Genomic DNA, 144,179 nt, shown 5'->3' with positions numbered 1-144,179 from the left:
ATGGCTATTGGTGTAAAAGCAAAGATCAACCGTTCTACATAGTAGAACGGTCAGATCTTCACTTTTACACAGGGAGAACTGACAGGCAGCTTGTTTACACAAGCTGCTCTGTCTTTCTCCCTTCACAGGAGCGATCGTAGTGTGGCCGGCGGACATCGAGTCCGCCGGTCACACGCACTGACTTGCCTGTGAACGAGCCGCGGCGGGCGCGCGCCTCGGCGGGCGCGCGCCCGCCCGCGATAGGCTCGCAAGTCAGTGACAGGCGAGTGACGTACCGATACGTCACTCTGCCTGGCCGGGGCTGACCGCCGCAGTATATAGTCGTGCGGCGGTCGGCAACCGGTTAATAATTAAAAAAATAGTGTCTCTTGATGTAAATTCATGGTCAATCACGCCGCCCGCCTGACCCCAAAAAATAAAAAAATTAAAAACGCTCTCGCCTCCTGGGAGGCCTCCCGCCGTATGCCTGCTCTGCGCTTTGACATTACTTGACTTGTATCATTGAGTGCTTGTAGTTTGTACGAGGAGTTTTCATTTCTCCCACGATTGTCCTATCAGGCTTCAAGACCCTTAATTCTCTGTCTGCACCTGTCTGGACAGTGCTGATTGGCCCTGTGCTGATCACATGTACCCTCCCAAGAAAAAAAAAAATCATCCATCAATTAGGATGTGACATCCCACCCCCTGTGTTCTTTTTTAGTTACTGTGCATGGAGGAGGAGGGAGGGACTGGGCTGTCATTTAGGCTCAAAGCGGAAATATTCTCTCCAGAAATAGAGACCAAACTGAGCATGTGCAGCTGAACTACACTTACTGTGCTTATCTAAACTTGTCCAGAGTGAACATGCAGGAGCGGGGAGGATCTGTGCATACAGGATCACACAGCCTTTTTACACAATGCAGTGGATTAATCACTCAAGTTACACAGTGAGTATAACAAGCATTTTATTCTGCATCTATAGAAAGATTTTACTGCTGTGGGTTTAGTAACACTTTAGCCCTTGGGTGGCTCAGTGGATATGCAGTTGCCTAAAAGATTTCTATTTATTCTATTTGAAAGTGATATGCCAAAAGGTTTTGTGGGTAAGGTATGTATTTTTTCTGATTACACAAAAGTGTGCAATAACATTGATATCCCTAAAGGTGTGTGTAACATGGAACATGATTTGGCGCTGCTGGAAGATTGGTCATATCAGTGGAAACCGCAGTTCAATGTTTCTAAATGTAAAATAATGTACCTTGGAAATAAATAATTCATTTGCAGAATACAATATTGGGGGTACAGTGTTGTTCGGCACTACAGAGGAAATACATTTGGGAGGTACTTATTTCAGATGACTGAAAAATGAGCAAACTGCGTGGCTTTGCAGTGAGAAAAGCAAATTGGATTCCAGGTTGCATAACTAGAGGGATCACCAGCAGGAGGAAGAAGGCCCTGATTCTTCTATATAGATCTTTAGTTAGACCTCATTTAGAATACTGTGTCCATTTTTGGAGACCTCACTTACAAAAAGTTATTGATAAGGTGGGATGGATCCAGAGACAGGCCTGGTGAATGGTCCGAGGGATAAAACCTACCAGGAGAGACTTCAGAAACGTAATATGTATAGTCTGAAGGAAGGAAGAGACTGGGAGGCCAAGATCAAGAACATGGGGACGTGACCTCAAACTAACAGGAGGAAATTAAAAAACACATTTCAGAAAGTATTATTTTACTAAAAGAGTGGTTGATTCTTGGAATAGACTTACAGCAGAGTTAGTAAGTCAGTCAATAGTAACTTGATTCAAACATACTTGAGACAAACATAGACCTATAATAAGACAAAAAAAAAATAAATAAAATGTAAAAAAAAAATGTATAAATATGCATTTTATACATAATAACCTGGACAAGATTCAATAGACTACTTGTTTTTTTTTTTTCTGCCATCACTTTTCTATGTTTCTATAAATCTTTGCTCTATATTTTAACCTTTAACTTAAAGCTTAAAGCTTTCCAAAAGTCTCTTGTTGCAGTTGCAGTTCTCGTCAGTGTTGTTTTATTGTCCATGTAGGCTGAGGGCATACAATGACTACAATGTAGTCTTTTTCTTACCACTAACTATTAAGAGGATCTAATAATAATTTCCATTGTCATAGTAAAAGCCAATTGGGAGATTGTGCACCTCATCATAGTGCTCATCTCTTGTGCTTTCTAAACCGTAGTAAATTCTGATGTTGTGAGGCAAAGCTATAATTCCTGAATTAGTGTTTTAAGAGATTTGTTATTACTACAGGCAGATAAAAAATGCAAAAGCAATCCATAGTAGGGAATGATACACTGATTAATAGGCATTGGCCAAGTCTGGGAACAAGACATGTATATTCCTTTCTTCTTTCTTAGCAGTCTGAATTTGTTACCATATAATGCTGTTATGTTCAAGGCATTCCCAGAAGCCTGCTATGCAAACTTTTTGGATTGACATATCAATGAAATTATTTTGTTTCATATATTTGCAAGTATTTGCACCAACACACTGAAAAAAGATCTTGTCTTCGTTATTCAAAAGGATTATTTGACAAAACTGTTAGATTGTGACTACGTTTTCTTCTTTTGGGACCAATACTCCCCTAACTCTTCACCAGGTCTTAGGGATTACTTGCTTTTGTGATGCAATCCTCAAATTTTTTTAGATGAATTTCAGGATATCAAGGTCAATCTTGTATACACAAAATGGTACACAGTTAGGGCCTGGCACCAGTGCCAATCTTTCTTTTTTCATTACCTCATTCATCTCAAGCTACTTGGGAGGACTGATTTTTAATTGATGCTGTGGATGGGAAATTGGTGGGATGTCAGATGAAATAAGTATTGTTTTTTCCTTTCACACATCAATGTGAATGGTTCTGAGGAGTTTGCAAATGTCCTCCTTTGATGCATTCAATGATCCCCTCTTCTCTTTTCTAAAAACACTTTTTACAAATTTAAAGGAATCTTTGTAGAATTTTGTTTCCGCCTTTTCCTTCTTTTGCTATTGTTTTTTTTAATTTGCTGCTCTGCTTTGAGAGCCTTTGTTTTCCGTCCTCTTGAAGGAGGTTGATGGCCTCCCCTTTTTCTGCTGTTACTTTATTTTATTTTTTTATAAATTCCTCAAGTCTCTTCTTTCTTTTTGAAATGTATTTCTTTCTGAGGATGGAATTTGGGGGAAGAAGTCCTATTTTACCTGATGATTTGTTCCTTGATTTCAAGTATTTCCTTTATGTAGTTGCAGACTAAGTGCCCATCTTCTCCAACTTCTTTTCTTCTGATTCCTTCATACCGCTTAATATCAGAGTTTATCTCTGCATTGATAATTTCCCACTTCTTGCTGTTTGATTTTGGCCATTTCACCAATGGTTTATGACCTTGCATTTTCTCCGCCTAATGTTCTCTAAGCTGTCACAGGATCTTTCATTTGTCATCAGTTGCTCTTTCACAGCAGTCACTGGCTTTCTTCCAATGTTAGATTCATTTCTGATAAGAGAAAAAAAAAAGACATTCTTAGATCAGTTATATGCATTGCAAGTATTCCAGTATTGAAGCATATTTCATTGCAGATTTTCACCTTTCTCGGTTTAAAGAAAAGAATGTTTATCTTTTGAGGTCTTTTCCCAAAATATACTCAAAGACAAAATCTGCTCTATTTATCACTACCTGGCATCATCTTTTCTGACACGAGTAACTTAAAGTAGGTTTAAAATAAATCGCATATGCTCTTTAACATTTTGGGGTATTTTTTTTTCAATCTTTTGAAAAAAATTAAATTGGCAACTTACCTTAAAAGAATTATTCAAAGAAAGAATAAATAATTAATCAAAGAAAGAAGTAATTAAGAAATAATCACTGCCCTATTTACCCAAAACAAAAAGGTGTGAAATACCATATGTTGAACCAACTGCAATAACAACATTTATGAAATCAAAAGTCTATAGTGATGATGACTTGTCAATACAAAATCAAAAGTCCATATATAGTAACAGATGAATAATCACCCTGCTCTTCAAAAAATATAATTGTGTCCAGCTCTTCAATATACAGTGCTCCACCAAGTGTGTAAAATAAATATGCGCTCGCTAGAACCATCTGGCCAACAAAGTGACCATCGAGCTAATAATAACCAAATCCACTTTTAAGGAAACCAGGACAAGTTCTTCAAGCACTCTTCGCTCTCCTCTATTCCACTCTTTAACACTGTAGGAGAGAGGAGACTGCTGAAAGAACTCGTCCTGGTCCCCTGAAAGGTGGATTCGGTTATTATCTGCTCAATGGTCACTTTGTTGGCAAGATAGTTCTGGTGAGCGTATATTTATTTATCACACTCGGTGGAGCACTGTATATTGAAGAGTTGGGCACAATTATATTTTTTGAAGAGCACAGTGATTGCTCATCTGTTTCTATAAATGGAGTTTTGATTTTATATTTAAGTCATCATCACTATGGACTTTTGATTTCATATATGTTTTAATTGCAGTTGGTACAACATATGGTACTTCACACATTTTTGTTTCGGTAAATAGGGCAGCACTTTACTTTTTTTTTATTCGTTTATTGTGTAGTGTTTTTTTGCACTATTAAAGGGGCAGCAACCTTATATAATTTAGTGTGATAAAAAAGAGGTTGAAGTTGGCGCCATTCATATTGATTACCCTAAAAGAATACCTATTGATCCTGCTCTATAGAAGTCTTTGAGGCACTTCCTGTTATGAGGTGACAACTGTCTTTCAGTCATAATCCTTCATTGTCATCTTGCCGCACACACCACTGGTTGAAACCATAAGTGGCTGTGCTGACACACATTCAGTAGGCATTGTCCCTTGTTGTCACTATTAGGAAATTGGTCCAATGTGATAATTTTCAGCTAAAATTGGAGTAACAGCATGTAGGCAGGAAGCAACTGAAAAGACACGGAGGCGATTATCAACACTGAGATGTCAATAAGGATGGGGAAAAGGTAATTTTATGAAATATAATAAAAAAAAAAAATAAAGGGGTTAATTTACTAAAAATAGAGAGTGCAAAATCTGGTGCAGCTGTGCATGGTATCCAATCAGCCTCTAACTTCAGCTTGTTCAATTAAACTTTGACAATATAACCTGGAATCTGCTTGGTTTCTATGTAGAGTTGCAGCAGATTTTGCACTCTCCAGTTTTAGTAAATCAACTTCACAGTATTTAGATAACAAAATGTCATTTAATTACAGTTTAGATTTATCTCAAGATTTATTTTTAAGACAGCCAACAGGAATCACAAAACATGCTCAATGTTAAGAAGGTAAATAACAATGCAAAAAAGAAAAAGGTTACATACTGTATAATATCATTAGTGTGACCTTGGTAGGCTAAGTTTAAAATATGGATATTAAGACAAATTAAATAATCAGGCGCCCAGGACTTCAGAGGTAGATTACTAATCGTTAGAGGGGTAAGGGAGTGCTGCTAATTTATTGCAGATAGTCTGCATAAAGGTGAATGAAAGTAACAATCAGCGCAGTTCCTTAGTATTCCCTACTAGTGTCAACCGAAGACCTATGATAGATCTATTAAATCTAAATTATCATTTGTCACAGTGCTGTGTCACTAAATTGAGTGTAAAAATATCCAAATAATAATAATAAAAAATCATAATAAACATAAGAGAGATGTGAAAAAATAAGTGTCTAAAATCAAAACATCTTTAAACCAAACTATTTTCCATGGAAAGTGCCAAGTGCAAAATAAACTATTATATATGTATAGAAAAGTGCAAATAGAAATATAGTGCAAAAATGTCAGTTAACATATAAAGTGGCAACAAAACCTTACCAGCTGCCTGGAAAATGTATATAAAGTGCACAAATGAAAAAAAAAAATGAAAAAATATCATTAACCAGAAAATGTCTGTAAAGTGCACAAGTGAATAAAAATAATAATATTAATATTTTTATTAATAATAAAAAAGTCCAAAGTCAACAAGTCTTAATAAAGAACAAGGTGCCAGTGCAGGAACGGTGCAAAAACGGTGTCAAAAATCCACATATAGCAAGTGTCTTCAGTGCACACTCGTGAGGATCTCACCATCCGTGTTTCAAAGGTCTCACTAAATGAACTCACCAGAGGGTAAGCTGGTAACAAGGTGAGACCTGAAGAAGGTCTCACTAAATAAACTCACCAGAGGGTAAGTTGGTAACAAGATGAGACCTGAAGAAGGAGGCCATGCCTCCAAAACGCGTTGTCTTAGCAACCACACTTGTGTCATGTCAGGGGACCTTTCCTCTGTGCACCCGTACCAGTGTGCTCTCTGAGCGGTTGTCCGTTCCTCCTCTGCCTTGCTTGTGTAGCGCCAGCTGGACTGGGCGCATGCGCACTTCATACAGCTCCCTCGAGGAGGAAGGATTCACTCCTGATGTCACAGGTCTAGGAGGCTGCTAGCAAGTGCAGGATGAGCGGCTGGCTGGCGGGACCTGGAGGAGAGATTTTACCTAAGGAACACCTGTAAGTGATCTGCTCTGCATGACTTTCACATACGCTTGTGAGCAATATTTTAAGGCTTTGTTTTAATTTAATAAAACAGTGTTATGCTAGGGCAGTTGTGCGCTCTGTCCTTTGTTTTTTCATACAGTTGTTTTCCCATGTCGCAGTGGAGGGTTAGGAGAGCTGCCATGCCCCACCATTCATTTATCACCATCAGTTATACCTAAAGGTATCCCCAGCCTGGAAACTCAAACTCAGGATCTGCACATCGACTGGTAAAGCTTTTCTGTGTAACAACCAGCAGCCACACTTATAGGATTGAATATCCAGCATGATCGTCATATTCCAGAGTTGACAACTAGCAGCATCATAATCATCATATTTCCATAATTGTTGTCAGAGTAATGGAGTCTCAGAATATGTATGGGGGAGGAGGAGAAATAATGCCAAAATAGTGTAATTCCGTAAAATATCATATTTTTTAAAAACTAAAAAAAAAAATCACTTACATGTTAAAGTGTCTGACCCAACACTAGGGTTGCTGAGCAATTACAAAGATACCACTTTGGCTAGTACAGTCAGAGCCGCGAGCGTGTGTCTATTCAATGCAGTGTTTCCTTCGGCGTCCAGAAGGTCCTGCCATTCCGGAAAGACGTCAATAGACGAAACTAGTAGGGCGGGGCACCGTTTTTGCACCATTCTTGCACTGGCACCTTGTTCTTTATTAAGACTTTTGTTGATGAACTGTGGACTTTTTTATTATTTCAGATACTTTTTATAGCGCATACATTCACGGATATATGTTTACATCTTGTATACATTTCAGGGATATGTTATTATGAAATTAGTTTTATTTTTCTTTTATAAAACATTTTGATTCGCTTGTGCATTTTACAGACATTTTCCAGGAAGCTGGTTAATGATATGTTTTTCATTTTTTTTCACTTGTGCACTATTTATATACATTTCCCAGGAAGCTGGTTAATGTTTTTCTGGCACTTTATATGTTAACTGACATTTTTGCACTATATTTCTATTTGCACTTTTCTATACAAATTTTATAGTTTGTTTTGCACTTGGCACTTTCCATGGAAATGAGTTTGGTTTAAAGATGTTTTGGTTTCAGACACATTTTTTTCTTATGAATTTTGGATATTTTTACACTCAATTTAGTGACACAGCACTGTGACAAATATTAATTTACATTCAATAGATCTATCATAGGTCTTCGGTTGACACTAGTAGGGAATACTTAGGAACTGCGCTGATTGTTATTTTCATTCACTAAAATATGGATATATCTTTTTAGAAGGGATCTATTTTACTTGTAGATTTTTTTAGTCTCCCCTTGATAGTCAAAATATAAGTGTCATAGGTGATAAGTCAGACAGTTTTTATTTTTACACCTCTTTACAGGGTGATTCGTAACAGACACACTTTTGTGGTCACAAGGTTATCTTGCAGGCAGTAGCAATAACTCCTTTCGCCATAAGGGATCCTTGCTCTAATAGTGAACTACACATCTTTAGAAAGCCTCACATCAATTGATGACAGTAAATAGACAAAAATAGACAATAGAAAACCGCCAGTACAAGACAGTTGTTGTGTGTTTCTTTATTGTTTTATTGTGCAAACTACGAAGCATTAAAAAAATAAATAAATAAATAAAAATGAACACTGGACAACAAAGATTTTGCTTCCATTTGGTGTATCGTATAGAATTTTGATTGCTAATCACAAAAATAATATGAATATGGGTGTAACATGTAACATGGTATGAAAGGTGACTAACTGCTGTATGTAACTATGTAACTCTTAATAAAGTGCATCAATTATCTGTATATGTGCCACCTTTTAAATAAAGTGCATTGCTCATATAGACCTATACCTTTAAACTGTGCAAACCATGCAAAGTAAACAAATAATTAAATAGTAGAGCACTTTGAAGCATATATTTAATTATTTGTTTACTTTGCATGGTTTGCACAGTTTAAAGGTATAGGTCTATATGAGCAATGCACTTTATTTAAAAGGTGGCACATATACAGATAATTGATGCACTTTATTAAGAGTTACATAGTTACATACAGCAGTTAGTCAGGTTGAAAAAAGATGCAAGTCCATCTAGTTTAACCAATAATAAAATAAAATCCTACACTCCCATATACACAATACTATACCCATAGTTGATCCAGAGGAAGGCGAAAACTCCCAGCAAAGCATGATTCAATTTGCTACAGCAGGGGAAAAAAAATTCTGATCCCCCTAGAGGCAATCATATTTTCCCTGGATCAATTTTACCTATAAATGTTAGCACCCAGTTCTATTATGTACATTTAGGAAAGAATCCAAGCCTTTTTAAAACAATCTACTGAGCTGGCCAGAACCACCTCTGGAGGTAGTCACAATGCACATTTTCACAACTCTTACTGTGAAGAAACCTTTCCATAATTGGAGATAAAATCTCTTTTCCTCTAGATGTGAAGAGTACCCCTTTTGTCCTCTCTTATGACCTTAAAGTGAATAACTCAATATCAAGTTCGCTATATGGACCCATTATGTATTTGTACATGTTGCTCATATTCCCCCCTATTCTCCTCTTCTCAAGAGAGAATAAAATCAGTTCCTTTAGTCTTTCCTCATAGCTGAGCTCATCCATGCCTCTTATCAGTTTGGTTGCCCTTCTTTGCATTTCCTTCAGTTTCCCAATACACTTTTTGAGAACCGGTGCCCAAAACTGAACTGCATATTCCAGATGAGGTCTTACTAATGATTTGTACAGGGGCACAATAATATCTCTCTCTCTGGAGTCCATACCTCTCAATACAAGAAAGGACTTTGCTCCCTTTGGAAACCGCAGCTTGGCATTGCATGTTATTATTAAATTTATGATCTATCAAAACCCCCAGATCCTTCTCCACTATGGATTCCACAAGTTGTTCTCCCCCTAGTATGTATGATGCATGCACATTCTTAGCCTCCAAGTGCACACCTTTACATTTATCAACATTAAACCTAATTTGTCACATAGTTGCCCAATAAACAGTGCATTGAGGTTGGCTTGTAAGTTGTAAACCATCATGTAAGGACACTATTCCACTGCATAGCTTGGTGTCATCTGCAAAGACTGAAATGGTACTTTTAATCCCAGACCCTATATCATTTATAAAGATGTTAAAAAGTAGGGATCCCGACATTGAACCTTGGGGTATACCACTAATAACATTCAGAGTATCAATCATTAACCACTGCTCTCCGAATTCTATATTTTAGCCAGTTTTCTATCCATTTACGAACTGATCCTTCCAAGCCTGTAGACTTTACCTTACATATTAGCCATGTGTGGGGAACTGTGTCAAACGCTTTTGCAAAATCCAAATATATTACATTCACAGCCACCCCTTTGTCCAAGGTTTTACTTACTTCCTCATAAAAAATAAATCAGGTTTGTTTGACAACTTCTGTGTTGCATGAATCCATGCTGTCTGTTGCTTACATTTTTTCCCAACTCATCTATGTGGTCTTTTATTAAACTCTTCAGTATCTACCTGACTAAAGAAATTAAACAGGTCTAAAGTTACTTGGTAAAGACTTTGATCCCTTTTTAAATATGGGCACCACCTTGGCCCTACGCCAATCCAGTGGAACTATTCCAGTCATTGACAAGTCCTTACAAATTAAAAACCATGGTTTTTAAAATGACAGAGCTTAATTATTTTAGGATCCATGGGTGTATGTAATCTGGTCCAGGTACTTTATCGACCTTTATTCTGTCTAAATATTTCTGAACCATATCACTATTGAGCCATTGTGGATTATTTGGGACTGTGTCAATACCATCCCCATTATGGACTCCCCCATGCTCCTTTGTATACACATATTTGAAAAAAAGTATTTAATCAATTTGCCTTCTCTTTGTCCCCAGTCACCCACTCCAGATTATTTTGTAAAGGGCCTATATGCTCAGACCTGCCCTTTTTACTATTAATATATTTGAAGAATTTTTGGGGGTTTGTCCTACTATCTTTTGCAATCTGTCGTTTGTTTTGGATTTTTGCATCCCTGAGTTCCTTTTTACATACTGTATTCTGTTATATTCTTTGTAACATTTAAACGATTATAGTGTTCCTTCATTTTTATATTTTTATAAAAGTAATTTTCTTATTATTTATAGTGGTTGTATGGTTTGCACTGGTAAAGGTACAAGCACATATTATTAATGCACTTTATGTAAAGTGATTGCACACACATGTGAAATGTAATGCACTTTATCAATAGTGTTGCATTGATTTACAATATACTGTATACCAGGATTAAGGAAGGTATTTTTGTTGGTCCACAGATCAGATATTTCATTAATGACTAGCAGTTCAATGACCTGTTATTGGGGCTATAGAAAATTGCCTAGAAAGTATTTAGGGATGTTCTGGAATATTGTCTTAGCAACTACAGAGCACTAAACTAGATTCAGCTGGCTGACAACTTCTTAAAGCATACAGGACCATGAAGTGCAGCATGTCACTGAAGATTCCTTTTCTGTGTTCACACTTGGACTTCTTTCCTGAAAATCTGGGGGCAGTCAGTTACAAATATGGTAAAACAGTATCAGTACAACTAGAATCAATCAATGCTGGCTGTTTTGGACTCTGCAGCGAGATGCACTGGATGCTGAGTACAAATGAAAATCAGCAGGAAAAACACGTTTAGCCCTGATGAACGTATGTGAATAAATACATTATAGTTGTTAAAAGTTAATTTAATACTTCTCAAGATTCCTACATGATATAGTCATTCTGAAATAATACTTGTGTTCAGTTTGAAGGGGTCTATCACAATCACCAAACATTTTTCAAGAAGTAAAGTGTGGTGCTTGTTGATTACTCTGAACAGAAAAAAAGTGAACCATGAAATCACAGAACACAGAAAAGTGCACAAGGGTACAGTGTGGTCCAACCTCTAAAAAGGAAGGACCTCGATCCCTGAACCCCCCTGGGGTGCAAGCCTCCTGACAGACAGACTATAATACTAAAGGGCCAGCTGAATCCGGTCCTCCAAGTACTGGATGACGGCGCTCCTAAAGAGAAACCCCACGTTGGGGAGAGGAAAAAGACCCACAAAGGCCACAGATCCTCCGTTTGACTTCAGGGAAGGCCCTGATAAACCTCCACCCTTTGTCTATGTTGACTGGGAAAGAAAATACAAACACACGTGCGGTGTTTTTTTTTTTTTTTTTATATAAATGAATAGTGCATAAATGAATAAAAAGTGCCAAGGGTGTTACAAAAGGCAGGCCTTTTGGCTGGTAAAACAATCACTCCTGAGCTAGACAGATGACCTGCCTAAGAAAGCAATAAGTGGCATTACCATGTACTGGTGAAACTTGGTGGGGTCCCAAACCCATAGTGTTTTTCGGCAACCCTGAGACGCCATCCTCAGGGGATACATCAACAGGAGCTCCTTGTGATCTCCACTCTCTGGCCAGACAAGGGCAGCCCCATCCCTCCCAAAAGGCATTAGCACCAGGCCAGAATAAGGAATTATTAACTGCCATCCCACCAGTATAAAACCACAACTATCTATTCTAGAATACTGATAACAACATGCTAGATTTGATCTTAGCCATAAGGTCAGGTATTTATTGAAATAAATGTATTTTTTAAACTATATATACGATAAGAAACCACAGTGACTTCAAAGATACACAAAAAGCATCACATATGGAAATCCAGTAACTATGATAAACTGATGTTCACTAAAGGAAACTACTGTTTTTTCAACCTAAAAGAAGGCAAAAAATGCGTTGTAGCCAATTATATATCAAAAATTTGTAAAATTCAATCAGATTCAACCCGAGATTGAATCTTCTCTTCTGAATATTGTGCCAGCCTCTTAGCTTTTCCTCCTCTTTTCACATGTTCTATTTGCATTGACAGATAGACAAAAGAAAAGACTGATAGTCACTGACCAGAAAATGTATTGCCATTGGTACAGAATGACAAAAAAATAGATAAACAAACATATGAACAGATGCCTTGGGGATATTATTCAGTTTCTGAAGTTAGGATGTTAGTGCAAAGGAATATTAAGAGTTACCGGTAAATACCATTTTATTGCTTGGCAATATTTTTTTGTGCTCGTGATAAAGGATATTATTTATTGTGCTGGGGAAAATATATTATGGTGTTGGGAGATAAAATGATTCTACTGGGAGATTTTTTTAGGTGCTTTTGGTGGAAATAATGCTAAGCTGCTGGTGACAGGGAGCCTTTAAAGTGCTAAGGATATTGCTAGGAGAAAATATTAGTATCATACCGTGTTATTATTATTATACTGGTAGTGGGGCACTTTTATGGTGGTGGGACACATTGGTGTTGATTTACTAAAACTTGAGAGACCAAAATATTGTACAACTGTCCATGGTAGCCAATCAGTTTTTAACTTCAGCTTGTTCAAGTAAGCTTTTACAACAAAAACCTGGAAACTGATTGGTTACTATGCATAGATTCACCAGATTTTGCACTCTCCAGTTTTAGTAAATAAACCCAATTATTTTGCTGGGTAAATCTATTTTGGAACTGGCGTGCAATATTTTTGTATAATGTCATACAATAAATGAATCCTACCCGTTAGGACTTATGACCTAGTAAAAGCAGTTTGTCATCTTTTTTATTTTACCTGCTTTAATTCCTTACCAATAAACTGAGAGAAAAGTACATTAGAAATCTCTTCTCACAAAAGCTCATACATTATAAAACATTTCTGTACAGAAAGAGAAACCTTAACCTGACAATGAAAGGTATTTTCATTTATCATTTTCTACTTGTGGTAATGTTTCAAAAGATCAGCTAGCAACATAAGGAAAAGGGTATCAATTTCTCAAATCTGTTTCTCACATATAGGCTCCTTGCACACTAATGTGTTTTTAAGCTCCAAGAAGCTGTTATTAGCTTTTTTTTTCCGCTCCTTGAAGCTAAATATTGTTATCCTATGCGTCCATGCACATTACTTTAGTCTTTTAGCATTTTTTGAGCTACAGCATCTAGAAGAAAAAAAAATAGTTTTTGTAAAGTTTTTTGGAGCGTTTTTAGGAGCTAAATGCTCCTAAATGCTTCTAAATGCATCTAAATGCTTCTAAACTCTTCTAAAAGCTACCAAAATTATACTAACAGCTTCCCCAATGGGTTTGGGGAAGCAGTCCCTGCCAGGAGAAGACAGTGATAGCCACTAGAGATAACCGCAAGCAAATTCGGCAGTTTGGATGTACCTAAATCGATTGATCGGTTAGCTTATTACATTCAGCCTGCCCATTAACGGTGTGAATCTCTTGAGATTCAAATTGTGTATGGCTGGCCTTACACTTTTAAAAGAGGGAGTAGAGCGTGGGACAGGGAAAGACAGTGTTTGCATATGCATGTACTATAAGGTTGGCCATACATTATACTATTTTTGTACAATTTTACTTTAGATTTACAAAAATGATATACTTTAATGTGAGGTCAAATCTAAACACTTTCAATTTATATGCAACAAGCAGGGCCTTGTACTATATAGGTCAGATAAATCTAAAGGAAAATGAACCAGAAAATTGTAAAAATGTATGGCCAACCTAAGTGTCACAAATACATTGGTGCTGGATTTAATCTTAAAAACATCTGTAGTTGCGTATATTTTACTTAAAAGGAGTCATTGCACCACAATGTGCTCCACTTGCCATCCAGCCGTCATAGTTTTACTGCGGCAGGTTGGCTTTGTCCCGCGAAATGACTTACCTGTACCTGGACATAGCCCGGCGCATCGCTTCCCATGGAGACAGAACAGTGGTCTGCCGTTGTAAACATGGCAGATTGCTGTTCTGTCGGTAATGAACACAGGGATCCTGTGTTCCTCCTATTTAAGGACACATGTATCTGTGTTCATTCAGCAAGCCTATCCCCCCACAGTTATAAAGCACCCCTACTGACACATTTAACCCTTTAATTGCCCTGAGGTTAACCCCTTCCCTGCCAGTGTCATTTGTACAGTAACAGTGCATATTTTTAGCACTGATTACTGTAGTAATGCCGCTGGTCCCCCCAAAAGTGTCAAAAACGTTGGTTAGGTGTCCGATCTGTCCACTGCAATGTCGAAGTCCCACTAAAAATTGCTGTTCGCCGCCATTACTAGTAAATAAATAACAATAGCATAAATATTTCCCCTAGTTTGTAGATGCGAAAATATGTAGCAGAACACATAATGGCCTAAAATTATGAAAAAATTTGATTTTTAATATTTTTTTTTTTATTGGGAATGTTATATATAGCTGAAAGTAAAAAATGTTGATTTTTTTTTTTTTTTTAGAATTTGTTCTTTTTCTTGTTTATAGCGCAAAAAATAAAAATCGCAGAGGTGATCAAATACAACCAAAAGAAAGCTCTATTTGTGGGAAAAAAAGGACATCAATTTTATTTTGGTACAGCGCCACTAAATCGTGCAATTGTCAGTTAAAGTAACGCAGTGCCTTATAGCAAAAAATGGCCTGGCCATTAAGGGGGTGAAACCTTCCGGCCCAGAAGTGGTTAATAGTGTGCTGTTCATTTTCTATTCCACACCGCCTCATTCTGTTCACTGTGCTATACGTTCAGTATTGCACACTGCCTCATTCTATACAAGGAGCTATACATTTCTTCTCCCACACTGCCTCATCTTGTATGTTTCCTTATTCTGCACTTCCTCATTCTGCATGCTGTGCAGTACATTTCCTATTCCACACCACCTCATTCTGTAAACTGTAATGTGCATTCCTTATTTCACACCACTGTGTACATTTTCTATTTTAAACCACCTCATTTTGTACTCTGCACTGTACATTCTGTGTTTCACACCAGCTCTATGTGTACATGGCACTGTATACAGTAGTCCTTTTTTCACACCACCACAATATGTATACTGTGTTGTATGTTCCTTATTCAACGATGCCTCATTCTGCGCACATTTCTTATTTCACACTGACATATTCTGTATACGGCTATTTACATACCCTATTACACTCGACCCCATTCTTTACACTCTGCTGTATATACCCTATTGCACGCTACCCCATTATTTACACTCTGCTATATATCCCATATTCCCCGCTACCCCATTCTTTACACTCTGCTGTATATACTCTATTCCACACTACCCCATTCTTTACACTCTGCTGTATATACCCTATTCCACGCTACCCTGTTCTTTACACTCTGCTGTATCTATCCTATTCCACGCTACCCCGTTCTTTACACTCTGCTGTATCTATCCTATTACACGCTACCCCGTTCTTTACACTCTGCTGTATCTACCCTATTCCACGCTACCCCATTCTTTACACTCTGCTGTATCTACCCTATTCCACGCTATCCCATTCTTTACACTCTGCTGTATCTATCCTATTCCACGCTACCTCATTCTTTACACTCTGCTGTATATACCCTATTCCACACTACCCCATTCTTTACACTCTGCTGTATCTATCCTATTCCACGCTACCCCATTCTTTACACTCTGCTGTATCTATCCTATTCCACGCTACCCCATTCTTTACACTCTGTTGTATCTATCCTATTACACGCTACCCCATTCTTTACACTCTGCTGTATATATCCTATTACACGCTACCCCATTCTTTACACTCTGCTGTATCTACCCTATTCCATGCTACCCCATTCTTTACACTCTGCTGTATCTACCCTATTCCACACTACCCCATTCTTTACACTCTGCTGTATCTATCCTATTACACGCTACCCCATTCTTTACACTCTGTTGTATATACAGTATTCCATGCTACCCCATTCTTTACACTCTGCTGTATCTACCCTATTCCATGCTACCCCATTCTTTACACTCTGCTGTATCTATCCTATTACACGCTACCCCATTCTTTACACTCTGCTGTATCTACCCTATTCCACGCTACCCCATTCTTTACACTCTGTTGTATCTACCCTATTCCACGCTACCCCATTCTTTACACTCTGCTGTATCTACCCTATTCCACGCTACCCCATTCTTTACACTCTGCTGTATCTATCCTATTACACGCTACCCCATTCTTTACACTCTGCTGTATATACCCTATTACACGCTACCCCATTCTTTACACTCTGCTGTATCTAACCTATTCCACACTACCCCATTCTTTACACTCTGCTGTATCTACCCTATTCCACGTTACCCCATTCTTTACACTCTGCTGTATATACCCTATTACACGCTACCCCATTCTTTACACTCTGCTGTATCTAACCTATTCCACGCTACCCCATTCTTTACACTCTGCTGTATCTACCCTATTCCACTCTACCCCATTCTTTACACTCTGCTGTATATACACCACTAAACCCAAATTTAAATGGATGTCAGCTCAACCTCCTCACAATTCAATAATAAGAGAATATACATTTGTGCCCAGCATAAATTAACTGTATATATGCCACAAAAATTCACTGTACAAATGCGAGAGGGCTACATATGGTCATCTTTATAAACCTTTAATCCTTATCCTTAACATGATCTAATATAAAAAAATATGCATATAACAAAACACATATGAGATACAACACAATAAAAACATGAAACCCCCCAATGTTAGCACCTCCCCTCCTCTCTATATATGTGTGTCTGTCTATCTAAAAGTGCAATATTGAGTGTGAAAAGGGGGGGATATGATATACTGTATGTGTAACACAACTACCTGCCCTTAATTATGATAATTCCCACACACATGAAGCATAGTATGGAATACAGGGAACTTGAATTGTGTTCTTTGGAACACAAATTGGGTAAATAAAGGCACCGGTGTAAATTCAGGGGAGAAAAAACAGCTAAATGTTATTGAGTATACAAATATCATTGATAATATATAACATCTACAGTATATGCAGTCAAGGCAACTAAACGCCCCTGTGGAGATTTGTTGGTCAAAGTATAGTTAGGAAAGCAAAAAACTCCTTCCATAAATTGTCGAATTCAATGAAAAAATGGATATGCATTTCCAATAATTCCCATGATATAGCAAGATGTTTAGAGATTAAATAATTCAGTAGATTCATTAATTAATTTAATCTAATTAATTAATGTATTAATTAATTAAGTAGATTAATTTAGTAGAGCAGAATGTGGAAACGAATGTCCATGGCAAGTTGATGTGCAATAAATGCAGTTGCAGTATGGCTAAAGATATCTATCTGCATGAGCTGACCCACTCATGAAATATGTTATAGAGATATACACATATCCACTGTGGTCCAGAGGAGGCACATACAATAAATGCATAAAGTCATAATCCCTATATCAGGTGATGCAAAAAAAAAGCCCCATTGAACTCCATGCGTCCGGCATGCAGATTAGGGGGCCGGACACATGGATGGGGGGGGCGGCACCCCTGCTCCCCCAACACACCGGCCGCCACTGCTGCTATATATACACCCTATTCCACGCTACCCCATTCTTCACACTCTGCTGTATATACCCTATTCCACGCTACCCCATTCTTTATACTCTGTTGTATCTACCCTATTCCATGCTCCCCAATTCTTTACACTCTCCTGTATATACCCTATTCCACGCTACCCCATTCTTTACACTCTGCTGTATATATCTTATTCCACTCTCCCCCATTCTTTACACTCTCCTGTATATACCCTATTCCACGCTACCCCATTCTGTACACTCTGCTGTATATAGCCTATTCCACGCTACCCCATTCTTTACACTCTTCTGCATATACCCTATTCCATGCTACCCCATTCTTTACACTCTGCTGTATATACCCTATTTCACTCTACCCCATTCTTTACACTCTGCTGTATCTACCCTATTCCACGCTCCCCCATTCTTTACACTCTGCTGTATATACAGTATTCCATGCTACCCCATTCTTTACACTCTGCTATATATACCCTATTCCACGCTCCCTTATTCGTTTCACTCTGCTGTATATACCCTATTCCATGCTACCCCATTCTTTACACTCTGCTGTATCTATCCTATTCCACGCTCCCCCATTCTTTACACTCTTCTGTATATACCCTATTCCACACTACCCTAATCTTTACACTCTGCTGTATATACCCTATTCCACAAAACCTCATTCTGTAAAGCACACTTTACATTCTCTATTCCATACTGTCTCATTCTACACTACGGTTTCTCTCTCCAATTTTATTGAACTTCGCTCCTTTATGCCACACCCAATAGATAGCACAATGCAAACCATACCTACTGTACTACATGCACACAAATTCTTGTGTGTCACATTATTGTGACAATGCAGAGTTAAATCAGTGATAGGGTCTTTTTATCTGATTACAAGCTGTTATATAAAACCATTAAGTATTTAATCAACCTCAGAGTTCAATGCACTCAATAACTTCACTTGACCTATAATTTTGTGACTCACATAAAAGCCTCAAATGTAAATTTTTTTGTTTTTCAGTACAGTCCTAAGCAGATGCAGAAGAGATAATAGGGAACACTAAATACCTAAAAATAAAAAATAAACTCCACCATTACTGTGTGTGCCTAAAGTGGCTGCTTAATAACAATTATAAATGTAGAAAAATATAGCTATCTCTGTGAAAAAAATATATAATAATGGTGCGGCCATATCTGTCAGTTTTATAGACATGGTTATCAATGTAAGAAGTGATTCCTTACCTCAGCATTCCATAGCGAAGTAGTTCATAACAAAGATAAACAGATCAATAAAATTGCAGTTTTATCATGGTGCTTAAAAGTGTGCCCTGTTTATTTTATTTTATTTATTTATTTTAGGACCTGTGGGCCATGTGGGCAGAAAGGAGATTAGAAGCTAATTTGTCCTCAAGCAAAGTGAGAAAGGTAAGAGAACTAAAGACAGAAAAAGCTGGAACACAGAAAATGAAATTAGGGAGTTACAGACAAAAATAAATGTGCCTTGTGAGAGAAAAAACAAAATCAGATTTATTTAATCTTTATATGTGTTAATAATGTCCTAGAGCATTCATATCTGGAATAAATATTGCTGCGTTACATCAATTCATTGTTGAGTTCCTATACAGTATACATCACTGTGTTTGTACAAAATGAATTAAATGCCTATACCCATCTCAGTATGCACCCAATGTAACCAATATTTTCCAGTGTTCTGGGATCAGACAGGCTAAGAAAACGAATAGCCCAAAATACATCTTTTCCATGCTTCAAAGATAACTGCGGGATGGAAAAATAGGCAGCTGTGGGCATTGCTGGAAATGGAGCATGAATTTTTATGAGCCCTAACCACTTACCCTTCTTCTTCCTGACCAGGCTATTTTTTGCGATACGGCACTGCGTTATTTTAACTAACAATTGTGCGGTTGAGCGGCGATGTACCCAAACAAAATGTATGTCCTTTTTTCCCCACAAGTAGAGCTTTCCTTTGGTGGTATTTGATCACCACTGCAGTATTTATTTTTTGCGCTATAAACAAAAAAGACCGATAATTTTGAAACAAAAAAAAAAATATTATTTACTTTCTGTTATAAAACATATCAAAGTAAAAAAATGAAGAAAAAAAAAGGTCTTCATCAATTTAAGCCAATATGTACTCTGCTACATATTTTTGGTAAAAAAAACCCCTAATAAACATATTTTGATTGGTTTGCGAAAAAGTTATCGTGTCTACGAACTATGGGATATTTTTATGACATTTTTATTTATTTTTTACTAGTAATGACGGCGATCAGGGATTTTTAGTGGGACTGCGACATTGGAGCAGACAGATCGGATACCTTACTGTCACTTTTGAGGGCACCAGTGACATTACTACAGTAATCAGTGCTAGAAATATGCACTGTTACTGTACTAATGACACTGGCAGGGAAGGAGTTAACATAGGGGTGATCAAAGGGTTAAGTGTGCTCCTAGCTGGTGCTTGCTAACTGTGGGGGGGGTGGTTTGACTGGATGAATACGAAGATTGGTGTTCCAGCTTAGCAAAAAAACAAGATCTCAATCTTCTGTAAGAACGGCGATCTGCCTCTCTTGGGAACGGTGGCGGGTGGCCGAGGGACATCGGGTCCATCGGACCCTTTGATTGACATCCCTGTTAGCCAATCACGGTTTGATCGCGCCTCCGGCAGTGCGATGGCACTATCTAGTGGCTATTGCACAAAATGACGTACAGGTGCATGATTTTGCGCAATAGAGCTGACCTGCCGCAGTAAATGTACGTTACGTACAGCAAGTGGTTAAAGAACTTGTAGAATGTAAACATTAATTAAGTCCATCGGTAAAAAACTGTCTAGTAAAATCCATACCAGACCCAAATGGGTCTAGTATGCATTTTGGAGGAGACTTGTTCACAATTATTAGATTTTTTTTTTTTGTTCTTGCTGTAGGATATGCTGCAGAAAAAGAAATATACAGTTTAAGTTGTTGGCAAATAAACGTCACAGCCAGCTTCTTTTTTAACCTCTTCTGGACTGCCCGCCGCAGATATACTGCGGCAGGCTAGCCCTCCTGCGTGAACCCATGTAGCCCTATGTTGGTTGCACACCCCGGCAGCGGGGACTCTGATGCACGGGGCTGGCAGCTCCGATTGCCGCCGGGCACCTGCGATCGCTCCCCGCTGAGAGAGAAGGACGGTCAGCTATTGTAAACACAGCTGACCGTTCTTCTCTCTGGAATGATCACAGAGCGCCTGTGATCCTTCTATATAGGATCACAGGTCTCTGTAATCATTTACAAAGCCCAACCCCCATACAGTTAGAAACACTCCCCTAGGCTTACATTTAACCCCTTGATCACCCACTGTGTTAACCCCTTCTCTGCCAATGTCATTATTACAGTAACAGTGCATATTTTTAGCACTGATTACTGTAGTAATGTCACTGGTCCCCTCATAAGTGTCAAAAATGTCAGTTAGGGGTCCAATCTGTCCACCGCAATGTAGAAGTCCCACAAAAAATTGCAGATTGCCGCCATTACTAGTAAAAAAAAAAACAATAAAAATTATATAAATCTTTCCTGTAGTTAGTAGATGTAATAACGTTTGCGCAAACCAATCAAAATACGCTTATTGTGATTTTTTTTTTTACCAAAAATATGTAGCAGAAAATAAATTAGCCTAAAATGTTAAAAAAATGTATTTTTAATTTTTTTTTAGGGAATGTTTTATAGCAGAATGTAAAAAATATTGTTTTGTTTTTTTTCAGAATTGTCGCTCTTTTTTCGTTTATAGCTCAAAAAATACAAATCGCAGAGGTGATCAAATACCACTAAAAGAAAGCTCTATTTGTGGGGAAAAAAGCACATCAATTTTTTTTAGGTACAGGGTTGCACAACCACGCAATTTTCTGGTAAAATAACACAGTGCAGAATCGCAAAAAAGGCCTGGTCATTAAGGGGGCAAATCCTTCCGGTCCAGAAGTGGTTAATAAAAAAAAAAACAGCACACAGAGCCTTTCAAAGATCCCTTCAAATACATAGACCCTTAGGAGTCTGCTATGTATTTTGGAGGACCTTTGGAAGGGTCTGTGTGCTGTTTTTCTTTTAACCACTTCCCTTCCCTTAGGCCATTTGTAAACGATCTAAAGTTTATGGTTATTAGCAGCCTAAAAGAAATGGTTATATCAGGATTATGGTTGAGGCTACAACCACATCCCCATGTAACCATTTCAGCTGGTTATTCCTTACACGGTAAACATTATCCAAGAGATCACTGAGCCACTGGATTATTTTTAAAGGTGTTGGAAGAGGGTCCCCAATCCACACAGCCACCACTGCTTTTACCAGGCTCTCCTGTCCTATTCAGGAGTCTGATAAGAATGCAACTGGTGACATCAGCTTCCACGCACACAGCGAGAGAAACTGATGTTATTCCTTTCACTGTGTGATGTCAGAAACTGGAAGCAACAAGGATTTCATCACTTTTGGGTTCGGTCTCATGTAAGCAAGCTGTTACCAGCTTGTGAAAGTATCTGAATAAACCAATCTTGGTTTCATCAGATGCATTGGAAGCCAGAAGTGAGATCTGGGGTCTAATAGACCCCAGATATCTTTATAAAGAGGATCTGTCATGGCCCATGCTATCGCAAGGGATGTTGCTCATCTCTTGTTAGCAATAAAGTTTATCTAAAAAAAATAAAAAATTAAAGGTACAATAAAAAAAAGAATTAAATTAAAAAATGTAAAGCGCCTCATCCCCCCGTACTCACACACAAATGCAAACGTGCGGTGATCAATACTGAACTTTATTTATTACAGTATTTCCATGAAGTTCAGAGTGAGCGCAATCATTTTAGCACCAAACCTACTGTGTAACTCTAAACTTGTAATCTGTGAAGGTTTTTAACCGTTTCCCGACCGCCCGCCCGCCGCCTTTTTACTATGGCAGTGCCACTCTCCTGCGCGAACCAACGTAGACCTACGTCGGCCGCGCGCCTGCAGCTAGGGGGCGGGGATTCCGATGCACGGGGCAAGCAGCTCCAATTGCCGCCTGACACCCGCAAACGTTCCCCGCTGAGAGAGAAGGACGGGCAGCTTCTGTAAACACAGCTGACCGTTCTTCTCTCTGGAATGATCATAGAGCCCCTGTGATTCTTCTATATAGGATCACAGGTCTCTATGGTCATTTCACAAGCCACTCACTCCCCTAGGCTCACATTTAACCCCTTGATCAACCACAGTGTTAACTTCTTCCCTGCCAGTGTCATTATTACAGTAACAGTGCATATTTTTAGCACTGATTACTGTAGTAATGTCACTGGTCCCCCCAAAAGTGACAAAAATGTTAGCTAGGGGGTCCGATCTGTCCGCCACAATGTCGCAGTCCCACAAAAAATTGCAGATTGCTGCCATTACTAGTAAAAAAAAAAAAAAAAAAAACAATAAAAATGACATAAATCTTTCCCGTAGTTATTAGACCCGATAACTTTTGCGCAAACCAATCAAAATACGCTTATTGCGATTTTTTTTTTTACCAAAAATTGTAGCAGAAAACAAATTTGACTAAAATGTTAAAAAATTTTGAATTTAAATTTTTTTTTGAGAATGTTATATAGCAGAAAGTGAAAAATGTTCTTTTTTTTTTTTTTCAGAATTGTCGCTCGTTTTCTGTTTATAGCGCAAAATATAAAAATATTGTGATGAAATACCACCAAAAGTAAGCTCTATTTGTGGGGAAAAAAAGGACATCAATTTTATTTGGGTACAGCATTGCACGACCACGCAATTGTCCGTTAAAGTCCGTTAAAACGCAGTGCCGAATCACAAAATATGGCCTGGTCATTAAGGGGGAAAATCTACCGGTCCAGAAGTGGTTAAAGCATCTATGGAGATTTTTAGGTACTGTAGTTTGGCGCCATTTCACGAGCGTACGCAGATTTAAAGTGTGTTACATTAGATATCTATATATCTATGTTGTGTTTTTGTGCATTAAAATTAATTTAGGTATATATTTTCAAGAAAAGATTTGTATAAAAATAAAAAATAAAAATACTGCACAAATATTGTGTGATATAAAAACACCCTCCATTTTATTCTCTAGAGCCTCTGCTAAAATATTATATATATATATATATATATATATATATATATATATATACACACACACACACGTACACAATATTTTCAAAAGTATTGGGATGCTTGCCTTTACAAGCACATGAACTTAAATGGCATTCCAGTCTAAGTCTGTAGTGTTCAATATAGAGTTGGCCCACCCTTTGCAGCTATATCAGCTTAAACTCTTCTGGGAAGCCTGCCCACAAGGTTTAGGAGTGTGTCTATGGTAATGTTTGACCAGTCTTTCAGATGCACATTTGTGATGTCAGGGACTGATGTTGGATGAGAAGGCTCGGCTCGCAGTCTCCGCTCTAATTCATCAAAGGTGTTTGATGGGATTGAGGTCACGACTCTGTGCAGGCCAGTCAAGTTCCTCCACCCCAAACTTGCTCATGCATGTCTTATAGCCCTTGCTTCGTCCACTGGTGTGCAGTCATGTTGGAACAAGAAGGAGCCTTCCCCAAACTGTTATCACAAAGTTGGGAGCATGAAATTGTCCAAAATGTCTTGGTATGCTGACGCCTTAAGAGTTCCCTTGACTGGAACTAAGGGGACAAGACCAACCCCTGAAAAACAACCCCACACCATAATCCCCCCTCCACCAAATGATTTGGACCAGTGCACAAAGCAAGGTCCATAAAAATATGGTGGAGCAAGTTTAGGGTGGGGGAACTTAACCCCTGTTGACAATATAGCATGTGTATATATTTATATATAAATATAATATAATATAATAAATATATATATATATATATATTAGGGAAAGACCGATTATCGGCAAAGCCAATTATCGGAGGGCCGATATTCACTTTTACCGATATATCGGTATCGGCCCCGGAATTGGCCGATATTACCGATATTACTGTATGTAATATTAGTGTAAGTAAAATCCTAGCATCCACTTTATTAGTGTTTTATATAATGTCCAGTGTGTGTTTTTGTAATCTAATAGTGTGAATTACCTTCATTATTGTCAAAAATTGTCTTTAAATGTACAAAATATCGGCCCATATTGGCCGATACGTTGTGACCAAAATATCGGTACAGGTATCGACCCTGAAAAAAACATATTGGTCTATCCCTAATATATATATATATATATATATATATATATATATATATATATGTAATGTTTGTTAATTCTCAAAAAAATTACAGTAATTTTTCCAGCCAATTTTCAGAATTGGCTCTTACTGGAAGCAGTTAAAAAAAGAAACCAGGAGGAAAATGTCACTTCTCATAGCCCAATAGAATTTTAAAAATGTATATTTTGCATTGATACATGTTCCCCAGGGCAGTGTCCAACCCCCCGTGCTGTTTTTGGCAACCCCTTGACCAGAATTAGCCTATAAAATTAGCATTTTTAATTTGACAGATTTGGTTTCCATTGATTTCCAGCTTCAGCATTCAAACCATTCTAAAGTTCACCAAACCCTGCTCAAACCAAACCCAGGCAAATTTGGCTCATTACTTTTGGCATTTATCAGTAGTAATTAGTAACAGGAGGGTAACAGGAGAGCATTGTACGGCGCGAGTAATGTTTGTGTCAGCTGGACATCGCTCATCATGATTGATATCGGCTCTACATTGCTGGATAATGTGATTCATACTGGATTAACATTGTGGGCTTTTTTTAAAGATATCTTTGTTTTTATTTTTTATTGGCTATCCAACTTTTTTTAGTGAATGAGTAGCAAGAGGCCCCTATATTTTAAAGGGGGGTTACAAACGCCAATAATTCTTCAGAGGGTGACCCCTGACAAGGTACCCTTCATATGCTAAAAGTATGTGGCCTGATATGAATTAGGAGGGGTGGCACACACTCACTGCCCCTCAAGCCAGGCTGCATGCCCATACAGGGGTCTGGTAAGGATTTTGAGAGGGGCCTATGTTTTTTTAATCTACTGACAGTGTCACTTGGTATGTTTCAGGGATGGGCCCCCACTTACTGCTTCTCCTTTTCTCGGCCACCTAGGCTGCTTTACTGGCTAAGAGTGTGGTATAGCTTTTAAGGGGGCCCCAAAAAAACAAAAAGCATAGGCCCCTTCAAAATCATTACCAGATACCTATCCTAGATAGGGGTCTGGTATGTATTTTTAGTGTGGAGCACTGGCAGGTCCAGATCAGTCAAGTCTCTTGGGAAACTCGTGAGTCATCTGATATTTTGGGGTGGTCTCCTGAGAGCTAAAACAGATAAAGGTGTACAGAGATCCACCTGAAAGTGAGTTGATGTATGGATGTTTCAATAGAATAGATATATGTGAAATGTTGTGGCCACTTAATACCACATTGCGTCTGTAAAACACAAATCCCAACATAAAAGGAACCTTAGATCCACAGAGCTTCCATTTATTAAATAAAACCAATGGGAGCAATGGCCATGGTGACCCCTGAGATGACCAGTCTCAAAGGGGCATACGTACTTTACCAGTGATACCTGGGGATTCCAGGAGGAAAAAGGAACCACTATTCTCCGGTACAATAGCTGGGAAAGAGCATCACTGGAAGTCACATACCTGAAGCCACAAGCCACATAACTAGGCTAGATGTGACACAGGTGGCAACTGGTGGCAACTCTTATTTATATTATATGAGCTGCCGCCATCCTTCTTGGGGCAATAACATTCCTATAGGATAGTTCCAGTCAGGAGGAACTAGACCAAGCCAAATGAGTACAAAAAATTAAGCATAATCCTGATGAATAAGTTTAAAGAGAAGCAGTATTCTAAGGACTTATTCCAGAAAGCATATAAAAAATATTTTGGAAGTCCACCAATTACTGATGGGAAAAAGACATATTGTAAAAATAATGTTAGAAGCAGAGTTCCACCCAAAAGTGGAACTTCCGCTTTAAGGACTCCTGACCCCCTAACATGCCACATTTGGCATGTCATTTTTTGGGGGAGGGAGCAGGTACCTAGATTTGACAAAAAAAAAAAAAAAAGTGGGTGTATATCACAGGTTCATTGAGGAGGGCTCCCATAAACACCATATTCCGCACCATTTTTTATTGTGCCACAAGAAGGATGTTGGGGCTCTCAATGTTTTGTCCATAGAGTGTATATGTGACGCTGAACATGCGAACAAATGGGGCGCTCGGTGGGAAGTTCACCTGTCGATGAGCGCCCCATAATGCACTGAGCTGTTGCAGTGCATTGATTGCTGATGATTGGCCAAAGCATGCACCTGACCCGTATGATTTGGCCAATCACAGCACAATGAGCTGTCAGAGCCATGATTGGCCAAAGGCAGAGTGCCTTTGGCCAATCATGGCTTAGGGTCTAAGTCCATGCTCCACACTATATAAGGCTGCTGCTTATACGGCAGCCGTGTATAGCATGTGACAATAGAGATTAGGCAGGTGGTTAGTGGATAGTGTGTTCAGTCAGTTTAGTGCAGTCAGTGTAGTGTACAGGTATACCCTACTTTGGGGTATACAATGTATGGATATGTGGTAGTCTTTGGTCCCCTATCAGTGCTCTCCAAGTTTGGTGTCACTTATGGTTCGTAAGCAGTGTCATGTCAAGATAACCAAGATTTCCCATAGACGCCAATGTTAAAGACCGAGAGCAGTGCCATGTCAAGCAAACCAAGATTTCGCATAGACACCAATGTTGAAGACCGGGAGCAGTGCCATGCCGTGCTGACTAATATTTCCCATAGAAATAGATGTGAGTGAGAGAGGAGTAAAAAGATAGTTAGTGAGAGGGTAATGAAGATGTGAGTGGGAGGGGAGTGAACATATGAGTGGGAGGGGAATGGATATGAGAAAGAGTGGATATAGCTGGGTGGCCCCACCCCTTGCCTATAAAAGAACTGTCAAAGCTGAAGGGCGGGCATATGGCGGGTAGCCTCTTAGCAGGCAAATCGTTTTTTGCAATTTTTCTATTTTTCGGGTCTGGCGGGGATTGTGATTATTGATGGATTACATTGAGAGACAGAATTTTTTATCTTTTTAATAAAGGACTTGTCATAAACAGTTTCCTGTGTTTTTTACTTTTTAAATTTTTTTACGATGTACCCAATACCCATTCACATGGGGGAGCAAGATCTGGTGGCCCCTTGTTAAAAGGGGGCTTCCAGATTACGATAAGCCCCCCATCCGCAGACCCTGACAACCACAGCCTAGGGTTGTTGGGAAGAGTCCCTTGACATCAACATGGGGAAAAAAGTGCTTTGGGGTGGGGGGGCAGAGTCCCCTCTGCCCCAAATCAAGCATCCCCCATGTTGAGGGCATGTGGCCTGGTATGGTTCAGGATGGGGGGCCCTCGCTCGCCCCCCCCCCCTTTCCTGATCTCTCAGGCTGCATGCTCAGATAAGGGCCTGGTATGGATTTTGGGGGGACCCTACTCCTTTTTCTTTTTAATTTTGCATGGGGGTGTTTTTTTTTTCTTTTTTTTTATCTGTATTGCTGGGAGCTGACAATACATTACAGCTGTGAGCAAGTTTAAATTACATTTTTTCCTTTAGAAATGTCAATATTGCTGCAGCAGGCTCCATACATCGTACAGATGTTCCACTTTACAGGCACATTAAGGGGACCCCCTACACACACACAGGTACGATATTTAAAGGAATTTTTCATTTTTATTGTTTCACTTTAAGCATCATGAAAATTCCTGCTCCTTTAAAAATGATCGTTTTAAAAAAAAAAATTTGCATTGATTCATGTCCCCCAGGGCAGTACCCGTGTCCTTATACACTTTTTATGGCAATAACTTGTAAATATGCCTTTAAAATGAGGACTTTTGGTTTTTCTTATTTGTGTCCCATAGATTTTAATAGAGTTCACATGTTCGCTAGAACGTTTTCCCTGTTCAAGATGTTCTGGTACAAACCGAACAGGGGGGTGTTCGGCTCATCCCTAATGTGCAGGCAGGAGATTTTTTGGAATATTTAAACTAGGAACTATGTCCCCCAATTGCCTGAATAAGGACCTTAATGTGCACAGTGTACTGTAATTTAGCTCACTGACTTACAGAGTTAATATTATTTTATATTGTTTTTCCGTTTTCTCATTCAGAATTCAGTTTATGAATCCATGGAGAGCTTTTAATTGCCCTAATGTGCTGTTTTGTTTCTGTTTACAGGTAATTTTTATTATCAGTTTTTATTCTTTTTTATAATTTAATTTTGTATTCAGATTACACATTTGATCTTATTTCTATTTAATTTTATTTACATTATGTGAACCTAGTTTTCAGTGCCTTTTTAGAATCAGGGTCTTTTTACACGGACTTTCCGATCAAATCCGCTGGTCAGTTTTTTAGGTGGACCTGATCTGATGCTCCATGCACCCCTATGGAGCAGCAGATGTCAGCGGTGACATGTCTGCTGACACCCGCTGCTATCTGATCTGATCCTGTCCATGAAATCCAGACGGATGGAAACTCTATTTTCCATCCATCTGGAGGATCAGATCGGATCAGATGAAAATGGACAGGCAGTCCATTTTCACCTGATCTCCCGCAGGCCTCTGACAGGTATGTCCCAAAACAGTGAGCGGAGATGGACTTGTCATCTACCTGCTCAGCGGGGATCAGCGGATCGATCCCCGCTGAGCAAAACAGAGTCCGCCGGGCGGAAAGCCTGTGTGAAAGGACCCTTATGGTATATTATCGATTGTTTCGAAATAGACTGTGACCACAGTGGGGCTTACACTGGCACCTCCCCTTAACTTGACAGAGGCCACGCCATGAAACAAATTGTCTGGGGGAGACCAACTACGTCACATGCTTTGCTTCCACCTTCCATCTGTGCCGCATCCACCCTGGTTATATGACTTGTGGCTGTCGGTGTTCCAGTGTGCCGTTTATGGTGACATACTTATCCGGTGGTTGCCCAGGAGTATAGTGGTTCCTCTTCCTCCTGGAATCCCCAGGTATCACGGGTACAGTAGGCAGACCAGCCATCTCAAGGGTCGCCATGTCCGTTGCTCTGTGGTAATACCTGGTGCCAGGATACTTCATTGAGGTTACAAGGGCTATATGAGCTTTGGGGTTTTACTTACACATGGTTATTGAATTTCATTGCTGTTTTTATACTTTTTTAATAAATGAATGCGGACCAAATATTCCTTTGGAGTTGCAACTTATGTGTTACAAAAACAATGGGGTATTGAGGGGCCATAACATTTTACATATACAGTGGGTACGGAAAGTATTCAGACCCCCTTAAATTTTTCACTCTTTGTTATATTGCAGCCATTTGCTAAAATCATTTAAGTTCATTCTTCTTCCTCATGAATGTACACATAGCACCCCATACTGACAGAAAAACACAGAATTGTTGACATTGTTGCAGATTTATTAAAAAAGAAAAACTGAAATATCACATGGTCCTAAGTATTCAGACCCTTTGCTGTGACACTCATATATCTAACTCAGGTGCTTTCCATTTCTTCTGATCATCCTTGAGATGGTTCTACACCTTCATTTGAGTCCAGCTGTGTTTGATTATACTGATTGGACTTGATTAGGAAAGCCACACACCTGTCTATATAAGACCTTCCAGATCACAATGCATGTCAGAGCAAATGAGAATCATGAGGTCAAAGGAACTGCCTGAAGAGCTCAGAGACAGAATTGTGGCAAGGCACAGATCTGGCCAAGGTTACAAAAAGATTTCTGATGCACTTAAGGTTCCTAAGAGCACAGTGGCCTCCATAATCCTCAAATGGAAGACGTTTGGGACGACCAGAACCCTTCCTAGAGCTGGCCGTCCGGCCAAACTGAGCTATCGGGGGAGAAGAGCCTTGGTGAGAGAGGTAAAGAAGAACCCAAAGATCACTGTGGCTGAGCTCCAGAGATGCAGTCAGGAGATGGGAGAAAGTTGTAGAAAGTCAACCATCACTGCAGCCCTCCACCAGTCGGGGCTTTATGGCAGAGTGGCCCGACGGAAGCCTCTCCTCAGTGTAAGACACATGAAAGCCCGCATGGAGTTTGCTAAAAAACACCTGAAGGACTCCAAGATGGTGAGAAATAAGATTCTCTGGTCTGATGAGACCAAAATATAACTTTTTGGCCTTAATTCTAAGCGTATGTGTGGAGAAAACCAGGCACTGCTCATCACCTGTCCAATACAGTCCCAACAGTGAAGCATGGTGGTGGCAGCATCATGCTGTGGGGGTGTTTTTCAGCTGCAGGGACAGGACGACTGGTTGCAATCGAGGGAAAGATGAATGCGGCCAAGTACAGGGATATCCTGGACAAAAACCTTCTCCAGAGTGCTCTGGACCTCAGACTGGGCCGAAGGTTTACCTTCCAACAAGACAATGACCCTAAGCACACAGCTAAAATAACGAAGGAGTGGCTTCACAACAACTCCGTGACTGTTCTTGAATGGCCCAGCCAGAGCCCTGACTTAAACCCAATTGAGCATCTCTGGAGAGACCTAAAAATGGCTGTCCACCAACGTTTACCATCCAACCTGACAGAACTGGAGAGGATCTGCAAGGAGGAATGGCAGAGGATCCCCAAATCCAGGTGTGAAAGACTTGTTGCATCTTTCCCAAAAAGACTCCTGGCTGTATTAGATCAAAAGGGGGCTTCTACTAAATACTGAGCAAAGGGTCTGAATACTTAGGACCACGTGATATTTCAGTTTTTCTTTTTTAATAAATCTGCAACAATGTCAACAATTCTGTGTTTTTCTGTCAGTATGGGGTGCTATGTGTACATTCATGAGGAAGAAGAATGAACTTAAATGATTTTAGCAAATGGCTGCAATATAACAAAGAGTGAAAAATTTAAGGGGGTCTGAATACTTTCCGTACCCACTGTATCCTTTCCGTTGAGCCAGCCATACATCAGCTCACTTTCAGGGTGATCTCTTTGTGTGTTTTTTCCGTTTTGACTTGTCTGGTTCCATCCTCATCCAGATAGTTTTACACATAGGAGCAGGAGAATATACCAAATTTTTGGCTCTTTCTCAGTTGTTAAGAGTCCACGGCCCACTTAAACACCCTTTAGCAGCTTCAGCACTGAACTTTTTGGTTCTCCTGACAGCTACCCTTCCAACTTTAAACATGTAAAATATACACAACACAGTATGTTTGTTTATTATATCAAGTCAATTTGTTAGAACCATAGCAAAGGGGTAAACATTCTTTGTAAACGCATGTCTTGTATGGTATTAGGTACCTGTCATATTAATATCAAAGACTTTAAAGCCCAACTCAGTGTCAGGGTTAATTTTTCTCCTAGTAACACCAATGATTGGCAACTATTTTATCACACCGACACCTATGATTTTAAGCATTTTTTTTTATTAAACTGGTATTGACATTTTATCTTATTTTAGGTCTTTTATTACACTGACACCTATCATTGGGGCTTATTTTATTAAACTGACAATTGGGGCATATTGTATCACACCGATGCTGTTGATTTTGGCTTATTTTTTATCCCATTTAGGTGAGATAAATGGTTTTCCGCTTTGTGCGCAACTACAGCTGTCAGAAAAAACAAATGAAGAAGGTGAATTCCCCAGAGGGGATGCACGCAATTTGAAAACATGTTAAAGGTTTGTAAAAACTTCTCTAAACAATAAAAAAAGTTTTGGCTTTATACTTTAACCAGTTGTGGATGCTGGGTGTGCTACACACACCCAAATAAAACTTCTTTAGGGTTCATAGAGCCTTTGTAGTAATCCCTGTTCTTCTGCACCACTGGAGTGCACCGCCTCCTTGCACTTGCCAGCAATTCCTGGCTGTCAAAATGATACTGTAGCTAGGTGTCTCTGTATCAATGTAGCAACTGTAAAAGCTACTGCTCAAAAAAGACAGACCATCTGACAGTGTTTATCAACACTGTTAAGACATGAGATAGAAATATACTGTAGAAAGTCACATTGTGTTTTTGTTTTATTAATCTGAAGTTTAGGAGGGGATGAGTTTCAATCTGCATGTGATGCATATGATGTCAGTTAGAGCAGCTTAGAAGCACAGCAAACCACACTGGACAAAACTCACCTAGACCTTCTGTATGAGTAGGTGCACCACTAAACAGAGATACAGTACAAATGTAGAAAAAAAAAAAACAGCATACCAAATTGACCTACAGATTGAATGTTTACTGAAGTCCAATTTGAGTATAAAAAGAAAAAAACACTCACCGCTCTTGCTTCCAGTCTGCTGATGGTCGTGCTTGGGTGGGGTCGGAGACAGGGGGTGAGACCCACCTCCCTCCTGCCAACTTCCTTGAGCTCCTTGAATTCCCTTAGATACTCATCATACCCCACTCCCCACCCAATCCCCCTGCCCCCCCCCCCATCTCTTTCTTCTTTCTTTCTATCCCTTCTTCCTTTTCCCCACTGACCCTTACCCTCCCCCGCCCTCTTCATATCCTCTTTTACTTCTTAGGCAAATACCACCAATTTCCTGATATTTCTTGAACGTAAAAATATGAATAAGTGGCTCTGATACCTGTGGATACTTACGACTGATTGTCGAAACTTATCTTTTGTTATATACCCTTGAGACACTCATCACTCCTCACTTGTTAAGCTGTCTTCCAGGAGTTACATGAGATATATTTTAGTCTCGAATAGAAGACATATTATACGCAGAGAATTATGTTCCACGTGATTGTAGCTTTCTGTCCCTGTATTTGTTACCACTAGAACTCGCAATCCCTTGAACTTGTTGAAATGTGATGTTCTTTGGTAACGTTTATGAGTTGTATTCGCATACCTGCCTGTTTATGCGCCTGTATAATACATCTTTCATATTTTTCAATAAAAATTTTCTTAAAATGGTATTGACATGTGCAGATGGAACTTTTGCTAACTTAGCCTTAAGGCCCCGTACACACGTGCAGATTGTCGGCCGAAATTTTTTCTCTCTTTTCATGTGTGTGTATTTCTGTTGGTCTAAAGGCCCGTACACACGTACCGATTGTCTGCCGAAAAGATTCGGCCGACGACCGATCGGCCGATTTTCGGCTTGTTAGTATGATGCTTGACAGCCAACAGCGCACTTTCGGCCAAACAGAATCTGTCGTGCAAGCATTAAAATTTTTGTATGCCGACACCAGAATGGCCGATTGTTCGCCAGTCAGTACGGAATTCGGCCGACAGACAGCAGATTTGCAAGACTGGGCATGCTCAGAAAAGAAAAAACACAGGGAAAGTTAACCATCACATGACATCACTTCTGCAGTTGGCTGTTGTTGGCCGACAAAATTCGTGTGCAGTCTTTTGCACTTTTCAGCGGACACGACAGCCCGGGGACAAAAGACGGCCGATCGGTACGTGGGTACGGGGCTTAAGTCAGGGATATTGATGGAGGAGTTTCACAGCATGGGATTTCAATGGATTGGAGTCAAACTCAAACAGGTGAAGTCGTTTCAGAAGCATGATGGATTTCCATTCCTGAAAAGTTTGTGAAATCATGTCACATAACAAAGGAGAGCAGTTTGCATCTTTTAGTGAGTTATAGGGTTCTAGGGTCTCTGCTAAAAAAAAACATATATAATGTTTGGGGGTTCTGAGCAATTTCCCAGCAAAAAAAATCATGATTTTTACATGTTGGAGCGGAGTGCCAGAATTGGCCCGGTATGGAAGTGGTTAATCTTTATGCATCAAGTAGGATAATAGAATATTGAGCCCTTTGAATAGGATTCTAGTAACTTGAGGTCCAAGATTAGTAGGGCAATAGAATAGTAGCTAGCACATTCCTCTGGTTCTTTTCCAGGTTTAAGTATCACTATATGGCAACTTTTTATAGCTTAGAATGGGGTTACCTGAAAGATAAGTTATTGAAAATCGTAAACAAAAGTGTAGCACCTTATGCAAAAAATGAACAATTAAGAATATATTCATAAATGACAGTCCATTTGAAATGTGTGGAAGAGGAAGTTCTTGTACACATTCAATGGTGCAGATTAAGATTACCAATCCAGTGAGCAAATAGTTATGCAATGGTGTCCAGACAAATAAATGTACGCCACCAATGGAAAAAATGCACACTCACCAGATCATGCAGCTGCCATTACAGCCTCAAAACACACATGTAAATCCCCTCTGGAAGTCACACAGTGGATGGAGTCACCAATAATTGAAACAGGATTCCACCGATAAAAAAGCTCACCCAAAGCCCAGAGGTGCTCTTATAGTGTAGTATGGTTTATTCTAAAGATAAAATTACACAGAAAATGAAAAAACATAAAACTCACATCTGTTGTTGCTGGCGACCTGGAATCGCTCAGCAGTGAGCGTCAATACCAAAGTGTCACGCACCGTCGCGTTTCATCCGAAAGGACGTTGTCAAGGGTTTTGACCCCTTGACAACGTTCTTTCAGATGGAGCCCGTTGGGGCGTGACACTTTGGCATAGACGTCCCGCTGCTTCCGGTGGGGATCGGAAAGGTGGGATTCTGAACACACCCGAGCCCATTCCTATTGACCACTTCTGGGCTAGAAGGTTTTACCCCCTTAATGACCAGGCCGTTTTTTGCAATTTGGCACTGTGTTATGGTGCTGAGAGTGTGTAGCGTGTCTTAAGAGTAAGTACAAGAAGGCAGAAGCGGCTCTCTAAGTAGGCGATTTAGGCAGCCGCCTTTCTGCCCAGTAAATAATATAATTATTATATTATGAAGTTGTGACCTTGGCCGCCGGTGGCCGCATCCACATTGCCGCGGCATTGGCGCTAGTATGCAGAATTAAAAACCCGGCCCCGCACTTACATCGCGGATTCACCCGTGCGTGCTGTGAGTCTCCTCCTCCTGCTCCTGCAATCGGCCAATGGATAGCGATGACGTCACAACGTGACATAACTCCTCCCCTGCATTCTCCCACCTGCGGTACCAGGAGAAGAGAAGAGCAAAAGAGAGAAAAAGGTAAGGACAGACGGAGCGAGTGAGTGACCTAAATTAAATACCACCCCACCACCACCACCATCCATCCACAATTCTTTATATGGCCAGTCCAGGCAGTAGTGGCTTGAAGTTGTAGCAGCAGCCCTAAAATTTGTAATTTTGATGGGGGCACTGGTCAATCTACATTGGATGGGGGCACTGGTCACTCAGTTCACTCTGCATTGATGGGGGCACTGGTCACTCTGCATTGGATGGGGCACTGGTCACTCTGCATTTATGGGGGCACTGGTCACTCTGCCTTGTTGGAGGCACTGGTCACTCTGCCTTGTTGGGGGTACTGGTCACTCTGCATTGATGGGGGCACTGGTCCCTCTGCATTGGATGGGGACACTGGTCACTCTGCATTGTTGGGGGCACTGGTCACTCTGCATTGGATGGCGCACTGGTCACTCTGCATTTATGGGGGCACTGGTCACTCTGCATTGTTGGAGGCACTGGTCACTCTGCCTTGTTGGGGGTACTGGTCACTCGGCATTGGATGGGGGCACTGGTCACTCTGCATTGGATTGGGACACTGGTCACTCTGCATTGATGGGGGCACTGGTCACTCTGCATTGTTGGGGGCACTAGTCACTCTGCATTGATGGGGCACTGGTCACTCTGCATTGGATGGGGGCACTGGTCACCCTGCATTGTTGGGGCACTGGTCACTCTAAGTTGATGGGGGCACTGGTCACTCTGGTCACCCTGCATTGTTGGGGGCACTGGTCACTCTGCATTGTTGGGGGCACTGGTCACTCTGCATTGTTGGGGGCACTGGTCACTCTGCATTGTTGGGGGCACTGGTCACTCTGCATTGATGGGGGCACTGGTCACTCTGCATTGTTGGGGCACTAGTCACTCTGCATTGATAAAGCACTGGTCACTCTGCATTGATGGGGGCACTGGTCACTCTGCATTGGATGGGGCAGTGGCCCCTCTGCATTGGATGGGGGCACAGGTCCTTCTGCATTGGATGGGAGCACTGGTCACTCTGCATTGATGGGGGCACTGGTCACTCTGCCATCTTGGGGGCACTGGTCACTCTGCCTTGTTGGGGGTACTGGTCACTCTGCATTGATGGGGGCGCTGGTCACTCTGCATTTGATGGGGACACTGGTCACTCTGCCTTGTTGGGGGTACTGGTCACTCGGCATTGGATGGGGGCACTGGTCACTCTGCATTGGATCGGGACACTGGTCACTCTGCATTGATGGGGGCACTGGTCACTATGCATTGTTGGGGGCACTAGTCACTCTGCATTGATGGGGGCACTGGTCACTCTGCATTGGATGGGGGCACTGGTCACCCTGCATTGTTGGGGCACTGGTCACTCTGAGTTGATGGGGGCACTGGTCACTCTGGTCACCCTGCACCCTGCTACGTCGCTCGCCCAGGAGCCTGTGGGGGGTGAGTGTGCGCCGCTGGAGGCGCGCTCCCGCCCCCGCTCGTTCACAGGGATCCCCGCACGTGTGACCGGAGGCTCTGATGTCCGCCGGTCACTCGCAATCTCCCGCTGGAGAGGGAGAAAGGCAGACGGCTGATGTAAACACAGCCATCTGTCATTCCCCCTAATGTAAGTGCAGAGACTATACGATCCTGCTATGTAGGATCGTATGTCTCTGTGGTTACATCACAAGCCACGCCCCCCCCCACAGTTAGAATCACGCCCCTAGGGATACATTTCACCCACTGGTCACCAATAAAGTTAACCCCTTCCCTGCCAGTGTAATTTTTACTGTAACAGTGCATATTTATAGCACTGATTACTGTAGTAATGTCACTGGTACTCCCAAAAGTGTCAAAAATGTCAGTCAGGGGTCCGATCTGTCCACCGCAATGTCGCAGTCCTACATGAATCATCAGCTCGTACTCAAGATGGCAATGGATATAAATGTGATTAGCAAAATAAAGCATGTAGATATTAATTAATGGATGGAAGAGTTTGCTTTGAATATTAAAATTGAATGAAAAAGCATTTTTGCTTTGTGGTGCTTAGATGCAGTGTAGTTCCACTTCATACTGCCACTAGCTTAGGTTGAATGTTCAGGATTACTGGGGCATGGACTGACTAGCTGATGTGAAGAATAGAAGAAGATAGGTTTATCTTCAAGGTAGGGGCATTAATCAGAAAATAGTCAGTTCTGGTATGAGTCTTGTAAACATTGTACATGTTTAACCCACCAGTGTCATATAGGCCAAGACCTCTAACCACTTGATGTAGCCAATGGGAAATATTTGTGGTAGAAGGTAGGACGATGGGGTAAGGAGGGGAATGTTCTGTTCATATTTGAGGAGAAGGATAGATTAAAGTCTTTCTCTTAAAAAGTAGTACAGAGCTGAGGTTGATTTGAGATAGTTAAAGCGGAACTTCACCCAAAAAGTGAAGTTCCGTGGTCCTTCCCTCCCCCACCACAATTGATATGTAATTTTTGGGGAGGGGAGCAGGTACCTAGTTTTGACAGTTCGGCCCCCCTCTCTTCACCCGCATCTTTCTGGGACGCGTCACAAGTCGCAGAAGTTGGCAGGATCATTCACAAAGCACATGGATTTCGGTAACTGCTGATTTTCATATTTTTTTAGAGTCAAGAACCTCTTTAAGGTTTTTTTTCTTAAGGTGTGAGATTTGGTTATTGTTAGGGGAATATAAGAGAAGTTTGGTGGTTGGCTAGATTTGGCGCCCAAGAAAAAGGCCTTACTTTGACTCCAGCCCTGCTAGAACACAATACCACCTGATAAAGCTGATTCCTCTGTCATCTTGTGCCCTGCTCCTTGCCATATGCCTCCTCATGACATCCCTGGCCATAGACCTTTATATGCAGAAGAAGAAGGAATAGCCACACAATGGGTTCACTGCACACTTCACTGCACTTTACTGATGTTGTTCGTGGAATGGTAAGACAGTCACATCACTAGGATATAAATTCTGGAGACTTGACATACATAGTCAATCACATAATAGGGATGGTCTGCAGTAATCACCAGTGAAAGCATATGCAGTACTGCACAGCCATCTCCCTCTAGTCTTTTCTCTTCCCAGGTTCATTAGTACATACAGGACTGTGTTCTCTGTAGACACCTCCTAGCTGGGTACACATCTTCCAGGAACCCTCCATGGAAGCAGTCGTCTCACACAGGGATCTCCACTTTGGCCTAAAAGGCTTTTGGCAATCCACCATAGCTCTCACCTCCAAAGTGACAGAATGACTACAGCTGTCTCCTTTTATGTACAGGTTTACTCCACCCAACCTCCTGCCCTGCCCAGGGCCTACATGTGCCATGTACCTCCTCAAAAGTGTTGGGTGTTGGGCTCCCATGCCCCAAGGGAGAGTATGCTGCCTGCCTTATATATGGGTGCTGACTCACCCCAGACATCACTTCAGGAGTAAAGTGGGAGTTTCTTTTAATGTGTATATGGCAGTCATATCCTTCCACGAAAAGTAGTCCTCATAATCAGCTTCTGAGTCAAAGAAGTAATGCAGGTATGGGGTACTCCCGGGATGCTCTAGTGAGGGTTTCTTAGTCAGGGCCAGGCCAGAAGCAGGGTACGGTATGTGGTATGCAGGCTTTAGTGGAGTGGGTTCAAAGTGCGTGCACTCCAGAAGCCATCCAATATACAACCCTGCAGAATTTTTTTCAAGAACTTAGGGCTTGTGTAAACCGGCTTTTGTTCATGTCAGGACAGTTTCGCTTTCCCATACAAGTCTATGTGAGCCCACTAGATGCAGGTCAAATTAAGCTTATAAGGACTGCAGGTCAAATACACCTTTCATTCAACTCTAAAATATCTCAGAGGCATTACAAGCTGATGTCATTCTGAAACTGTCAGGGAATTCCAGTACAGCAACTTGCCCATAGATATGCGTATGCGCATTGCATTTCTAATAGAAATGAGCATAGGCGCATTGCTAATAGAAATGTGCATTGACACACTGTAGGAATGCGCATGTGCACACGCACGAGGGAGCATGCCCACAGTTTCTGGTGCCAGACGGGCTATTTAGGAATGATCTTGCTCACTGCCAGCGCTGACTGGTCTTCAGGTGCTGACTGGTCTTCAGATTTCCCTGTATCCTGAGTTTATCCTGTATCTGACTTCTGTTGATGACCCGGCTTGTTACTATTGTGGATTCTGCTTGTTCCTCTGCTCACCTGTTCCTAACTTTGGCTCTGTTTCTGACCACACTTCCACCTACGGTTCTGTACCTTGTTTCCTGCTTGCTACTGACCTTGGCTACCTCTGTGACCTTGCTCTTGCTTCCAACTTGGGTTCATACTACTTCCGAGTGCGTGCTTTGGCTGTCCTTCATAACCGCTCCAGTCATTGCAGTGTTTTCATACCTAAAGCCTGCTAAGAGCTTCGACAAGCCATGTTTCCAAAACTTGCAGTACAGGTGGAGTGCCCCTTTAACCTCGGCTGTTCCAGCATGCATCACATCTACTTCTGGCCTGATGTCTTGCCTGACTTCTCAAGTCTGCATCTCCTTCTTTTTACTTCTCTTGGCACTCGTGTTCCTCCTGTCCCTTGGCACCATCTGTTCCACTTTCAGTGAGGCAAGGCTGGAGATACAAGAGAGGCCGACCTTGTCAATTCAGTCTCTTACCAGGTACGTGACAGATACTATTGACATAAGCCCAAAGCCTGTTGACACAGGCCTGCAGTAATGTTCTCTGCATTGGTCTTAATAATTTTACAGTGTCACCTATGTAATCATGAATGATAGCACATTTTCCATAGATTTTTAAGAAACATGGGCTCTTCCAAGCGCACTAAGGCTACAGACAAATGCATTGCCTAATCATTCTGAACAGCAAGGTACACTAGTAATAACACTGCCCCAAGCATAAACTATTCCTACTCTACCTGCTATGAAGGAAATGGAGTTAGATTTTCCCTGACAAGCACATTGCTGACTGCTGCTGCTGTGCCATTAATAAAGCATTACAAGAACATGAATTTCAAATTTCTGCTGTTAATCAAATATTTACTACATTAGCCAAAGGAAATGCTTTGCTAAACTAGACCTAACACAAGCATATCAACAGCTGCCTGTAGATGATATTTCTGCAGATGCACAAACAATTGGTACTCACAAGGGGGCATTCAAAGCTATTTGCTTTTAAATTTGCATCTGCATTGTGCCAGGACTGTTCCAAATTATTTGAGCTATTCCTGCATAGCTCCATGTTTTGCAATGTTTTATTTTGGGCACCCTCTATAGAAGCATTTACTGATCCTCCAACATATGTATAGATTTGCTGATATGTACAGAACTTAAAATATGTTTTAGATGGTCAAGTTTTGAATTCCTAAGGTACACAGTTAATATAAAAATAATCTAACAAATGCAAATTTTTTTAAGGATCTTCCTCCTACCAGGAACAAACAGGACCTGCAAGCTTTCCTGGGACCTCCTGATAATACAATTCTTTCTGAAAAACAAAGGAACTGTTGCTAAGCTGAAAATATTTTCCCTTTCAAAGTCTTACTTCAGAGAGGAATTGTAGTAATACTTACAGTCCACCCATGGGAAGTAATCGAGAAATTGTAGCACAGACTACATAAATACATTGCATGGCATATCTAGGAATTCTTTTTAGCTGTAGATACTTCTTGAAAAATCTTAAAATCATTGGAAGTCATCCCAGTTACCAAAAAGAGAAAAAATATACCAATTCTAATTTGATAAATGGTAGTTTTAAAACAGCCAGCTTGATCTTATGTACAAAGTACACATCTCTGCCACTTGACCTGGTACATATAACACTGAAACTATGTTGATGGTAAAAAGTATGGTGAAGGTATATGCAGATTAAAAAAAATCAAGTCCTATTGAAGTTTGTAGCTAAGTGCTTGGCTAAGAATGGAGAATGGGAGAAACACTGGCGGCAGTTGCTTTCTGTAGTTGCTGCCCTGTAAAGTTGAACTGATTTTTTTGCACTATAAACAAAAAAAGACTGACAATTTTGAAAAAAAAAAAAAAAATATATATATATATATATATATATATATATATATATATATATATACTGTATATGTATATATATACTGTATATGTATATATATATATATATATATATATATATATATATATATATATATATATATAATATTTTACTTTCTGCAATGAAACATATCCAATGAATAAATGTAAAAAAAAACAAATTTCTTCATCAGTTTAGGCCAATTAGTATTCTGCTATATGTTTTTGGTAAAACAAATCCCAATAAGCGTATATTGATTGGTTATAGCGTTTTCAAACTAGGGGATATTTTTATGGAATTTTTATTTATTAATACATTTCTTTTTACTAGTAATGATTCCAATCAGCAACTTACTGCAACATTGCAGACAAATCGGACACCCAGTGACACTTTTGGAGACCAGTTACACCAATACAGTGATGAGTGTTAAAAAATATGCACTGTCACTGTAGTAATGACACTAAAGCAAAGCTCTATTTGTGGGACATCAATTTTATTTGAGTAAAGTGTCACACGACCGCGCAATTGTCAGATAAAATAACGCAGTGCCGTATTGCAAAAAATGGCCTGGTCATTAACAGGGTAAAACCTTCCGGTCCAGAAGTGGTTAAGCAACGATATTGGCCTATAGTAAATATAGTATACTAGTATAGTAAATTTACTATAACTAGTAAATTTATATTTACTATACTAGTAAATATAGTTTACTAGTATAGTAAATAGCATATCTTTGCCTTTCTTAGGTATGATCACGATTATAGCCTCTGTCATAGAAGGCGAGGGGCATCTTTTTCTTACAGCAACAATAAAATCTGTAACAAAAAAGGTATCCTACCACATTGGCTGTATACTTTATTAGAGATGCTGCCTAATCCAGGGGCTTTTCATTTAGGTAGAGACGCCATGGAGGCTTCCTTTTCCTCTATAGTGATTGGAGCATTCCGCGGGCATCTATCAGAGTGAGACAGAGTAGGAGGACTAATATAGTCTAAAAATTGGGAAAAATTAGCATTTGTATAGGTAACCCCTGAGCTGTATAGCTCCTGGTAAAAGGATTTGAAAACCGCCAATATATCTTCTGGTTTGGTGCAGCGCGTCCCGGTTTTTGATTTTATGGCATTTATTTAAGGAGCATTGCTTTGTGAGTGGATGATCACAGTCAGAAGTTTCCCTACTTTTTTCCCCTCTGTCCATACTAAACATTTGTTAAAAGATTGTTTGTTTATCCTGCGCTCTTTTGTCCATAAGGAGTTTAAGCTGGGACTGCACCTCTACCCATAGGAAACAGTTCTCAAAGTTTGGATCCTGGACATAGGCAGCCTCAGCCACAATCATCTGCTCATTTACCTCCTCTCTGCTTTTTGTTTTGACCACACTAATTTATTTAATGAGAAGGCCTCTAAGATAGCCCATCATAGTGTCCCAAACAATAAAGGGAGAGGAAGTATTCAAGTTTGTTTCTAAAAAGGAAGTTAAGGCCCTTTGTACAGAATCATGAGTAGAAAGTATCTGACGGCAGAGGGGAATACATTTCCATATAGGTTGTTTTATTCCAATAATATTGCCCTCAAGAGTGGCAAGCAAGGGGGAATGGTGAGACACGCCTATGGGCAAAATATCAATAGAAGTAATATATCTAAATACCTCATAGGATCCCAACATCAAATCGATGTGGGATAAAGTTTTGTGTCTTTGAATAACAAATATATTTCATTTCCCCAGGATGTAAATTGCGCCCGAGGTCATGCAGACCATACTCCCCACATTGTTTACCCTATGTAGTTAAGCATTCTGCATAGGCATTCCTCTGTCAGGGAAACCCTATCTTGTTTAGTATTGAACACATTGTTGAAATCACCCATCAATAGAACCGGAAGAGGGAGTATATCGTCCAGAAACGTTTTAAGCAACTGAATTACCTGACATGAGTATGGAGGTGGAATGTATACATTAGCAATTACAAAACACCTATCAAAAGTCTGCTACATAGAAAAATGTATCTCCCGTATTTATCCACCTCCACACGTTCACAGAAGAAGCTGCTGTTGCCATACACCAGAATAGACACGCCCCTAGTGTAAGAAAAGTATGTAGAATGATAAGTCATATTTATACCACGGCGTGACGGTAACCACACTGTTTCTGGGATGATGTGCGTCTCCTGTAAACAGACTAAATATGGTTTTAATTCTATAAAAAAGCATGGTGGTTACAGTAGCATCTCCAAAAATTAGAAAGAAGGAAGAGAAAAATTAAGAAGAAAAAACAAAACAACAGCACACACATTCCCCGCAGGAACAAGGTGGAGAGAGCCCATTCCTAAACCTGCTGGACTCACTCCAAAGGCTCTGTATTAAAAAAAGACAAAAAAAGAGCAATTTTTAAACCCAGCTGTAAACTCAGGAAGGTAATTTTTACAATAATTACTATCAGTGATTGGTGCCATTGATATATTTATATATACCTCAACTCGAATATCCCCTTAGCTAATAAAATAAAATAAAAAATTAGTTTCTAAAATATTTACAGTTGCAGAGGAGGAGGGCTCTTTTCCCCCTCTTCCTTGCTTGTTTAGTCCGGGGATACCATGTGCGGTCAATAAATATTTATTTGTTTATAGTGCCTGCCTATCCATCCGCTCTGTGGCAGCTTGCGGAGTTTCGAAAATATGAACAGAATCATTTGCCACCACTCAATGCTTGGAGGGAAACAGCATCAAGTATTGCAGATTTTTTTCTTTGTAATCTCTTCTTGACATCTTGAAATCTGCTATGCTGCTTTTGTACTTCAGGAGAAAAATCAGGAAAGAACATAACTTTTGCCCCGTTGAAGAAGACATCTTTAAGAGTTCTCACTCTTCAAAGAATACGATCTCTGTCCCAATAATTGAGGCAGGGGTCTAGTAGGTACATGATGAGCCCTTTCCACAGCAAAAGTAATGGAAAGGTGTTCTTTCCTAAAAATTTCCCATAGACATGTTTCAGCTAATTCTGAGGAATTGAAACCCTCAGCAAGACCCACCAGCCTAGAATCTTTGTGTCATAGGTGGTTCCCCAGATCTTCCAGTTTGCGGATATTGATGTCAATTTTTTTTCACCGCATTTTTTTACATCCGTTGATATTGGCTGGAGGATATCTTCTAGATCACTTATATGGCCCTCAAAACACAGTTCTACGCTCTCCCACTTTCTGTACATCTTGACAGAAAGGAATAAAGTCCTCCCTAAGACCATGTATTCGACCAGTTAGAGATCCAAAAGAGATTTGGCATTGTTGTACTGCTTTAAGTACAGCCATTAATGGCGGTTCTGTAGGTTCTGATGATGTTTAAATTTCAGTCGATTTAGCGACAGACATTTCTCAATTCATACTTCAGGTATCTTTTACAGCTCCATCATTTTGATTGAGTTGTTTGATTATGTTATTATCATCACCCCGGCGGTGCTGGGGTCATTACGCTATTTAGGCTCTTCACTAACAGCTTACTGAAAATCCTCATCTTCATTTTCTTTTAGGGCCCTGACAGATCTTTCAATTCTGATAGTAGTCATTACTTCCTTGGCTTCCTTGACCTGCTTGGTCTCTTTGGTTATTTCTTTAATTGGTCAGCCACCCTTTAATTGCTGAAGCTTCCTTGATCCCCCGTTCTGCAACCCCTTGTCCATCCTTCCTTCCTCCTAGTCATACTGCTGGAAAGAGCTGGCTCCAAAGGAAACTGAAGTCAGAACTTATAATATTTAGGGGGGAGAAGGGCAGATAACAAACAGGGCAAGCGTAGTATGCAAAGCGATCAGTCTTAAAGTCACAATAGCCAAATATTTAGCCAGGTAGTTAAATTTTCAGACAGTTTAGTGACAAATAGTGTCAGAAAAGCTGGGTCTATTCGAGATCAGCCTCTTACTTTAGTGAATGTTTACAGTCCGAATTCCTCTCAAGTCTCCTTTTTCCGCGCTGTGGTTGCTGAACTGATTCCCTTCCAAAAGGGCACTCTCATTTTTGGGGGCGATTTCAACGTCCCTCTGGACCCTCTGTTGGACACTTCCACGGGCTCCTCTTGCCTTCCCTACAAGGCACTGAAACAAATTAGACTGAGCCTTCAGGAATTGTTCCTGCATGACTCTTGGCGCACTATGCATGCACGTGATAAAGATTTCACTTTCTTTTCCCTGCTTCACAAGAAGTATTCCAGGATAGATTACTTCTTTCTATCACAGCGGGACTTGATATATCTTACGGACGCTACGATCGAACCATCTGTTATCTCCGATCACAACCCGATCACGATGTTGTTGACTCTGCCCCTCTATGCCCCGCGGGACAGGATCTGGAGGCTGGACGCCTCCCTGCTGACGGACCCTGCCCGACTCGCCGAAATCCGCTCCGCCCTTGTGGACTATTTTCGCTGTAACTCTACCCCTGACACGTCCCTGATCACCCAGTGGGCTGCACACAAGTGTGTGATCCGGGGAAAACTTTTGGCGCTCTCCTCTGCACTACGAAGACAGAGGGAAGCGACCATTTCTGAGTATTTGTCTCAAATCTCCGCCCTGGAGAGGGCTCACAAGAGGACGCTGGCTCAGGCAACGCACGACGCTCTCATGGATACTAGAGAAAAGCTCCGGCTGGAGCTAGACAGGAGGACGCGTAGGAGCTTTTTACTGTCTCAGAAGCTCTTTTATGAGCACGGCAACAAAAGTGGCCGCCTTCTGGCGAGGGCCTTGCATGCCCGAAAAGCCAAAACGGTCGTTCATCACCTTCGATCTGATTCTGGCTCGCGTATTTCCAATAATAGGGACATTGCTGGTGCATTTGAGAGGTATTATCGCCAGCTGCATAATCTCCCGTGTGGGGACTCCCCCTCCTCTGCCTCTGAGTCGAGAATGCATGTCCTCAACGATTTCCTTAACAGAAACTTCGTCGGATTTCAAGACTTCTCTTGAAGCCCCCATCACCCAACTTGAATGGTCGTTGGCACTTAAACAGCTCAAGCCAAACAGGAGTCCGGGCCCGGATGGCCTGTCTGCGGCTTACTATAAATCTTTTGCAGATGTTCTGTCCACCCCATTTCTGGAGGCGTTTAACTCTCTTTCAGCAGACCAGCCCCTGTCACCGTGTATGCTGGAAGCTCACATAGTTGTTATCCCGAAAGAGGGGAAGGATTCGACCTCTCCGTCCAATTATAGGCCTATCTCGTTATTAAACGTGGACATAAAAATCTTTGCTAGAATTATGGCAAACAGGTTGCTTCCTTTCCTCTCTAAAGGGATTCATCTGGATCAGGTTGGATTTATCCCTGGTCGGGAGGCCAGGGATAATACCATCAAAGCTATTAACCTTCACCATGTTCTTTCGGTGTCCCAGCAGAGGGGGTTCCTTCTCTCCTTGGATGCTGAGAAGGCATTTGATAGGGTGTCGTGGGACTACATGGAAGCTGCCCTTCGCGCTTGGGGGTTGGGCCCGCGCATGATGTGCTTCCTTATGTCCCTTTACGCTAATCCGTGTGCCCGGGTCCGGGTTAACGACACCCTATCGAGTGCCTTCCCCGTTCGTAACGGGACTAGACAGGGGTGTCCTTTGTCCCCCCTACTTTTTGTGCTGACTTTGGAACCTCTCCTGAACAGTATTAGGGGTAACCCGTCTATTCGTGGGGTTAAGTTTGCTGCCAAGGAGTACAAGATAGCTGCTTACGCAGACGATCTCTTGCTGTTATTGACTGACCCTATTACTACTCTTCCTTCGGTCATGCAGGAGTTCCGTCATTTCGCCTCTTTGTCCAACATGAAAATCAATTTTGCCAAATCCTTTGCGCTAAATGTCTCCTTATCCCCTCAAGAAGTACAAATGTGCAAAACCAATTTTCGCTTTGTATGGAAGCAAGACTCCTTGACGTATCTAGGCATTCAGATTCCGGCTGATCTGCAACACCTGTTCCTCCGGAACTTTCCCCCAATTCTCCTCAAAATCAAGCAGGATCTCCTCGCTTGGACTCGACTGCCTCTGTCTTGGTTTGGGCGTGCTGCGGTCTTAAAGATGAACGTTCTGCCGCGGCTTTTGTATGTTCTCCAAACGGTTCCAGCAGCTATCCCGCGGTCCTTCTTTGGGGACTACAAACGTCTTGTGTCCACATTCTTATGGAATGATAAACATCCCCGCATCCATTACGACCTTCTTTGCTTGCCCAAACATAAAGGGGGTATCGGTCTTCCTGATGCTCAAAACTATCACATGGCGTGTCACTTAACCAGAATCATCGATTGGAACATCCACAAGCTGCACAAGGACTGGGTGTCCCTGGAAGGTGGCTTTACTACACTCGATTTGGCTACATCCCCGTGGCTGCGTCCCACTCATCTGCCGCTCTCTCTTCGGCTTCATCCTCTGATTGGTCCTACTCTCCAGTCTTTCCGCACGACATGTAAAGCGCGTGGTGTCTCGCGGGCCCAGGGTCCGATGACCCCGCTCAGACTCAATCCTGACTTCCCCCCCGGAATGCACCATCATTATTTGCTTGACCACTGGCCGCAGGACCAATTGTGCATTCACCATGTCAGCGATGGAGTAGAGGTCTTTCCGGCCTCTTCTATTGCTCAGAGGGCAGGGAAACCCCCCATTCCACCTTGGTCTTTCCTTCTGCTGGCTCACTACGTGCGAGCGTTTGTTAGGAGGTTCCCCTGTCAGGACTCCCTGACCACGTTTGATGGGCTCTGTCAACAGGAGGGCCCCCTCCGTAGACTCATCTCCATCACGCACTCTCTCCTGTTTGAGGACTCGGGTCAGCTCACACGCTCCCGCTGTGTAGCTTGGGAGAAAGACCTTGCCTGTTCGTTCTCTGAGGACGAATGGGGGCAGATCTTCTTGAAAAACCACAAATGTTCGCGAAATGTTACGACCCAAGAAAACGGTTATAAAATTATTTCACGGTGGTACCGCACTCCGACGCTCCTTCATAAGATCTCACCTTCCGTACCCTCCACATGTTGGAGGTGCCTAGCGGACACCGGCTCTCTTATCCATGTTCTGTGGTCTTGCCCGCGTCTGACAGCATTCTGGACGGAGGTCCACCGACTTATTAAGCAGGTGACTATGGACGATCTGGACTTCTCGCCGGCTCAATTTCTCTTGCACCATTCCCCCACTTCGCATGCTTCCTACACTAAATCACTTGCTGCTCAGATGATCAATGCTGCATGCCAATGCGTTCCTGTTTTGTGGAATTCTACCCAGGCACCTATGATTAAACAGTGGCTGCATCGAATTGCTGTTATTGCGGAAATGGAGGAGCTCATTCACATAGCCAATGATACCCCCACTAAATATCACAAGAAATGGGCGTGCTGGGCTCACTTCACAACCACACCGGAATTTTCTACACTTATCGCTTAAATTGTATTTGCTCTTTTCCTGCTACCTTCAGGTTTGACATCCCGTACTGAGGCTACATAGATTATGTCTTGGTTTTCCGAATCGATGCCCTCATACCCGATGTTTCTATTTTGACTGGCTATCATTACACACGGATAGATATTAGCTTCTAGGTGTCCCCATTTCTCCCCCCCCTTTTTTTTTTTTTTTCTCCTCTCCCTTTTCACCGCCTTCCCCTTCCCCCTCCTTGCCCTCCCTCTTCCTTCCTTCCCCTCCCTCCTTCTCCCTTCCCCCTTCCCACCCCCTACCTTATTTGGGTGCTCTGACCCGTCTGGCTGGCCCACGCGGCTCGCACCTCTCCTCAGCCTTTTCTAACGACCATTTTTCATGTTCTCTTTTGGTACTACCCCCCCCCCCCCCTCGTTGCTGTGCCTGGGCCGGTTGGGCCCAGGGCACGTCCACAAACAGGGTCATGACCCGTTCGCTTTGAGTGCCTTATAGTGGGTTTTTTGGTGTACCCTTGCGGGTTATACATTCTATGCAAGACTCAGTACTTGCTCCAGGACCGTTCTGTATAGATCGGAGTATGCAATGATTGGAGTTGGTCCTGAGTCCTATTGGCCCTTTTATGTTTGCATATGTGGGTGGGTGACTTAATTGTTTTGTTATCTACTGTATGTGCATGTTTGCTCGCATATGGTTGTTTACTTTGCTGTATTGTATCTTTATTATTCAATAAAACGTTTTGACAAAAAAAAATAGTGTCAGAAAAGACAAGTATTCATAAAGTACTCCTAAGGCCAAACAGAAGCATCCAAAGGAGCAGCAGACATAGAGGAGGCAGCGGACAGTGAACAGCATACAGTGGCAGACAGTAGCAGCTAATGAAAGTTGTAGTAACTTTAAGTATTGGTAGTGGGTACACACTTACTGTATATTCAATGTAGTCAATTGTAATAAATTACAATAGTAGTATAAATAGTAATAATTATATAGCAGGCATGCCAGTACCTCCTCAATATCTCCTGGCCGTGGGTCCTCCCCCCTCAAAGCAAATCCTCGGGTCCTGTATATTTGAATATTGTGGGGGTTCCATGGGCCTCCCAATCACTGGGCCAGCAGCTCTTTGAGTTTTGCAGAGTTTTGCAGCGTCTTTTATGAACCTGGTAGCAGAGCCTGATATGATGAGGAAGGCCTCTCTTACACCTCTGACTTGGGGCCCCTGATAGTGTAGACAGGAGGTGCAGGAGTACATAGTGGCATGAATGCCTGTAAGTCTTGCTAGAAGCTGGGCAGGAGAAGTCATCAGATGGCTTCAGCAAGCCGGTAAGTAGGCAGGCAGCTGGTGCTTGCGACAGCAGGCAGAGTAGTAAAGTCAGGCTGGCCGGGTCATACACAGACAGAATGGATCAGGTACAGGGCATAGACAGGGACATGGTCAGGAGACAAGCCGGGGCTGGAACTGATCAGTGGAGCAGGAGCCAAAGGAGCAGACAGAAGCAGAAGTCAAGGGACAAGCCGAGGTCGATGCAGGTGGAGTTCAGAGGACAGCAAGACAACCCAGGTCAGCAACTGGAAGCAGGATGCAGGCAGTGGCGTCTCCAGCTTTCATATTTTGGGGGACAGGGACAAAAGTAGGGGGGCCAACAATATACAATTGCAATATTCATGCAATATACAATGCACTTGAGCATCAATGTTTCAATCTGACTAGGGATTTTTATCAAGATGCTAAAAAGTCCCTAGGTATACTTCCGAGAAGGAAGCTGGAGAGTCTTTTAACATGACCTATAGACAAAAATTTGCATTATGAAGGGCCATCAAACGAATAAACATGAAATATTCCGAACACTTTGTCACAATTCCTGACAATGGGCATCAAAAACACAAAAACATGAAATATTTGTGACAATGGGCATCAATCGCATAAACTTGAAATATTTGTGACAATGGGCATCGCTGCAAGAAACCATAGGGGGCCACCCTGACCATCCCCCACCCATCGCTCCCGGGGGCCTTCCCTGTGTGCGTGGTGCGCTTTCCACTGATCCAGGGGCCCTTTATTACTTTCCCACAGCAGGGCTCTTTCATGTGTTCTGCAGTGGGCCTCCTTCCTGACATCTTAGGCCCCCCCCCCATGGTGGGGGAAAGCAAGAGATATGTCACCAGCAACCAGGCCCCAGTGTTCCACCACTGTGGGGGTTCCCAATTTCCTCTTATTATCCTGCCCCTGCTATTGACAGGGCCAGTCCAGCATCTCTGTCTTCATGGCAGCGCATTAGGATCCAGTGCTGGTTACATTATGGGGCTAATGGGCACATGGGCGGGAGGGCTGGCACTACTGGTTGTAGACAGCTGAGCTCTCCGCCAGTCCCTAGCAGCAATGATACTGCATAGCCTTCTCTGTTGACATGCCATTTGGATGCGATCTGGGCGATTCTCCCAATTGGATCGAATATGTGGACATAAACACAGTATTTAATAGAATCAAAAGTACAATCACATATATATCAGCCATATGCTAAGCAACTGTGTGGGCTCCATTCCAGTAAGGTGGGGGCTCTAATCAATAAAACCACTATCATATTTATTTTTAGATCCGATCAGGAGCATCGCCCAGAACACATCCAGATCACCATGTCAACAGAAAAGGTTATGCAGTGTCGCAGCTGCTAGGCGACTGGTGGAGAGCTCAGCCATCTACAACCAGTAATGCTGCCCCCCCCTCCTCCCCGTATGCACCCATCAGCCCCATAATGTAACCTCCTCCCTGTATGCACCCATCAGCCCCATAATGTAACCTCCTCCCCGTATGCACCCATCAGCCCCATAATGTAACCAGTACTAGATCCTGATATGCTGCAGCTGCTGCCAAGGAGACAGAAAACACCAGATTGGCGTTCAGATCGACAGCAAGAGGAGGCTGGAAATTGCCTCCTCTCCAGTGGCGTGTGGTTTTCTCGTATGCCCCAAAACTTCAATCCCGTGGGGTCACACTGATGGTATCTTTTGAAGTATTTGGGGACATTATGCTTATCTTTACCTTTACGGATCCTGTTCATGTGCTCTCCTACTCTTACATGCAAGGCCCTCGTGGTCCTGCCTACATACTGGTATCCACACTTACATTCAAGCATGTACACAACCCCTTTTGTTTCACATGTAATGAAATCTTTGAGGACATGTACTTCTTGCGTAGCTGTGGCCACGAACTCTTTTCTTCGCTTGATATTACCTTTAGAGGTTTTACAGGCCGCACACCTGCCACAGGCATAGAATCCTTTTAAAGAGGGAAAGAGCATATTGCCAGATTTGATAGGTGGATCAATCACTCCCGGAGCTAGCCGATCTCTGAGTGTAGGCGCCCTCCGATACACAAACCTCGGCCTAGCCGGGAGGGCAGGACCCAATATCCTGTCATGCTGTAAAATAGGCCAGTACTTAGCCACAATATTTTCAAACTTCCTGTACTGGATATTGTAGTCCAGCACAAAGCAGAATTCATTGCTGGAGGTAGTTTTTCTAGAAGACATGAGGGTGGTTTCCCTTGCTGTAGTACTAACTCTAGAAAGTTCTCTCTCAATATGTTCAGGGTCATACCCCTTTTCCAGAAATCTTGATGCCAGTTTTTTTTATTGGGACTGGAAATCCTCTTCCAAGGAGCAGTTCCGTTTCATCCTCAGGAACTGCCCTCTTGGGATGTTATACAACCACAGGTTGTGATGACAGCTGCCTGTGGGTATATAAGAATTTCTGTCCGTCGGCTTGAAGTATGTTCGGGTTTTCAAGCAACCATCTTTTTTAAAAATCTCCAAGTCCAGGAATACAATGCTCTCAGTATTCACATTCCACGTCAACTCAATATTCTGAGTATTGGAATTGAGTCGATCCATGAAATGCTGTAAACTGGTCATGTCCCCTTTCCAAATAAGCAGAAGGTCATCGATAAATCGACGGTAGCAACTCAATTGTGGGGGACGGTTTGAGAAGATGACCTCTTCCTCCCAGTGTGACATAAACAAGTTAGCCACACTGGGGGCAAACCGCCCCCCCCCCCCCCCATCGCTACTCCCTTTACTTGTAGGAAATATTTCTTGTCGTACCAAAAATAGTTTTTTTGCAGACAGAAATCTAAACATTCTACCAAAAATCTCCGATGTTTTGATGGTAAATCTGACTTGTTTAATGCCCATTTCACAGAGTTCAGAGCGTCTTCGTGGTTAATGATCGTGTAAAGCGACCCTACGTCAGCAGTCACCAGTATGCAATCTGAAATCTCTGTTAGGTCGCCTAGAAGGGTTATGGCATGTTTCGTGTCCCTAAGGTATGCATATGTCTCACACACCAAGGGCTGCAGGTAATGGTCAATGTATTGACCAAGCCTTGCCGTTACTGACTCTATGCCATTTACGATCGGTCGACCTGGGGGGCAAGTCTGATGCTTATGGATTTTAGGGAGAAAATAAATAATAGGGGTCCTACAAAACAAAGGGTTAAGGTACTGGGCTTCCTTAGAGCTCAAGATTCCTCGTTTCTCTCCTCTGTCAATCAAACCTCCAAGTTCCTTTTTAAATTTAATCATCGGATTTCCAGGAAGAGGGGAATATGTATCCCTATCGCTTAGCAATCTTTGCATCTCTTGGCGATAATAATTGCCACTCATTACTACCAATCCTCCTCCCTTGTCCGCCGGGCGGATCACAAGGTATTTTCTCCCCTCCAGTAAGCGAATGCCTTTTCTAATTTGCTGTGGGTCACTGGTTTTTCTAACCCTAAAGCGAATCAAGATCCCTACTCACCATACTTCTAAACACCTCAATGTTTTTATTATCCACATTGGGAGGATTAAACACCGATTTGTTTCTTAATTTAGAGTGGTGTGAAACTCCCACATCTTCTCTTACTGGTTGTGGGTTTGGCAAAAAGTGTTTCTTGATACTCAAGGTTCTGGTGAATTTCTGGAGATTGATATACGTGTCAAACTTATTAAGATTTTTAGTTGGTGCAAATTTAAACCCTTTATCAAGTACTCGAATTTCATCAACTGTAAGAGAGACACCACTGAGATTGAAAATCCCAGTGCCTATCGGGATTTTGGCTTTTTGTATCCTTCGGCCTCCTCTATTTCCTCTTTTTTTTTTTCTTTTTGTTTTCCGTTCCCTTTCCTGCTGGGTTCGGCGGATACTGAGGAGGGTAATAGGGTCTTGCTCCTAATGGGGTTGATGGGCCCGGTTGAGGGTCCCTCCAAGGGGTCCTCTGAGACCCTAAAAAATGGGGGTCCTCATCCTGATTTTGAAGTGGTTGGAACCTATTTTCGGTCTGTATGGGCCGATTTCCCAATGGAGCACCACCTCTTTGACCTCTATTGCCTCTTGGGCCTGTTGAATAGCCTCTATTCTGATAGGGTACAGTTTGCCATTGATAATTGGGCTGATAATAATTATTCTCATTCCAATTATCTCTGGATGAGGATTGGTAATTCGATCTCTGACCCCTTCAGAGAACATGCGCTGGGATGTTCCTCCTAATGATGGACTATTAGACGAGGAGTCAAATACTGAATGGAGTGAGTTCTTTACTAAAAAGGGTTTAGAGCTTCTCGCTTTTCTGTTAACACGGAAACAGAGAAGAATGAAAGCTCTAGAGACCCAAATAGAGGCTATTAAAACTGCCATAGAAAAAGAAAAAGATAAGCCAGAATTTTTTAAATTGTCTGAAGAGCTTAAAAATAAACTTATCAAGTGGGATAAGGAAGCTCAAGAAAAGAAAAAGAAAAAATTCTTAAGAGACTCAGAGGATTTTAGTAATAATATGGTATACAGGTGGCAAGTTCCTCTTGTCCCTACAGCCACCCCTGAAGTAATCCCAGACTCCATAGATATAGAGTATGACTCTCCACCAAATTATGGAACACCTCAACCGAGATTCCCCTTGGGAGATGGCCCCCCAACGAGGGGGAGAGGTCGCGGTGGTAAAAGAGGGAGAGGTAGAGGAAAAGGAAGGGGTCAGAGATCGAATTACCAATCCTCATCCAGAGATAATTGGAATGAGAATAATTATTATCAGCCCAATTATCAATGGCAAACTGTACCCTATCAGAATAGAGGCTATTCAACAGGCCCAAGAGGCAATAGAGGTCAAAGAGGTGGTGCTCCATTGGGAAATCGGCCCATACAGACCGAAAATAGGTTCCAACCACTTCACAATCAGGGTGAGGACCCCCATTTTTTAGGGTCTCAGAGGACCCCTTGGAGGGACCCTCAACCGGGCCCATCAACCCCATTAGGAGCAAGACCCTATTACCCTCCTCAGTATCCGCCGAACCCAGCAGGAAAGGGAACGGAAAACAAAAAGAAAAGAAAAAAAGAGGAAGTAGAGGAGGCCGAAGGATACAAAAAGCCAAAATCCCGATAGGCACTGGGATTTTCAATCTCAGTGGTGTCTCTCTTACAGTTGATGAAATTCGAGTACTTGATAAAGGGCTTAAATTTGCACCAACTAAAAATCTTAATAAGTTTGACACGTATATCAATCTCCAGAAATTCACCAGAACCTTGAGTATCAAGAAACACTTTTTGGAAAACCCACAACCAGTAAGAGAAGATGTGGGAGTTTCACACCACTCTAAATTAAGAAACAAATCAGTGTTTAATCCTCCCAATGTGGATAATAAAAACATTGAGGTGTTTAGAAGTATGGTGAGTAGGGATCTTGATTCGCTTAAGGTTAGAAAAGCCAGTGACCCACAGCAAATTAAAAAAGGCATTCGCTTACTGGAGGGGAGAAAAGACCTTGTGATCCGCCCGGCGGACAAGGGAGGAGGATTGGTAGTAATGAGTGGCAATTATTATCGCCAAGAGATGCAAAGATTGCTAAGCGATAGGGATACATATTCCCCTCTTCCTGGAAATCCGATGATTAAATTTAAAAAGGAACTTGGAGGTTTGATTGACAGAGGAGAGAAATGAGGAATCTTGAGCTCTAAGGAAGCCCAGTACCTTAACCCTTTGTTTTGTAGGACCCCTATTATTTATTTTCTCCCTAAAATCCATAAGCATCAGACTTGCCCCCCAGGTCGACCGATCGTGAATGGCATAGAGTCAGTAACGGCAAGGCTTGGTCAATACATTGACCATTACCTGCAGCCCTTGGTGTGTGAGACATATGCATACCTTAGGGACACGAAACATGCCATAACCCTTCTAGGCGACCTAACAGAGATTTCAGATTGCATACTGGTGACTGCTGACGTAGGGTCGCTTTACACGATCATTAACCACGAAGACGCTCTGAACTCTGTGAAATGGGCATTAAACAAGTCAGATTTACCATCAAAACATCGGAGATTTTTGGTAGAATGTTTAGATTTCTGTCTGCAAAAAAACTATTTTTGGTACGACAAGAAATATTTCCTACAAGTAAAGGGAGTAGCGATGGGGGGGGGGGGGGGGGGCGGTTTGCCCCCAGTGTGGCTAACTTGTTTATGTCACACTGGGAGGAAGAGGTCATCTTCTCAAACCGTCCCCCACAATTGAGTTGCTACCGTCGATTTATCGATGACCTTCTGCTTATTTGGAAAGGGGACATGACCAGTTTACAGCATTTCATGGATCGACTCAATTCCAATACTCAGAATATTGAGTTGACGTGGAATGTGAATACTGAGAGCATTGTATTCCTGGACTTGGAGATTTTTAAAAAAGATGGTTGCTTGAAAACCCGAACATACTTCAAGCCGACGGACAGAAATTCTTATATACCCACAGGCAGCTGTCATCACAACCTGTGGTTGTATAACATCCCAAGAGGGCAGTTCCTGAGGATGAAACGGAACTGCTCCTTGGAAGAGGATTTCCAGTCCCAATCAAAAAAACTGGCATCAAGATTTCTGGAAAAGGGGTATGACCCTGAACATATTGAGAGAGAACTTTCTAGAGTTAGTACTACAGCAAGGGAAACCACCCTCATGTCTTCTAGAAAAACTACCTCCAGCAATGAATTCTGGACTACAATATCCAGTACAGGAAGTTTGAAAATATTGTGGCTAAGTACTGGCCTATTTTACAGCATGACAGGATATTGGGTCCTGCCCTCCCGGCTAGGCCGAGGTTTGTGTATCGGAGGGCGCCTACACTCAGAGATCGGCTAGCTCCGGGAGTGATTGATCCACCTATCAAATCTGGCAATATGCTCTTTCCCTCTTTAAAAGGATTCTATGCCTGTGGCAGGTGTGCGGCCTGTAAAACCTCTAAAGGTAATATCAAGCGAAGAAAAGAGTTCGTGGCCACAGCTACGCAAGAAGTACATGTCCTCAAAGATTTCATTACATGTGAAACAAAAGGGGTTGTGTACATGCTTGAATGTAAGTGTGGATACCAGTATGTAGGCAGGACCACGAGGGCCTTGCATGTAAGAGTAGGAGAGCACATGAACAGGATCCGTAAAGGTAAAGATAAGCATAATGTCCCCAAACACTTCAAAAGATACCATCAGTGTGACCCCACGGGATTGAAGTTTTGGGGCATCGAGAAAACCACACGCCACTGGAGAGGAGGCAATTTCGTGAGGCAATTAAGCCGCAGGGAATCGTTCTGGATATTCCAGACTAAAGTTTTAGTACCTGGCGGGCTTAATATTGATTTAAACTGTTTCATTTCCAATAGGTAATATGTGAGGTTTATTCAGTTTTGTTTTGTTTTTGTTTTGTATTTACATGTTTTAAAATATTTATTTGTTAAAATTTCTGGTTTACATTTAATGGTGCTCTTTCTGTGTTTGTGAGCCCTTCGAAGCTTCGTGGGTAAACGCCACTATTGATTGAGGGCAGATTGAGACTTTTACCCATTTCTGTTCCCTCTATTTTTATTTATATTTTTAGGCTATTTGCCATCTCTAACAATGTTGTTTTATACTAATTGCAATATGTGCAATATTCAGGCCTTTATATTTACAGACCAGGAGTGCCTTAGTTCCGTGCCATGAGCCCTCCGAGTATCGGTCTGGATTTTATTCTATTTTATGCCTTCCGGAGCCTCCCGGAAGTTGGGAGCTTTCCCTCATCTAAGATGGAGATTGGCGTCACGCCATTTCCGCTTGGGGAATCAGCGTCCGGTTGCTAGGTATTTAAGGCGCGCGGGTGCCGCCCTCTCCGTACCCCTGCTGAAGAAGTCACGCCCATTGACGCAACGCGTACGGGGGAGGAGCTGTGACGTCACCCGCGACGCTCCGAGAGGACCACACGCTCGAGCACACCGTTCTGATGTTTTACATGCTGTTCCCGATGCACTAGGAATAGTGCCATCATTGTGAGTAGTATGCTTTTATTCATAATAAATGTACCAATCTAAAACGGAGAGCACTAGATGTCCTTGTTATCCTTTCATGTGGATTTCTAATGCCGATCTGCTGAGGTGCCGAGGTATCCATGATTGTAAGACTGGGACAGGAGGAGTTCACCAGAGTCTATGATAAAGCGCAACGGCCCTTGTGGTCAGTGTATGGAGGTGAGAGGCTGGCATTAACTGTGGTGGTGGAATCACGCATGTTTGGTGATTTGTTCAACTTCCCAACACGGGTCACCTTTACCTCATTCTTGGCTTTGGATATTATGAACATTCCCAGATCTATTGAATAATATGGACATTGCTCTTGTATATTGGTTTTAACATTTTAGCGCTGCACCATTTTTTACATTTTTTTGCCTGTTTTGGATTTGTTAGTATTGACCAATACCGGTGTTCAGCTGCTTTTTCTTATTCTTACGGATTATAGCGCTGAATAAGCCCTTGCTTGTATATCTACACACACCCATGTATGTATATATACACATACACATATATAGTTGTGAAAGTAGCAGAAACCTATGGTTGCGCTAATGAAATAATTAACACCCATATGGCTTCTCTGCTATCACACCTATATGTGTGTATGTGTATAAATACATATAAGTGTGTGTGTATATATACCCCTATACAGAAGTTCAGATGTTTTGCCTGCCTCCAAAGACCCCAAAAAAATGACCAAAAAAAAAAACGCCTGCTGCAAAAACACACCTGGGCGTTTTTGTAGCTGGCGTTTTTTTGGGCATTTTTTGGGCGTCTTTGGAGGCAGGCATAACATCTGAACTTCTGTGTAGCGCTGTAGCGGTATATATACACACACACTTATATGTATTTATACACATATACACATATAGGTGTGATAGCAGAGAAGCCATATGGGTGTTCATTATTTCATTAGCGCAACCATAGGTTTCTGCTACTTTTACACCTATATATGTGTATGTGTATATATACATACATGGGTGTGTGTATATATACTCCTACACAGAAGTTCAGATGTTATGCCTGCCTCCAAAGACGCCCAAAAATGCCCAAAAAAACACCAGCTACAAAAACGCCCAGGTGTGTTTTTGCAGCAGGCGTTTTTTTTGGGCATTTTTTTGGGGTCTTTGGAGGCAGGCAAAACTTCTGAACTTCTGTATAGGGGTATATATACACACACACTTATATGTATTTATACACACATATAGGTGTTATAGCAGAGAAGCCATATGGGTGTTAATTATTTAATTAGCGCAACCATAGGTTCCTGCTACTTTCACACCTATATATGTGTATGTGTATATATACATACATGGGTGTATATATACCCCTACACAGAAGTTCAGATGTCATGCCTGACTCCAAACATGTCCTCAAAAAAGCCCTATAAACGCCTGCAGCAAAAAGCAGGGTGACAGGCGAGAAGCCATATCGCTGTTCTATAAGTGCCCTAAGAGAAACGATCTTTTCTCTATAGCGGTCACCCTGACATGGAAGGGTTTTGTCACCCTGCCATAGCAGTCAGAGTCAGTTAACCCTACACTACACTACGGTCCCCTTACACTTAACACTTTCCCTACAGAAACTAGATTATTAAATCTAACTATAGTGGAAAATAGCACCCTAACTACACTAGATATCCCTTTCCTCACACTAAAAATTGCTAAATGACACTTTGAAGCAGAAGTCACAGAACTGCTTCCACTCTCTTCCACTTCTCTGTATTACAATGCTAGGAATTTGGCGGGGACTATCTTAAATACTGGGGGGCGTATTCACTAATGATTGGCCTATGGACCCCCTAGTCACTCCAATCACATTCCTAGCATTCTCCTGCCCCCTCAATTGGCTTTTACTGATGGTTCTTGCCCAATCACAGGCTTTTAAAGCCCATTTCCTGTCCCATTGCATTTTGGTCGGTTCTGGTTGCCGAATTCCGAACTTTTTCAGCAAAAAGTTCGGAATTCGGCCGAACCTCGAACAGTCAATGTTCGGGTCGAACCAATGGTCGACCCGAACCGTTCAATCATCCCTACCAAGGATAAAAGAGTTGGAGCGCGTCTTGCACACACCTGCTATCATCAGAGCCAGATCCCTACTTTAGCCAAGACTAAAAAAAAAAAAGTAAGATACATATACTCTAACAAAAATATTATTTTGCTGTTTTGTTGCAGAATTTTTCCTAGCCTTTAGATTTCAAAATTAAAACTGAGATCTAATTCTTACAAAGAACTGTTGCATTATAACAATAATGTTCCTTTGTTATATACTGTATTATAATGGTGCATTTAGTGTTACTAAATCCACAACAGTAAAATTAGTTTGTATATGCAGTAAAGCATTCTTGTTATACTCACTGTGGAACCTAAGGGGTTAATCCTCTGAATTTTGTAAAAAGGTTGTTTGAGCCTGTCTCCTCTGATTCCATTCTTTTACTGTTCCCAATCCATCTGCTGATAGAACAGAGCCTCAAAGGCACATTCTCCGTTTCGTGTGTATTGTAAGAGAATGTTTTTATTTTTTTATGGTGGGAGGGTGTATGTGATCAGCACAGGGCCAATCAGCACTGTCCAGACAGAGGTTCAGGGGTCATGCAGCCTCATAGGACAGTCTGAGGAGAATGCAAATTCCTCCTACAAGCTTTAACCAGTGCTTGGCTGAACACTGATCGAAGTCACAAGACTGCTATATACTGCTGATGAGAAAAGGTAGTTAGTAGCATATATTTACTAAAATAATTGCATTTCCTGTGTACTGTGGGAGACCAGATATAGTGAATGCAGGGGGAGTTTAGTAACACTTTAATATACAAAGTGTTCAGCTGAAATTCCTATTTGTGTTAAAAAATGTTCTTTTTTTCTTATTCTAACTTTCCTACAAGCTAGTACATTTCTTCCCTTGGTTTAAACATTTCAGATAATATCACTTGGGGACACCTGTTGATTGATGTTAAACTTCAAATTATAATAACTGTGAGACATGCACATTATTAGTTTTGTTTATTTTGCTCCTTTTATTAAGACAGCAGTTTGCAATGTGTCATTCTTTATACTACATTGCCAGTGTATAAACTTTAATCTCATACATATCTCTAATTTATTTATTCATTATCCCTCTATACTTTTGCATTGATTATAAGAAGGAATATATTCAGTCAAATGTATGTTTCATGCACTTACCCTTAACAACCATGAAGGGGAAACATGTTTTGACTAAGTAGCAGGGGCGTACCTAGAGCATTTGGCACCCGGGGCGGATCCTATATCTGGCACCCCCCCAGGCGACGAACATTGACGTGTCACGTGTAAAATGTATGGAGACCCCCTTTTACATTACACAGCCCCCGTACCCCTGGACCCCTTTACATTACACAGCCCCTGTACCCCTGGACCCCTTTACATTACACAGCCCCCTTACCCCTGGACCCCTTTACATTACACAGCCCCCGTACCCCTGGACCCCTTTACATTACACAGCCCCCCATTGGAACCCTTTACATTACACAGCCCCATCCCCCATACAACCCTTTACATTACACAGCCCCCCAATAGAACCCATTACATTACACAGCCCCATCCCCCATACAACCCGTTACATTACACAGCCCCCCAATATAACCCCTTTACAATACAAAGCCCCCACCAATAGAACCCCTCTACAATAAATTCCCCCATAGAACCCCTATACAATACAAAGCCCCCCCATAGAACCCCTATACAATACAAAGCCACCCCCCCCCAAAAAAAGAACCCCTTTACAATACAAAGCCACCCTCCCCAGAAGAACCCCTTTACAATACAAAGCCCCCCCTCCAAAGAACCCCTTTACAATACAAAGTCACCCCCCCCTCAAAATAACCCCTTTACAATACAAAGTCACCCCCCCCTCAAAATAACCCCTTTACAATACAAAGCCCCCACCTCAAAATAACCCCTTTACAATACAAAGTCACCCCCCCCCCCCCTCAAAATAACCCCTTTACAATACAAAGCCCCCCCCCCCAAAATAACCCCTTTACAATACAAAGTCACCCCCCCCTCAAAATAACCCCTTTACAATACAAAGTCACCCCCCCTCAAAATAACCCCTTTACAATACAAAGTCACCCCCCCCTCAAAATAACCCCTTTACAATACAAAGCCCCCCCGCCCCCCCTACCTTTTTAGGAGGAGAGTGGAGGAGGAGGAACTGTTTAAAGCAGAGAGGATGTGAGAGAGACTCACTGTCACTCCTGAGCCCTGAATACACAGCGATCGGCGCCTCGGCGGGAACTGCAGAAGTTACTGTGCTGGTTAATGAGCAGGTGATTGGTTGATAGGCGGTCCTAGCAACCAATCGCCTTCTCATTAACCAGCACAGTAAACTGCGGCAGCGCCGATCGCTGTGTATTCAGGGTTCAGGAGTGACAGCGAGTCTCTCTCACATCCTCTCTGCTTTAAACAGTTCCTCCTCCTCCGTGGTGTCACCCTGATCTTCCCTGACACCCCCCTAATGTGTGGCACCCGGGGCGGACCGCCCCCCCGCCCCCCCTATTGGTACGCCACTGCTAAGTAGACTCTGGTGTAAAGTCAATTTTATAAAAAAAAAAATGTGTTTTTCAATAAAACCAGGATTTTTGACTCACGTTTAAATGGTAGATGCTATGGTATTTGATATAATTTTTAAGGTCCCTGGACCAGCACTGGATGGAACCTAGAACAGCATTTTCTCCAGGAAACAGAAATATGTTAACTGGTCTATAACTCTTTATTTATCTATCACAACAGGACTGCTAACCTAAAGGGGTTGTAAAGTCAGAATGTTTTTTATCTTAATGCATTCTATGCATTAAAATAAAAAGCTTTCTCTGTGCAGCCCCCCTCAGCCCCCCTAATACTCACCTGAGCTCCCTCTCGTTCCAGCAATGTCAATGAGTGCCTCAGCCTTCCAGGACCATCTCTTCTGATTGGCTGAGACACAGCAGTGGTGCCATTTGCTCCTTCTGCTGTCAATCAAACTCAGTTAGCCAATCAGGAGAGAGAGGAGCAGGGCCAAATGGCAGCTCAATGTCTGAATGGATACACAGAGCTGCAGGTCGGCTCGGGTGCCCCCATAGCAAGCTGCACAGAGAGGTGCAGGATCTGTAGGAGGAGTGCTGCCCTCCTCTCTGCTGAGGACTGCTGAGAAGGGGAAAGGGTGGGCAAAAACAAGCCTTTCTGCATCTGCACAGTGGAGTGCAGGATCTGGCAAAGGAGTTCTGTCCTCTCTGCTGCAGACTACAGAGACAAGGTAAGGGGAAGAGACAAGGGGGGTGCTTTAGCTGTAGGAGAGGTGCGAGGGCCACATGAAATTGCCTGAGGGGCCGCATTCGGCCCACGGGCCTTGTGTTTGACACCTGTGATCTAGGCTGTAAGAAGATTGCCAAGATCCGGAAACTGAGCTGCAGCATGGTGGTCAAGACCATACAGCAGTTTACCAGGACAGGTTCCACTAAGAATAGGCCTCCCCATGATTGACCAAAGAAGTTGAGTGCACATGCTCAGTGTCATATCCAGAGGTTGTCTTTGTGAAATAGACGTATGAGTGCTGCCAGCATTGCTGCAGAGGTTAAAGGGGTACGGGGACAGCCTGTCAGTGCTCAGATTATACGCCACTCACTGCATCAAATTGGTCTTCACGGCTGTCGTCCCAGAAGGAAGTCTCTTCTAAAGATGATGCACAAGAAAGCAAGCAAACAGTTTGCTGAAGACAAGCAGACTAAGGACATGGATTACTGGAACCATGTCCTGTGGTCTGATGAGACCAAGATAAACCTATTTGGTTCAGATGGTGTCAAGCGTGTGTTGTGACAACCAGGTGAGGAGTTCAAAGACAAGTGTGTCTTGCCTACAGACAATCACGGTGGTGGGAGTGTCATGGTCTGGGGCTGCATAAGTGCTGCCGACACTGGGGAGATAAAGTTCATTGAGGGAACCATTAATGCCAACATGTACTGTGACATACTGAAGCAGCGCATGATCCCCTCCCTTCAGAGACTGGGCCACAGGGTAGTATTCCAAAATGATAATGACCCCCAATACAGCTCCAAGACAAACACTGCCTTGCTAAAGAAGCTGAGGGTAAAGATGATGGACTGGCCAAGCATGTCTCCAGACCTAAACCCTATTGAGAATCTGTGGGGCATCCTCAAACAGAAGGTGGAGGAGTGCAAGGACTTTAACATCCACCAGCTTAGTGATATCATCATGGACGTGTGGAAGAGGACTTCAGGGGCAACCTGTGAAGCTCTGGTGAACTCTATGCCCAAGAGGGTTAAGGCAGTGTTGGAAAATAATGGTGGCCCCACAAAAAGAAAATTTACACTTTGGGCCCAACTTTGACATTTTCAGTTTGGGGTGTACTCACTTTTGTTGCCAGTGGTTTAGACATTAATGGCTGTGTGTTGAGCTATTTTGAGGGGACAACAAATTTACACTGTTATACAAGCTGTACACTCACTACTTTACATTATAGCAAAGTGTAATTTCTTCAGTGTTGTCACATGAAAATATTTAATAATATATTTTTAAAAAATGTGAGGGGTGTGCTCACTTTTGTGGGATACTGTACCTTAGTTGAAGTACCCGCAGCGGCGCCTGATCACCACTGGGGAAGCTGACATGTTCCCTGCATTTCTTCCGGGTTTCACGGGCTCCGGCGCTGTGAGTGGCCGGAGCTGTGATGACATCGCCCTCTGTTCCGGCAAGGGGCTCTGAAGTTCCGACATCAATGGCCGGACCTTCAGAGCTCATGGGCCGTTGATGTCAGCAGTTGCATTCAGGGGGAATATCTTCTAAACCGTGTAGGTTTAGGAGATATTAATTTTACCTACAGATAAGCTCTATGATAGGCTTGCCTGTAGGTAAAAATCACCTAGCGGGGTATACAACCGCTTCAAAAGAGAAGTATGGCTTTTTCTTTTTTTTAAGAATCATACTTACCTAGGTGGAAGCAGTGTCGGTCTGATGCTGCATCTGTCCCCCATCTGCTCTAACACTGAGAACCGAGTGCTCAAACACCGCTGATTGCTCGGTTCTCAGAGCTCTGTGACCAGAAAGCTGTATGATTGTCAGTCACTGCTCTCTGCTTCCCCTCACCCAGCGCTCAATAGAACACTGAGCTGTGGAGGGGCAGGAGTGGCAGCCGGGTGCCAGCCCAGGCATGTGGGTGGATCCCGACTTCATTGTCGTGATCTTGCCAGAGCCCAAACCGGCTCTGTGCCATCAACCTCAGCCCACTGTCTGCTTTAAACAGGTCACGGGAGTGCAGAAGGAATTGCAATCATGTGATCCTTTGGGAAGTACTGTACAACCAAACAAGCTTTGGCTGTACTTCTCCTTTAACAAAAGGCAAAAAGTTTGTTTGCCAGTGGAATTGCCTTTGTCTACTTTGTCAGATGATTTGTTTACTTCCTCCATTTGCATTTGTTTTTTCAGTAAACATTCATCTTTTACCTAGCACAGCTGCTGTCTGAATACATAATACTATGCCATGCCAGTAATAGCTTCTTCAGCATGGGGCTGATATGCCTTATGAGAAAACAATGTGGAGAGTGGAGACAGTTCTTACTTGTGGATAAATTCCCCATGGAGATGGATGGTACCTAAGTTCCACAGGAGAAATGGTAAGGAACAGCTGAACTCACCTATTTCTCACAATGCCTGCACATTGGCAATACTCCTGCTAGCATTATACAGTTTCCACATGTTTACAACATTTGATTTAAATGCATTAAGGGGTAAATGAGGTCAGAGGTGTACATACTTTATATAGTAATTCTTTCCTTATCCCTGCTATAGAATATATGCACACGTGTTTGCTGGGAATTTCTGCCAATAATAAGAGAGATAATGAGATGAGAATGGTCTCTAGTTTCCAACAACTATCCATGGTACGTCAAGGGTTATTGAAATTGGCCTGATGCATCAGACATCTAAAGGATATTTCCACTTATATATTTACAGTATATTATTATGACACCTGTAAAATTTGCATGAACTGCTGATTAGTATTTTCAAGATGACATGCAGGAAAATGATTCCCCTTTTTATAATGTTTACTTTGAAGCCTAGCTTTACAAACATTGATTAAAATTTTGGAAACTAGTGTTAACATGTGTCGAAGGGAGATTTCAAGCATCAAGCAAAGCCTGATTTTTTTCCTCTTTGATGAACCAATTAGAATTATCAAATGTGATTACAAAGCTTAAAGTGTAACTCCACTTTTGTTGTGAGAAAAAAACAATTATCTTTGGGTAATCAATGTACATTGCAGGATTGTAACAAACTTTGTAGTACATTTATACCTAATTCTGTTCTGAAGGAAAAACATTTTGGTTTACTATGTCCCTTCCAACCTGATTCCTGAACAGGAGAGTCTGTGTTCATTATAGCTACCTGGTACACATTCAGTATTCTAATAAGGAAATTTGCAGTGTCTACATCTCTTTAGAAGTATTTAAACTTTAGTCTAGCTTCACATCTGTGGGGTGGGGTGGCTCAAAATTGCACAGTAGCCCATTCAATTGAATGGACTGCTGTACCTGCGTTTCACTCAGGGAAAAAGTCCTTGACCATTTAAAACGCATCCATATGGAAACGCATGGTGCCATAGCATGTAATGTGAATTCTGATGTGTGTGGGTGCCATAAAGAATTAATGGCTGCCCCGCGTGTCATTTAGCTGTGGGTGCAGGAGCACCTACTATTTACATGCATTCGCTCATGGGAAATTTGATTCCTATGGCAGGGGATGCCTAAAATTTAACTTGTAACTTAGTGGAGACATCTGAGAAAATCAGTGATTCCAATCACGCAACCAGGATATAATATAACCATCCTGGTTTCGCCCCGGGACAATAGATCATAACAGACAGATTACAGACCCCTCTTTCAGCACCTTAGACCCCTACAAATCCTCCAAGTGTCACATATTCTATGTTCCCTGCCACAGATCCACCTATTATAGTGAACGCTATATCACTATGTCTGAGAGAAAAAGCCATGTTTCCCGCATGCATTATTTTACTCTTATAAACTTCTCATCTCTGAATCTTCAATGAGTATGCCTAAGTTCCTGGATGTGTGGGAATCTTACTCTAATATAGAGCCTTAAGCAAGGGTCAAAATTCCCACTCTATCTTTCTGTTCCTCGATTAGTAACAAATACCAGGAAGCAGGCTAAAAGGTGTCTAGATGGTACCACACTTCCAAATTGTTTAATTCCATGTACCCCCCCCCCCCCCCAGACATTTGTTGGCGGTATGATGCACCTCAGGCAGACTTACTCCACATTGAGGATATTTGGAGAATGGAAGACTTGACTAGCTTGATTAAAGAAACTTTTAATGAATTCACAAAAACTTTGTTCAATTGGTTGGATTCCTCCTTCTACTGAGCATAAACAAATGATGGTTGGGACACTTGCAAATTCCAGCGAGATTTCAGATAGCGATTGTCTGTATCAAAATCTGACCAAACCCTATTGACTTTCTAAAGATGATTAGGTCTTTGAACCACTATTCACCTAGGAATCTCCGCCCATACTACACAGATTTTTATCCCCCCCCCCCTTTTCTTCCACACATTTTATTTTTGCAACTTGCCATTTGCCACTTGTGCTTTGTCTTTATCTTCACATTTTTGTTTCCAGTTCAGATGCATACACTTTTGATCTTGATTTAGCTTTCAAATATGTGTTCTCCTTGATTTTCCTGATCAAGACAGACCAATTTTGTATGTTCACACATACAGATTGACATGACAGATAGAACATCATTCCTCACTGAGTCTCTTACATGATAGATTTTGTGAATGTACAGGGATAATTTCATACTGCTCCTCCTACCTATTATATCAAAACCTATTCTTTACAATTTCCTGCTTATACATGATGTGTTCTATGTATTTGCCTGTCCATGATGTACTCATTTTCTTCATCTGTATCTTTTTTCTTCTTTCTGCATTCTATGTAAAAATCTTTGTATTAATAAAGAATGTATAAGAATATTTCTGGGGGCATTCCATAAACCAATGGTGTACAGAATGCTTCCAGATGGCCATATTGCATTGAAGTTTTTGATCGGTTTTAGAAAATTATAGCAGCTTCAGCTTTAACCGGTTGCCGACTGCGCACAGTATATTTACTGCGGCAGTCAGCCCCGGCCAGACAGAGTGACGTAGATCTAAGTCGCTCGCCTGTCACTGGGTTTTGAGCCAATAGCGGGCGAGCCGGTCACACTACGATCGTCGGTTATGTAAACAAGCCGCCTGTCATTCTCCCCTGTTTTTTACACTAGTAGCCATGTCCCACTACAGTTAGAATCACGCCCCTAGGACACACTTAACCCCTCCCTGTCCAATACAGTTAACCCCTTCCCTGCCAGTGTCATTTTTACAGTAACAGTGCATATGTATAGCACTGATTACTGCAGTAATGTCACTGGTACCCCCAAAAGTGTCAAAAATGTCAGTCAAGGGTCCGATCTGTCCGCCGCAATGTCTCAGTACTGCAAAAAAAATCGCAGATCGCCGCCATTACTCGTTAAAAAAAAACACCAAAAATGACAAAATTCTTTCCCTTTGTTAGTAAACGCGATAACTTTTGTGCAAACCAATCAAAATACGCTTTTTGCGATTTTTTTACCAAACATATGTAGCATAAAACAAATTGGCCGAAAATGTTAAAAAATTTTGATTTTTACATTTTTTGGGGGGGGAATTTCATATAAAAAAAGTGAAAAATATTGTTATTTTTGCAAAATTTACGCTCTTTTTTTGTTTATAGCGCATGATCAAAAAATCGCACAGGTGATCAAATACCACCAAAAGAAAGCTCTGTTTGTGGGGAAAAAAAAGGACTTAAAATTCGTTTAGGTACAGCATTGCACGACTGCGCAATTGTCCGTTAAAGTCACGCAGTAAAAAATCGCAAAAAACCCCCTGGTCAGGAAGGGGGTAAAATCTTCCGGGGCTTAAGTGGTTAAATTTTTTAATAACAATAAATTGAAAAGCAATTTTATATGCTATATTAATTATTGGCTTTAATGTTTTTGCATGTATGTGATAAAGCTGTATATATACAGATGTTTGGGCTAATAGTACACTGGGAAAGGCATCCCATTGCCACAATCAACTGCACCTATAGGCACACTAAAAGATAATAAAAATACAGAGGGCACACCAGCCTAGCGCATTACCTTTGCAAACATTTTATTAAAAGAAATCTGTGTGCATCATACTCACAAACAAAGGCCTTGTTCAAGCGTGATAAAAATACATATATATATATATATATACACACACAGTGATGCATATACAGTGGGTACGGAAAGTATTCAGACCCCCTTAAATTTTTCACTCTTTGTTATATTGCAGCCATTTGCTAAAATCATTTAGGTTCATTCTTCTTCCTCATGAATGTACACATAGCACCCCATACTGACAGAAAAACACAGAATTGTTGACATTGTTGCAGATTTATTAAAAAAGAAAAACTGAAATATCACATGGTCCTAAGTATTCAGAACCTTTGCTCAGTATTTAGTAGAAGCCCCCTTTTGATCTAATACAGCCAGGAGTCTTTTTGGGAAAGATGCAACAAGTCTTTCACACCTGGATTTGGGGATCCTCTGCCATTCCCCCTTGCAGATCCTCTCCAGTTCTGTCAGGTTGGATGGTAAACATTGGTGGACAGCCATTTTTAGGTCTCTCCAGAGATGCTCAATTGGGTTTAAGTCAGGGCTCTGGCTGGGCCATTTAAGAACAGTCACGGAGTTGTTGTGAAGCCACTCCTTCGTTATTTTAGCTGTGTGCTTAGGGTCATTGTCTTGTTGGAAGGTAAACCTTCGGCCCAGTCTGAGGTCCAGAGCACTCTGGAGAAGGTTTTTGTCCAGGATATCCTTGTACTTGGCCGCATTCATCTTTCCCTCGATTGCAACCAGTCGTCCTGTCCCTGCAGCTGAAAAACACCCCCACAGCATGATGCTGCCACCACCATGCTTCACTGTTGGGACTGTATTGGACAGGTGATGAGCAGTGCCTGGTTTTCTCCACACATACCGCTTAGAATTAAGGCCAAAAAGTTCTATTTTGGTCTCATCAGACCAGAGAATCTTATTTCTCACCATCTTGGAGTCCTTCAGGTGTTTTTTAGCAAACTCCATGCGGGCTTTCATGTGTCTTACACTGAGGAGAGGCTTCCGTCGGGCCACTCTGCCATAAAGCCCCAACTGGTGGAGGGCTGCAGTGATGGTTGACTTTCTACAACTTTCTCCCATCTCCTGACTGCATCTCTGGAGCTCAGCCACAGTGATCTTTGGGTTCTTCTTTACCTCTCTCACCAAGGCTCTTCTCCCCCGATAGCTCAGTTTGGCCGGACGGCCAGCTCTAGGAAGGGTTCTGGTCGTCCCAAACGTCTTCCATTTGAGGATTATGGAGGCCACTGTGCTCTTAGGAACCTTAAGTGCAGCAGAAATCTTTTTGTAACCTTGGCCAGATCTGTGCCTTGCCACAATTCTGTCTCTGAGCTCTTCAGGCAGTTCCTTTGACCTCATGATTCTCATTTGCTCTGACATGCATTGTGATCTGGAGGGTCTTATATAGACAGGTGTGTGGCTTTCCTAATCAAGTCCAATCAGTATAATCAAACACAGCTGGACTCAAATGAAGGTGTAGAACCATCTCAAGGATGATCAGAAGAAATGGAAAGCACCTGAGTTAAATATATGAGTGTCACAGCAAAGGGTCTGAATACTTAGGACCATGTGATATTTCAGTTTTTCTTTTTTAATAAATCTGCAACAATGTCAACAATTCTGTGTTTTTCTGTCAGTATGGGGTGCTATGTGTACATTCATGAGGAAGAAGAATGAACCTAAATTATTTTAGCAAATGGCTGCAATATAACAAAGAGTGAATAATTTAAGGGGGTCTGAATACTTTCCGTACCCACTGTATATATATATATATATATATATATGTGTAAAACAGTCCACTAAAAGTCCATGCAGCATGTTCTACTCTTTGGAAGCAGTAGTGGGATGTAATTCTTCAAATATAGCTGACGCGTTTCGAGGGTGACCCCCTCTTCCGCAGAGCTAAATTTGGAATGCAAGTAGCTGGTTTTATACAGTCCCATGTCACATGGTCTCCGATACAGGCCAAAAAGGAAAAAAAAAACCTCACAGATGGATGGTAATAACAATGCATCAGATGATAAATACATACCCTATATACCAGATTTCTTTTGATAACATGTTTGCAAAGGTAATGCGCTAGGCTGGTGCACCCTCTGTACTTTTATTATCTTTTAGAGTTCATCTGGGTTCCCTGGTCTGTTTGGAGTGGCAGCACAGCCAAAACAGCGGCTAGATAAATGGTCGCATTGGTGATGATATACGGTGATCTGTGTAAGGATGAGTGAATCTGCTTGGATGTGATTGGTGGTGAATTCACCAAATCCTACCTGGAATATGGGAAACCCAAACTTAGCAGTGCATTTTTTACGTGAAGCCTAAAGCACATAGATAGCTAGGCACTGCCATAAGTAATTGAAACTGTCACATACACAATGAAGAAGACCCTCTCTTACACCTCTGGCAAAGTGAACAAGTGGCACAAGAGTGTGGAGTGACATAAATGCCTTATGGTCTTTTCCAGCAGTGGAGAAGAGCAGGGTATTCAAGCAGGAGCAGAAGTAGAATGACAGCAGACCTTGGCAGGGTAAATTGGCTGGGCTGCAGCAGACAACAGCAGGTATAAACAAGCAGGTACTAGCTGTCAGCAGACAGGTGATGAGCAGGTACTAGCTGGTCAGCAGACAAGTGATGAGCGAGTACTGGCTGGTAGCAGACAGGTGATGAACAAGCTTTGGCTGGTCAGCAGACAGGTGTGATTAGGCACTGGCTGACAGCAGGTATGGGCTTGGAACAGATTGCTGAGCACTGTGTGGAAGAGCAGTGAAGCCAGACAAGCCAATCAAGCTGGGTTATGGACTGATAATTAGATTGGGTACAAGCACATAGACTAGAGTGTGGTCAAGATACAGGCCGGGGTCGGTAGCAGATAAGTGATACAGTGGCAGCAGGAACAGCCAGGATCAGAAGTCAAGAGCAACCCGGAGTTGATGCAGGTGGAGTTCCAGACGTGATCAAGACTAGCCAGGTTGGTAAGTGGTCACTTAACTTACAGTACATGCTTTAGACGAGACGGCACTGAACCTGAGCAATGGCTCCGTTTAAATTGCCTGCCTGACACCAATATTAGTGACAGATGTGCGTGTACATGCCCACATGGAAGTAGATGACTGTATGTCAGCCTGTGCACAGAGATTCATCTTGAGGAGCCATTTTGCCTGCTGGACTTCCTGACTTGGACATTTAACAAAGCAAAAATATTTTTTTTAAAATACCATACAGCAATGAGAGGTTCCTTTTAAAGCAATTTCAAGGGCAACAAGAATAAAAACAAAGTTAAAGTACAGGCTTGGGAGATTCCTTTTACCATTTGTTTACCGGGGGAATTTTTTAATTTTTTGCACACATGTTAAAATCTTTATTTGTATGCTAAAGAAAAAAATAAAGACAGTTGCAATTTTTTTATGTTGAATGATATTTGCGTAGCTATTTGCAAGGAAAAATACACTAAAATAAATATTAGTGCTAACAAAAACTTTTTTTTGTAAAATTATAACGATGGGGTTGCAACAAGTAAACTGAAGCATATCAAGCCTCAAAATTGTGTGCACACATGAAATTGTAAAAAACAATGGTACCCTAAATTTTTCATAGGTGACACTTTAAAAGCCTTTACAGGTTATCAATTTAGAGATAACCCTGACTCCTCAGCATTCTCACCCCAGTCCATACACTATAACCCTGGAAGTCTACCCCAACACCAATCTAGCTATATCTCCCCATATTCCTTCTGTGCCTCCTGCTACTTCTACCTGACAGGGATAGAAGCAGTAGGCAAATGATCCTTCAGTACTCAGTCTCAGGCAATGAAGTACATGCTCAAAGAAGAACTAATTATTGTCTCTTCTCAGCTCACCATTTTGGATCTATCTTCATTAGGTACCAAAATTCTTCACATGTCTTGAATGATGGGCCATTGATGCAATGAAAAGAATCCCAGATCCCCAGTGCCTGTCCTCATAACATAGTCCCACAGGTGCACAGTGATGGCATGCTGCTGCTGATGCAGCCATTGCAGCAGGGCAAACTTTAAGTTTCAGCAAGTAGGGGTGTTAAAGATCAGGTAGTTGGCAGGCACCTTGTGTTGGCACTGTATTTCTGACTGGGGAGTTGTCTACAGTGGCGACAAGCCCTCCAGGCCTGATAAATAACCGCTTTGAAGCCAGCGTACCTAACAAGGAACTGCAGAAACCAGATTGAGGACATGGACCAAGCAAAAAAGGTGTTTAGATTTTTCCTGGCAAATGTGGTTGGTACTGAAGTAGGATAAGGGGGGAAGCGGACAGTGCAGTTTCAATCAAAGAAGAAATTGGTGGCACCACTAGCTCCAGCAGCGTACCCCAGCCTACATAATTTCTGGACTTTAGACCCTTTTAAGCCGGAGTGCCATAAATGATATGTCCATGCCTATGTTTGCTGGACAATTCGTTTGTGGTAATTTGCCCTCTACCAGTCAAAGCTTGGTCCAGCAACACAGGCACATTATATTCTACATGCTAGTAGAGGGAAATAATGGTCCTCTGAGCAAAATAAAGGTGGCTAAGTACCTGCCACTGTGTTGTAGCCCAGGCTATAAGTTCGAGAAAGGGGTCTAATTCCACAAACTAAAATGGGAGCAGCCGTAAAAACAGCAGTTTTGTCAAGCTGATATTACCATGCTGAGCATAAGCGTGATTTGGGTACATTTTTTTTATCCACTCCAGGAGCTACAGAAGAGGCATGCCTTTGGAGGGATAGTGTTGGAACATAAAAAAGGAGAAAATGCACCAGCCCAGTGCATTACTGAATTACTCATTTATTAAATGTTTAAAATAAAACATACTCACAAAAGGAGATAGGCACAGGCATAACAAGAACAAATGCCACCCAAAGTCAATCCATCGAGTATGGTCCACCCAGACCAAAGAGGGCAGCAAGGCTTTTGTGTACGTTTTGGTGGTTCCAGTTGGTGAATACCTATAATACCCATTTGGTGGTTCAAGATGCTAGAAGAGTCCATTTTGGTTTCATGGGGCTGGACTGCCAGGAAGAGCAATATACCTGTAGTGCTGACTTGGTTTACACCTAATTGCAATACTGCTGGAGACAGCAGGATGGGTGTACAAGTATTCTGCAGAGGTTCAAGCCTTTGCCTGACCTAATTCTGCTTGGCCCCATGACTTCTCACTTTACATGGCATGTCCTACAGTACGCCTCTGAAAGTGCTTGTTGGACTTCTCTTACTGTCATCAGGCAGCAGATGTTACATCAGATGCAGCAATAAAATGTTGTGGAGGAAGGGATGTGGAAAGTGAGCAATGAATGGAACGTGAGGAATGCATGGAATGAGTGTGGGCATTTTGCAGTCGACTTGTCTAATTAATCAAGATTTGTGGTTGTGTGTCTCCTCAAGCATGCGATTTTTAAGTGGTTGGTATGTTTACCATGGCTTGTGTACTGCACACAGAAACTGCAGACCACAATAGTGCTGTTGGCAGTACTAGTTAAAAAAGCCCCACACTGCAGAGCTCTGTGGACTGCAATGGCATGGCTGTTCCTGTAAAGCATTGTAGCCAGATAAATTAGGATGGCTGCGGCCTCCAGTTCTTTGAATGCTGTCCATGTCCTAGACAAAATCATTCCTTGCTACTTTTTTTGCTCCTGTCTAAGATTTTTCCTCCTTTCTAGTTGCTAGCACCGCCAAACAATCTGCCACCCATGTACCCATCCTGTCCTCATCATTAGGGATGATCGAACGGTTCGGGTCGACCATCGGTTCGACCCGAACATTGACTGTTCGAAATTCGGCCGAATTCCGAACTTTTTCCGCAAATTTCGGCAACCAGAACCGACCAAAATGCAATGGGACAGAAACTGGGCTTTAAAAGCCCGTGATTGGACCAGAAACATTAGTAAAAGCCAATTGAGGGAGCAGGAGGATGCTAGGAATGTGATTGGAGTGACTAGGGTGTCCAGAGGCCAATCAGTAGGGAATACGCCCCCCAGTATATAACATAGCCCCGCCAAATCTCTAGCACTGTAATACAGGGGTTGTGGAAGAGAGTGGAAGCAGTTCTGTTACTCCTGCTTCAAAAGTGTCATTTAGCAATTATTAGTGTGAGGAAAGGGATATCTAGTGTAGTTAGGGTACTATATACCACTATAGTTAGATTCAATAATCTAGTTTCTGTAGGGAAAGTGTTAAGTGTCAGGGTGACCGTAGTGTAGTGTAGGGTGAACTGACTCTGACTGCTATGGCAGGGTGACCAAACTCTTCCATGTCAGGGTGACCGCCATATAAAAAAGATTGTTTGTCTTAGAATTGCAGTAGAGCAGGGATAGGGCTCTGCTACTTTCACACCTGGCCGTTTTTGTTGCAGGCGTTTATTGGGCTTTTTTGTGGACGTCTTTGGAGGCAGGCATGACATCTGAACTTCTGTGTAGGGGTATATATACACACACACATATATGTATATATGTATATACATATAAGTATATATGTATATACATATATGTATATATACACATACACACATATAGGTGTGATAGGAGCGGAGCCACATCCCTGGCCAGTAACACACCCCCTGTATTGGGGGCCTACACTCTGGATAAAGAAGCAACAGTGATGCCTTTGGACAGCAGCATTGTCAAACTGCGGAGAGTGTAGTGTTAGATACACTAACAAATTGAAGCCAAGCTCCAGCTAACATTTTTTAGGTGAAAGGAAAAGAAAAAACCTTTAAAAAGGAAACTAATGTAATCATCATATCCAAGAATTGGTAAGCTGAAATATAATAGGTGTTTGTTTTTGGGTTTTTATACCGATTTAAGCAAGTAAACAATATCTTACGAATTGACATACTGCACACAAAAAATATTCTTCGGTATACTGTATTTCTCAAGGTATGCCAGTGGGAGCAGAAAACTCCAGTTCTAATAATCTGACTATAGATTGTGTATATTCCCTGACGTGCTAACTCTAATAGGTGATCATGACTTTGTGCCTTGTAATTCAGTTGTGCCTTTTAAAATTTGTATTGAGTAGGCTGTGTCATTGCACAACAACTTTGCATTATGTTTTGCATATGTCTGTTATTTTCCTAGAGGCACACTGTGACTTCATTCCTGTTCATGATGTTTGACTAATACAACATTATTAAAAGAATATTATATAAACTGCTGTTGACAAATCTAATAAAATAAGACAGAGATACATCATGCACTGCAATTAGTGACCTGTAAAATTGTAAGGTGGCTGCAGGGGAGCAATCATGCACCTTAGCATCAGCACTGATGAAGTCTGCATACGTGAGAAATCTCTCCCAGAATGCAAATGCTCTGTGATTTAGCTGTCCTTCTTCTATTCACAGAATTCTATGGGGAAAAAACAGCACAAGTTCTATGAACAGAAAATTCAGGCAGAAAGGGCATGCAACTCTTTTAAACTTGCAGGGGCTGACATTAACCCCCACAGTCCTGGAAGATCAGTATTGTGGGGAGGACCCAGCAGCAGTGGGGAGAAGATTTCTACACTATGTAGCAACCAGGTGGCAATTGGACACATTTCACTACAGGTAAGTAATGTACCTACAGCTGTATTGCAAACATAAACGAATAAGCTCTAAAGTATTTATTTACCTTATGGAAGTTTTCATGTTTTATTGTCATTGAGAAATTTATGTTGCTTTTTTTCCTACAATGATTGATTTAAATAGACTCTTTAGTGTCAAAGTGAAAACAGATCTTTGCATAACTAATCAAATTGGTTACAATGAAAAAACGCAAATTGAATGGTGCCTTCAAGATGTTATGTGAGTTTTAGACAACTGTGGCTTTTTTGTCCTTCCTCTTCAAAACTATGACTGATGAAGCACCCAGGCTAGAGTTGTTTTCTAGTCTCAGGCCTAGTACACACTAGTAGTTTTTTTTTTCGTTCAACCCACCAAGGCTGAATGGAAAAAACTGACAGCTCAGAAGGAGCCGTTGTATTACCCATCCAACATCAGTACAGTGATCCCCCCTGCTGCTCTAATGTATTCTGACAGGGGGACCAGCCTTTGGCTGAGAGCGCTGATCGGCAGACCTTTTCTGGTCACTCCCCTTTGACAGAAGCTGGCTTCTGTTGGACCTGCTCTAGTACACACGGACCAAACTATGCTGCTCGAGATTCGGCCTGTGTGTGCTAGGCTTTAGCGACTGAGACCTTTAACTCAGTCATTTAAAGTAATCATAGGTAGACATGTGCAGAATAGAAAAATTTGTTTTGTTTTATTTTGGATAAATTTGTTATGTTACTAATTTTGCTTCGTTGATGCATTTCTGAATTTGTTTAGTTTCATTTTGTTTAATATTTTCTAATGAATTTCAAATTTTAAAATATCAAGAAAGGAGCAAGTAAAAGGACAAGATATCAATACCTACCCACTCAGCGCTTAATGGTAAAGGATAGTGCTATGTATATTGACAATGCTCACTACTACTGAGTTTATAGCAGCTGCTATATAAAATTATTCAAGCATAAAAAAGGTGCGTATACAAAACTAATAAGTCCCACATTTACACTAGCAGCGCTTCAGGGCTACTCTCCTGTAGCCCTATGTTGGACTAAAGGTAAAACAACAGATAGGTGCTGCATGTGAATGCACAAATCCTAAACAAGATAGCCACTTCACATATGCATATATATATTATAATCACATAAAGTCCCAATTGTGTGCTATGAAGTCCTCTTTGCGTTTTTCAAAACCCCAAGAGCAGTTGGCAAACTCCACCACCACACCTCCGTGAGTCCCCTAGGTAATAAAAATGTACTCTTAAGACATATGTCTAGCGTTTCGGAAAATGATATGGATCTGTCTCTTCACCTCGGTCTGCTTGCACACACCCTGGTCCGGAACCTCCCCTGGGAAGCAACCAGCACTCCTCCAGATCCTCTCCAAAATCCACGGCTACATACAATCATAAAAGGGGACCCATAGTGTAATCTGTATCACAAAGGAACTTTATTACATCAATCAAATAAAAAATACACTCACATTTGTTTCCTTGAAATCTTAGCATGAAAGAAGAAAGCCGGGACACCCGTTGCTACCGTACGTACTACCGCCACTAACGTTCCCTTGATCAGCCCGGGGCTTGGTACCAGGACATCGGGGTTCCGGGTATACGGGGCGTGACATCGGACGCTAGCGGGTTGTCTTGATAACCGCGTGCTCACGCACTGACGCGTTTCGTCATCACGGACTTCAACTGAAATTTTATTTCAGATCGCTCAAAAAATTTTTGACCGATTAGAATTCTGTTTGAAGATTAGCTAGTTGTTAAGGAGTGGGCCGGCAAGCCAGCTGACATGTCCATAACAATGATGACCCATCAGCTGTCAGCAGGCTTCCCCCCTGAGAGCTGAAATGTAAACAAAAGAAGGCTGGAAAAAGAAAAATCAAGGAAAAAAAAACAGCGTGGGCCCCCCCCCTCAATCGCTGGGACCTCCACTTTGGGTCTGGTATGGATTTTTGGGGAAACCCATTGCATAATTTAAAAAAAAATAGTGTGGGGTCCCCCCGAAATCCACACCAGACCCTTACCCGAGCATGCAGCTTGGCAGGCCGGGAAAGGGGGGGCAAGCAAGCGCTCCCCCCCCGAACCATACCATGCCATAGGGGGGTGCTTTGGGGCAAGGGGCATCGTGTTGAGGGTGCCATGATTGACGATGGAGCTATATCGGGGGGACTTTTTTTTCTGTTAAGTAAAGGAATTGTCAAAAATGTGTGTTGTGTGTTTATTCACTTTGTACAAATTTTTAGGAATGGGTAGAGGTTATATGTACCCCAAACTCATTCACATAGGGGGGGCCTGGATGTGGGGGGCCCCCTTGTTAAGATGCTGTGTTACCCGGTCTAGCACTGTGGATGAGTGGAGGTTTGGGTAGGTAAATCTACTTTTCTATGTCACCTAGACCTAAACAAGCAATTAACCCTAGCAATGCAGGTAAAGCCCCACTGTGAAGGAGTTTTCAATTTTACTGGTTCAGCTTTGAGGTTTAGGCTAGCAAGGGTAAGCTGTGCTTTGAAAAGAACGACCTTGATCTATGGTCGAGTTTTGTACAGGGGAAAAGGCATGCATATTTGAGGCCATTCAATGTCTCTGTAACAAGGCAGTTTCTCTCAGCTCACAAGGTAGGAGGATACTGCTTGGCTTTTAATGAAGACATGTTGAAGACTTTGGGGTTCTGGTGGCACCCAGGAAAACAATATATTCAAACACCATCCATACGGTTTCCTTCCAACTAAAATCTGACAAAAATTTAAGATTGTGTAGAAAATCTTACAAGTTCCTTTCACATACGTGGTCAAGTCATGGAAAACACAAGCAGCTGATCCATGTTTTCACTGCCCCCAACTACCTACCTACAAAAAGAAATAGTGCCTATCAATCTTTCCCATGCAAGTGAATTGAGTCACGCCACAATTGTCAGCCAGACACTACTCAGCAATTTTTAAAAAAGGCTTCAATAGGCAGCAGTAACTTCTCCCGAATGTCTGCTAACTTCCTTTCACAATCCTTTAAAAAGTGATCTCAAATTCATAGCACTAATGTGAAAAAAAATTTAACCCCAACACTAATTAGACACTAGCAGCCTAGGTATCCTTTTGCCTTCTGTATGCATTCTTGTGTCAGTAATCATGAGTATACAAAAAGGTATATTTTGTGAACTTTTACTGTGCATCTCTGTACAATCAGTTCTTGTAGAAGAGTGAATGAATGGCTGCCTAAAGGACGAGTTCACCTTTTGGAACATGTTCCAGCCATATTTCAGGTGGAACATGTAACGTGTTACAATAGCTGCAGCTACACCCCCCCCCGAGTGACAGCGAGTAGTCATCTTTTCCAGGCACCCGCTGTCATTGTTTGAAAGTAACACTGCAATGTGGGGCTCTGCCTGCCCAGCTGCGTCATTAATTCACAGAGTTCTATGAATGGGAAACTACAAGTACCGGCTCCTTTGCGGTTGTCGGCCTGTAGTTCTCAATGAACTACCATGGCACCCCGTAAGAGCAGACAGATATACTGACAGTGAAGTCTGCAGGAGTCCTGCATGGCACCTGTGATCTGCTGATAGTGGGGGCAATGCTTTACAGGCTCCAAGCAAAAAAATAATATATGTCAATTTTTTTTACCTGCAAAAAGATGTGCATTCTTTAAAAAAGGAAAGTAATGGACCGGGGGGGGGGGGGTACAAAGGTGGCCTAGGGATTAGTGAAAGATGGATTTGGATAAAATTTGCAGAACATAATGAATGCATACTTAACAGACTTTTTGTATGTATATAAACATTGAATGTCTTATTTTATGAAAGTGATCCCTTAAGCCAACCTAAGCACGCTTTTAGCACGCTTTTAGCTGATCCTTTGGCATACTTTTTTTCTGTACAGATATCCTAAATAAGACATTGAATTTCTTACTTCTCTTTTAACAAACTACCCTGCCAAAACTAATAACACCTGGAACCGGATTAGAGATTACTGCCACACACCAGCCAACAAAATATGAGCATTTTGCTTAGATGTGATGTGTTAAATGGCCAATAAAGAGCCTTTCTTGGCACATTAGGAGAGTTCACCTTATGCCACGGCAGCAGGAAATATTATATGTGCCCATTCTGAAAGGTTATCACATCTAACAGCATTTTGTGTGGTTTTAGATTTTCTTTCTTGCTTCACTGGAGCGGTGCTTGACTGGCAATAACTCATCTATGACAAGACAGTACACAAACTGCATTACCTTGGAGGAGAGAATAGATTTTTTTTTATATACAAACCCAGAGAGATTTTTCAGTTGCTAGTAAAAGCTGTTACATTGCATGTGAACTGGCTTACACTCCTGCTTCTTTTTTGGTAATTATTTATTAGGTAGGCAGTTCATTTCACTCCACTTACCACTTTAACATAAAATAGATTAAGGCAGTTTAAAGGAAAGTACAGGTTAGGCTTCTTTTATAATTACACATTCTGTTGTTAACTCTAAGACAGCACAGTTTTTGAATGTTTTGTTGTCATGCTGTTTTATGCGTCAATTATTATTTTTTTTTAATATGCCACGACAGGGAAATTGGTATGAATAGGCAATATAATAAATATTACTTTTTCCATCATTAACAATTTACACAAACTACCATGATTGTTAATCCTCATATCAGATGATAATTATTTTAAAGTTATTTTTGCAAAGTCATAATGCATTCGGTATGTATGCTGTAATCCATTAAAAAATTTACTTGAATTAAACCCTCCCAAACAAATTGATAGGAGGTAGAAATCTATATATTTATAAGGTTTATAAGGTTGAAAAAAGGCACAGGTCTATCAAGTTTCTTGCAGTATGTGTGTGTGAATTTTATTCTCTAACAATTCCCATGGCCCTGTATATTATGCTTCCTGAGAAAGACATCTCAGGGCCCATTCACACACATGATGCATGTAATTGGCATTTTTGCACACTGGAAGAATGTCAGTTATCGGTAGGGCACATAAAATACAATTGTTTTCCATGTACTCCATTCGCATTGCAATGTCGCCTGGAGATGAGGTGCAGTGAGCCATACTTGCCATCTGTCCCGTTTTTGCAGGGACAGTCCCTGCAAATAGGAGTCTGTCCCGGGTAATTTATATTGTCCCTGCAAGTGCCCGTCAATCGGGCTGCCCGTAAAAAAAATGGTTGTGGGCCAACATTGTAACTGCGCATGCACCGTTCCGATGCCTGCCGTGCTCAGGAAAGCTTGTACAAGCTCGGCCGGGCGAGCTCATGTGCAGTTACGTAATGGCGCTGTCTGGCGCCATTAAAACCTAATTATACCAGATAGTAAAATTAGGTTTTCTCATACTTATTTTTACCTTGCACTTTATTTATATTTACATATTCCATTTTTTGTATGGTCACACCTGAGCACATTTGACACTTTAGAATTGCAGGGAATTGTGATGAGAATTTTAAACTTTAGGCAGAAGTAGTGCAGCTGAATGGGAGAATTATTCCAACTCTGCTACTTTGGCCTTAGGTTTGAAATTTCCTATAATTCTCTCATTATTGAGTAGACCCTATAATCTGATGATAAGTAGGCGGAGATTAATTATGTGGGGTGGTAGGAGCTTTAGTGAAGTGGGTGTGGTAAGTAATTGATAGCTGTGCTGCAAAGTGCCCCTGGATATTTTTTTCAAATGTTGGCAACTACTGTATGAGTGAGCTGTGATAAAATGCAAACATATCACAGAGCACAGGAAGGTACAGCATGTCAGCACACCGCACTGCTATGTGGTGACATCACACTGCCCCCTGCTGCTGGCTCTTTGCAGCCAAAACTGACAGCTGACCACACACTAAACTGCACTGGTTTAGTCTGTGGGCACTGAGACATTTTATGAAGTTGTGAACACTCTCAACCAGTAACACTTCCTGCAAGAGAGAGGTTCTACATTTTTACTGCACTAACAGTAAAGAACCCATCTCTCATTCTAAGAGTAAACCTCCTTTGTTCTAGCCTTAAACGAGTTGGAAAGGCAGAAGTTTTTTTATCCTAATGCATTCTATGCATTAAGATAAAAAGCCTTCTGTGTGCAGCAGCCCTCCCCCCTAATACTTACCTGAGCCCCATCTCTTTCCAGCAAGTCCACGAGTCCCTCAGCCGTCCAGGACTCTCCCTTCTGAATGGCTGAGACACAGCAGCGGCACCATTGGCTCCCACTGCTGTCAATCAAAGTCAGTTAGCCAATCAGGAGAGAGAGTGACCTGAACAAGCTGTTTGCTGTGGGGGCACCTGATAGGAGGGAGGGGCCAGGAGCAGTGAAGAGGGACCCGACAAGAGGAGGATCTGGGCTGCTCTGTGCAAAACCAGTATAACAGGTTTGTTAAAAAAAAAAAAAAAACACAAGACTTTACAATCACTTTAAATTATGGCAAGGTATACTCTTCAGGGACCTTAGAAAAACTGGTTTATTAAAGTTACTGGCCTCATCTTTGATTTATGTTTACAATTTGATCATGTCCCCTTTTAATCTCTTTCCACAGTGAATACATGTAATCTATGTAAACAATCCTCATAGATAAGGTCCTCCATCCCCTTACTGATTGTGTTGCTCTTCACTGAACTCTTTTTATTTCAACAATATCTTTCCTTAGAATTGGAGATCAAAACTGAACTGCATACTCAAGATGAGGTTGAACCAATGTTTTGTAAAGGGTAGAATTATTGATTTATCTCTTGACTATATGCTCTTTTTAATGAATTTGCGTATTTTGCTAGCTCTGTTAGCTATGGCTTGGCATTGCATGCTATTGTTAAGTCTCTGATATACAAGCACTACCAGATCCAATTCCATCACGGATTCCCCAAGGGGAGATCCTCCTAAGGTGTATTTATGGCACCCAAGTGCATACATTTACATTTGTCAATACTAAACCTCATTTATCATGTAGCTTCCCAACTCCCTATTTTATCAAGATCTTGCTGAAATGGTGCTATATCCTGTGCTGAATTTTTTTTTCTCTGCATAATTTGATATTATTAGCAGATACTGTAGTAAATTGCCACAAAAATGAAAAAAGTGTGCCCCCCTACAGGTTTAAAGTGATTGTAAAGACTCGCTTTTTTTTTTTTTTTTAAATAACAAACATGTTATACTTACCTTTTCTGTGCAGTTGGTTTTGCACAGAGCAGCCTGGATACTCCTCTTCTCCGGTCCCTCATGGCTGCTCCTGGGCACTCCTTTCTGTCAAATGCCCCTACAGCAAGACGCTTGCTATGGGGGCACCTGAGCCCAGTCACAGCTCCCTGTGTCCATTCAGAAACGGAGCTGCCATTCGGCCCTGTTCCCTCTCTCTCCTGATTGGCTAACTGGCCGAGGGACTCGTGGACATCGCTGGACAGAGATGGGGTTCAGGTAAGTATTAAGGGGTGTTGGGGAGGCTGCTACACACAGAAGGTTTTTTATCTTACTGCATAGAATGTGCAGGCCAGTCAAGTTCTGTGCAGGCCAGTCGAGTTCCACTCCAAACTCACTCATCTATGTCTTTATGAACAATGCTTTGTGCACTGGTGTGCAATTATGTTGTAACAGAAAGGAACCATCCCCAAACTGTTCCCACAAAGTTGGAAGCATGATATTGTCCAAAATGTCTTGGTATGCTGACACCTTAACAGTTCCCTTCACTGGAACTAAGGGGCCAAGCCCAACCCCTGAAAAACAACCCCACACCATAATTCTCCCTCCACCAAATAATTTGGACCACTGCACAAAGCAAGGTCTATAAAGACATGGATAAGCAAGTTTGGGGCGGAGGAGCTTGACTGGCCTGCACCTCAATTCGATAGATCTCCTGTGGGATGAATTAGAGTGGAGACTGTGAGCCAGACCTTCTCGTCCAACATCAGTGTCTGACCTCACAAATGTACTTCTGGAAGAATGGTCAAATATTCCCATAGACACACTTCTAAACTTTGTAGCCAGTCTTCCCAGAAGAGTTGAAGCTGGTATAGCGGAAAAGGGTGGGCCAACTCAATATTGAACCCTATGGACTAAAACTGAGATGCCTTTAAAGTTCATTTGCGTGTACAGGCAGGTGTCCCAATACTTTTGACAATATAGTGTATATGTGATCCTGCACAGGAAGGCTGCCCTGTAGCAGTAAATCTGCTATAGGGCGGTCTCCAAATGATTAATACGGATTAATAATAGCCATGTCTTTCATTCACAGGAATCTGTAAACAAAGCTCTAGAAAGAAAAATAATATAGAGGGCGCACAAGCCTAGTGCATTATCTTTTGCAACAATTTGTTGCATAAAAAAAGTATGCATATCATACTCACAAATGTGAAGAAATTACAAGCAATGTAAAAAGTATATTGCTCCCAAATTCTACATTCAGCGTGGTCTAATAATTGAAGACAGTCCTGGAATGAAGATCTCCAAAATTAACTGACGCATTTCTAGGGAGTTCCCACTTCATCAGAGCTCTTGAAGAGGGAACTCCCTCAAAACACATCAGTAATTTTTGGAGATCTTCATTCCAGGACTGTCTTCAATTATTAGACTACGCTGAATGGAGAATTTGGTGGCAATATACTTTTTACCTTCTAAATAAACACCCATTTAGGGGAAAATTAATAATTTTGCAGCGTTTGCTGATTATGTTACTGTGAGATACACCCTTTAAATTTGTTTGGCGCATCTCCTTCCACCACTGAGTATTGCAGGGCGCTTCAGTTTGCCTCCTGTTGCTAACTCCTCCTACTCCACTTCCTCATCCTCTACCGCCTCCACATCCAGAGCAGTGATCATTTTCAAGGCTTTCAGGGCAGTCATTCACAAGTGGCTCCGAGGGTGGGTTCCTGCACCCACAAACGTTCTGGAGGATGACGAGGTGGAGGAGGAGGAGGTGGAGGAGGAGGAACCATGTTCACAGCAGGGTGGCACCCAGATAACAGATAACAACAGATACTACACTTGATCTTAGCCAAAAGGTAGAGAAGCGATGCTGGTGGCATTCCCACCTCACAGCGGGGGCACAGTGGAAGTACAAGGTGAAGGCAGTGGAGGAGGAGGTCGCCAACACAGCCAGGGCACCGCCAGCACCTCAGAAGGCAGGGTTAGCCTGTATGAAATGTGGAAAAGCTTTGTCGGCACACCACAACAACCAGGACCACCAGCTGTTTTTTTTTTAAGCCCGTGGCTGTGTGAACATACTCAGACTATCATCCAGTGGGTGCATAAAAAAGTGCATACTAAAAAAGTGAAACACAAAAAGTGCACAGGGTGTACACATGGTCCCTGACCCTGATCCCCTGGGGCACAAGGCTCCTGACAGGGACTGGGGTACTTACACTGGCTAACCTGGCGGAAACCAGGCAGCCCCATTCTTTAGGAGGTCTGCTGAAACAGACCACCCCAAGTACTAGGTGGGGCTCTCCCAAAGAGAGACCCCATGAGAGAGGGCGAACCAAGCCAGAAGGCCATATCCACCCCCTCGCAAGACTTTCAGGGACAGGCCCAAGGACCTACACCCTACTAATCACGCTGTGCAAAATAAAGTGTACCGCCACAATAAAAAACACAAAACGTGAGACACACAACACATATAAGTGGGGAAAGTGATAGTGGAGAAGTGCAAGGTTATGCCACGTTGCAATACTATGGCAGGCCCTTCGGCCAGGAATAAAAAATTCCTCTGGTCCTGACTCCTGACCAAAAGGCCCGACCCTAGAGGCAGGTGTGAAAAACGTGTGTAGGAAGTGCAGTGTCCTTGGTGCCATACTCATAGTGTTGCCATCCACCGTGAATTATGGCACACCTGGACTGCCACTCCAGGGGCACATACACCACAGGCTTTTCAGAATCCCGGTCCCTGGCAAGACCAGTGCAGCCTCGTCCCTACCAGAAGGCCTCAGAACTTAGACAGCTTTGGGAGAGCCCGGCCCACAACCAGGGACACACACCTTTTCCAAAGCCAGACTCAACCCAGAAGGGGGAAAAAAGCCCCCCCGCCGCCATCACAGTTCCTTACCGTTCCTTACGTACTATACACATACTGAATTACGGGTCTGCCCCCTTCAACTTCTGGGTCTCCAAATTGTGCACATGGCCTGAGCTTGCCCTTTACGCCTTGGAGGTGCAGGCCTGCCCTGCAGCCAGTGTATTATCTGAATGTGTATTTAGCACGGCTGGGGGCGTTATCACAGACAAGCGCAGCCGCCTGTCCAGAGCCAATGTGGACAAGCTCACGTTCATTAAAATGAACCAGGCATGGATCCCACAGGACTTGTCCATACCTTGTGCAGAATAGACATGTATACTGGCTTTACCCAGCTATTGTTGTATTTTTGATCTTTCTCACTCTTTTGGGCTGTACCCTAATTTAAAAAGAAATTTAAAATTAAAAACAAAAACCAGTGTTGGCTACCTCATCCTCCTCCACCGCCGCTTCAACCTACACCGCCACATCCACCGCCACCTCAACCTCCTACTCCATATGGGCCTTGTCCTCCTAGATCAAGATGATTATTTTTTCTTTTTATGTTTTTTTATGTTATTTTAAGTTATTTCCCTATCCACATTTGTTTGCAGAGCACTTGCCATGCTCTTAAGAAGATTTTGCTGCCATTTGCAGCCCTCTAGCCCTTTCCATGTTTTTTTTAGAGCCATTTTAGTGCTCAAAAGTTCGGGTCACCATTGACTTCAATGAGGATCGGGGTAAAGTTCGGGTTAAGTTCGGGGTCACGAACCCGGACTTCTTTTTAAAGTTCGGCCGAACCCGCCGAACCCGGACATCGAGGTGTTCGCTCAACTCTAATGTGCATACTTTTTTATACAATAAATTATTGCAAAAGATAATGCACTAGGCTGGTGCGCCCTCTATATTATTTTCTTTCTAGAGCTTTTCCTGGGTTTTCCCTGACCTGTTGTGAGTAGCAGCACAGTCATTAAGGCAGCTAAGCCATTGGAGTCATCTTGCTAACAAGCCGCACAGCTCTTCTCAAGCGCAAGGAGCAAAAATTCAGTTTATCTGTAAATGAAGGACCTACTGCCAGTGCAACAGATGGACTTTTAGGTTAAATGAACAGCAAGCATGCTGATCAGCATGCCCATAGTTTATTCACACTGCCTACAGCTCTAAAAATGACAGCCCATACAGAGATACAGGCACAGAGCTGTAGGGAGCGTGTGCCGGAGCCTGAAATTGCACACGCAACCTGCTGATAGCCGCTAGCAATAATCATTGTCTTTGGCCAGACATCTGTAAGATGTCAAGGATAGTTTGGAAAGCTAATACTTTTTGGTTGATTTACTAAAGGAAAATAGACTAAGCACTCTGCAGTTGTATTCATTTCCTTAGTAAATGTAAAGTGGTAAAGCTTCACTGTGTAAAGACGACCCAATCAGGTGTAAGGAAAATGTGAAAAAAGTGTTTTTGCTTGCACATGGTTGGATGATGGAAATTAGCAGAGCTTTATCACATTTACTAAGCTCTGTGGAAAATTAATGCAACTGCACTTGCAGACTGTACAGTCTATTTGCCTTTAGTAAATCCGCCTCACTGTGACAATTGCATATGCACTTTCATTGCTGCATACTTAACATTTTTCCCTATATAGCATGTTTATATTGTGCTATATGCTCTACCATCTACTATTCTAACACTAATAATAAAGGATGAGTTGTTAACAAATGTTTATTTTTTCATAGTAATTCTTTATGACCTCTATGAAACACCACAACTCCCATGCAGAACTCCCACTAATATATTGCTACACATGCTTTTTGAGTGCCTTTATGTTTCTAAGAGCACCAGCAGGCCCCATGAATCTGCACCATTCTACCACTTTTGGGTTGGCAGCTGAAAGCTCAAGCTGCCACACCCATGGGTTTCTGCTGGTTGGGACCACAGATGCATTAGAAGTTATAGATTTCCAGATCTGGAGCAGAAGTTACAACAACACTTCACCAGAAATGATGTGTCAATAAGGTCAGCCTATGGGAGTTAGTGGCTCATTTTAAAGGTGCCTCCCTCTTGAGAAACATCGGATCGTTTTTGGACTTATAAGAAGAAATTTGTTATGAATGGCAAAGGTGGAGAGCTGTACTAAAACTGCAACTAGTGCAAGGAAAAGGATATGCAACAAGCAGGGCAAAGATGCCAAACTGTCCCCCCCTCATGATGTGTCATGTGTGAGCTCAGGGATCCTACTCCCACCAGTCATCCATTTGTCAAAATCACTGCACAGCCCCGGATCTGTCATTCATGTTTTGGCTGGGCCTGGACATGCACATTGAGGTTGTTGGACCATCCTGCTCTGTTCTTTAACCTCCCTGGCAGTGTGATTCTGTCAGGAATTCTGTTCCAAAAGCGGTACAATTCTTTTCATGGAAATTTGGCGTTATGTATTATAGGCCTACAATTCTTAGTAATTACTGACTTAAACCTGACCAAAACAAGAGTCTAGTAGACATCCCAGATGTGATAAATTTAAAACACAAACAAGTGAATTATAATCGAATCAATAATATTATTTTATTATTTAATATATAATATATATAATAAAATTATATTATTGATTAGATTATAATTCATGCGTTATATTATATATATATATATGTGTGTGTATATAGATATATATATATATATTTATATGTGTGTGTGTGTGTATAGGTATATATATATATATATATATATACATATATGTATATATATATATATATATATATGTATATATATATGCATATATATAATATAGAATGTGTTATGTGTAGGAAGTCCTCCTACCGACAGACGAGCGGCGGAGATCTCGGCTGGCGGTCACAGCAATGAGAGCTCATCGCTGGATCGCCAGGATAAGGTAAGAGAAGCTCCGCTGCGCTGTCTGCACGCTCTGCCCATTGACCCCGAGCGTGACTCGGGGATACCGCTAATAGCAGAAAATTCCTACCCCGAGTCACGCTCGGGGATACCGCTAAGGCGGTTAACAAATAGAACAATATAAATGAATAAAATACAAAAAAATAAACAAATAAAATAACAGCTGAACACTAAAGGTCAAAACCTAAAACCTCTTGAGTGAATACTAAAAAATACAGTGCAGCACATTAAAGCAAACAATTAAAATATTATAAAGTGCAAATATGGCAATCCATGAACCACTTCACCTATAGTGAAAGGACTCATAAGTAAAGTCCATAGGTAGCATGTAATAAAAATTAAAAAGTTTTCTTCAGAAACAGACTTATAAGAGAACAGTATCCATAGTAACGTACGTAATGCGTACAGGAGAGGAGCAACACATGACGCCACCCTCAGTCATGTGTTGCTCCTCCACCCTCAGTCATCACATTGTTTTGATTGTACACGCTGATTTTATGCACTGGATCAGTTCCTCCTTTGTAAGTATCTGTCTTTCGCATTTAAATACATTTTATGAAGTATACAGGAAGCACTAGATTGTGTCTTTTGCTTTTTACCTATACAGAGCAATATGGAGATTCCTCTATTCCAGTTGGGACATCCACATTGGAGCGTTCTATAGAGACCCTGTGTGACTCTTTTTAGGGTTGAATGTGTGAGGTGAGAGGTAGTGTTTATCTTTGGTGGATGGGCTGTGCTTCACCATACACTTCTGTATGATTTAGGGAATCACCCCTTATTTCTAGAGGCTGAATTGGTTGTCCTGTCACCTTTTCCATGCTACCTATGGACTTTATTTATGTGTCATTTCACTATAGGGGAAGTTTTTCATGGATTGCCATATTTGCACTTTATAATATTAATATTGTTTGCTGTAATGCACTGCACTGCTCTGTTCTTTGCCTCTGCTTGTCTCCTTATGCCAAAGCAAAAGGCAGAGCATGCATGCCAGTAACTATGGTGTATGCAGTTGCCAGGTAGTTGGAAGCAATGGGTTGTTCATGGCAGATCACCCAGCCATGAATTAAAGAGTGGCTTTAGTTACCCCCAAATAAAAAAAAGTCAGCAGCTACAAACACTGTAGCTGCTGACTTTTAATATGAGGACACTTACCTGATCATGGATCCAGCGTCATCATGGATCCTGATCATGGGCCGTCATCTTAAGTAAGTGAAACTGATAGTGAAACCTCCAGCTTCACAGCCGGTTTCCTACTGCACATGCGCAATTCTCTTAGATGTCTCTTTAAACTTAAAAGCTAGCATTTGGACTTTGCTTTCTACATTCATCTGAATGGCTTTATTTACCGTCAGACCCATTCATACATAATGAATGGGTGTGAAAGTCTTCAAAGCCATTAATACCCTTGATCCCCAGAGGTTGCTGGTCAGATCAGGGCAGCGTTAGTGACAGTGCTACTGGGTTATTAGTACAGTCACACTGTCAGATGGGGACTTTACAGGGTTTGCTTACCTGACCGCTACTGGCAATTTCTGCTGCAAGTGTAGGGAGGAGGTAGTTAAACACTACATAGTCCCATTCTGAAAGCAATCTGACAGCTGTGTGTACAGGAATACAGCTCCCCTCCTCTCCTGGACACTTTTACCACGTGTCTGTGTAGGCTGTGTTCTCAAACCTTCTCTTTCTTCCTGTCAGTGCAGCACTGCTGTATTTTTGTGAATACCACTACCAGCTTGTTAACACAGGAGAACTGTACTGGCAAAAAAAAAAAGGAGAAAGAGAGCACAGCCCATGCCCCCATCCCTACAATAAACCGCTGTGCCCATGCAGCTGCCCACCCCTTGTCATGGCCCTGACTGCAACAGTAGGTTTAAGCACCTGAAACAGTAAGCTGCAGTTACTTCAAAAATGATGTGATGAACAGCAGTAGATCACTATTAAAAGTGATCTGTTGCTTCATAGCTGTATGGATGGTCTAGTGGTCTAGATCGGGTCTTTACTGACCAAATTATATAAATATCTTGAGGTATATATATATATATATATATATTAATAGGACAGCGTGGGGATTGGATTGTGACACTTATCTTTCCCACCCCTAGAGGCAGGGGCATTTAGAGGCAGGAGCAACAGCATTTTGTCTGAAAAAATGCTTCACACGTGTAAATGCATCTAGGCGCGTTTAGCAATTGGGTGTTAATTAATTTCAGTGGCCAGAATAAATTATTATTCTGGCCATAGACAAAAGAAAAATACTCCAAAGGAATTGAGATTTTCAAGGTTCCAATTAGATATTACAACAACAGATACACTATGATAACTTTGTATTGTTCCATATCAAACATTACAAGAGTTTTCTTAATAAAATCAATAAAAGAAAAAAAAAATGTTTTTTCATGAACAGACTCTTGATTTAAGTGTCCACAACACATGCTTAATGTAGATTCACATGGTGTAGTGAATTCAACATGTTTTGCCTTTTTAGGGCCTCCTCAGGAGTACAACACCTATAGAAACCAAACAGAACGGACATCAATTGTATATACTTATACAAATAAATAATTAAAAAAAATAACAAAATATATAGTACAAAACTCAATCGTTTTGTAGTTTGCAAGTTCTCAAGTTTGCAAGTGTTCTAAGTCATGAGCGAGTGTTTAAATTTTTTTCCCCCAAATCCAAAAAACCGAGCAGGTTCTGGGGAAGGTAGGGGTTTAAATTTACATAGAAAAATTGCGTTTTTTTTTTTTTGGATATTCATGTCAAAGGTCAAGGTCAAAGGTCAAGGTTAGCGTTTTTTCTTTACAGTGACATTTGCTTGTTATTATTGGCTATAGCTCTTTGCTGCTATTTATTGGAGTCTGTTCTCACATATTTATGCATTTTTATGCACTTTTGGCACTTATGCACTTTATCACATCACTATTATTTTGATGTCACATTTTTTATATTTATTATTGATGTGCATATTTTAAGTAAGTTCTCTTATCAAGTTTTATTGGGGATCAATTGAGCGCCGATTTCATTGTCTTTTATCAAGGTTAGGGTTAGGGTGGGGTAGGGTTAGAGTTTTTGCCGGTACAGACACAGAGGAGGGTTTGGATTTAGGACTAAGGTTATGGACCCACACCAAAGGTAAAAGGTCAGGAGGCGTGGTCTCAGAGGTAAAAGGTCCAGAGGTGTGGCTGGCCTCCATCATAGGTGTGAACACAGCAAAAATATATCAAAATTGTTTCAAGTATATATTTTACAAATGTATTGTTTTTAACAGTTGATGAAGGATATCTTATCAATTAGAGAAAAAATGGCTGAGAATTATATCAAAATCTTCTTAAAAGCTGCACCCAGCAGGACACAGCAGTCAAACCCCCCTCCCAAAATGAAGGAAGGTATCTTACTGGCCACAGGAGGGACTCCAGGGAGCAATTTACTTGAAATATAATAAATATCTTATACGTTTAAAATCTGGTCAGGTACTAACTGAATAATGTGAGCATAGGTGATATACTAATATATACATTAAATAATATACCTTAAAAAGGCAATATATCAAGAATCACAGGGCTGGTCAAAACAGTCAATGTGTCTGTAACAAGTACATGTAGCACTGCTCCCTAGAGGACCGCTGAGAACCGCACCCTCCGGACTCCCCTGGGTTACCCGCAGCAACAGTCTGTGGAAACTTATCACTTTAGATGCTTGGCTCAGACAATGAACAGTCCAGTGGATTTGTTTTTTTGTGTTTCATTTATAACTGGGATGGAAGAAGGGATGAGTGGGACATTCCAACCATGACCCATGCACAAATCTGAGGACACCCAGCTGTAGTGTGCGGCAAGGCCGCTGCTTCACCCTGTCTCCGAAGTGAAGATAAAGAATATGATCCTGTTATAGTGTATCTTTAGGGTCCTAACTTGGAACCCCCTTTCTCACTTGCTGTGCGTGCTAGCCCCCTTCCACTGACTCTCCACTGGAGTGGTCCCCTTCCTGGGCAGACCCCAGCAAGCTTCCCGGTACTCACGGACACTGTTTTTCCCAAGGTTGCTCTGCCTCCAACTCCACCTGTCAGCATCCACTGGACCTCCTGGCTCAGCACCACACCTCTGGTTCACTAGGCCAACCACCTGTGACCACCTTCCATACAATAGGAGAGACAGCCGTCACCCTTCTCCTGGGACCTGGCTTTCTGCCCAAAGACACACGCTGTCACATGTGCCCTTGGCTTTTATAACATATTCCAGGATGCACCACTGTTTGTGCAAACCCACTGGGACAGTTACAAAGCCTGTGTGTCACTGGCTGGGTTTCCTCCACTGTCCAAAAGGCTCCCCTATTGGATACAGTGGGGACACTCCCTCAGCCCAGATGAATCACACATGGACACATGCAACATGCATAACTACTGATCAGGCTCCCCTGATAAGCAGATGGAGTAGACTATGATTTGCCTGCTGCTCCCCTGTTAGGCAGGCAGAGTAAACTATCCTCCTTCCTAGCACCTATATAGGAGGGTGCTACATACATAACAACAAACATTATCCCTATAGGTAATATTGCCTCTAGCAAACAATAATTCAATATCACACACTAGCAGCACATGTCATTACACCAAACTGTAGCCCCAAGTAAGACAAAAGCCATAAAACCATCATTATGTGTTAGCTTATCTTGATAGCAAATTCTGCAGCCCACACTGGCAGTATACCGCATGTTACCAGCAGAATGACTCCCATATATACCCCTCCCACCCCACCCAACGTCATACCTATAACAAACCACACTCTGACCAACGTGCACCCACGCATGTATGCCTCAAAAGGTGACACCCTTCCCCTCCAGCCACGATCCAATACAGGCTGAAGGGAAAGCTGTAATAAGAAATTACAAATTAACAAACATACAAAAAAGAAATCAATCTAAAGGGACAACATGAGAAGCCATTCCAACTCATTAACCAAAACATATATATATATATATATATATATATATATATATATATATATACATATATATATATATATATATATATATATATATATATATACATATATATATGCCAAAGAAGAGAGTGGCACTCACGGGTTTTGAAAGGTGAATGGACAATGATGGTTTAATCGACGTTTCAATGAGTCACAAGCTCATCTTCCTGAGGAAGACGAGGCTACGCCTCGTCGAAACATCGATTAAAAAGTCATTTTCCGTTCACCTTTCAAGACCCGTGAGTGCCGCTCTCTTCTTTGGTTTATATGCGCTGTCTCTGCTGTGCACCTGGGCCCATCTTATGTCCCTGATTTGTGTGCAGTGGCAACAATTAGATATTGTATATATATATATATATATATATATATATATATTGTGACAGGAAGTCGGGTAAATCTGTGAATGTAGTCAGACAGGAGATACATTTCCACCTGGTTTGGAAAGTTCACCAATTACTATAGGGTGTTGGCTGCAGAGATAGCCAGCAGGAAGTTGAAAACCATTCAGCTGTTCAGAATGAGGAAATGAAGGCCTCTATAATTTGTCCAAAGGAAGTCTAAGGATTTCTGCCTCCTGATGCTGTGTGGGCATGGGGAAGACCTCCTGAAGCGATGTGGCTGAGGAGGGTAACAAGTGTGAAGAATACTCAAAGTGAGGTCTTGGATCGTTTCTAGGTGAAAAGAAACCAATGGACATTTCCTGTGTGAAGGGGAAATTAATTAAGACTGAAGACTACTCAAGGTGAGGTCTTGAACTGTTTGCTATGTGAAGAGCCAAACAAAGGGACATGTTCAATGTGAAGGGGAAATTAATTAAGACTGAAGACTACTCAAGGTGAGGTCTTGAACTATTTCTATGTGGAAGAAAATAAATGGACTATTGAGTGTCTGCTGTAGGATCAGCAAAGTTTGCTCCAACAGTAGGTTGGAGACAGACTTCATTAGATAGGTTCCTGTGTGTGGAAGGTAGCCGCCCACAGTGGCAAGGATTTATTTTGTGTTTTATTTTTATTTTGCTGTTTTGAGGCTTGCACTTGTGTGAAGTAAACTCCAAGAATAAACCAAACTGTTGTTTGCAACCACTTCTCGGCTATCTCCCTGTGTAAACGCACCCCCCAAAGGGGTCATCCACGCCCGCCACCGAGCTAATCAACCCCACAATATATATATATATATATATATATATATATATATATATATATATAAAATAAGACCAACATTGTTTAAATTATTAGTAAACAAAAGCAAGACAAAAGACGCTGGAAGGGTATAGTTAAAGCATCAAAACCTGGTGCCCAGTAGGTCAGGCAGACAGCACCAAAACAGGCCAATAAAATGAATTAACACCCAAGTGCTTGATGCACTTAAACATGCCTAAATGCGTAACATGCATTTACAAACGTCAACCATTTTTCAGTAAAAACACTGCTGCCAGGAGGAAAGAATGCAAATGTCCCTTAGTGCAAAAGTAATTTCAAGCCTAAAAACAGTACATAAATAGAAATAAAAAAGTCCACTCTCTAGATAGCCGCTGCACTTTTTCAATATGGATATTGGATACCTCTAAAAACTTTAAATGAAGAGAGACAATAAGGCACAGTCATCTAAGTGTATCAATTTCATAGGATTAAAGCCCTACAGGTTGTAAAAGGATTGCACTCACAAAGGTGAAATGATGCTGGCAGATGTGAACTCCTAATAGCAATTGTATGTGCTGGCCGAAGGTCCAGGTGTAGGAGATAAGGCTATCCTGTATCATCTCCAGAGGATCGAAAGCATGACAATATATCTGCTTCTCTGGGCAAGCCTGCAGCTCCCTGAGTGTCCGTATGGAAAAGGCAGTAGTATATGGGGGGTCCTGAAGAACTGTGACTCGGCGGGCTGGCGTGTATACGATCAACACTGTGGCTAAGCTGGAACGTAAGCCAACACTAAATACACAGGCAAGGGACATTGAGCCATAATGACGTCACACTCTAGGTGGTAACATGTTTCGGAGCTCTTGGGCTCCGGTTTTCTGTTTTAATTCAAGGAGATTTTTTTCAAAGTCAGAGCACTAAAAGCTGCATTTTCAAAGAGAAAATAGGACCTTTTTTCTGACATAGCTCACTCTTTGAAATGTAGTGATGATTGAAACAAGCAAAGTTCAGTTTGCTGGACTTTCAGCAAACAATTGAAAGAAATCTGCAAACCCTGAACATAGCACATCACTTCTATTGAGGATGAGCGTTGTAATTATGTTTTGGTTATGGTTTTTTTAGGCCATTTTAAAAGCTTTTTTGAAAAGAGGACACAGGGGAACTCAATACTTCCATGGTTGACATGTACTAATGCAAAAAAAAAAAAGTTAAAAAAATACTGTTTGGGTTTTTTATTAAGACTTAAGATGGAACAGTAAAAATACACAATTCCTTTGAATAACACGCATGGGGGGGGGGGGGCACACCTCTATGATGTACTAAAGCAAAAGTCATATAGAAAGGTAGAGAAAGGTATAGAAGGTATCGAAAACAAAAAGGAACACACTAGCTGCTGAATTACATTTCCCAGTGGCTTTAAATACGTAATCCCAATAATTCCCTCTCCTACAGACCCTAAATCCCAGGGATGCAAAGAAGAGGCCCTCATGCCCATCAAAATGGGAACAAGGTGCTTTTCTAGGGGGAGACCCCTGTCAAGGTACTCTCCCCTGATATGGTTCAGGGGTACGAGCTCTCTGTCCCAGTACTTTCCTGACCAGCCAGTTTTTTCATTTTGTGAAAGGTCTGCTATGAATTGCATGGATTCCCTCTTAAAATCCACATCGGACCCTTATCCAACTCCTCACTTTTATTTCGAGAGGAACTCTATGCAAAAAAATAATGTGCAAGGATCCCCAAAATCCATAAACGATCCTTAACTACCTCAATACCGGACACTCCCCCCCCCCCCCTGCCCTGGCCATCTTTCAGATTTAAGTGCTATGACAATTTATATTACACTCAGTCATGCAACACTGTACCCAAATACAATTTTTTTTATTCTTTGAGATATGTTCTTTTGTAATCAAATTTTATTTAAAGATTTTTTCTTTACAAGTTCAGAATAACATAGAGATATGCTGTCACACAGAATAAAAGAACTAAAAATAGAAAAATATAAACAAAATAGCAAAATAAATAAATAAATAAATAAATAAATAAAGCACTAATCCCATAAGTTACTATTAGATAAATATATAAATGTATATATATATATATATTTGAAGACTGATCAGTCTTGATGTACTAACTCTTCTTGAGGCACTCAAGATGCCAGGAAAGTACAAATACCTCAAAAATGACCCCTTTTTTTAAAAGTAGACAGTCCAAGGTATTTAGTAAGAGACACTGTGAGTTTTTTTGCAGTTGTAATTTTTCTCACAATTTATGGAAAATGAAGAAATTAAATACATTTTTTTCACATAGTTGTCATTCAAGTTATTCTCAGACACACAGCATGGACATACAATTACACCCCCAGAACACATTCTGCTTTGCCTTCCAAGTATGGGGATGCCACATGTGCATGATGCATAGAGAGGCCCAATATCCAAGGAACATGCTTGGCCTTTCGAGGAACATAAATTATGCATCTAATTTCATAACTATCTATCACATTTTTGGAGGTCCTAGAGCACCAGGACAGTAGAAACACATTTACAAAATGACCACATTTTGGAAAGCAAACACTCCAAGATATTTTCTGAAGAGCAAGACTTTTGAAAATGTACTTTTTCTCCACAAGTTTTTGTAACATGCAGGAAAGAAATTTTTAATACATTTTTCTTACACAGTTTTAAATATTAAGATATGTCTAACACATATCATGGGCATACTTAGAATTATACCCCAAAACACATTCTGCAGAGGGGCCCAAAATCAAAGGAAACACCTTCAGTTGTTCTAGAGACATAAACTACACATCTAATTTTCTGACTACCCATCACATTTTTGGAGGCCATGGAACACTAGGACAGTAGAAACACCCACAACATTACCACATTTTGGAGAGTAAACATTCAAAGGTATTTTAAAGAGGTACTGTCAATCTTTTGAAGACTTAATTTTATTGGAAAATGTGAAAGGAAAATAATAAGATATGTATGACACGCAACTTGGGCATTCTTAAAATTACACCCCAAAACACATTGTGCTATTCCTCCCAAGTCTGGGATATCACATGTGTGACACTTTTTAACTGCCTGAACTGATAAATCAACCAATCATTTCAAAACCAATGTACTGTAATGGTCACATTTATATGAATGATCAGGGAATGTAGCTTAGTGTAGCATCACCTATAGCAGTCCCAATTCCTATAAGCCAAACATGCCTTGTGGTTAACCTTGATGATAGTCTGGTATGATTTTTAGGAGGGAACCCCAGGCTAAAAATAAATAAAATGGCATGGGGTCCCCCCCAAAAAAAAGATAACTACAAGATAGGCACACATTTAGAGTCTTGCTACAAAATTAAAATGAGGAGATTTTTTGGAGACTATATGAAGATGAATTGGAAATAAATATTGTTAGGCCACCTTCTGTGGCCAACTTACCCAGGGTTTTACCCTATCACCCCAATCACAAGGGGCTTCTATCTGTCCCCAGTGTCCTTATTCCTCCATTAACACTTTCATAAACAGCAGCAGCGCTTGGCATAAAATATGCATTGTGGTGGGTAGGAAAGTGCGCTGATTCAATAAAGGGTGTGCTGCTACCTTAGAGTGTATGTTGTAGAATAGGTAAAGAAATCAGGTGCGCTGCCCTAGTGCATATGTGCAACATACAAAATGATGTAAACAAATAAACCAAAAATGCAATAATAATGCAAAAAAATGAAAACGTATGGAAATCGTGTAAAACAAAAAATGTCCAGAAGGTGACTAGTGATACACCAATGTGCAATAAACGTCCATATTATAAGTCCATAAATAAAGTGCAAAAAATGGTGACAAAAACTTCCAGCTTGGGGAAAGGTGAACTGTGATTGGAAGGTGCAAAGTCCCACCACCAGCTTGGCCTCTTACCAGAAGTTAAACGTTAAGGGCATATATGAATATGACCGCTCCAAAGGTCATGCAGCCAGGTAGAAAAGTTCCCAGAAATACAGAAGGCACTCTGACACACTCGTGCTCCCTAGACTCTTACCGGACAAAAGCCAAACAAGAAGCCTGGTTCTATGGTGATGAGTGGTCCTGCCGGGGGTTACTGGACTCTAGGATGGCTGATGTAGTTGCTTGTGTCCAAGAGGAACAGACCCAGTCAGAAAGCCTGACGAAAGAAGATCCTGCCAAAGGTGGCTAGACTCTGACTGGCTGCTGTAACTCCTTAATCTGGTCGACCTCAATAATAGGGGACACAACAGAGGGGACCGCAATAGTGCATTACCAACAGTAGATTTTTATTAAAACAAATGGTTGCACTTACAGTTGTGAAGACAATAATAGCGAGTTCCCTCACGGAGGAGCTGTATGGCGGGGTCCGCCTGCAGTGCGGACCGCTGCCTGGTCTAGATGTGATGACGCGTGTGACATGTATACCTACTAATCTGAGGAATGCTTCCCTCTTTAACCCCCCTGGGAAATCTAGCCACCATATCAAGATCTTCAGAGATGTTATTCTCAAGGAGTTGGAACAAAAAGATGCTTCCATTAAACCACAAAAAGATCTATGGAATGGTATTAAAGCTCTATGTGATAAAAAGGATTTGGTGATCCGCCCAGCGGACAAAGGCGGGGGTACAGTCCTATTAAAGAAAGAGGACTACATGGAGGAAATGGACAATTTGTTGTCTGATAGAAGGACGTATGAAATCCTAAAGAAGGACCCTACCTGGAGCTATAAAAAGCAGTTAGAACGCATTGTGTCCAAAGGTCATAAGGATGGCATTTTAAGTAAAAAGGAGAAAGAACACCTAATACCTCTTGCACCTCGAATTCCTACCATATACTACCTACCAAAGGTCCACAAGAGCCTCATAAAGCCACCGGGGAGACCGATAGTTAGTGGCATTGACTCGGTTACATCCCGGATAGGGAAGTATGTGGACCATTTCCTCCAGCCGTTAGTTCAGGAGACACCGGCGTTCCTGAAGGATACCACCCAGTGTATCCAAGAGATCACTGAACTCCAAGTTCCAGGGAATGTGATAATGGTCACAGCCGACGTGGCCTCATTATATACCGTTATTCCCCACGAGTTAGGCTACGAGGCTGTCAGCACCTTTTTAGACCAAGATTATCACATTCCGTTAAATCAGAAGAAATTCATTTTAGAACTTCTCCAATTTGGTATGGAACACAACTATTTTTACCATAATCAACAATTTTACCTACAGCGGACTGGCGTGGCTATGGGGGCCAAATTTGCCCCCAGCCTCGCCAACCTTTTTATGGCTCTATGGGAAAATAGGAACATCTTCGCGGAGAAAACTAACGAGCTAGTGATGTGGCGGCGTTACATTGACGACGCCCTAATCATATGGAAAGGAGAGGAAGCAAGCTTACACCAGTTCATGGGGAAGCTAAATTGCAACAACTGGGGTATACGTTTCTCCTACCAATGGAGTACCACCTCTATAAGCTACCTTGACCTTGTGATATGGAGGAAAGGAGAAAGATTCATTACCAGCTCATACCAAAAACCGACAGACCGAAATGGCTTCATCTCCATCGACAGTTGCCATCACCCCATGTGGTTAAAATCTGTGCCCAAAGGGCAATTCAGGAGAATTAGACGCAACTGTACGGAAGATGAAGACTTCAAAACACAAGCTCAGCTTTTGAAGAATCGGTTTATTGAGAAGGGATATGACCGGAATGAATTAGAAGGAGAGATACGTGAAATTGCAACTCTCAAACAATCCGAATTATCTGTCCCTAGGGAGAAAGATAAATCAAAAGATGCTATGGGAAAATTTGAGTTTGCCTTCACAACTCAATTCTCCAGCCACTATCGATGGCTGAATCACATATTTCGGAAGCACTGGGGAATCTTACAACAAGATCCGTTATTGGGTCCTTCGCTTCCATCCAAACCAACAATGATCTACCGAAAGGCCAAGAACCTAAAACAAATTATAGCTAGGAATCCCGTTGAAAAACCTGCAACTCCTAAATTTTTCCCTAACCTTCAAGGATACTTCCCGTGCCGGAGGTGTAATATCTGTCTAAATTCTACTACCATTAAGACCAAGCAATTTACCTCTACCACCACAGGAAAGAGCTACCCCATTAGGGATTTTATCACCTGTCACACCAAAGGGGTAGTGTATCTGGTCACCTGTGAATGTGGGAAGCAATATGTGGGGAGGACGATTAGGACTGCCAACATCCGAATAGGCGAACATCTAGCCAATATTCGGAAAGGTTTCCCTGGTCACAGTCTTTCGAAACATTTTGCCACCCACCACCATAAAAATCCGGGCAAACTGAAGATTATTGTAATCGAGAAGTATCAACCCCACTGGCGGGGGAGTAATATGAAAAGAGCAATTTCCAGAAGGGAAACCTTCTGGATCTATGAGCTCAGAAGTTACAAGCCCCTAGGACACAACATTGAATGGGACATAAATGCGTTTATTAATAACAGCTGACATTTATTTCCCATGCTCCCTTTACTGGAAATTTGACCCATTTCCTTCATGGTTCCTCTATTAGTTAGAAGTGTGTGGGTCTCTGCATGGAGCTACAATATTTGTGACTAGGATCCTTTTCCACATTTTAATAGCTAGTTTTGAAGAAATTCAAATCAAAAAACTTTTTCCTCCTTTTTAATTTTAATTTTATTTTATTTTTTTGAGTATACTATTTTAATTCCAATTCCACTTTTGGTAGGAATTTTTATTCATTTTTCTTTTAGAATTTCGTGTTTTAATACACCTAAGCTGGCGGGAAGCTTAGTAGTTACCCCACAGCTTTTTTATGATTTTTTATAAAAGCATTATACACCATCATACACTAGAAAGGGTTAAGTAGCCCGGTCAATTCAATGGAATTAAAAGTTTGTATGTTTTAATGTTTTTTCAATGTTCCTCAAGGCTCCTATCTATTTCGCTGCAATGATATGAAAGTTTGTAGAAGATATGCGGCATAACAATATTCTGTATATTAAGTAGTAGGTGGAGATCGTCCGTTTCCTCTTCCTATTGGCTGTTATGCCTGTGGGGGAGAGGAATACATACTCTGCTTACACAGGAAATGCCCTTGTCATCAGCACAGGAAGCAGCATCATTTCCTGCTTACACAGGAAATGCCCTTGTCATCAGCACAGGAAGCAGCATCATAGATATGAGACGACAGGAAGTAAACAAAGCAAGTACTTCCGGTGGACATCCCGACCTTCCAGACTGTAACCACACATTATAACAATATTTGGTGATGCCCAAGAGTTCCCTTATCCCCTTTTGGTTGATTTGGACTTTGATATTAAAGAGTATGATAAGTGGCCAGTCTACAGGTAAGAAGGGGAGGGTCCCGAACCCCGGAAGTACTTGCTACAGGGCATATATAATGGCGGTAGTGATGGCGCTGGCTCTACCTCCTATCTAAGTGGATGCCCTATCGGGAGAAACGCGTCAGCGAGGAGGCGCCGCGTCATCACATCTAGACCAGGCAGCGGTCCGCACTGCAGGCGGACCCCGCCATACAGCTCCTCCGTGAGGGAACTCGCTATTATTGTCTTCACAACTGTAAGTGCAACCATTTGTTTTAATAAAAATCTACTGTTGGTAATGCACTATTGCGGTCCCCTCTGTTGTGTCCCCTATTATTGAGGTCGACCAGATTAAGGAGTTACAGCAGCCAGTCAGAGTCTAGCCACCTTTGGCAGGATCTTCTTTCGTCAGGCTTTCTGACTGGGTCTGTTCCTCTTGGACACAAGCAACTACATCAGCCATCCTAGAGTCCAGTAACCCCCGGCAGGACCACTCATCACCATAGAACCAGGCTTCTTGTTTGGCTTTTGTCCGGTAAGAGTCTAGGGAGCACGAGTGTGTCAGAGTGCCTTCTGTATTTCTGGGAACTTTTCTACCTGGCTGCATGACCTTTGGAGCGGTCATATTCATATATGCCCTTAACGTTTAACTTCTGGTAAGAGGCCAAGCTGGTGGTGGGACTTTGCACCTTCCAATCACAGTTCACCTTTCCCCAAGCTGGAAGTTTTTGTCACCATTTTTTGCACTTTATTTATGGACTTATAATATGGACGTTTATTGCACATTGGTGTATCACTAGTCACCTTCTGGACATTTTTTGTTTTACACGATTTGCATACGTTTTCATTTTTTTGCATTATTATTGCATTTTTGGTTTATTTGTTTACATCATTTTGTATGTTGCACATATGCACTAGGGCAGCGCACCTGATTTCTTTACCTATTCTATAAAATATGCATTACTGCATTTGGGGATCGGGGGACAAACAAAAAGTTCCACCTATGTAAAAGTTAACATGCACATACTTTTTAGGTGTCTGCTATTCTATAAAAAACATAGTTTTATTTAATATGCATTAGATTAATAGCAGCTGACAAAACACTCATACCATTTTTTTTTTCACAAATTAATCTGTGGGTAAATTGATAATGACAAGGGAAAGGTTGCTGCTTCCTATTCTGTTAAGAATTGAAATAAATCCAATGCCTTACAGGTCAGTGGGCCTCAGGCAGCAAAAGAAAAAGAAGCAATCAATTTATTGACAGAAAATAATACCTTCAGGCTGTTCATTTTCACTGCAATTATTTGCAGATTTTCCTTACAGGCTGTTTTTTTTTCTTGTATGAAGTATTACTCATCATATCTGTATGCAAGTTTGGGCTTTAAAATAAATAGAAACATTGCAAACGCAATTAGCTTAAATCTATATTTAACTATTTTTCCTGCCAATATACCAAAACTCCACAGATATACTTGCACTGTAGTGTGCCCAATGAGTGACCCTGCCAGTTGCTTAAAATATCCATATGAATGTTCTCTGCAAATTATGTTACTCACCTCTCTGGTGGCCTCTGTCAAATACATTCACTTTTTTCCAGTGCTGCAGCCTCCACCAGGCTCATAAGCATCCAGCATGGAGTGACAGATGCTTTTTCCTTTTTTGGGTTATGTGGTTCTATCTTCCAAGCCCTATGCCACTGTGTGTGGTTTAAACTAGTGCAGGGGTCATAGGATGGCACCACAACATATGGGAGGGAACATAGGCATTTGACACCCCCAGAAATGTCAAAATCTGAAGAGTATGAAGGAGGCTGCAGTGCTAGGATGAAACAAAAATACTAGATGTGGGCTGCCAGAGGAGTATAAAAGCTATTGGATTGAAAGTTTCATGTGGACTTAAAGTGACTGTTGGGACCATATGCAATCTGCAGTAACTTAAAAAAAATGTTCTACTGCTCTGTCTAGTATACTGAAATTGTACTGTTGTTGTTGAGGTCGTCATTGTTATTTTGTTAAAGGAGTTGTAAAGGCAAAACTCTTTTTATCCTAATACATTCTATGCTTCAGCATATTTTGAAAACAAAAGATTTTTTTCCCCCCATATGCACCGCCTAAGGATAACTGGTTCTATGCCCTGGATATCAGGATACTTGGAGCATGCTCACAATTTGCAGCTTTGTTTAGAGTTTTTAGGACAGCTTTGTTACTCTCTCTAGCAGAACCAGCAGGACAGAGATATCATCCAGAATTATCGCTGGATGGGTCATTCGGGATAGCCAACTGGCTTACAGGGCTTGTTTTCTATGGAAACAGTGACGGGCTTGTTTTCTATGGAAACAGTGACGGTGAACTCAACCAGGAGTGTGTATACTGATAGGCACACATTTATACTGTGGGCTCCCTGTAAATGGTGCCAGGAGTAATTGTAGGGGTCTTCCACTAAGGCTGTTTGGGCTCACTGTGGTGTGTAGCATATTACCCTATACTGTTCATTTCCATAAGGTTTCTGTTGGCTATGTGTTATGATTGAAAGCTTACTTTTTTCAGCCTCCCACCCTTTTTTTTTTTTTTCCAGCTAGTTAGTTCCCAAACATACAGTACCTACCATGGAGTCTGTCAGTAAAATTAAAAATTTCCTATAAAATACTTACTATAATTTTTCTTTCCTGATGGACTCCATGGCAGCATAGGTATCCTTCCTCCCAGTGTCATGAGTAGGCTAGTTACAGAACCCTGCCTCTGGTTCAGCCTTAAAATTTATGTAAGTGGGGTCCTATGGGGTAGGAGTGATGGTGGAACTACCCAAACATGTGCTGCCATGGAGTCCATCAGGAATGGAAAATTACGGTAAGTATTTAATAGGAAATCTTCCATTTTTTGCTTGATTGGATGATTTAAGCCAGCTGAGCTTAACCTCATTCACTAAGATAATGGAAACTTCTCTTGCAAAGTGAACAGGCTATTTATATTTAGCAAATCAACGCATGTATTTGAAATTACCATTAAAATATAACTCCAGAATGCTTTTGGAACAAAATAAAAAAAATGGGTGCTATTGTGGATACTACAATTGGGAAAGCGCATAATAATAACAGAACTTGTTTTTAAATGCTGAAAAACAAAACTAACATGGGGTTCTATTTAGAGGTTTTTTTGCAAGCAAGATTTATAAAACACAGCTTTCATTACATGGAAAGTGCATGAAAATATCTGCTATTATTTTTTTATACGAACAAAATGAACATTTAGGGGCCCTTCCTGAGACTGTTTCATACAAGAATTACATGACTTTTAGATTCACACATTTTCCCAACTGAATACAATTAGAAAATGTGTGAATCTTGTATGAAAAAATGTAAAAACAAAGCCCTTAAAGTATTTTATTGTACAGAGTCTACTGTATGCATTAAAATTACAACATAAGCATAATTTATACAGTTTTATGTATGATGCAGGAACATAATACATGTGTTAATTATAAGCAAAGAAAAGCCCTTTTTGATCTAAAATTCCAATAGTCTATTTTTGTGGGGACTGTCACCAATGTTCCCATTCATTTGATATCTGCTCATTTGAGTAAGATGGAGAATGCAATTGTATTATAATCACACCATTGCATGTAATTTTGGCACAGGGGACCTGATTTATTACAGACAAATGTAATAAATCTTGGCTTCCTACATCAGATTGAACGTACCTATTCTTATTTGATATATATTCACTTTATAGTGTATATAAACCCTAACAACATTTTTTGGAGTTGAGGAGAAATAGAGGTGCTGTAGTCCTAACACACATATCATACAGTACAGTGAGCAGGAACATGAAGTGTGTTGCTAGCAGGATCAACAGATGAAAATAAAGAGAACAAAGCTTAAAAACAAAAACAAAACAAATGCAGCCACCATATCTAAGAATTTGTAAACTACAATATGTACAGTATTTTTTTCTTGGGTCAAGATACACTTTAGGTTACAGACTGGAAGCTGAATTATATGTTTAATCAGTGCTAACAATCCACTTAAATGCCCATTTCTTTGTCATAAACAGAGGTGAATTCAATGTTAGGGCACTGTTACATTACATTTTGTGATTTTAATATAGCTCTTGCCCTTGTAGCTCTAGTGCAAAAAGGATTATCTTGGTTGAGAAGAAAACAAGGTTTGAAAACACTGGTAAGAAAAGCATTTAGACCTTATCCTAACTGTCCAACATTAACTTATTATACAAATAATCTTTAAACTGTAGCACATTCTTGGAAATTTGTCATCATCTAAAATAAATGCATGTGTGTAGAAATACAAAGGCTGCAGATTGCTTATATTGCTGAAAAATCAATGTTGATATTTTTTTTACAATAGTTCAGATTATTTATTCTGTTTCCTCCAGCTTGGTTCATGCTTTCTTCTGGGCTTATATGCATTTCATTAATATGTTATTCCTATTCACTTGTTTCCTCAAGGATTGTGTGAACTTATTCAATTCTTTCATTGATTTCCTTCAATTTGGCCAACACTTTTATTTTGGCCGGGTGGTTTGTTTTATTAAACTGAATTTAAGCAGTTCCAATTGTAATTGTTTTTAATCTCATTGGATGCAAATGTTTCTGGCTAGAGATGGAAAAATGTGAAATAGTGACAATAAAATTAAATTGAGCAGAATAAAGAGTCTAAGCAACAGAGATGATCAACATATCATACAAATAGGTTTCAGAAGATCTAACTTTGTATTTTGCTCACACATCTGCCTCTGAAGCATAATATTTGTTTCTGAAATTACTTCTGGAGCCATCTGGCTCAAAGCTCAATCCTTGTAACAAAAAAGTAAAATTTATCTGGGCACAGGACAAGGCAAAGTCATTAGACAGAAAGAGGAGCCTGCATTATCCATCAGGCAATAAAACCTTGCAAAAAAAACCCAGGATCTAAAATTCAGAATTTGATCAACATATTTGGCAACATGGCTGAAGGCCTTTAAGATTCTTAGCAATTTATAGATGCTTGGAACTAAATCTTTAAATTATATTTGGAGCTGATATATTTTTGAAATTCTCTTTGGGCTAAAAATTTGCTATATGAAAAAGGGATACTTTAAAAAAAATATTGATATATAGATTGATTAAGTTTATAAATACATTACAATAAAGTTTTATATAAAACACAGATGCAACAAACAACAAACAGAACCCACTGGAGTTGATTTACTAAATAGTCTGTTCATTTTCCCTTAGCTTATTCAATGTGGTGAAAATTCACTTTTTCAAAGAACACGCAATAACATGCAAGGAATTTTTTTTTAAAAAACTATTTTTTCTTGCACAAAATTGAATGGAATAAGACAGTGGGGCTTCACTAAACTAAGGAAAATTTTTGTAAAGTTGTATCTTGACTTCCTGCAGATCATACACTGCTCAAAAAAATTAAAGGTACACATTTTAATCAGAGTATAGCATCAAGTCAAGTAAACCCCTGGGAAATTTATCTGGTCAGTTAAGTAGAAGAGGGGCTTGGTAATCAGTTTCAGCTGCTTTGTTTTTAATGAAATTAACAACAGGTGCACTATATGAGCAACAATGAGATGACCTCCAAAACAGGAATGGTTTTACAGGTGGAGGAAACTGACATTTTTTTCCCCTACTCATCTTTTCTGACTGTTTTTCACTAGTTTTGTATTTTTTTTTTTTTTTTGGTCAGTGTCACTACTGATAGCATGAGGCGATACCTTGACTCTATAGAGGTTGCACCAGCAGTCCAACTACTCCAGGAGGGCACATCAATACGTACCATTGCTAGAAGGTTTGCTGTGTCTCTCAGGACAGTCTCAAGAGCATGGAGAAGATACCAGGAGACTGGCATTTACTCTAGGAGATCTGGACAGGGCCATAGAATATCCTTAACCCATTAGCAGGACCATTATCTGCACCTTCGTTCAAAAAGGAACTAAATGAGAACTGCCAAAGCCCTACAAAAGGACCTCCAGCAGGCCACTGATGTGAATCTCTCTGACCAAACAATCAGAAACAAACTTCATGAGGGTGGCCTGAGGGCCCAACGTCCTCTAGTTGGCCCTGTGCTCTTTGTGTGGCTCTGTAGAGCTAAATTGGCATCTGCCATTGAACACCAGAATTGGCAGGTCACAGATGAGAGCAGGTTCACCCTGAGGAAATGTGACAGACATGAAAGGGTCTGGATAAGCCATGGAGAACGTTATGGTGCCTGTAACATTGTTCAGCATGACCGGTTTGGTAGTGGGTCAGTAATGATCTGGGGAAACGAATCCATGGAGGAATGCACAGACCTCTACAGGCTAGACAATGGCACTCTGACTGCCATTAGGTATCGGGATGAAATCCTTAGACCCATTGTCAAACCCTATGCTGGTGAAGTGGGTCCTAGGTTACTCCCAGTGCACGACAATGCCTGGCCTCCTGTGGTGAGAGCATGCAGCTAGTTCCTGGAGGATGAAGGAATTGATACCATTAAATGGTCCCCATGCTCGCCTGACCTAAATCCAAAGGAACACCTCTGGGACATTATCTTTTGGTCCATCTGATGCCACCAGGTTGCACCTCAGTCTGTTCAGGAGCTCAGTGATGCCCTGGTAAAGATCTGGGAGGAAATACCCCAGGACACCATCTGTTGTCTCATTAGCAGCATGCCCCAACGTTGTCAGGCATGCATACAAGCACGTGGGGGCTGTACAAACTACTGAGTATCATTTTGAGTTGCTGAAATATAGTTTCAGAAAAATGGACTGGCCTGCTGCATAATGTTTTCAGTTTGATTTTTGAGGTGGCTTTGAATTCAGCCTTCTGTAGGTTGATCATTTTCATTTTTTTTTAAACAATGTGGCATCCGTTCATTTCTAACACATTACCCAATCCATATCAGTATAGATATCCAGCATTATATTTTTCCCTATCGAGGTCTGATGTGTTTTCAAAGTGTTACTTTATTTTTTTAATAGTGTAGTATACAAATATATACAGGTACATAAGGAAAAGCTACATGATAGGTGGGTCGAATGATTTCTTATATTTTTTCTTTAAAATAGGGAATAAGGCTCCGCAAAAACTAAATAACAGAAAAACAAGGGTTGGAAAGATAGCCACTTTTGTAGTATGTTTATCTTTCTACTATATGAATTATTTTTGTTTTAAACTTTCTAGTGGAACACAAAAAAATTTGAATACCTTGGTTTACAGTATTGGCAGTTTGAAGTGTATAGTTGGTACTAATTTCATGCTGGATAACATTACCCATAAACTGCATTTATCAAAAAAAAAAAAAAAAAAAACAGTTAAGATTCCTTGCTGTTGCCTGCTGAGAAGTCTGCCAGCTAAGCTCATGTCTTTACTTGTATGAAAATTGGAAGGAGGTCTCCAAACATCTGCTTTAATGTGTTACAAAAAAATAACCGGTTGGGTTATTGTTCAAAAAAACCTATAACAGGATGCTAATTACATATTTTAACTTGTGAAAAAAGCCTACTGATAAATTTTAAACCTAGCCAGGAGTAATTTACAGGCAAATTGTTATATAATTATCAGATACGTGGGCTGGGTACAATTTCTTCCATACAGAAATAAAATGATGTCCAGTTTCTGCAATTATTCCAGATTTGGTACAAATGTTCTCAATACTATGTTGAAATAAGTCAGTGATCAGAACTCAAAAGAGGTGGGAAACACTACTGCTTCAACCAGTGATGACGATAATAACACAATGCTGCCAAATTTATGGTTTGGAGCACTTTTAGGAAGATCATTAGTTGTTGCATGCCCACATTAATTGTGCTTTTTGGTTTGATTAGGACTCATGTTGAAATTGCTACTCCTGTATTTCTGTATAAATTACATACTAGTGTTTGGAGTAGATGGATTTTATAATCTTTATAACGATGGACTTGCAGCTGCGTAAAGCAGGTTTTAGGGACAGAATGCATATTTACAACACATTTACAATACAGACCTGCTCACGGACATAGAAATACGGGGCAACTTAGGAAACAGTGACCATAGGTCAATAAGTTTCAGTATTAATTACAGTAATAGGAAACACAAGGGTAATATAAGGACACTGAATTTTAAAAGAGCCAATTTCCCAAAACTGCGCTCGCTGCTAGAAAATATCAAATTGGATAGAACCCTGGGAACAAAGAACACGGAGGAAAAATGGGAGTGCTTCAAGAGCATACTTAACAAGGGGATTGGCCAGTGCACTACAAAGGGAAATAAATTTAAAAGAGCAAAACGAAACCCTGGGTGGCTAAACTCCAACATAAAAATGCATATTAGTGCTAAAGAAAAGGCCTTAAAAAAAAAAACAAGACTGAGGGGTCATTGGCAGCATTTAAGCATTACAAAGAGTGCAATAAGAAATGTAAAGACGAAATCAGGGCGGCTAAAATAGAACACGAGAGACATATAGCGGAGGAGAGTAAAAAGAACCCCAAGAAATTCTTTAAGTATATAAACAGTAAGAAAGCGAGACCAGAACACATTGGCCCCATAAAAGATGCCAAAGGAAATATGGCCACTGAGGACAGAGAAAAGGCGGAAGTGTTAAATAATTTCTTCTCTTCAGTCTTCTCAAAAGAATCGGGGGGCTACACAAACCCAGCTTGTAAGGCCAAACTAAACAACACACCTCAGGAACTGCCACCATGGCTAACAGAAGATAGACTTAGAACTAAACTAGAGAAACTTAACATAAATAAATCACCGGGACCGGATGGCTTGCACCCGAGGGTTCTTAAAGAGCTCAGCCAGGCGATTGCCAGACCATTATTCTTGATCTTTAAGGATAGTTTACAGACGGGTATGGTGCCAGCTGATTGGAAAAAAGCCAACGTGGTACCAATATTTAAAAAGGGGCCGAGATATATCCCGGGTAACTATAGGCCAGTCAGCCTAACATCTGTAGTCTGCAAGATTTTGGAGGGGATGTTAAGGGACCACATACAAGACTTTAGTAATGAAAATGGTATTATTAGTAGTAATCAGCATGGATTCATGAAAAATCATTCTTGCCAAACCAATCTATTAACCTTCTATGATGAAGTGAGCTGCCACCTAGATAAAGGAAAGCCTGTGGATGTGGTGTATCTGGACTTTGCAAAGGCCTTTGACACCGTTCCCCACAAAAGCTTACTGTACAAACTAAGAAAGGTAGGTATGGACCATAAGGTGAGTACCTGGATAGAGAACTGGCTCCAGGGGAGAGTCCAGAGGGTGGTTATTAATGGGGAGTACTCAGATTGGGTGGTTGTGGAAAGTGGGGTCCCCCCAGGGTTCTGTCCTGGGACCAATCCTGTTTAATTTATTCATAAATGATCTAGAGGAGGGGATATCTGGTACAATCTCAGTATTTTCAGATGATACTAAACTAGGCATGCCAATATCTTCTATGCAGGATGTGGAAACCTTACAAGCGGACCTGAACAAAATAATTGGGTGGACAACTACATGGCAGATGAGGTTTAATGTTGAAAATTGCACTTGGGTGCCAGAAACCAGAAAGCAAGCTACTCCCTAGGGGGGGGGGAACCTCTGGGTGAGTCTAGGATGGAAAAGGACCTGGGGGTACTGGTAGACAACAGGCTTGGCAGTGGCATGCAATGCCAAGCCGCTGCAAGCAAAGCCAACAGAATACTGGGATGCATAAAAAAGGGGATTCACTCCAGAAATAAAGAGATTATTCTCCCGCTCTACAAGACTCTGATCTGGCCACATCTGGAGTATGCTGTCCAGTTCTGGGCACCGGTCCTCAGGAAGGATGTGCTGGAACTGGAAAGAGTCCAGAGAAGGGCAACAAAAATAATTAGGGGAATGGAGGACATCAGCTATGAGGAAAGACTACAAGCACTGAACCTATTCTCTCTGGAGAAGAGACGATTGAGGGGGGGTATGATAACAAAGTACAAATACTGTACTGGCGACCCTAGCATAAGGAACAAACTATTCAGAGAAAGGAGATACAATAAGACATGTGGCCACTCACTAAAACTAAAGGAAAAGCGGTTTAACCTTAAAGTACGTAAGGGGTTCTTCACTGTAAGAGCGGTAAGGATGTGGAATTCTTTTCCACAAGCAGTCGTATCAGCAGGGAGCATCAATAGTTTCGAAAAACTATTAGATGGGCACCTTAAAGACCACAACATACAGGGGTATACAATGTACGGTTAACAGCAAACACACACACACACATCATAGGTTGAACTGGATGGACGGATGTCTTTTTTCAACCTCACTAACTATGTAACTATGTAACAACCTTGTATATTTCTACAAACATGTTCATTTACTTAAGATAAATAGGCTGTTCACTTTGCAAGGTTTTCTGTACGTTGCATGGCGTATTTCCTTATCTTCCTTAAGCTCTTCTGACTTCAATCATCAAATCCAGTTCAAGCAAAATGAATATGTTTTTTTTATTCTCCTTGAATGTGATGAACTTGGACTCTAGAACCAAACCCAAGTTCAGCAGAACCCGGAAGTTATTTGTCATTTCTGAGCCAATGAGTTGCTGGCAGGAGATTCCCTGCCACGCAGCTGACATAAAAAAGGGATGAGGATGTTTGTGACATCATTGAGCTAATATGGGCACATGGCTATATTAGGGCAATGTCATTGCCCTAATATGGCCCTGTGGTGTTGCCAAGGTATTCTACCAGTACTGCATCCTATAGGGTATGTTTAGGCACCTAAGATTGTTTGTTTCACTAGCCCTCCATCTAGCTATACAGACCCCAATCAGCTTTGTGCACTGACAATAGTAATAGTAATAAACTATGTGGCGATACAAAATTTGACTACATACATATTATCTATTATTTTTATGTATTCTTTTATCAAGACAAAAGTAACCATTAGCTATTTCAATTTGTACTATGGCCAAGCATAAATTAGATGTAAGCTATGGCCAAGAACCTGGTGGTTTGAAACACAAAGGTTGTCGAGGTACTTTTACCTTGTGCCAAATTAAAGGATCTTCTAGATCAGGGGGTCCTTGAATATTTTATTCCAAGGACCTAAAAAAAGAAAATTGTTATCATACTGGGACCCTAGAAGAGAATTATTGCCTTTATGTCAGCAAAACCATGCAAAGACAAATAACAATGGCTGTGTGTAATATTTATATATACTATACAGAATCTCAGAAAAGTGAGTACACCCCTCACATTTTTGTAAATATTTTATTATATCTTTTCATGTGACAACACTGAAGAAATGACAGTTTGCTTCAATGAAAGGTAGTGAGTGTACAGCTTGTATAACAGTGTAAATTTGCTGTCCCCTCAAAATAACTCAATACACAGCCATTAATGTCTAAACAGCTGGCAACAAAAGTGAGTACAGCCCTATGTGAAGATGTCAATATTTTGTGTGGCCACCATTATTTTCCAGCACTGCCTTAACCCTCTTAGGCATGGAGCTTCACAGGTTGCCACTCCAGTCCTCTTCCATTCACGGAGCTGGTGGATGTTAGAGACCTTGAGCTCCTCCACCTTCCATTTGAGGATGCCCCACAGATACTCAATAGGTTTTAGATGTGAAAACATGCTTAGCCAGTCCATAAACTTTACCCTCAGCTTCTTTACCAAGGCAGTGGTCGTCTTGGAGGTGTGTTTGGGGTATTTATCATGTTGGAATACTGCCCTTTGGCCCAGTCTCAGAAGGGAGGGGATCATGCTCTGCTTCAGTATGTCACAGTACATGTTGGCATTCATGGTTCCTTCAATGAACTGTAGCTCCCCTGTGCTGGCAGCACTCATGCAGCCCCAGACCATGACACTCCTACCGCCATGCTTGACTGTAGGAAAGACACACTTGTCTTTGTACTCCTCACCTGGTTGCAACCACACAGGCTTGATACCATCTGAACCAAATACGTTTATTTTGGTCTCATCAGACCACAGGACATGGTTCCAGTAATCCATGTTCTTACTCTGCATGACTTGAGCAAACTGTTTGTGGGCTTTCTTTAGAAGAGGCTTCCTTCTGGGACGACAGCCATGCAGACCAATTTGATGCAAAAATGTGAGGTACTGTATATATATATGAGAGAGAAGGAAGAGGAGGGGAATGAGAGAGTCCCGCAAATCAATGGGGTCTCTCAACCTCTCGAAAAAATTGGGACTTTAGAGGCTAGTAGTAGGTGCTGATCTTGGTGGAAATAAATACAACAATCATCTAAAAAAAATATATCATTTATTTCACATATGCGTACAAAATATAACAATAAACATGTATTTGATAAAACATGATAAATTCATGCACATAAGTCATAAGACAGAGTTAATTAACCACTAGAGCCCTGATGCCTCTATTGACTAAGGCAGCTCATATAAGATATATGGCAAATCATGATAAATCATGATAAGAAATCATACAAAATGTGGGGTTCACTTGTGGTGAATGTGGAATCGCAACGCGTTTCGCTTGGTCGCTTCCTCAGGCGATTCCTGAAAACTTGTCTACAGAGCAGGCATTATTTGGTTGCTTCTCCCCTTGATCAGAATGGAGTGTCCAGTTAATGTGCAAACATCACAAATAGCTCCAATTGTTATTCCCTTATTAGCCACCAGGCATAAATTGGTAGTCACATATGTGGTAGTTCGAAAAAGAAGTTTGGTTCCTCAGGCCAAAAAAGAGAAAGTGGGATTTTATAGGCAAGGTTAATTATTATTCATTTTATTAAGAAAGGATTACATATAAAAGTAAAAAAACAACAAAAGAATAACATTGGTTGCATAGGTAATGGGTATTACACAATAGACAATTTATGAACCATTTTACTTATTAAATGGTGATTCCTGGTTGTAGAACTAGGGTTCCGACGCGTTTCGGCATATATTGCCTTTGTCAAGGAAAAAACATCACCATTTTCTATAAAGTGAAAAAGTGAAAATTACAAAAAATTAGTGACTTGTTGTGAGAAATATATCAAAACAAACAAATAAACATCGTCTTTTCTTTTTGTGTACCTAGACTTCAGGAACATCTGTGCCCATGGGGAAGTGGGGGGAAGAGAGGTTCAGGTCCTGTGCCCCCCAGGCTTGTTACTGGATCCTTGGGCCTATTGGTCTGAAGAAGGGGGAAGGTTGGTTTTATACAGGCATGTGTTGTTTAGTGCCATGTTTAAGCTAATAAAATTGGGTTTCCAAAATTACCCCAAATATACGAATAATGCCTCTTAGGGATGAATAGGGTCCTGGGGTATGTAGCAAACCCCAAGCTTCTATGTGTAACCACAAATACTCCTGGTTTCCCTAGGAGAGTGGATAAAATTTCAGTATATAAGGTTGGCGTGTACAGAAAAGAGGCCTGGAAATACGGTAGGTATGAAGCAACACTTACGTTTAGAGAAAGGGATAAAAGACACTGGTGTCCTCCGATTGGTCCCAAAGGTGTAAGCATATAATCCTATGTGAAAAATAATAATTTGCAATAAGGGAAGGGAAAAAGGGGATTTCCGAAATAATGATGTAATAAATAGTCGGTATGATCAGTGTGTTGGCTTACTGGAAGTTTTAAAGGAGAGGTCCTTGAATTTGACAGATTCCGAGATCAGTAGGGGGAACTGACCCTCTTACCGAGGATGCAGGGTCACTGAATCTCTGTCTGGCAGAAAGAATACATCATTTTAATATAATATAGGTAGTATTTGGGATTGGCCAGCAGGTGGCGCTGTGCCACAATTTGGCAACTTACTTTGTAAGTGCTTGTCCTCTGCCACAGATGTATGAAACTCTGTCTGACAGGAGGAGAGAAAAATAACTAGTTTAAGTATGTAAAAAATGTGTTAGGAATGGCCAACAGGTGGCGCTGTAGCGTGGCTTACTTGGTATCCTGAGGGAGCAGTAGGAGGCTGAAGAGTCTAGGCAGGTGCAGACCGCTGGCTTCGGACGTTCACTCCTCGCTGGTTGGAGCGGAGTGAAGTCCTGTGGATCCCCGGCCGTCTTTATATGTAAGTCGCGCATGCGCAATGAAGCGCCGGGCGACGCCGATGTTAGGACATTGACTGCGGCCGCACGTACTGTGTGCGTGCCACAGGCTGCGCGCGCAGCCTGTCAGTGAGATGACGCGGTGGATACATATTCAGATGCCGCCGACACGGGGGTTGGAGCCAAACTGTCCCAGCGTGTGCTGGGTGGATGCGGAAGCATCAGATCTTGCTTTGACTCCCAGAATGTGCCCCCCCTGGAGGGAACCAGGGGGGGCTTGCCGTGCCGGGTACAAGGGGCTGGATGGGCAGTAAGGACCCGATCTTCCTCCCACAAACATGGGTCTAAGAATCACCGAAGATCTAGGACACAATAACATTTGAACATGTCTACATGTATTTAAAAATCATTAAATTCTTTATTATAAGGTCAACGAAGCAATTTAGGCAAGAATAAAGGAGAATCCTCCTGGATAGTAAGGAGCAATCATGCACTGAGAGGCAATGGGGGAAAAAAATAGGTTCGGGGCAGCATGGGGATGGATTTGACCCAAAAGAAAGGAATGGGTTATGGTTCCCCGCAATGTGTGAAATGCGGGAAAAATAAATCAAAAATAAAGGATAAAAATAGAAAAATAATATAGAATAAAATAAAATGAAAATAAAATAAAATAAAAAACATGAAAAATAATAATATAATGATAAATAAAAAATGATAAAGATAAAAATAGAAATAAAAACATATGGAACAATGAAGGTTTTTAGTCGGTTTTTCCTGATGAGAAGCCTTCCAGGAATGCCCGGTAGCTCTCATTCTCATTTAATCCTGGGAAGGAGGTGGCATGCAAACGTTGGATCCACCGCATTTCTCGTTGTAATAGGATTTTGTTCCAATCTCCCCCACGAGGGGGGATGTGGACTCTATCTAGTGCAAAAAAAGAGATTTTGGGCATTTTATTGCCATGTGTTTGGGTCATATGTCTTCCAAGAGGGAGATGGAAATTACCCATAGACATGGTTTCAACATGCTTGTTGACTCGACGGCCAAACTCTTGCCGTGTTTTGCCTATATAAAAGGCTCCACACTGGCAGTTCATCATGTATACCACTCCTTTGGTACGACAATTAGCAAAGTGCCTCGGCTCAAAAATGTCCCCATTGGGGAGAATTTTTGAGACGCTTCTGGGTATTACTTTGCACTGCATGCAGCTTCCACAAGGGAAGGTGCCTTTCTGTTTGCAGGGGTCTTTGTGGTAACACTCTTTAAATTCGCTGTGTACGAGCGAGTTATGAATAGAACCTGCTTTCCTATAGGTTACGAGAGGTTTGGGTGGCACCAAGGTCTTAAGTAGGTCATCTTCCCTAAGTATGGACCAGTTTTTTTCAAGTATTTTTCTCACAGAGGAATTGTATTGCACGAACGAAATGGGTCTGGTCCTATGTGATACCGCCAAACGGCCTCTCCTCACGGAGCTCACGCTGTCTCTTAGAGCTGGGCTCTAAGAGTCCTTATGGACTCTGAGAGTTGCCTGTATACATCACTTACACACTTGGATGGGATTCATGTATGTAAAATGCTTTTACAGAAATGTGATATTTATTCAGAGAGGGAGAAATTTTCTTGTATGACTTTGGATTTTGATTTTAGAAAATAAATATTTCTCTTTTAATGGTGTTTTTTTATGCACAGAGATAAGGGGCAGCCATGGGATCCAGTGTTGCTCCATCATACGTGGGTGCAATTTTGAATGGACTTGAAGAGCTGTCTATAATTTTAAATGTGGTGTTTGCCACACACTGTGTTGCATTTTGGTGCTACATTGATGACATGTTCATGTTGTGGCAAGGCAACATTGGAACTCTATTGGTGTTCGATACACACATTACCAGTATCCATCCACAGATACAATTTAATATTTTGTTTTTTGACACAATGATAAAGCTGGTTACCAAACTGACAACCAATCTTTATGTCAAACTCTCAGACCATAATCAACTATAAGCCTTTGACAGTTTTCATTTATATCCTGTTTAAAGAAAGAAAGTAAGGTCTACAATTGTTTTTCTTTATTTCTACCTGCAAATTAAAGGCATAGCATACTAGCATATTATGTGATACTTACCTGCAAACTAAGCCCCCCTGGAGGCCACCCCCGCTGGAGGCCGCATGCATCTTTGGCCGTCTTCCTTCTGGGTCCGCTGTTCTACTGGCCGGAGCCGCATTACGCCACTCCGGTGAATGCATGCTGGAGCCGCTGGTGACGGCACAGGGCTCTGAAGAAACGGCACGGGCAGCCGCTCCTTTAGAGCGCATGCGCCTATGATGTCATCGGCTGAATGCAATGTAAATATCTCCTAAACTGTGCAAGTTTAGGAGATATTCACAGTACCTATAGGTAAGCCTTATTATATATAAACGATAAAGGTACGTTTCCAACCACTTTAAATTGAATGCTAAGAGCCAACCTATTAGATGAAATAGGATAGTGAAGGCAATGGATTGTATATGCATTAGCAGGTCCAAGATGAAAAATACATTTTTAAGTAGAGGTTATTCACCTGTGCGTTTCAAACATGTAAAGGAGAAGCTTGTCAATAAGGGAACAGACACTGGACAGCTGGAAGTTACTTTGTGTAATTCGGTATCACATTTTTTCGTCTCATCACATACATAAAATCCTGATAAATTGGTGTGTGCAGACCAGGTCACGCGTGAGTTGGTTGAAACATTTTTAGGTCAAATTAGAAAAGGTTCTTTTTACTGTTTGACATGCTTTGAATGCTTAAGTTTAATTAAAGTACTAACTTTTGTAAAGCAAAATAGCACACTGCTCAAAGTAGTCACCCTTTTGTGTTCAACCTCCACTGCACATACAAAGGGTGATGACCTTGCACATATCTGGTCTGGTATGAAGAAATGTCTGGATGTGGATAATTATGTGCACAATTGTATGTATAGAGTGTCATTATTGTTAGGATCATGCATAGCGCTGCACATAATTTATCAGCATACGATTGAGTGTTAGAGATGTCCCGAACTGTTCGCCGGCGGACAGTTCCCGGCGAACATTGCTTGTTCGCATCCGCCGCTGCGGGCGAACATATGCGATGTTCGGTCCACCCCCTATACTTCATCATTGAGGCAAACTTTGATCCTGTACCTCACAGTCAGCAGACACATTCCAGCCAATCAGCATACCCTCCCTCCCACACCCTCCCACCTCCTATAAAAAAGCAAGAGCAGCATCCATCTTAGATCATTCTGAAAATGGAGTCAAAAGTACTGTTTATATATACAGTGTATATATATATATATATATATATATATATATATATATATATATTGTGACAGGAAGTCAGGTAAATCTGGGAATGTAGTCACAGGCAGGAGATACATTTCCACCTGATTTAGAAAGTTCACCAATTACTATAGGGTGTTGGCTACAGAGCTAGCCAGCAGGAAGTTGAACAGACTTCAGCTGTTCAGAATGAGGAAATGAAGGCCTCTATAATTTGTCCAAAGGAAGTCCTATTGATTGCTGCCTCCTGTCGCCGTGTGGGCTGGGAGAGGAGGACAGACAGATGTGTGCCTCCCGACGCTGAGGAAGCCTGGGAGAAGGACTGCTGCCTCCTGTCGCCGTGTGGGCTGGGAGAGGAGGACAGACAGATGAGTGCCTCCCGACAAGCTGGTGAGCATGGGAGAAGAGACCCTGAAGTGATGTGCGCTAAGGAGGGTAAACAAGTGTGAAGACTACTCGAAGTGAGGTCTTGGATCGTTTCTAGGTGAAAAGAAACCAATGGACATTTCCTGTGTGAAGGGGAAATCAAGTAAGACTGAAGACTTCTCAAAGGTGAGGACATGGACTGTTTTTCTATGTGGAGAGAAAACAAAGGGACATGTTCCATATGAAGAGGAAAAGGGACATGTTAAATGAACTGTTTGCTGTGTGAAGAGATTATAAATGAACTATTGATGGTCTGCTGTAGGATCAGCAAAGTCTGCCCAACAGTAGGTTGGGGACAGACTCTTAGGTAGGTTCCAGTGTGAGAAGGTAGCCGCCCACAGAGGCAAGGATTTATTTTGTCTTTTATTTTATTTTGCTGGTTTTGATGCTTGCAGTCTGGTGAAGGAAAAATGCATTAATAAACCAAACTGTTGTTTGCAAGCACTTCTCGGCTATCTTCTTGTGAAAACGCACCCCCCAAGGGGTCATCCACGCCTACCACCGAGCTAATCCCTTACAATATATATATATATATATACACATATACACAGTATGTATGTTTATATATATATATTGTGAGGGATTAGCTCGGTGGTAGGCGTGGATGACCCCTTTGGGGGTGCGTTTTCACAGAGAGATAGCCGAGCAGAGGTTGAAAACAAGACTGATTTATTCATGCAATTTACTTCACACAATTGCAAGCGTCAAAACAGCCAAAATAAAATAAAAGACAAAATAAATCCTTGCCTCTGTGGGCGGCTACCTTCTCACGCTGGAACCTACCTAAGAAGTCTTTCCAACCTACTGTTGGGCCGACACTGCTGATCCTACAGCAGACACTCAAATGTCCATTTGTTTGCTTTTCACACAGCACAAACATTGTCCATTGAACATGTCCCTTTGTTTTCTTTCACACAGCACATGTTCATTTATAACAGGATCCTTTACTCTTCAGATTCTTCATATTGAACACAGTTCATTTAACAGGTCCCTTTACTCTTCACACTCTTCACATGGAACACTTTGTCTTCTCACCTTTGAGACGTCTTCACTCGTGGTTACCCTCCTTAGCTTCACATCGCTTTAGGGGGTCTTCTCCCATGCTCACCAGCTTGTCGGGAGGCACACATCCGACTGTCCCCCTCTCCCAGCCCACACGGCGACAGGCGGCAGCAGTCCTTCTCCCATGCCCACACGGCGTCGGGAGGTACACGTATGTCTGTCCTCCTCTTCCCAGCTCACACAGCGACAGGAGGCAGCACTCAATAGATTTTCTCTGGACAAATTATAGAGGCCTTGATCTCCTCATTCTGAACAGCTGAATGGTTTTCAACTTCCTGCTGGCTCTTTTTGCAGCCAACACCCTATAGTATCAGTGAACTTTTCAAAGCAGGTGGGAATGTGTCTCCTCTCAGTGACTACATTCCCAGATTTACCTGACTTCCTGTCACATACCCCCCCCTCTTGTTTCAACCCTAGGGTTGGGACACATATTTCCAGGCACGCATGTGTCAGGCACTGCTGACTCACTGATAAGCCTCCTATTATCCTCAAGCTTCCGGATGAAACTGTTTCTGTCATCTTCACTGACAGATTTCTCATAAATGCCACACAGTTTGTCTCTCATCTCATATACACATTCTTCAACTGCATTTTTGGCATAATTTTGCTCCTTCTCGTTTCTGTCATCTTCATTGACAGCTTTCTCATAAATGTCAGACAGCTTGTCCCTCATAACCGTCTGTCCAATCCACCATGGAGGACCGTGATCCATAGGCAACTCAATTGGGCTAGTCTTAATGTCTTCAACATTCTTAAGACGCCTCTCTCTGCAATCCATAAATGTTTTCCACAAAACTTTGAGAACCTTTGCTTCACTAAGCTTTGTTCCAAGTAGGGACTCTTGACATCCCTCTGTGACTTGAGTTGCCTCTCCATACAGCTGTACACAATCATTGACTTTTTGTTGTAAAAGGGAATGATCTTCCTTCTTGAGCTTTGCTTGCTCTAAGATGCTGTGCAGAGGATTTTCCAATTGAGACAACAGGCTGTCACACATTTCTTCAAAGTGACCCCTGTTCCTTTTCCCAGAGATATCAATATCATTCAAACATTTCATATTCATAGGCAGATCTGAAGCATTTGCACTCATCAACTTCTTAAACTTTTCGCCCTCCTGAGCGAGTCGCAGTAAAGGCCTACTATTTGATTTGATATTCAGTTTATATTTCTTGCCAAACTCTTCACAGAAGTAGCCAACCAGAACATCATCAACTTTCCTTCCACCAACATAGGGGTTAAAGGCAACAACACAGTTGAACCCAGCGATCTGGGTGGTATCCATTATAGACCTCCTCTCTGCATCAGTGAAGAAGCATGGAACTGCAACACATTCTTTTACAGGTTTCTTCAATGCACTTTCTGCTGAACTATTTGACCGCTCAAGGTCACCTAGTTCCTTTTCTCTATCTGAATTCCACATGGAATGTATCTCAAGATCACGATCAAACTTCTGCCACCCGTCTTTCACCAGTTCCATTTTGGAAACACTCCCTGAAAGGCACTTATTCATTTGCTTCACGTTTTCACCAACAGCCTTAGTTTTCTCCACTAGGTGGCGTTTGCTTTTTTCTCCCAGATTTATATCACTTGCTTTAGTTTTCTCCGCTTTAGTTTTCTCCACTAGGTTTTCAGCCTGAACTGAGAAATCATCACATTTCTTACACAACTCTTTTGTTTGCTGAAGCTCTAATGATACATTTTCCAATGCTTGAAGTTTTTGAAGGAACGGTTTATTCCAAAGGGGTGATTCAAGCCACGTGTCATCACATTTCTGAGGCTCACTCAGGACAGACCCCAAAACACTGATCCTTTTAAAAACTGCATCAGGCACACTATCCCCTCTTTGGGACAGATCCTCTGTTGCCTGGAATTCCTCTTCCAGTTCCTGCAACGGAATCTTCATCTCTTCTACTTGCTGTTCTAAGGCTCGCTTAGACTTTTCTAGCTCCTGAACTCTTTTCACAACATCATCCTTGGAGCGGACCAAATCTTCCATTTCTGTACACAGCTGTTGGTTAACTCTTTCTAGTTCAGCCTTACACTCTAGAGCTTCCTCCAAAGAGCGAGCCAAGAACAGGGCTTTGCTCTCGTTATCACGCACCTCCGTTTCTGCACGTGCGCGTTCTTCTGCATATTTTGCAGACACAGTCTTCTCTTCACCAAGCATCTGATCAAACTTCTTTTTCACATCTTCAACACACTGTAATGAACCAACGCTTTCTTCCATGCGTTTTTTCATATCCGCTATCTGAGCTTGCAATGTTGCGACTTGCTCTGATAGGTTTTTCTTTGCTTCCGCCTCCTCTTTTAATTGTTCCAGGAAGCCATTTTTCTCATCTTCCATTTGTTTGAGCTTTGTGCTAAAAGTCAGCCTTTGACACCTCTCTTCCTGTAAGAGTTCCTGCGTGTCTTGCAGCTGCGATTCCAAGATAGAAAAATCTTCCGCAATTTCTCTAGATTTGCTGTCTGCTTGAGAAAGCTGATTTGTGACACTGTCCAACTCAACCTGCAATCGGGTTGCCTTCTCTGACAGCTTAGCACACACTCGGTCACCTTCTGACACCTTGACTTGCGATTCCAGAAGCTGTGCCTCTACTTTTTTTCTCTTGTGTTCAGAATCTCCTTTTCCCTGCATAAGAGCCTTCACCTCATTGGCTAGCATCTGGGAATAAGAATGTAATTCTGCCACACAGGCTTCTTTCTCCTTTAACTGCTGCTGGAAACGTTGGGCTTCACCTTTCCAACTTTCACAGTCTGCACGTAATTCATCTACCACATTGCTCAAAGTGGTGAGCTCATACACAGTACTCAGTAATTTAGCCTCTCTTTCACTTTTCTCGTTGTCGCTGAGAGACAATGTCGTTTTCAGAGCGACATTCTGTTCCTGCGACTCCTGCAGGTCTATTTTTGTAACTTCCAAACACTGAAGACTTTTTTCCAGCTGATTACGCAACTCCAACATTTCATGCATACTTTGCTTCTGCAAAGTCTGAATTTCACTTTCCTTTTCCATGAGGATGGTATCTTTCTCCATTATAGTCTCTCTGCGTTTTTGCAACTCGACCAAAAGAAGAGCAGTGGATTCTTCCCACTGTAACACATGAGACTTGAGTAGTTCATTCATTTCCTGCAAGTTTCTATGCTCCATTTTAAGCAATTCCAAGGCTTGTTCCTTTTCTTCCATTTTCCGTTGCAAGGCATCCAACTCAGCCCTGCACACATACTCGGTTTCCTCCAAACCGATGGCCTCCATTGGCTGCTGGCGTCTCTGTTTCCAGCCTGCCATGCTCTCTTGATGAGCCTTTTGTTGAGCTGCAAAGCTCCGTTGTTTCAGCATCTCCCCCATTTTGAGTTTACTTTTCATCTGAGCACACTGCGTCTCCATAGCGGTTTCATCAGTGTTGCTAGGGACAACAACCTTCCTCTTTAGTAGACTCTCTTTAGGCATGGATGGGGCTGGTTCAGACGGCAACATCCCCTCCATCCATAGAATCCGGTCTCTCATTTCATCTATCTTTGCATTCTTCAGGCGTTTTGAACGCCCCATCTTCAATAACTCCACAAACAAATTTTTCACAGTCCAGCAAAAATTTTTCAGACCACTGTCTCTTCAACACATGTAGTTTTTCTCTCTCTTGCAGGATCTCTTTTCCTGCGCACACAGTTTGTGCAGTCACTTGCACCAGACACAACAAAGTTCATCAAAAAATTTTGAGACCCCTGTCTCTTTAAAACACTTTTTTTTTTTTTTTTCTGTCAGGATCTTCTCTCCTGCACACATAGATTGTGCAATCTCATGCACCAGACAAAGTTCATCAAACATTTGCACTTCCTTGCAGGGATCTTCGCTTCTGCCCGCATCCTCCACCATATGTGAGGGATTAGCTCGGTGGTAGGCGTGGATGACCCCTTTGGGGGTGCGTTTTCACAGAGAGATAGCCGAGCAGAGGTTGAAAACAAGACTGATTTATTCATGCAATTTACTTCACACAATTGCAAGCGTCAAAACAGCCAAAATAAAATAAAAGACAAAATAAATCCTTGCCTCTGTGGGCGGCTACCTTCTCACGCTGGAACCTACCTAAGAAGTCTTTCCAACCTACTGTTGGGACGACACTGCTGATCCTACAGCAGACACTCAAATGTCCATTTGTTTGCTTTTCACACAGCACAAACATTGTCCATTGAACATGTCCCTTTGTTTTCTTTCACACAGCACATGTTCATTTATAACAGGATCCTTTACTCTTCAGATTCTTCATATTGAACACAGTTCATTTAACAGGTCCCTTTACTCTTCACACTCTTCACATGGAACACTTTGTCTTCTCACCTTTGAGACGTCTTCACTCGTGGTTACCCTCCTTAGCTTCACATCGCTTTAGGGGGTCTTCTCCCATGCTCACCAGCTTGTCGGGAGGCACACATCCGACTGTCCCCCTCTCCCAGCCCACACGGCGACAGGCGGCAGCAGTCCTTCTCCCATGCCCACACGGCGTCGGGAGGTACACGTATGTCTGTCCTCCTCTTCCCAGCTCACACAGCGACAGGAGGCAGCACTCAATAGATTTTCTCTGGACAAATTATAGAGGCCTTGATCTCCTCATTCTGAACAGCTGAATGGTTTTCAACTTCCTGCTGGCTCTTTTTGCAGCCAACACCCTATAGTATCAGTGAACTTTTCAAAGCAGGTGGGAATGTGTCTCCTCTCAGTGACTACATTCCCAGATTTACCTGACTTCCTGTCACAATATATATATATATATATGCACATATACACAGTATGTGTGTGTATTTTATATATATATATATATATATATATATATATATATATATATATATATATATATATATATATATTATACCCACCACTGTGAAAAAGTTTTAGGCAGGTGTGAAAAACTTCTGTAAATTAAGGGGGCTTTCAGAAATAGAAGTGCTAATAATTTACTTTTATCAATTAACAAAATGGAGAGAGTAAATGAACAGAAGGGAACTCAGCAGGTTGGTTGTTCTAAGCATCTTGGAGAACTAACCACAGATCTTCTGTGGGTGATGGGTCCCTCATATCATTCTGTCTCTTTGTATAATCCTAGGCAGACTTGATGATGTTGAGATCAGGGTGCTGTATGTGCTAAACCATCACTTCCAGGACGCCTTGTTCTTCTTGAAGATAGTTCCTAATGAAATTGGCTGTATGTTATGGATTGTTTTCCGGCTGCTGAATAAATTTGGGGCCAATTACATGCCTCCCTGATGGTATGGAATGACGGATAAATATTTGCCCATATTTCTCAGCTTAGAGGACATTGATTGGACAAGGTTGAGGACCGTACATGCATTCTCTGGCAAAGGAAACTGAATGCAACAGATGAAAGACACATCATGCTTTACTTTCCTTCAACATCAGAAGATGTCCAGCAATGCCGGGTGGCACAGTACCATGCAGTTTAAAAAATATTTTTTTTTTCCTCTGTCATAATTGCAGTGAGTGTCAGGTCCACAGATTATTTATTATTATTACTATTGTGGCCAGAAAGAGTCCCTGTGGGTTTTAAAATTCGCCTGCCTATTGAAGTCTATGGCGGTTCGCCCGTTCGCGAACATTTGCGGAGGTTCGCGTTCGCGAACGTCAAATTTTAGGTTCGCGACATCTCTATTGAGTGTTTTTTCTGACACTTTGAGTGCATCGGCTGGGGTGTATTTTTTATTTTCTGTTCGTTTTGGTCTTATAGGTTTTTTCATTTTTTTTTTTTTCCCATTGTTAGGTCTATTTTTCTAGCGCTAGTGTAAAGTATACACAAAATATATTTTTAACTATTTTTTAACATACAAGTATATTTCTGAAATCAACAATAGGAAAACAGAAAAGCAAAAATGTAACATAAACTGTATTTATAATGAAAATTCATAACAGAAAATTGATTACTAAGCATCCTAAGCATGCATGTAAATGCTGATATAGAAAAACGATATACTGTATGTCAATATGGTTTGGTGGTGTCATGGGGGGAAGGGTGTTCATCAGTGCCACCCATCAGTGCTCATCAGTGCTGCCCATCAGTGCTGCCCATCAGTGCTGCCCATCAGTGCCCATCAGTGCCGCCCATCAGTGCCACCTTTCAGTGTCTATCAGTGCCACCTCTCAGTGCTGCCTTTCAGTGCCCATCAGTGCCGTCTATCAGTGCTCATCAGTGCCACCTATCAGTGCCCATCAGTGCGGCATGTTAGTACCTCCTCATCAGTGCCCATAAGTGGCACCTCATCAGTGCCCATCAATGCAGCCTATTAGTGCCCATCAGTGCCGCCTCATCAGCGCAAATCAGTGAAGGAGAAAAAATATTTATTTTCAAAATTTACTCACAGAAAATAAGAAAAACTTTTTTTTTCAAAATTTTCTGTCTTTTTTTTTTTTTGTAAGAAATAAAAAACCCAGCAGTGATTAAATACCACCAAAAGAAAGCTCTATTTGTGTGGAAAAATTGAAAAAAATTGTATATGGTTACAGTGTAGCATGATCGCGCAATTGTCATTCAAAATGTGACAGCGCTGAAAGCTGAAAATTGGCCTGGGCAGGACGGGGGGGGGGGGGGGAGGGGGGGGGAGTGCCCTTCATTGAAGTGGTTAAACACAAATATTGAAGTACAATGAATTTTATTTAAATTCAAGTTCAAGTTTTTTTATCACTTGAACTTGAATAAGAATGAAACAATGAAAAACCAACAAATAAACCCATATAAAAAAGGGTATTGTACAAACAAACCCCAATTAAAGCAAGGTCCAAAAATATTTCCTACATAAGGTATATACTAAGTTACAGTGATTGTAAACATAAAATGTTTAACTTTTTAAAAATACCAAACATGTCATACTCATCTATTTTACGCAATGGTTTTGCACAGGGCAGCCCCCATCCTCCTCTACCATTGCTCCTGGCTCCTCCCCCCTGTCGAGTGCCCCCATAGCAAGCCACTTGCTATAGGGGCACTCGTGCAGCCTAAATACTAAGATGTGTTCTGTACGTCCATAGACTCACAGAACAAGGCTGAGCCCCATGCCCACTGTCTACTCACAGGCTGAGATTGACAGTAGCTGGAGACAATGGCTCCCACAGTTGTCTCCAGGTCCAGTATGAGGAGAGAGAGTAGATATCTACCTCTGATGCAGCCAGAGTGACCTTCGAAACCAGGTTTCCATTCCAATCCATTTGCACCCCCAGCTCTCCTAGGAACCTCCTCAAGTTTCTTTATGGATTAAACCAGACTTGGAAAACACTATGACAAATTGAAGATAAAGGCACTTCATGTGACTCTGCAACTATCTGCATCTGGGAACGGATAACTAAGTATTGCTTTTATTATTTCCCGTTATGAGATAGCCTATATCTCCGTGATGTGCAACTTCGCATAAATGCTATATATTCTGATGTCTACCGTGACCTCTGATGAGAGAATATTAGTTGCTTAACCACTTGCCGACCGCCGCCGACTATATACGGTGGTGGTGAGCCCCTCCCAGGCAAAGTGATGTACCGGTACGTCACTAGCCTGGGGGCGAATAGGGGGCGAGCGTGCGCCGCCGGAGGTTAGCTCCCGCCCCCGCTTGTACCAGAAGAAGCCGGCGCGTGTGACCGGTGGACCCGATGTACGCCGGTCACTCGCGATTGTCTGGTAGAGAGGGAGAAAGGCAGGCGGCTAGTGTAAACAAAGCCGCCTGTCACTCTCCCCTGTGTAAAAGCACAGATCACTCGGTCCTGCTATTTAGGACCGTTGATCTGTGCTGTTACACACAAAGCCACATCCAATCACAGTAAGAAACACGCCCCTAGGGACACACTTAACCCTCCCTCTCCAATAAAGTTAAACCCTTCCCTGCCAGTGACAGTGCATATGTATAGCACTGATTACTGTAGTAATGTCACTGGTACCCCCAAAAGTGTCAAAAATGTCAGTCAAGGGTCCGATCTGTCCGCCGAAATGTTGCAGTACAGCAAAAAAAAATCGCAGATCGCCGCCATTACTCGTTAAAAAAAAAAACAATAAAAATGACAAAAATCTTTCCCTTAGTTAGTAAACGCAATAACTTTTGCGCAAACCAATCAAAATTGTTTTTTTACCAAACATATGTAGCAGAAAACAAATTGGCCTAAAATGTTAAGAAATTTTGATTTTTAAATTTTTTGGGGGGGGGAATTTCATATAAAAAAATGTGAAAAATATTGTTATGTTTCCAAAATTGTCGCTCTTTTTTTGTTTATAGCGCATGGTCAAAAAATCGCACAGGTGATCAAATACCACCAAAAGAAACCTCTGTTTGTGGGAAAAAAGGATGGCAATTTCATTTGGGTACAGGGTCGCACGACTGCGCAATTGTCCGTTAAAGTCCCGCAGTGCCGAATCGCAAAATAGGCCCTGGTCAGGAAGGGGGTAAAATCTTCCAGGGCTTAAGTGGTTAATGGGAAGTATTGATTTACATTCCAGTATATGGAGGAATGATGATGTAATAAACATAAATACATGGAACAATAGATACTTCCAGCACTGTATACCCATACATACACACAGAGTTCACATGATGATGTGCCTCTTTGATGTCTAAATCTGGGACTTGTAGTACCCCACCTCACAGTTCCAAATATAATACTCTACAAGTTGACTGTAGGAAAATATTAGGAGGCAATATTATATATTTACCAGAACAAATATATATTTATTTGTTTTCATATTCCTGGTCATACTACTAAAGAAAAACCACTACATATTCAAATACTGTATTTATAACCTTTGTACTCATTTTATTATTTTATAAATTGTACTATTTTTATCTGAGAGATTGTTACCTCATTTAAAAAGTCATAGTATTATTATTATTATTATTACTATTATTTTCCTTTGTTGGCTAACCTGAATGTCTTTAGCTTCTAAGAGCAAACTGATGGAGTCGGTCCACATCTTATAAGGTAATTGGATTTTAGTTTGCCTTCTTAGTTAAATGGATGTCTCCATCATTTGCAATTGTTTAACACCAATAAGGATGGGTTACTGTGGAATCATTTAGGAGCCAAATGAAAGCAGGCTTTAGCTTCAAACAGAGACAGGAGCTCAATAGGTTATTCAAATCACTAGAAATCAAAAAAAGAAATAAATTGCAAAATAAACATAATATGGTACCTGACTTTAAATTGCAGAGCAATAAATAAAATGTATTTTCAGAGTTATAATAATGTAAATACTTTTCTAAAGTGTCTAATCATTTACTAATTTAAAAGTAGTACAGTACATCCTAGCCGTTTTCCTGCCAGATTTAAAGGCCATTGATGCTACGATTCAGCTTGCTTGGATTTTTATACCTATAGATTAAAAATAAGAAAAATACTTTGTATTAATTTTTCAATCAGAAATATAAGCAGAATTGTATTGCTACATCTAAATATTTTACTTTTTTGCCCAATTCAGGTGCATTCATTTGTCCTGTTACCTACAATTGGTTAAGAAATACCTGTTACCAGGCTTCTTAAATTGTATGCTTGGCTTGATTATACTATTGTACAAATTAGTAACTTTCAACTTTTATAGCAGATTTTTTGCATAAGGTTGCATAATAAGGTTGCTGTAAGCATTTTTATAGAAAATATGCATTATAGTATTTCCCTTCCTTGTATCATTTACATTACTAATAACTTTACTCATTGTAGTGAGCAAAACAATTATTTGTAAAATAACTGCTACAATGTCAGGTAGCAGTGAATACAATGAACACAGGCCTAGAATTTTATTTAATTTTCCTCGTATATTCTTTCATTTATTTCAGGCCTCTCATCACATGATCATTTTTGACCAGTAGGAGACCTGCTGCTTTTCCAATTACCCTACTCATTTGTTATATTGGGGGGCCTAGTGATACTAATAGTATAGATTCAAATGTACAGCAATAATCTTCTAAAGTTTTGAAATTAACTTTTTTATTGTGAACTATCAAAAGTTCAACCTTGCTTACAAATATTTTGTAACTGTTCAGTTGATTAAAGAATTACTTCTTAGTTTTTATTGATTGACTAAAACAACAGCAATGCCTATAATGCATTGTATGTCACTTCTTCCCATTCTACATTTAAAGTTTGCTTAGAAATGGAGAGGAAGGTGGTATTTATTGTACATATGATAACTCATTTCTGCTTTAATCTATTCCCTTTGCTGTCATTTTCTAATTTTGCAAACTTTGCATCTCAGAGACAACATCATAAAGTGTATTTATAATAAACAAGAATAAATTGCGCTAGGACATAAATATATCAAGAATATTGAAAGGAAGTAAAAAAAGAGTCCATGAAGAGCAAATGAGCAGCAGACACAATGTCCTCATGGTGAAGGATAATCAGAAATTCAAAATGGGTTAGCCGCGCTCAGAGGAGATACAAAGTTCAAAAACGATCCCCCAGTGAAGGTAAAACAAAACCGTGCTGTCGGTATAGCCACCACCAGGAAGGTATAAACATGCAGCCTCTTACCAGATGGGCTAAAGGAAACAGCATTCAATCAGGATAAACCAAATGAAGCAGGCTTCTGTCACATACCAACAGGCGAATCCAGCCAGGTAGCATAAATATATATCATACAGAAGTGTATGTCCAGGGGAATGGACCCAACATATGAAGTAGTTCCTCGTGAAAAAACTGAAATGACAATATCATTGCGCAGACATCCTTAAAAAGGCTTTATTAAACATATGATAAAACTCTGCACACAGGGTACTCACCTTATATCCAAAGATAAAAAGCATATAGTAAAAACAGCGGGGCGTGATGATGTCAAGTGTGACGAAACATGTTGGGAGGAGCTTAACCACATGATGCTGGTATTCTGTTGGAGGTCGGCCATGTTTTTGGATGAGAAAAAGACACATGCTGTTTTTACTATATGCTTTTTATCTTTGGATATAATGTGAGTACCCTGTGTGCAGAGTTTTATCATATGTTTAATGAAGCCTTTTTTAAGGATGTCTGCGCAATGATATTGTCATTTCACTTTCATCACGAGGAACTACTTCATATGTTGGGTCCATTCCCCTGGACATACACTTCTGTATGATATATATTTATGCTACCTGGCTGGATTCGCCTGTTGGTCTGTGACAGAAGCCTGCTTCATTTGGTTTATCCTGATTGAATGCTGTTTCCTTTAGCCCATCTGGTAAGAGGCTGCATGTTTATACCTTCCTGGTGGTGGCTATACCGATAGCACGGTTTTGTTTTACCTTCACTGGGGGATCTTTTTGAACTTTGTATCTCCTCTGAGCGCGGCTAACCCATTTTGAATAAAGTGTATTTACTAAATACAAACAGGCAGTTCACTTTGCAGGTGAATTGTGTATGAATGTGATGAAAATTCACTTTGCAAAGATTACCCAATTATGTTCAAGGAAAATAAAGAAATTTGTTTTTGCTTGCACTTAATTGGATGATGGAAGCCAGCAGAGCTTCATCTTATTTACTAAGTAAATGGAAAATTCCATTGCAAAGTCAACAGCCTATTTTTTGTATTCTGTGCTCCTACTCAAGCATCCACAAGAAAACAGACACTTATGTATATTAATTTTATCAGTTGCAAAGCTCAACAACATGTTTATAAGAATACCCTGTGGAAAACCATCTAGTCAAATTTACCTGTTGTCTACTATTTAACTTGTATTAAGGCACGATGGAATAACTTATATCATTGTATTGTACTGTAGAACTTGTTTGTATTATATAAATAAAAAAAACAAAAATAAAAAGCTTATTGGTGCAAAAAATAAAACTTGCCAGAAAAGTGCATTTTTCAGTTTGATAGATAAGCATAGGAACAATTCCACATTTTTATTTTCATCTACAGTTGGATTGATTGATCCTTGTTGTCAGATCCCATCTGAATTTCTGACAGCTGAAAAACCAGTATACAATATTTTTCAGCAATAGAATTAGTGCTATTAGAGAAAATATAACACGTTCTTGTTCTAATTGAGTCCTTACTTTTTCTTCCCATTACAGCTTTTTAGCTATTGACTTTCATTGATTAACCACTTCTAGACCGTAGCAAACAAATATCAAGAAGTGGGATACAAAATTCTCACAAGATAATACAGAGTCCCCTCCGTGCTTCATAGGATGGATGCAAAAAACCCAGATAGGTGTTGGAGGTACAACTGAGAGGGGGGGACTATGCGCCATATTTTCTGGGCTTGCCCGCTGCTTAGGGACTTTTGGGACAGGGTGGCATCTATCATCAAACAGTTAACTTCTGTTGAGGTGAGAGATAATCCTGCGATGTGCCTACTCCATCTTTCGGGGAAGCCAATATGGAAATACAGGAAGTCCCTGAAAATTCAACTTCTTAATGCTGCTAAGGCTTGTATTCCAGCTATGTGGCATCAAACCCAGTCCCCCTCGCATTCATTATGGTTTTCTAAAATAAATGAAATACACCGTATGGAGGAACTGACGGCTACATTGCCAAAAGACTCTTAGACGTACATCTCAAGGATCAGAACATTCAGGGGTATGCAAGATGATTACAGCCACACACATCTACACAGGTTGAACTGGATGGACTTTTGTCTTTATTCAACCTCACCAACTATGTAACTATGTAACATTGAATAACACTGAAGAAAAATTATGGGAAATACGGCAGCCCTGGGTATACTTCACTGGTACTGAGGCCTATCTCCAGGGGACCTGCGGAGGCGCGCAGCACTGCAACTGGTGTCTGGTTATCATTCTGTTTTTTGGTGCTTGTTTCTACTGCTTTGATTTGACCTATATCGTGTAGTCCTTCTGGCCTACCCCTTACCCCCCTTTTTTTTTCCTTTCTTCTTTCTTCTTTCTGCTCCATTTTCTCCTTCCCCTCCCACCCATAGTTATCTGACGTTATGCTGATTATTCATGTTATTGCTCACATATCAGGTTACGCCTCAAGGAGACGTTCTTTAGGGTTCACTCGGTCATAGCTTGGTTGGTTATCATGTTGTTGCTTCACTTACTGCAACTGTGATCCAAGGGTAACTCACTTTATGCTAAAATTTTTGCAAAGTACTCTTGCTTATGTTGACTCATTCAGAAGCTGTTATGTTATGCGATATGCATTTATTTATGAACATAATTGTATTTTTTTCATTGATGGCTACATTCACACAATGTTATGTTTGCCACTGTACTGTACTTTTGCTGCAATAAAGAAATAAAAAAAAAAAAACTCTTCTGGACCGGAAGATTTTCCCCCTTAATGACCAGGCCATTTTTTGTGATTCAGCACTGCGTTATTTTAACTAACAATTGTGCGGTCGTGCGACGCTGTACCCAAACAAAAATTGATGACCTTTTTTTCCCACAAATAGAGCCTTCTTTTGGTGGTATTTGATCACCTCTGCGATTTTTATTTTCTACGCTATAAACAAATAGATTTTTTTCATTATTTTAGGCCAATTTGTATTCTGCTACATAGCTTTGGTAAAAAAAAATCCCAATAGGTGTATTGTGATTGGTTTGCTCAAAAGTTATCGCGTCTACAAACTAGGGGAAAGATTTATGTCATTTTTAATTATTTTTTACTAGTAATCAGCGATTTTTTAGCGGGACTACAACATTGCGGCGAACAGATCGAACACCTAACTGACATTTTTGACACTTTTGGGGGGACCAGTGACATTACTACAGTAATCAGTGCTAAGGATATGCACTGTTACTGTACTAATGATACTGGCAGGGAAGGGGTTAACACCAGGGGCGATCAAAGGGTTAAATGTGTGCCCAGGGGGTGCTTTCTAACTGTGATGGGGATAGGCTTTTGTAATCAACACAGGGACCTGTGTTTCTAAATAGCAGGAACATAGGAGCCCTGTGTTGAATGCTGACAGAACAATGGTCTGCTGTGTTTACAACAGCAGGCCACCGTTCTATCTCCACAAGGAGCAATCACTGTGCCCGGCGGCCCCGCAGATCAGCCTCCCTGCTGGCGAATGGGCACAAGGTGCCGTACGGGTATAGCGATTCGCGGGAACCTGACAACCTGCCACCGTATAACTGCGGTGGCTGGTTGGCAAGTGGTTAAAGTGGTACTATCATTACAATTGTTTGTTTGATCCTTTGCCTACTAATTTTTAATACCCACTTTATCAATTTTTTTGGGGGGGGGATTTTTTGAATATTGGTAATTTTTTATTAACTATCAGGATTTTCCTGCTAGTCTTAAGAATCTACTATTAAATATACTGTGTTCTGTTAATTGAGGATGGTTAATACATATCATTATATTCTGTTTATGAAATCCTTTTTCCTCTAAGAAGCTTTTATCAATATCTATTCTCAAAATTTACATGCAAGTCAAGTTGTCTAGAAAGACCAACAGTGAGAGGTGCTACAACAAAGCCATAACACTGCATTGGGTGCTTGAGGGTTGAAGGAAAACATTATTTATTTATTTAAGCTTTAAAACATAAGAATAGAAAGCAACCATTAGGAGCCCCTTGCAGTGCTATAGTTTGTCTCAAACCCTGTCATTGTCTGTTTTTTTCTGGATAGCTTGATATCCAATTAAATGTGAAAAAATATATATTTAATTGTATACATTCATTAAAATACTATATTTAAGCCTTTGCTAAAGAAGAAATGTATGGATCTTTTTAAATATAAACCAATTTTTATTCTTTTATTTTTTGGAATTAACAAATGGTAGTGTCTATCTAATTTTATTATCGTAATAAAAGGAAATAGCTGAAACATTTCCATCTGATTGCATAGACCTTCACTGAAACTGCAGTTTTAAAGGTTTTAAATACTCTAGAGTTAAGTAATTTTTCCAGGTTCTCTTGGATCTTGGTGTTGTTTCTCATGCAGGAGTAGATCGTGAGGTTTTAATTAAATGGCTTTATGGCTGGCTTAGCCATTCTGACTATGTTTTAAATTGGATTCAATCTGATTTAAATAATCTTCAGTATAATGCTCCACAGGGCAAACACTATATATTTTTGATTGTCATGGTATATTTTGGGTGTCTCTAAAGAGTCATCTATGGGTTACCTAAAACATATTTGCTCTGGTTAGTATAATTAACAGCGGCATCATTCATTTTATCAGTATGAGGATGAAAAGAAATTGGATTATCCTTTATCATTTGATATTCATTGGTATTTAGACCATTGCCAACTGGACTGTATAGATTACATAAATTTGTGGATAACAAATTGTTTTGCAATTTAAGTTGGGAACATTTTCCTGTGATTTGTGAACCACCAAGATAATAATTTAGAACAATTTTCCTTTTACATTAATAGAACTTAGCAGTCAATTTTGACAGTGATCACAGATTAAACATAAATCTAAACACTATCTGGATAACATTTATTTTTCTATAGTATGCATATCATAAACAAAGGAAAGTCTTTTGTGTAATATTTATGCTGATCTTAGAAATGCATGCAGTAATTTGCTATCATCAAAAGTTTTTGGAAAAAGCTAAATTTTCACTTTAGCATTTTTGAATTTTAGTCTATATCAGGGGTCTCCAAAGTACAGCCAGCAGGCTGCATCGGGTTCGCTGGGACATTTTTCCGGGACCAGCCTAAGTTGTCAGACTTACTGCAAGGTCAGTTTTTGCTCAAGCTATATAGGATAGCAGGAACTGCGCTGCCTACTCACCCTTAAAAGTAAACAGTGCAGGTCCCGCAGCCTGACAATACTTGCCAAACCGGCTCCTTACTAAGTTGTTGATTGCTAGGGAGGGACCTGCTGTACCTCCCAACTCCCACCCCGCTGTTAGCATCAGTGTCCTTTACAGATTTCATTTTACCTACAACGTGCCTGTGTAACAGCCAGGCGGGAGTCGGGAAGTGCAGCAGAACTGCACTGAATACAGACAGAGAAGTAAGTGGGACACAAATGTGACTTTGGGGGGGGTCACTAATGGGGATACACATGTGAAATGGGGGTACTCTAAGGGGGACACAATTGTGCAGGGGTCTCTGATGGGGACGGAAATGTGAAAGGGGTGCTCCAAGGGAGACACAATTGTGCAGGGGTCTCTGATGGGGACAGAAATGTGGAAGGGGTGCTCTAAGGGGGACACAATTGTACAGGGGGCTCTGATGGGGACACAATGTGCGGCAGGGGCTCTGATGGGGACACAAATGTGGAAGGGGAGCTATAAGCGAGACATAAATATGCAGAGGTCTCTGATGGGGACATAAATGTGCAGCGGGGGCTCTGATGGGGACACAAATGTGTGGGGGGCTCCGATGCTGATACAAATATTCAAGGGGGTTCTTATGAGGACACAAATATGCAGGGGGGCTCTGATGGGAACATAAATATACAGGGGGGCTCTGATGGAGACATACATATGGAAGGGGGGCTCTGATGGAGACACAAATGTGTGGGGGGGGGGGGCTCTGATGGGGACACAAATATGTGGGGGGCTCTGGTAAGGACACAAATATGTGGGGGGGGGGCTCTGATGAGGACACAAATATGTGGGGGTAGGGGGCTCTGATGAGGACATAAATGTGTAGGGGGGCTCTGATGGGGACACAAATATGGAATGGGAGCTCTGATGAGGACACAAATATGCAGAGGGGCTCTGATGGGGACATAAATATGCAGGGGGACTCTGAAGGGCACACAAATATAAAGGGGGATCTGATAGGGACACAAATATGGAAGGGGGCTCTAAGGGGGACACAAATATGCAGGGGAGCTCTGATGGGGACACAAATATGTAAGGGAGCTCTGAAGGGGACACAAATGTGGTGGGGGCTCTGATGGGGACACAAATATGCAGGAGGGCTCTGATGGGGACACAAATATGCAGGGGGGCTCGGAAGGGAACACAAATATGAAGGGGGCTCTGATAGGGACACAAATATGGAAGGGGGCTCTAAAGGGGACACAAATATGCAGGGGAGCTCTGATGGGGGACACAAACATGGAAGGGAGTGTGTGTGTGTGAATGTAACACAGATGTAAGGCCTGTGCACAGGTTTAGCCCCCGTGCAAGAGGGTATGGCTTTTGGGTGCGGGTGGAGGATACAGGTGTGCCATCCAGCTCTTCTGCTGGCAGCCTGACAAATTCTATTCTATTCCGCTGCAGATTAATTTATAAATAACTGATTTTCATTTGGCCCACGAATATGTGAAAAATGCGGCCTGCAAAGGGAAAAGTTAGGAGACCCCTGGTCTATATTGAAAGGAAAAAGTTATGTATTATGAATCCATGGGTATAACCATTTAATGACCACCCTATAGCAGATTTACTGCTACAGGGTGGCCTTTCTGTGCAGAATCATGTATATATACTTGATTCTGCACTTCAGGGTAGGGGGCGCATCGTCTCTGCTGTAATTTGTCACAGCAGAAGCCGATCAGCGGATCAATGGATGTCTGTTGGTACCTGCCGATCAGCAAGGAAAGAGGCTGGATGGAGCTTTGCTTATGTAAACAAGGCAGAGCTCCATCCTGACAGTGGGGATGTGATGGATTTTCTTTCCCTGCAAAGTAGAGAATAAAATCCATGAAATCCCTTAGTAAAAACATCACACACAGTACACAAAAACAGTGCCTAGGAATACATACCCTTTGCTCACCCTAGATGTTTAACCCAGCCAATATCATTAGTATAGTGACAGTGCATATTTTTAGCACTGATCACTGTATTAGTGTCACTGGTTACCACAAAGTGTCAAAAGCGTCAGTTAGTGTCCGATCTGTCCGCCGTAATATCACAGTCCTGCTATAAATCCCTTAGTTTGTAGATGCTTTACCTTTTGACCAAACCAATCAATATATGCTTATTGGGATTTTTATTATCAAAAATATGTCTTAATATACAAATTGGGCTAAATGTATGAAGAAATTTGAAAATTTTTATTAGCTGTGTTTTACAGCAGAAAGTAAAAAAGATTGTTTTTTATTTAAAATTTGTCAAATTTTGTTTATAGCGCAAAAAATAAAAATCGCAGTCATGATCAAATACCACCAAAAGAAATGTATTTGGGTACAGCGTTGCATAACCGCACAATTGTCAGTTCAAGTAACTCAGAGCCGTATCGCAAAAAATGGTCTGGTCATGAAGGGGGTATATCTTCCGGACGTCAAGTGGTTTATAAAGATTAGTGTTGAGCGAACACGGACTGTATTATTCGTGTTCGTACCGAATAATTGGATTTTTGTTACCCGAACACGGACCCGAAAACCTTACTGTATGTTCGGGTTTAAAATCCGTTTTCGGTCATTTTATTTCCATGTTTGTATGTATTGGCGCGCTTTTAATGGCGGGCTTTCAACAGCCAATCAACAAGCGTTTAACTGGTGTGCCTTAAGCCATCCCAGCCATGCCTACAAATGTATTAGTAGCTGTGATTGGCCATCTGAAGCATGTGACCAAGTCTTTATAAGTTCGAGACCGAGCGCCGCTGCGTCATTCTGCTGTAGTACAGGGACAGAGCACACATCATACGTGCTGGCTGCTGATTAGGGACAGACAGTCATAAATTATATTGCGTCCGAAAAGAATTCAGAATCAGGGACAGGTCGGAGTGCTGCAGGCAGGGCGAGTTGTTAGGGCATTTTAGGGCGAGGCTGGAGATAGGCAGGGTCAGTGTTCTACAATCGATTTTGCTGTGTGGGGGGGTTTACAGTGCCGGCAGTGACCGATCTTATCGATCATTTTAGGGCGAGGCTGGAGATAGGCAGGGTCAGTGTTCTACAATCAATTTTGCTGTGTGGGGGGTTTGCAGTGCCGGCAGTGACCGATCTTATCGATCATTTTAGGGCGAGGCTGGAGAATAGGCAGGGTCAGTGGTCCACATCGATTTTGCTGTGTGTGGGGTGGTGTGAACACAATCTTTTTGCCCGCTGAGGAGGAGGGAGAAAAAAATATTTTTTATCAGTCAGTTGTGTGCAGCGTTTTTCCTTCAGTGCTGCTGACTGTGATAATACACTGCTGTGTTCACATGTGCTATTATTGAGTGATTTCAAAATTTATACACTTTTTTCTATTCCACTATTCAATATACACCCTTTTGGGTTAAAAAAATTAAATTCTGGCATAGTCTGTACTAATCTATTTAAAAATTACAAACTTAAAAGGGGAATTTTCTTTTTTTTTTTCCCTCCATAGCCTGCAGCAGAGCTGACTGATATAAGACACTGCTGTTCACATGTGCTATTGAAAAATCACCAATTTTATATCATATTTTCTATTCCGCTATTCAATCTACACCCTTGGGGTAAAAACAATTAAATTGCGGGATAGTCTGTATCGGTACGTGTGAGATACACCTTTCCAATTTTTGGGGCGCATCTCATACCGCCGAGGATTGCAGGGTGCTTCAGTCTGCCTCCTGCCTGTTCCGAACTCCTCCTACTCCTCATCCTGCCTTTGGGGGTACAAAAAATAGTAATTTGGGCCTAGTCTGGGTCTGTACGTGTGAGATACATACACCTTTTGATATCATATTTTCTATTCCGCTATTCAATCTACACCTTTGGGGTAAAAACAATTAAATTGCGGGATAGTCTGTATCGGTACGTGTGAGATACACCTTTCCAATTTTTGGGGCGCATCTCATACCGCCGAGGATTGCAGGGTGCTTCAGTTTGCCTCCTGTTCCTAACTCCTCCTACTCCGCTTCCTCATCCTCTACCGTCTCCTCATCCGGTCAGTGTAACACCTTCACCACCAACTTCAGCACAGCCAGGGGTAAACGACAGCAGGCAGTTTTAAAACTTGCCTGTTTGGGGGGAAAACCACACACCGCGCAGGAGTTGTGGAGGAGCATGGAACAGCAGACAAATTAGTGGTTGCTGCCAGCGAGCCTCAAGCCCGGCCTGGTGGTGTGCGATAACGGGCGAAATCTCATAGCAGCTCTGGGCCTAGCCGGTTTGACGCACATCCCTTGCCTGGCGCATGTGCTGAATTTGGTGGTGCAGAGGTTCCTTAAAAATTACCCCGATATGTCAGAGCTGCTGCAGAAAGTGCGGGCCGTCTGTGCGCACTTTCGGCGTTCTCACCCTGCTGCTGCTCGCCTGTCAGCGCTGCAGCGCAACTCCGGCCTTCCCGCTCACCGCCTCATATGTGACGTGCCCACAAAGTGGAACTCCACCTTGCACATGCTGGAAAGACTGTGCGAGCAGCAGCAGGCCCATAGTGGAGTTTCAGCTGCAGCACGCACGCGTGAGTGGCTCTGCGGAACAGCACCTGTGTGCCTTGTTGCGCTGTTTTGAGTACTCCCCCAACATGGCCAGTGCCGATGACGCCGTTGTCAGCTTAACTATCCCACTTCTATGCCTCCTTCAAAAAACGATTCGGGCGATGATGGAAGAGGATGTGGCACAGGATGAGGAGGAGGAGGAGGAAGATAAGGAGGTAACATTTCCAGGGCTTTCAGGGTAGTCATTCGCAAGGGGCTCCGAGGGTGGGTTCCTGCACACACAAACGCCAGGGACACAATTGTCCAGCAGGGGCACAGTTCTGGAGGATGAGGAGGATGAGGAGGAGGAGATGGAGGAGGAGATGGAACCATTTTCACAGCAGGGTGGCACCCAGGCCAGCTCATGGCCATCACTGGTGCGTGGCTGGGGGGATACAGAGGACACAGACGATACACCTCCCACAGAGGACAGCCTTTCGTTGCCTCTGGGCAGCCTGGCACACGTGCTGCAGTGTCTCCACAATGACCGCCGAGTTGCCCACATTCTAACTTGTGCTGATTACTGGGTGGCCACGCTGCTGGATCCCCGTTATACAAGGACAACGTACCGTCCTTAATTCCCTCACTGGAGCGCGATCGCAAGATGCGCGAGTACAAGCGCACGCTGGTAGACGCGATGCTGCTGGCATTCCCACCTGACAACGGGGCCACAGTGGAAGCATAAGGCCAAGGCAGAGGAGGAGGAAGAGGTCGCCAACGCAACCGGGGCACCGACAGCACCTCAGAAGGCAGGGTTAGCATGGCCGAAATGTGGAAAAGCTTTGTCAGCACGCCACAACAAACAGCAGCACCAGCAGCTCATATGGAACGTCTTAGCAGGAGGCAGCATTTCACCAACATGGTGGAGCAGTATGTGTGCACACGCCTACATGTAGTGAATGACGGGTCTGCCCCCTTCAACTTCTGGGTCTCCAAATTGGGCACATGGCCTGAGCTTGCCCTTTACGCCTGGAGGTGCTGGCGTGCCCTGCAGCCAGTGTATTATATGAACGTGTATTTAGCACGGCTGGGGGCGTTATCACAGACAAGCGCAGCCGCCTGTCCAGAGACAATGTGGACAAGCTCACGTTCATTAAAATGAACCAGGCATGGATCCCACAGGACTTTTCCGTACCTTGTGCAGAATAGAGATGGATACCGACCTTACCCAGCCATTGTTCTATTTTTGCTCTTTCTCACTCTTTTGGGGTGTACCCTCATTTGGCTACCTCGTCCTCCTCCACCGCCGCCGCTTCCACCTACACCGCCCATACGTGTGCGCAGCCTATTGCATTAGGGTGTGCACCCCAAAGTTTAAATACACATGCATGTGTTTGCCTACATGTATATGGTCCCGGTACATTACTCTCCCTGCTGGCAAAGTTAAATAGAAGTGTGTGGCACTTCTCTTATGGCAGAGCAGGTCCGAGGGAGATCTTTCCCATCTCCTCACTGGCAAACAGAGCGATAATGCTAATGTGCCCTAGGTGATTAGGGTACGCACACCTATGACACCGCCACATCCACCACCACCTCAACCTCCCTCCTACTCCATATGGGCCTCGTCCTTCACAGATGAAGAACATTGTTTTATTTTTCTGTTTTTTTTTGTTGTTTTTTAAGTTATTTCCCTATCCACATTTGTTTGCAGAGCACTCGCCATGCT

The sequence above is a fragment of the Pelophylax lessonae genome (genome assembly GCF_965119305.1).
Source record: "Pelophylax lessonae genome assembly, chromosome: 3".
In the NCBI taxonomy this organism is placed as follows: Eukaryota; Metazoa; Chordata; class Amphibia; order Anura; family Ranidae; genus Pelophylax; species Pelophylax lessonae.
The sequence above is the reverse complement of the archived record's forward strand: the minus strand, read 5'-3'. Positions refer to the sequence as shown.